Consider the following 144,179-nt stretch of genomic DNA (forward strand, 5'->3'; position numbering starts at 1 on the left):
AATTCTTCATTTTACAGCAGGTCCTCAAGTTGAAACCCCCAGCAACACCCACAGTGCCATCACAACATGACTAGTTGACAAACAATTCTCATAAGGCGAACACTTGTGAGAACTTCAGTATGCGGAAAGCTTCTTAATGTTCCTATAGTCGCCTCATGTGCCACTCACAAGTTACAACTCAACAAGATTCATTGAAAACTGTCTTTGATAGCAAATGTTTTGTGTGTTGGTTCAAGCCACCTTGAAAAAAAAAATGTAAATATATATATGACTTTTAATAGTCTTTAAAGTAGTCTCTTATGCTCATCAAGGCTGCATTTATTTGATTAAAAATATATATATAAAAAAAACAGTAATATTGCAAAATGTTTTTACAATATAAAATAATGTTTTTTTATTTTAACATACTTTAAAATAGAATTTATTCCTGTGATGAAAAGCTGAATTTTTATCAGCTGTTACTCCAGTCTTAAGTGTCACATGATCCTTCAGAAATCATTCTAATATGCGGATTTATTATTAGAATGATCAGTGTTGGATAATATCAACAGTTGTGCTGCCAAATATTATTTGGAACCTGTAATTTTTTTTTTTTTTTTTCAGGATTCTTTCATGAATAACAAGTTTAAAAAGTACAGTGTTTATTCAAAATATAAATATTTTATAACAATGTAAATTATTTATTATTAACTTTTAATAAACTTTTAATTATTAACTTAATACATCCTTGGTGAATAAAAGTATTAATTTCTTAAAAAAAGAAAAAAGAAACAATAAAAATGTACTGACCCCAAACTTTTGAACGGTAGTGTATATATATATATATATATATATATATATATATATATATATATATTATTTTAAAACTTGAAAATGTATACAACTGATTAATGTTTCCTGACCTGGAAGTATATATATATTTTTAGATATTTGTATTATGTTTTAGATTTTTGCTGTTTCATGAATTGTTTGTTTATTATTTTCATAATTTCGCTTTTACTACTTTTTTAACAGTATCAAAATTATGAAAAAAAAAACAAGTGACATTTTATGAGAAATGTATCAGTTACACCTCGTAAACTAAAATTTTAAATGTTCTTTTACAGTCATGTTAATTCAACCTAAAAAGACCATGTCCATGTTCTTTGTCAACTACTCCACCAGTTCCAGCGTCAAACCTTCAGGTGTGTAGTTATATCTATCCATAAGGCGGAGTTATCCACAGGGTGTGTGTGTGTGTGTGTGTGTGTGGACAGGTAAAGTTGGAGGTGTATGGGAGTTTAGTTCTAACCGATTTAGCTGGCTTTGTATAAGGACGATTTAAATACATACGTTTTGATCGCGGTGCATGTGCTTTGCTGAGAGCCAGAGAGAAATTCCACGCAACGATCGATCATATTTCAGATGTTGCAATCCCAGATACGGACCTAATAGACTAAAGTCGACATTCTCAGGATAAAAAGGACCCTATGAACATGAAGAAAACATATACTGGTGAGTACAGGACCAACGAAAGTTTCGTGTCAGCAACTGACGTGACATTTGCTCTTATAAAATAGCAGTAAACTCAGATCTTATCATTTTGTAAAAGTGAAAGCAAGTTCTTTTGCGCTGTGATTTTCTTCTTTTTCTTTTTTTATACAGCCAGTTTGCACACTTACACGATGTGTATGCAAATAATTAATAGCTTTAGAAGCAATAAATACAGCCCTAGTAATACGTAGGCCTAATTAACCGATTAACTAATCACTTCCCATAATTTCAATTAACTAAGATGAGAATCTGCTATAGTCTGGCTCGTGTGCTCTGCATTTTCCATCAGGGTGAGTCAGATACCTTTATTTGACTTGGTTTATTGGCATCATCTTGTATAGCTATCTTTTTTTTAATATAGATAAACATCTCTAATTTTCTGACAAACATTTAGGGTCTTGCACAGTTATTTCACAGATGGATTCTTTCCTTAAGCATTAAGCATTTTGTGAATTATAACATAATTTTCAGAGTGGTCGACTATTCTAAAAGAACGTCAGCTTTTTAAACTCCGTATGTAACATATGTAAGGAGCATTTTTGGTATTTTCTAACAACTTTTTGTTTGTTTGTTTGTTTGTTTTTTGGTCATGTGTAGATCTATAATAAAATGTTTTGTCATGGTTTATTGACACGAACCGCCAAAACTGACCGCAACGGAAACGGAAAGCATCATCCTGTTGTTATGGTTACTCCCTCTGACACTATTGTTCGTTAGCGTCTTTTTGTTTGTTTGTTTGTTTGTTTGTTTTTTGGTTGGTAAAAATACGCACACTAACTAAACATGTAGCTTACCCTAATGTTAGCATTTAGGCCTACAGAAACATTTGAAAAATCTGCTAAATGAAAACCCCCCACCACCATATTGGGGAGTTGTCTGACGCCTCCAAATCCACCTTATTAAATGTGTTTATATATTAAGCATTGTAATAATTCATTTTCTTGAAACTGAAGGCATGTAATCTGAATGGGAGTGATTTTTAGTAGCCTATTCTACTTTTGGGAAATCACTTTTGGCTAGACCCTAGAAGAAAGCAAAGCCTTACAACCCTAAAAGAAAACCTCAAGGCTGGTCTATACATTTACAGTAATCGCAGCAACTCATTTATGCAGTCATTTTCTTTGGACATCCTATATTTTTAGACATTATGTAGTACAGAGAACATTCATTGCTTGTTCCCACACATTTGCCCACTATTTCCCCTACGTTGTGCAACGGAGCCTGCGGCGCAACATAGAGCCCTTCCATTGAGAACCGCCGCATGTTTCTTCCCTATAATCTCAACGCATAAGCCGAACTCCCTGTGTACACAATGATTTGGCAGGAATGTAGCGTTTTCCTCAGGCCTGCCAAAGTCATTGTCACAGCACACCCAGCTCCTAGCACACACATGTTGGATCATGTAATCAGTCCTTTTTCTCTTTCCTTCTCTGGCAGCACAAAGCATATGTGATCTCATTCAGAGAATATCCCTCAAGTACAACCTTGGCCTTCACTGCAAGAACAATGGTGCTTAAAAGCATAGTTCACCCAAAAATGTAAATTCTGTCATCATTTACTCACCCTTGTGTCATTCCAAAACTGTATGACTTACTTAGATATTTTGAAGAATGATTCAACCTTTGTCCAGAGAAGAAAAGTTGATGTTAAAAAAAAAAAAAAACAAACAGTGAAATTCTTCAAAATATCTTCTTTTGTGTTCTGAAGAAGAAAGAAAGACGTACAGATCTGGACATGAAGGGGAGTAAATTATGACAGAATTTATTGTTAAGTAAACTAACCCTTAAACTAAAATCAAAAACACTTCAAGTTTGTTCCATTGATTTATATATTTTATAGAACACACAACGCTGCATTGCATGTCCACGTGTGCTTTTTCTTGTGACACGCCCTGAGCACTTGAGGTAAATCAGTAACTCACAATGTGAAGTAATCAAACATCAGCACAATAAGACTCTGCTAGACATGTTCACGCATAGACGGCGTAAATCACACGGATCATTTATTAATCATGACACATTGTCAGCTCTTTTTTTTTTATTCAACAGATTTTCAGAATTTCTGATTCCTGAACAGTTATGAGTCATTGTGCCTCCATTTTGTTTATTTGACACCGTTAAAGAAATTTACAGATAATGCATTTACCCCATTGTCATCCAAGATGTTTATTTCTTCCTTTCTTCAGTCGTAAAGAAATTATGTTTTTTGAGGAAAACATTTCAGGAAATATCTCCATATAGTGGACTTCAATGGTGCCTGTGAGTTTGAACTTCCAAAATGCAGTTTAAATGCAGCTTCAATGGGCTCTAAATGATCCCAGCTGAGGAAGAAGGGTCTTATCTAGTCATTTTCAACCTCAAATACTCGTCTTGTCTAGCTCCGCGTGAACTCTGTGCATTCCGGTTCAATACAGTTAGGATATGTCAAAAAACTCCCATCTCATTTCCTCCTCCAACTTCAAAACCATCCTGCATCGCTGCCGAAGTACCGACCCAGTGTTTACAAAGTGAACGTGCAAAGAAAGTCAAAAGCCCCTTAACAGATGAGGTTTCAGATTGAGGTTAAAAAGTAGCATTTAGGTTAAAATATATATATATATATATATATATATATATATATGTATATATATAGAGAGAGAGAGAGAATGACAGATCGTTTCGCTAGATAAGACCCTTATATTCCTCAACTGGGATTGTTTAGAGCCCTTTGAAGCTGCATTGAATCTGCATTTTGGAAGTTCAAATTCGCAGGCACCACTGAAGTTCACTATATGGAGATAATACCTGAAATGTTTTCCTCAAAAAACATAATTTCTTTATGACTGAATAAAGAAAGACATGAACATCATGGATGACAACGGGGTGAGAAAACAGTTATCAAATAAACGTGTGTCCTATTCTGTGTCCTAAACTCCTGAAACATTGGTGTTTCATGTTTTAGAGTAGTCAACGCATTTTTGAAATCAGTTAAATCTGTGTGTATGAAAATATTTGGATACAACCTCCTTTGTAATCATTAACAATTTCATACCTGTAATTTCATTACACATTTTTTCTCAGGAACTGTAACAGAGTTTCTAATTAATTTACATATACTAGTTACTTCCCAACACTGGTTAAAGGAGACATTTGATAGCCATTTTTCACAGGTTGGTGTGATTCTTTAGGGTCTGCAGGATAAAATTCCTCATGTGAAAGTTTACCATTCACATGAAACAACACCCTTTTTTCCTTGTTAAAAACAGCTCTGTACAGGGACCCATTTCGGTGCATGTCTCTTTGAATGATAATGAGCTACTGCTTACCCCGCCTCTCTCTTGTTTTTTTTGTTTTTTTGTGTATTTGGTGGCGTGTTACCGTCAAAAGCAAAACTCATCCACTGCATCCCCAGTGGCTCTGATGTTGGAAAAAATGTCGCTACAGCTGCTTGAGCATGGATAAAATGGCAGACAGCATACAACCGGCTGAGGCAGGAAATATACTAATACAGGACAGTCAGTCAGCAGTCGTGGGCAGGGCCTGAGCATTATGATGCCATGCTGCTCAGAAAATCAAAACAGCTTGATAATTGAGACTGTTCATTTTTTGGGAATCAAAAAAGGAAAAAATGGATTTTTAGCATTGTATGGTGGTTGTTTCCACACACTGCTAAGACACATTTATATGCAAACACCATGTAATAGTGAATTTTGCATCCGATGCCCCCTTTAAGTTTATCTGTGAAAATTGGATTGCATGCTGTTGGATTGCATGCTGTACTGTCCATGTGGAATTCTGTAAGAATCAATGCTCCCATGTCTCATCTGGAAATGGATCATTTTGAGCGGATGAATGAATCTTTTTGTTAATCCTTTATTTTGGATCATTGCCCAACAGAGCTTACTGAGGCAATAGAGACTCTGCACTATAGCACATTTTTTTATCAGTATCTGGCTCCTTTTCCTTCATTGCCTCCCTCCCCTTTCCTGACCTGCCCTGTCATCACAGTGGAGCTGACAGGTGAGTCAGCGGCAGCACAAATCTCCTGTGAAATTAACCCAGGCCGAGAGTGCTTTGAAATTCCTCTTTACTCTAGAGGCATGTCGACTTGGAGGGCTGATCACAGTCATTTTCAGTACCGTGTCACACATTTCACGTGTGCTAAAACGTCTCCTTTGACAGCGCTTGACTTGACACTGAAATTGACAGATGGTTTGGTCTTTTCCTGCCTCCTCCATGTCTCCTTGCTTTTGTCTTTGTCACTCAAGACTGTTAGTTTAGTGATTACTGAATGCGAACACAGGAATGTCATGGATTGATAATGGGCACTTCGTCTCCCAGGGTGTGTACTGTCAAGAATCTGGAGAGGAGTTAAACATTATCTACAGTCACGTCATCTCGTCTTGCAAAGCTATGCATTTCTGCTAGCATCGCCACTGTTAAAGTAATGACTGTATTTAAGCAAACTTTCTAAACACTCCCCTGGCTGTCATTGGTCAGTCAAACACATAGCCCCGCCCCAGTCTCACACCATTGGTTGAGTGGATGTTGCTTTGTCAGACTGGTTGGAATGTTTTGATAGCGCCACAGATTTAGATTGTTTACATTTTTCAGAGGAATCAACCTACATTTTTTTTTTTTACTTATACAGCAGTTGTTGTTTGAATAAACATTTTAACACAGATAAACTGATGCATTCTTCCTGTTTTTTCTTGACGTGTAAGTTTCGATTAGAGTGCGCGTCTATAAAGGAAACAAAAGGCATGACTTTATTTTAGCTTTATTCTACTAATGTGCAATGTTTGAAATGTTTTGTAATCATAATAATAGTGATTTTAAACTTATTTTACTTCAAACAGAATAAAAAAATATTCAAATAGATGGTAAGCATTAGATAGTACACAAACTAGAATCTTAGTATCTACAAAAAAGGTATTTATTTGTCTTATACCTGTATATATGAGTAATGCTGACAAACTTTAAAGTTGGCTTGAGAAAGCCTAGAATGAAAGTTAGTAGTTGTAAAAGCTTGAAGTTTCAAAGTTTAGATAGATAGATTAGACTAACATGTTTTAACATGTTGCTAGCATTTTGATGATTAACATGTATTTAGCATTATTACCAGGTTGCTAGCATGTCTCTAGCATGTTGTTAGCAAGTTGGTACCATGTTTTTAACATGATTAACATGTTGTTAGCATGTTTTTGACATGATTAGCTAGTTGCTAGCATGTTTTTACCATGTTAACATGATTAACATGTTGTTAGCCTGTTTCTAACATGATTAGGAGTATGTTTTTGACACGGTTAACATGTTGCAAGCCTGTTGTTAGCATGTTTCTAGCATGATTATCATGTATGTTTTTGACATTAGCATGTTGCTAGCATGTATTTCACATGATTAACGTGTAAACATGTTTCCACCATGATTAGCATGTTGCTATCATGCTTTTAACATGATTAACATGTTGTTAGCATGTTTCTAGCATGATTATCATGTATGTTTTTGACATTAGCATGTTGCAAGCACGTTTTTCCATGATTAGCATGTTTCTAGCATGATTAGGAGTATGTTTTTGACATGATTAGCATGTTGCAAGCATGTTTTAGCATGATTAACATGTTGTTAGCATGTTTTTGACATGATTAGCATTGTTGCTAGCGTGTATTTCACATACTTAACATGGTTCTACGATTATTAGCATGTTGATAGTATGATTAGTATCCCTGATAGTACACGTACATCATGAGGATGTCTATTTGACATCTGCATTTCCGTCTGCAAGACACATTTTCTAGAGTGTTTGCTCATTTGCAATACGTCTATAGGATGTTTCCTATCAGATGTCAAATAGACGTCTATTTGGGACTTTTCATATATGTAATCGTTGTTTACCGAAAATTGTAAATCTGATCATTTAGAAAAGATAGCAACCCGAGTCAGACCAGTCTCAATGTCTGACCCAGTTTTGCCAAGTCCACGGTTTTCCCATGGAATTACGCTAGTTTTACACTGTTGCCACGGGTTGTTTTTCATGTCCGCGGGTTGAAGCGACCCCAATAATGCCTAATAATAATGATTTTTACCGGGGGACCCCCTCTGACATGTGATTGGGCTCGTTTTGAGTAGCAATTGGGTGGGTTTTGTTGTGAAAACCTGGCAACCCTGCTCTGAGTTTGGTAGTTGTAGCTTGAAAACTAGAAATCCAAGAAATACAGTCCAAATATAGTCCCAGAAGAAGCTTAAATAGTAGCTCAGTAAGATGGCTTTAAGCCAACTTAATAAAAACAGTTGTTTTTATAAAATAAAGAAAAAGTGCGAGACCATAGCACACGTCATGCAAACTCCACTTGAGTGTATGTATTTACCAATGCTGGCCTGTTCAGTCACGTCCCAATGTGCAGGGACCCCTCATATTTACACAGAAAACAACTCGAATGATCTCACCTTCTCCTATCTCTGTAGTGTGTCAATAAAACAGGAGGACATTTTCAGCTAGTTCATAACACAGAAATCCATTTTGTCAGCTTGTCAGTCACAGTCATGTATGAACTCACCCTGAGGACAGTTTTTAATTGAATATATACAATGTTACATGATATACATTGTATACCAGGTACCTTATTTCTGTCACTCAGCCTTTTGCCAATATTTCCTGTAATTTAGCCTGTGGCGTGTTGCATGTTAACACCATTATGCTTTTATCTTTAGACTTGCTGAATTGGGTCTCACTGGGCTTGACAGGAAAAAGTTCAAATGTTATTTTGGTTCCTAAATGTGAGAAGAAAAAAAACAGCACACAACTAAATCATCACAGTATCATACTAATAGCATGAGTTAATAATACAAAATTAACTGGTGAAACAGGTGAAACATTGGAAAAGGGTAGGTTGTCTAGCCTGTGGTAAACCAAAGCACCAAATGTCGCTTTGGGCTTGCCTGATTTAGTCTGAACTGGCAACGCTGTGCTAGAAACAAAACAAGGGCAACGTTCCTCTAAGGCAGCCTATTTTTTTTTATCAGATTCACAGTACTATCTCTACGTTTGCATGACTGGTTTGGTTGCGTCAGCGGCGCATGCCACTAACAAGTGTTATCACTGTGGGTGCATTAGATATAAGTGTTTAACAGAGATGCATGTTCATGTTTTATTGGTGCTAAAATATTTAACCACAGAACTATCAGACAGATTCCTCTGCAGGAAGAGCAAACTGACTCAGCAGCTCACCACAGAGTTTCAGGAAAGGGTATCTGGCAGGGATTTGCCAGAAATGATGAATAAACCTGCATGATCTGAATGGAAACAAATTAATGCTTTGTCACCTGTGAATCGCAGTAGTTGTTATGCTTGTAGGGACTAGCGCAGAGCGGATTCATTGTTTCCTATGTGAGCGGCACACAGGAAATTCGCACATTTAACAGGCCTTTGTTTTTGCTATTTTTTCAGTATCAGCAAAATCTATGACCTGTAAGAACGTGCATTCGCACTACCATAGATAGCGGTATTTCTCTGTGATAAATTCTGAGAAAAACGGCAGACTGTTGCATCAAAGCATTTACGTTGTGGAAATCCATTATTAACAAATATGTTTTTTTTCTTAACTTCAGTATGTGTTTTTTACTTGTTGATTCTTAAATTCTTAAAGTGTGTTGAAGTGTATGACGCTGCTGCCTGTTTTGGGAGCGTATGTAGATGTTTTCTATCCCCTGCTTGAAAAAGACCAGAACACATCTGAACATTTTTATTTGCTTATTTATTTGCCGTGGCCTAATGGTTAGGGAGTCGGGTTTGTAAATGAAAGGTTGCGGGTTCGAGTGCCTAGTCCGGCAGGGATTGAAGGGAGGGAATAACCAGTGCTCTCTCCACCCTCAATACCACGACTGAGGTGAGTCCCTTGAGCAAGGCACCGATCCCCCAACTGCTCCTCGGGTGCCGCAGCGATAGTAATATGGCTGCCCACTGCTCCGGGTGTGTGTTCTCAGTGTGTGTGTGCGTGTTTGTTCACTACTCACTACTGTGTGTGTGCACTTGGATGGGTTAAATGCGGAGCACAAATTCCGAGTATGGGTCACCGTACTTGGCCACACGTCACATCCTTTCCTTTCGTATGTCTGTTTTGAGAACAATGTTTCACCGCAGTACCATGTTTTGTTTTTGTTTCAGTATCAGAATGAGAGAGCTTGAAATTTCATCTCTAAAAAAATGAACAGAAAAGAAAAAGCAGGAATAACTGTTTCCTGTATTAAATAAAATAAATGACCTGCATATATTTTAGGAGGATTAATATTTTTATACATTATGATATTATTTTAATGACAGTTAACCCAAAACCATTTCAACTTGGGATGCTTTTTGTTTTGTTTTTTTAATTGCAGTCAGAATAAATTTAAGGCATTAAACTAAGTGATACAATAATTACAGTTCTGAGAATATGACTTTTATGCTTTACAGTTTTGAGAATTAGGAGTTACAGTTTACTTAATTATCATGAAAGTAAAGTGAAAAAAAATGTTTTGGTCCTAAATTTGGCCCCTTTTTTATATTAGGTGGCCTTAACTACTATGTACCTACATTTAAATTAATCATTTGATACAATGCACTTATTGTGTACATACTTGTATGTATACCCAGGGTTTGAAAACCACTGCCTTACAACACCCTTGAACCTACCCATACCACAAAAACCTGTCTCTAATCTTACCCGCATCCCACCGCAAAAGCAGCCGAAGTGTTTTGTAAGACAATATGAACAGTAAGTAAATTTTACCTATTGGATTAATTTATCTTAACCCAAATGCTGGGTTCAGCCTGTTGGGTCATTTTACTGGGTTATTTTTAATATTTTTACCCAGGTGCTGGGCAGTTTTTCTGCTCTCTAAAAATGCTAGGTTATTATTATTATTATTATTACCAAAATGCTGGGTTCAGCTTGTTGGGTTATTTTTAATATTTTTACCCAGGTGCTGGGCAGTTTTTTTGCACTCTAACAAAGCTGTTTTTTTTTTTTTTAACCCAAATGCTGGGTTTGGCTTGTTGGCTCATTTTATTGGGTTATTTATTCTATTTTTAATCAGGTGCTGAGTAGTTTTTCTGCAGTCTTTTTTTTTCAATATATAGCTTGTTGGATTATTTTTTTTATATTTTTTTCCCAGATGCTGGGTAGTTTTTCTGCATTCTGAAAAATGCTAGATTATTATTCCTTTTAAAGGAACACTCCCCTAGTGTTAAACAGTTGAGTTTTACCGTTTTTTTCGAATCCATTCAGCCGATCTCCGGGTCTGGCAGTAGCACTTTTATTTTATTTTTCCTATTTAAAACTTGACTCTTCTGTAGTTATATCCGTCGGTCTTAGTACACGATGTAACTACAGAAGAGTCAAGTTTTAAATAGGAAAAATATTGAAACTCTTTGGTCATTTTTGAGCGAGATGCTAATGGTCTAATCAGATTCAATGATCTATGCTAAGCTACGCTAAAATTGCTACCGAAAATCAGCTGAATGGATTGGATAATGAGCCTATTTTCAAAAAGCGGAGTGTTCCTTTAACCCAAGTCTTGGGTTCAGCTTGTTGGATTATTTTTACTATCTTTTACCCAGGTGCTGGGTAATTTTTCTGCACTCTAAAAATGCAGATTTTTTTTTTTTTTTAACCCAAATCCTGGGTTCAGCATGTTGGGTTATTTTTAATACTTTTACCCAAGTGCTGGGAAATTTTTATGCTGGGTTGTACATTTTTTGTGGTTTAGACAGCATAAATTAGTAGAAAAAAGTCTTCAGTGGTACATTTACCGTGCAATCAACATTGCTGCTTACATACGAGTACCGCCGCAATGGCCACGCATCCAGGTAACTGACCAAAACGGGACGTCGGTGCAAACTCTCTATTCTGTGGTGTGGTTTAGAACTAATAGTAAATCGCTGGTTACAGCTGGTGTTTGTCCTATTCATGTCGGCGACGTCTAGCTACCGGCCCCTTTTCCTTGTTGGATGGAGCATCAAATCTATATAATTATTTTCCTGCCCTCCTCCTACCTTTCCCATAATGGTGTTTTGAGTAAGTTATGCACTTTTGAGGATTAAATATTTTATTTTTGTTTTAACGATGGTTCAGCATTAAGATTTCTTTTTTCATATTTATAGGGATTGGACTACCCGCTGCAATCCAACCCCTGTTTCTTTTGTTAATGTTTTCTTTTTTTCTAATTTGATAATTGGATTTGTGTTTTGGGTTTATAACAAGTGACTGATTTGCATATATATTTTTTAATTTTTCGGGAACTTTGTTTTGGATATTGTATATTTAAATTGTACTACATCATTATCATCTTTGTTATTGTTTGTTGTTTTTGAGCTGTAAAAGTACACTGCTCAAAAAAATAAAGGGTACACTTAAACAACACAATGTAACTCCAAGTCAATCACACTTCTGTGAAATCAAATTGCCCACTTAGGAAGCAACACTGATTGACAATCAATTTCACATGCTGTTGTGCAAATGGAATAGACAACGGGTGGAAATTATAGGCAATTAGCAAGACACCCCCAATAAAGGAGTGGTTCTGCAGGTGGTGACCACAGACCACTTCTCATTTCCTATGCTTTCTGGCTGATGTTTTGGTCACTTTTGAATGCTGGCGGTGCTTTCACTCTAGTGGTAGCATGAGATGGAGTCTACAATCCACACAAGTGGTTCAGGTAGTCCAGCTCATCCAGGATGGCACATCAATGCGAGCTGTGGCAAGAACGTTTGCTGTGTCTGTCAGCGTAGTGTCCAGAGCATGGAGGCGCTACCAGGAGACAGGCCAGTACATGAGGAGACGTGGAGGAGGTCGTAGGAGGGCAACAACCCAGCAGCAGGACCACTACCTCCGCCTTTGTGCAAGGAGGAACAGGAGGAGCACTGCCAGAGCCCTGCAAAATGACCTCCAGCAGGCCATAAATGTGCATGTGTCTGCTCAAACGGTCAGAAACAGACTCCATGAGGGTGGTATGAGGGCCCGACGTCCACAGGTGGGGGTTGTGCTTACAGCCCAACACCGTGCAGGACATTTGCCATTTGCCAGAGAACACCAAGATTGGCAAATTCGCCACTGGCGCCCTGTGCTCTTCACAGATGAAAGCAGGTTCACACTGAGCACGTGACAGACGTGACAGAGTCTGGAGACGCCGTGGAGAACGTTCTGCTGCCTGCAACATCCTCCAGCATGACCGGTTTGGCAGTGGGTCAGTAATGGTATGGGGTGGCATTTCTTTGGAGGGCCGCACAGCCCTCCATGTGCTCGCCAGAGGTAGCCTTACTGCTATTAGGTACCGAGATGAGATCCTCAGACCCCTTGTGAGACCATATGCCGGTGCGGTTGGCCCTGGGTTCCTCCTAATGCAAGACAATGCTAGACCTCATGTGGCTGGAGTGTGTCAGCAGTTCCTGCAAGACGAAGAGGACCTGAATCCAATTGAGCACATCTGGGACATCACGTCTCGATTCATCCACCAACGCCACGTTGCACCACAGACTGTCCAGGAGTTGGCGGATGCTTTAGTCCAGGTCTGGGAGGAGATCCCTCAGGAGACCATCCGCCACCTCATCAGGAGCATGCCCCGGCGTTGTAGGGAGGTCATACAGGCACGTGGAGGCCACACACACTACTGAGCCTCATTTTGACTTGTTTTAAGGACATTACATCAAAGTTGGATCAGCCTGTAGTGTGTTTTTCCACTTCAATTTTGAGTGTGACTCCAAATCCAGACCTCCATGGGTTAATAAATTTGATTTTCATTGATAATTTTTGTGTGATTTTGTTGTCAGCACATTCAACTATGTAAAGAACAAAGTATTTAATAAGAATATTTCATTTATTCAGATCTAAAATGTGTTATTTTAGTGTTCCCTTTATTTTTTTGAGCAGTGTACTATTTGAGTATAGGTGGTTTAAATCGAGAACTTACAGGACCACTTCACCATTTCGTTTTCCCATTACGTAGGGAACTGAAACAACAGGTTCGACTGAATGCTGACATTTCTTTCCTTGATGTACTCACCAAGGTTATTCTGTGGTCAGATGAGGGGGAAACGGTTAGTGCAAGGCCTTTGTTCTTGTGTTGCAGATGTTCAGGTAGTGCAGTGCAATCCAAGCACAAGTTTTCTCCCAAATTTCCTAATGAATCCAACATGAGATTCCTGTTTTAGACAGTGCCCCTGTTCGTCAGTGTTATTGTCGGTTGCCCCCATCCCAGTATGAGCAAGTGAAAGCACACATTAAAGTAAGTGGACGGAGGATGCAGAAAGGAGGCCCTGTGGAGGCACCTGTGTTGGGCTATGCAGACTTCTGTAAACCTTTTGTACTAGAAATTGATGCTAGTCACATTGGGCTGGGGGCAGTTTTATCCCAAGAACAGGATGGTCAGTAGAGACCCATTGCTTATGCCAGCCGAGGTTTGCATTCCCCAGAGAGGAATATGTCAAACTACAGTTCAGTGAAGCTGGAACTCTTTGCCCTGAAGTGGGCAGTTTCTGAGAAATTTTGTGAATATTTGCTGGGGACCAAATTTATGGTATTTACAGATAACACTTTAAGCTACAGCAAAGATGACTGCACCAGAGCAACGCTGGATATCCCAACTAGCCCTGTTCGTCCAGGTACTGCTAACCGCAATGCTGATGCACTTTCTCGTTTGACAAGATTCCCAGCTACAGATAGTGTTTGAGCCGTGACCCCTGGCATAACTTTGCCTTCAACAATTGCTTTGTCCTCTGGTCCGAAGTTTAATCCTGCCACTGTTTCTGAGATGACAGTAGTGCCAGTTCGGTAAGATATCCAAGCTCTGCAAGCAGTGGATCTTCATTTGGCCGCCTTTCTGCAATACTGGAGAAGGGGACGAGTTCATACAAGAGAGGAGTGGACAAGGGAACTGAAAGAAGTGTTGGAGCTTATCCGACAGTGGAGACAGTATCCCGAATCAATGCCCAGTCTTTCCACAGGAACATTGATCCAATGCAAAAATCATTTCTTAGGCCGGCATAAAATTCAAGATACTTGGAGTTCCAAGGTGTATCAAGTAGTTGGGTGTTTGGATCAAGTGGACACAGATTAAGGTGAGGCCATTGGATACTGCGGGGCCCGAAAAGAATGTACACCGCACAGTGTTGCGAGTACTTCCCGAGGGGTATAAATCCAGGTTGCCAGTTGAGGTTACCAGTCTTCTTTTGACTACAGAGCCCTCAGAGAATTATTGCCAGGAACAGTTTGAGGAGGATGAAGTTTCCGAAGAGGATATAATCATTTTGAGAGTAGTTCAAGAGAGAGAGTTGTCATGAGTTGGAAAAACTGCCTACATCCTCAGTTTTTTTTTTTTTTATTAGTTTTGATCACATATAAATTAGCATTTGATTCCGCTTTGACAAGCATTCCACAAGTGGAAAAAAAACTACCTGCATTCTCAAAAGTGCTTTTCAATTTGCCCACTGTTTAATTAATCTGTTACTTACATATCACTAACTAGTACTGTGGTCACCTATTCATGTCAGTGACGTCTAGCTACCGGTACTTTTTTCTTGTTGGACGGAGCACCAAATCCATGTAATTATTTTCCTGCCCTGCTCCTACCTTTCCCGTAATGGTGTTATGAGTAAGGTATGCACTTTTGAGGATTAAATATTTTATTTTAAAAGACATAAAAATATTTTATGTTTTAAAGATTTCTTTTTTTAAATATATTCTAGAGATTGGACTAGCTGATGTATCAAGCAACCACAGTTTCTTTTGTTGATGTTTTTTTTTCTTTTTCTAATTTTCTAATTGTATTTGTGTTTTGGGTTTATACACTGTAAAAAGTAATTAGCTGACTTAACTTAAAATCATTAAGTAAATAATAATTTTTAAAAAAGTTATGTGAACTGTCAAGTTAACTTAACTTATTTTTTTATTGTTATTTACTTAATAATTTTGAGGCAAGTGGTTTTCTTGATTTTTTTAAGTTAAGTCAATTTTTTAGAGTGTAACAAGTGACTGATTTGTATCGTTTTCTTTTTTTCTGGAACTTTGTTTTGGAAATTGTACATTTAAATTGCACCATCATTATCATCTTAATTGTTAATTGTTGTTTTTGAACTGTAAAAGTACTATTTGAGTATAGGTGGTTTAAATGAAGAACTTACTGACCACTTCACCATTTCGTTTCCCTTTTTTTTTTTTTTTTGACATTATTTTGTTGTGACATATTTGCTGTATTTTGAGTGTGAGTGTATTTGTCACAGTGGTTTCATTTGTGTGATTTTCTTTAACATGGAATGCATTATGAGTGTTTGGTCCTAATGTTCATCTTAGATTTACCATCAACCTTGGTCTAGTTGAATTAATGATATAAGTGGTGTCTGGTATTTAAATATATTTTTTTAATCAATAACTTTAGTAAACTTCGTACTTCGGCTTCCAGTTTATTTATTTAAACTACTGTGTGGGGATAAATTCACAGTTCTTCTACTTATATGCTAGTAGGAGTAGCGAAGTCATACATTTAAACATCTCATAGCAATTGGTTACATATGAAACAACTCATACAGGAACATTTTTTGCCCCATTATATATGCCCCATTATATATGCCCCAAGAGTTGTTGCCCTGCATCGTATTTGTCAACAGTCAACTGTATGAAATATAAAATGATGTATAGGTCTGAGGGCAGGGTCAGTGCGTTAACTTCATTAAAATATTTTAGTCACGTTATTTTTTCATAACAAATGAATTCAGTTAACACATTAATGATTTTATTTTTATTTTTATTATTATTTTATTAAATGTAATTTTAAATTATTTTTATAATGATATTATACTCCAAATAAGAAACTAAATCTGCCAGCAGGTGGCGATAAATGCCTTTATTCATTCATTTAAACGGCTGATTCATTCAGGAAAGAAGGAAATGACTCTTCATGAATTGGTCATTGAATCATTGATTCACACGATTTGTTCAAAACGTGGATTCATTCAGAAGCCAAACACTGCTGTGTTGATCGGAGATGAGCAACAATTCTGCTATGGCTTCAAAGGTAATATGTTCTCTGCAAAATTGAGCAAAAACACATAAAATTGTGTTCAAAATATTAACACAATATCAACTTCTTATTTACAGAACTGTTGAATAAATCACATTTAAACTGATAGGTTGGGACAAAATCAGCACTTGAGTAATTTTGCTCTTGCTGCTGGTGTGATATTCCTTATCATATGATGTAAACATGAGACAAAAACACAAACACATTTGCACCAATATCTTGAATTTTAGAGCATAACTGCATTTATAGAGTTGTTTTTTGGGTGCGGGGCCAGCACGTTAACTGTGTTAAAATATTAATATATATATATATATATATGTAAAACCCAACAAACTGGGTCAAAATAACCCATCGTGTGTTCTGTTCAATATTTACCCAGCGTGGGGTTTGTAAATAACCCAGAAATGGTTGTTTTTAATTTAACCTTTTTTTTTAAATATAATGTGGCAGTTAAGGGCAGCTAATATAAAGTGGGACCGTAAATTTACATTTTTTTAATAATTATATAATACTCTTTTGTGAGTTGATGCATCTTGTTAGATCTTTGTTTTTAAAATGATCACATTTACCAGTACTATCAACCAGGACATACAGCATGACCTACATTGCTGTCCAAAGCAGTGCAAACAGGGGACTTCAGTTTGGCCTTTATAGTTTGACCTTTAGAGTCATCTCTGTATCTCACAGCCGTGAGATTTAAACTCTGTGTCACTTTGCAAAACCCCAAACTGAATCACTCCTGGTGATTTTAAGAGTACAGATTTCAAAAGACAGCAGCGTTTGATCTGTCGCTGTGTTTGTGACCCATCTGACTTGATTTTACAAACACATGCGACACATAATTGAGTGGGCCGAGTTTCATTGCTCTGATGTCTGTTCCCAACACATCTGCTGGAATTCCTTTGCTCCATTTCCTCTGGACACAGTGTCCTATACGTCTTGCTTTACATCCTTCCTTCTATAATCAGTTCTGAGAAGTGTTTCTATTATGTCTTCTGTGTTGACAGGCATTGCGAGGTCCACCAGTGGCAGGCTGAGGAGGCCAGAGCGCGGAGAGGCGACGAGTCCTACCGGTACTGGTTCTAGTAAGTGGAAACATTCACATGCAGATTTGCTGTTGTGCCTTATTGTGATACACTACAGATCAGTGGTTCTTCAAAAACGTCTAGCAGTAATAAGGTCTTGGACAGGAAGGAAAAACGCAAAATGGAAAAATGCAATGCAAACAATGAAATGCATCCAAGCATGCATGCATAGTGCAACAAAATGAATACTTTTAAAAGGAGGAGAAATCTCTGTTAGTGTTGATGATGTCAAAAGCTGTGCGTCCAATCAAACTGGACAGTATTTTTGTAGAAGCAGACAAAGTTATGTGACATGAAACCATGGACAAACCTATCTAAGAAAAAAATATGATCCAGACTACATTAGATACAGGTCATAAATGAATCATTTGTTAAAATATATACAAATAAATGCTTAAACAATTACTTTTTAGATTAGTGGTAGATTGAGAAGCACAGAATATTGGGCTGCAACATTGCAGACACACACAAACAGACAGACAAAACAGATCTATAGATCTTAATGAATCTATAAAAAATTGCTTATGACAGTTCAAGGCTAAATCAACAAAAAAACATTAACAACATTTTTGTTGTTTTCAAACAACTGTACGATAAACAATGTTGGTATTGTGTTGGTGATGTCCAGTGAAATATGGACATATGGAACCAGTAAAGAACATGTCATGCTAGTTAATGATAAATAGACCCAAATGTGTGTTTCTGTAAAGAGTAATTGGGTTTTTAAATGTGTGTGCGTGTGTCCTGGGGGACAGAGGTTACAGCAGCTGTCTGTTCGGCTTGTTTTCTGTGTAAGAAGGTTAAATATATCTAGTGAGAGAGAAAAACCACAAAGAGCAACACGGTTGTTTTGCATCTGTTGGCGCATTTTTGGAAGCGCTGTCTCGCAGTGGACAAAGCAATTGATTTCTGATGTTTACATTTGTGGAAATCGTCTTCGCATATATGTGGTTGCATGAGCCTTCACACCTTGTGCGTGTATGTGTGAGTGTGTGTTGTGATAATCTCACCACTGAAGCATCCTCTCGCAGCGGGAAGCGCAGTCTGCTTTTGCACTGTCAGCGCGTCTGCATATGGGGGCTGGTTGGAGATCCAGAGATCTGCTTGACAAACTCACAAACAAAGCATACACATAAACATATGTTCACAGATGACGCACTGAGGAGAAAGAATGCTAATTAAAGCAAATGTTTGTTTGTGTGCTGTCCAGGCGGTCTTACATTTCAAACCTTAGTTTTACTCTTACATAAAACACAAAACCGATTTCCTCAGACTGTGCGTGTGTGTGAGTTTTTGTGGTTATAGGTATGTGCATGTGCGTGTGTGTTTTTGGTGTGCTCATGTGTCAGCCATCAGACAACATAAAAAAAAAACGTAGAAAAGAGGCATAAACATAACTGTAATACTAATTTTAGAAAAATATCAAATTACATTTTTTTGTCAAGTTTGCATTTAAAACTTCCTAATTACGAAAATGTGACACAGTAACATTTTTCTTCACTGCATAGATATGTTCTACTGCATAAAATATTAAAATTTGAAATTCACAATATGTACCGTATACTTTATAAATAAATAAATAAATAAGTAAATATCTATTTGTTATTTCGCATAGCAAATTTGGCCATGGTGAGATTATGAGTTTTTCTGACAAACTGTTAACTTTTAAATGGCCTCAGGCATGTGGATCCATTTATGGTTTTAAGAATATGTATCGTTTGTGTTGACTTTTGGTCACTGACTTGCTGTAGAAAATGTCAACATGTTCCGCCTTATGTTATGCACTAAACAAACATGACATGTTGTTGGTTAGGAAATACGTCCTGTCGTCTGTCAGACGAAACAGAGTCTGAACGACTGCTGAAAACAAGAAATATTCAGCTAATGTGTGTGTGTGAGATGCCAGGAGTCCTTGAAACTGTATTTAAAGCACACTGTGTTAAATATCTTTGATTGCTTCAGTGTTATGCTAAGAACTACATTCTGTGACCATATATATTCTGGCATATGATTAGAAAAAAAAACCCTAAAAAGTATCTTATGATAATGACTATTATTTTACAACCCCAAGTTGGGACGTTTTGTAAAATGCCGTAAAATCAAGAATATGTTATATGTTCATTCTCTTTAACCTTTATTTCATTGACTAAAGTACAAAGATAAAATCTCCAATGTTTTTACTGGCCAACTTTATTTTGTAAATATAACCAAATTTTGATTTTCATGGCTGCAACACACTACAAAAAAGTTGGTAGAGAGACAAAGTAAAAGTGAAAAAGTTACAGAATATCCAAATTAAACTGTTTTGAAACAGTTCACAGTAAGCAGGTGAAATAGAAATAGGTGAGAATATCATGTTTTGTTATAAAAGGAGCATTTCAGCCTTTGCAAGCAAAGTTGGATCATGTCTCATTATTTTGTGCCAAAATCCATGATCAAGTGTCAAAAAAAAAAAAAAAAAAAAAAAAAAAAAATCAAAAATCACATTTGTTAATAGAAAATCACAAAGAATTTGTTTTTCACCAACTACCTCATATAATATTGTGAAAAGATTCAGGGAATCCAGAGAAATGTGAGTCTGTGTAGGGCAAGGCGTCCTACCTTAGGTGAATGTGGATGACCTTTAAGCCCTGAGAAGGCATTGCATAAGAAACTGTCATGCTGCGGTGTTAAAAACAGCCAGTCAAGACAGTGCCAGGTCTTATTCTACATGTGCTACAACAGTGTGGTTTCATAGGCACAAACTGAATGTGCTAGACTTGCCTGCCTGCAGTCCAGATCTGTCTCCTTTTGAAAATGAATGACCAGTCATGAAAAGAAGAATCAGACAACGAGCATCACAGACTGCTGAGCATGTGAAGGTTTTTTTTTTTTATCAAGCCAGATTGGACAAGAGCAGCTTTTTCAGTGTACTGAAGCCTCTCCTCCAAGGACATCTATATTTACAGAACTGTGCGGAAGCCTTGCACCATAATTATTTTCACCAACAAATCTGTTGCTGTAGTGTGTCAGTAGGAAATATCAGTTTATATTTTTAAACATTCATTTTGCCATTATTTGTAATAAACCAGTGAGTTTTTTTGTATGCACAAAGAGCCTGACAACAGCCAGATCTGATCTCATCTCATCATCATTCAGTCTGTCTGGAATGACATGAAGAAACAGAACAAACTGAGACAGACTAAATCCAGAAGAACCTTGGGAACGTCTCCAAGATGTTTAAAAAAAACCTTCCTGGAAAGCTACCTGAATAACTATGCATAAGTGTACCTGATTTGATTAAGTTAACTGATAAATAAAATCTTTTTATGCCATTATTTTTAAAAGCGCCCTCACTTTACAACATTTTTACGCAAGTGCTCAAAACTTTTCACAGTACTGTGGCTTTGTAGGAAGGTTTCTTCAAGCATTTTTTTAGACATTGCCACAGTTCTTTTTGTGTTTAGTCTGTCTCAGATTTTTTTCTGAATCTTCATGTAATCGCAGATGGACTGGATGATAGTGAGATCAGATCTACTGGCAGTTGTCAGACTCCTTGTGCAACCAAAAATCTCACTGGATTATTACAATAAATGGCAAAAGAAATGTATACTGACACAGTATTTCCTACTGACACACTACAGCACAAGATAGAAATAACTGGCTTAAAACCATTCTTTGTTGCTGAAAATACTAATGGCAGCTGTTGCGATTTAATAAATCGCACCACCTGCCGAGTAACAGTGTTTCATAAACTAGTCAGCGCTGATTTTTACTCACATTTGGGCTTGGCAAGTGTCCATTTTGGAATTGTTCAAGGCCATTTCACAATTTATGTGGGTCATACTGCTCAGGTCAAAAAATATGTAAATTTGTATGAATACAGAAACTCAAACACTCTTAAGAAAAGTCCATAAAAATACGGCCCAATGTCTACCTGATCTCACTAAAGGGGATATTGGAATGCCCATTTTCCACAAGTTAATATGATTCTTTAAGGTCTTAATGAAAAGTCTATAATATACTTTGGTTAAAAATTCTCAATGGTAGTGTAAAACAACACTCTTTTTACCTTGCCAAAATCAGCTCTGCAAAAATCATCCCATTCTGGTCGAGGCTGCTTTAAATGCAAATGAGCTCTGCTTGCCCCGCCCCTCTCTACTCTCTGTGGAGTGACGAGCCTGTTTACTTTAGTTGCATTTAGCCGCTAAACTTGAAACACATTATTAGAAAAGAAGATCGCAAAGATTCAGAAAAAAACCCTTATACTCACTGCTGTAAGTGAAGCTGGATCATGAATGATTCACACAAACATAGACTATATAGGATATATGTAGATCCGGAGGCGCATTCCCTTCACAAACAAACGTAATCCACTGCATCTTCAGCGGCTCAGATGTCGGGAGTAAATGACGACCACTATGTTCATTATTACATCCAGCAACACAACACCTCAATCACTCAATTCTTGTCTAACTTACATTCCTGGTCCGGCATCAAAACAAGGAGGTTGGACTGTTACAACTGATCTGAGGTAAAACATTCATGTCAATCAACTATTGTGGGAGCGCCATCTGAGAATGGCTTGATCTGAAAAAGGGAATATTATTTTTACAGATTAATTAAAAACCACTGCATGGATTTTTATCATTATAGGGTAGATTTGTAAATACACTGCCAACACACATTAATGTTCAAACAACATGTAAAAGTGAACTTAGCATCCGATGACCCCTCTAAGAAAACATACCTGTGGAAACATTTTTCACAAGGCACAAAATACGTGCCAATAAGTACATATCCCCCCTCGTATAAACAAACATAGTTGCTAACTGTCTTACAATGACAGCTGGCAGTGTGAAAAGTGTTTTTAAAAAAATTGAATATATATAAGACTTTAAAATAAATATAAATAAAATACAGATCATAATGCAAACAGGAGAAGCCTCATGTTATGGTCGTCAAGATCGCAATTACAACATCCCAGATCAACACTGTTCATGTAGTGCAGTGTAAGATTAAACTAATTTACATTTAACCAGTTTAATATGGAGAGGCAATGAAATGTAGACATTTGTTTATGTGTTTTTGACCTGAACTTTACATGGTGTGAAAACAGTTTGCGTTTTAGGTTTCTACGTTAGCATAGACTTAGTAACTTTAACGTTAGCTAGTTTTAGTCAGAGATACCTTGCTGAAGCACAAGATGACATTAACGTTCTGCTTGAATGGATAAAAATTGTAACTTAACGAGAGTATGACAAGACTTTTTTTCTTCATTGGGATTGGGGTTGAATGCTTAGGGACATTTTGCTCTGTTTTGGCTGGGTTTAGGAAATATCCTATATTTGCCTATCCTCTCAAGATACCTGCACCCTTAAAAATAAAGGTGCTTTAAAAGGTTCACAGCGATGCCATAGAAGAACCATTTTTGGTTCCACAAAGAACCATTCAGTTAAAGGTTCAGTCAAACCATCTCTTTCTTGCCTTTTTATAATCTGAAGAACCTTTCTACAAAGAACCTTTTAAGAAACAGAAAGGTTCTTCACATGTTAAAGGTTCTTTATGGAACCATTTAGACAAAAAATGTTCTTCTATGACATTGTGAAGCACCTTTATTTGTAATGAGTGTGGAATCAGTGTTACAATTATCCTAAGACCCATTTTTATAGTAAAAACATCATCAAACGAATGAAAGCTTCAGATCTTCCAGTGTTTCTCCATGGCGCTGAAACCTAAAGATGTCTGAGTTCCGTTCCCCGTGCAACTGATACTCAACTGCCATTGGCTCATCTGGTCAGAATTGGACTTAGGATGTGGAATCCTTGGGTACGAATCCTCCAAAAAACATGACTGAAAAAGCTGAAAGATGAGAGATCAAAAAACAAGCCAAAACAGCATGCTTGCATTTGCGTTTTTACGTCACATTCACTTTTGTTCATGCTATTGGGTAGCTTTAGGTGTAGTGCAGTTGGTACATTTTAAAAAAAAAAAACGTCACAGAGCATTAGAGTTACAGCACCACTCAATGGACATTTCAAGTCAGAACTGCGGTGACACGTACAAAACCAACGTCACATAAAACGTACCATATGCACGTTGGACATTTCGCATTGAATATATCACATAACATACTTGGTGGTACGTATTTCGCATCTTGCGAAAAAGTTCCCACAGGTACGTTTTAGTCATGAGATCAGGTTGCCCAATGTACTGAGTTAATACTAAGTAATTCTCAGTATTGATTTAGTACAGGTGTTTTACCCGTATTTTGAGTTACGCATTTAACATCCAGCGAAATGTAGTGTTTTAGGTTTGAAGGTCTGTACATTTTATGTAAAAAGTACTGATAATCTTCTGCCAGAATATTAACCTTTTTTTCATACAAATTCTTCACATCCCTAATTATTTTTTAGCTATTACTTTCAATTATTTACTAATCAAGCCTATCACTGAAGACCACATTTTTGAGTATTTTAAACAGCGTTGTTGATCTGTTAACCTATATGAGTGAAACAGAGTGTGTCGTATGCTGCTAGCAAAGCCTTTTGCTACAGTTAAAACTGTGACACAACCTCCTTTTGAGGTCTATGAAATGTCATGTGTTTGGGAATTTAAGGCTGTGAGTCTGGCAGTGGGTGTAGATCTATGAACTCTCTCATAGAGGCAGTATTGTTCCTGTGTTAAGAGGCCTGAGGAGAGAATGCTTTACAAATCACAAGATATCTGTCAGCTCAATACATTGGCATTTGCTGATCAACTGTATTGCATTTGCTTTGTTTTCTGTATTATATACACATCAGTATGAATAGGTCATTCAATTAGAGTACAATACTCTTTTGCATCCTGGGTGCCTGATCTGGGCCGGTGTACTTCTTCACACATATGTAGGCTCGTCTCCCAGCTGTCTGCTCGCCAGACGACCCTACGACCCCCCCCAGAAGAAAAAGCCAAAGGTCATTCCCACTTCCTGAGCAAAGATCATCCTGAATCCAAATGCTTTCAGACAAGAGGTCTGCATTTGCTCTCCTTGAGCAACACAAAGGAAAACTAAGGAATCTGCGTTGTGTGTCTTGGCCGTACTTGAAATTAGGAGCGGCAGGCAGCGTATGAAAATGTTTGTCTACGGTCTGAGTCAGTGTTCAGATGTTTGTTTTCGATCACAGGGGTGTGGTGTCGGTCACGTCTATCTCCTCGGCCCTTTCTCTCGTGACTCACCAGAGCCCTGAAGAAAATCAGAGGGCAGTCCAGGATTCCTCAAGCTGCTGAGAGGAGAGATATTTTGGGAAGAAACGCTCATATCACATGGCCTTGGGTTTCCATCTCACACACAATGCTGCCTCAGTGTCAGAGGAAGGAGAGAGAGAGACGGAAACAAAAGAAAGGACAATAAAAGCAAAAAGCAAGAGCGCTCCATATGATCAGCACATGGGCATGCCGTAATTCTGCATCCGCTCATTATTACAGCACACGGAAGACATTAAATCAAGAAGATTGGGGTAGAGTTAAAGAGAGAGGAGGAGAGAGAGAGAGAGCGGGAGGGAGGGAAAAGCCAAAGGAGAGCAAGGGAAAGCAAACAAGGAGGAGAAAGAGTTGGTGCGCTGGGAGAGAAAGAGGAAGTCCAACAAAAAAAGGCTGGAGGAGAGACAGGCTACATGTGGCAGAGGAGGGTGTGCGCTTAGCCATGGAGGGGGACAAAATCGCAGGTAAGAGACCGGCACGCCACCATCGGGACACTTCTCAAAGTCTATCTTCCGCTTTTTGTTGCTCTGTGAGATTTCGGTGGCAGTGTTTTTGGCTGTAGCGTGGATCTGTGACTTATGGAGACTTGAGTCGGATGCAAAAAACTTGCCTCTTTACACATTTTGCGGTTTAAATCGAGCTCGTTTAGCTTCTTTTATGACTTTTCCAGTGGACAAAGCATTTACACTGTACTACTTTTGTCCCTGGTGGCGTTGGTGCTGCAGAGCAGTGTGCGTTTGTAAGATTTTCCGTTGACAGGGCTGGATTTTCCATAGGCTTTGACTGGAAGAGGGAACCCGCTCATCAGGCTGTGACAACAGCCAATAAATAGAGCTGTGTGTGTGGATGAAATGCTCTGTGTCATTGCTGTGGTGTGCTCTGCACTGTCAGCACACAGGCTTTTTGTAAATGTGTCAGGGACTTTGAGAGTTTCTAGAGGCCAGAAAATAACAGTGCCTGTGCTTCAGCTGTACAGCAAAAAGAAGAAAAAAAAAAGTTAATACAGTGTATAATACGAGTCTTTACCCTTTATCTGAGTTGACACACCTGGTGCCCTGAGAGCCAGTGCCAGAATAAATACATGAGGAATGACCCTTATGATCTCTATGATCTCACAGCAGAAGGTCCCAGATCACTTCTGAAATAGTTAGCCATCAGTCCAGCTGGGTCTATAATGGATTTAGCAGGAACCGGGGAAGAGAAAAGCAACTAATCGGCATGATCTTAGTAGTAATCATAGGTATTTGTATAATATAATATAATAATGAATGAAATGCATCAAAATTAAACTTCCAATTTATGCTTTTTAGCACACATTTGTATCAAAATACAGGAACTACACCAACACAGAGCCAATGATATTCTTAGTGCATAATGCCAGGTACATTAGAAAGCTAGCCAAGGAAAAACGCTAGACAAGAGGTGAAATGCAAATATGAGAATTGTGTGTGTGTGTGTATAAGTGCCTTTGTTTAAGGTTGTGGAGTGGTTGAGTGCTTACAGAAGAGGTGTGTCTTTAGATGCTTTCTGAAAATTGTTCGGCAAATCATTTGACCATAGAGGAGCAGAGATGGTGAAGCTTTTGGAAACTGAGTGACTTGCTGTGAAACAGTACAACTTTAGAAATGTGCAAATGTTACTAATGCTTTTAGGTTTTTAAGATTAATAGATTTAATGGGTTGATTTATATTGTATTTGATCAGTGAAATGAAATATGTTGAATAAATGAAAGGTGTCACTTTTGTTTAACAAATGTGCCTAATTTCGAAGGATTAAATTCACTTTAAAGGATTTGATGACTTTACTCAAGCCTAAACTATAAATTATTTAAATAAATGACTGAATCAGTATTCAGAAGCCATACTAAGTAAATTGTATAATATTGTGGCTAAAGAGACTGCACTTATCTGCATTTTATATTTATGTATCAATGGTTTGTGGTGGTATACTGAAACAAGGAGATAAAGCCCTCAAAGTGTTTTTTTCTTTCTTTTTCTTTTTTTCTTTCTTTTTTTTAAAAAAATCAAATGTAAATTCATGTCCCAGTCATACTGTCTTATTTTAATAAACGTTACTTATACTACCAGAAAAAGAAAAAAAAAACAGTTCTATTTTATAATTTTACATCAACAGTATAATCAATATCAATATCATCACTAACAACACCGTAACGTTTTAAACAATATTTTTTATTTTTTGACCTTATGTTTAACTATTCTTTTTAATCGTTAACTTTTAACTATTTTTAAAGTTTCTGATCATATCAGTCATCAAAGCTTGGTAAATATTGGTCACAGACACAGAGATTTACTTTAAATTTCACCAAGCTGATTACTCATGAAAAACTCCCACAGATCATGTTTTCATGACATTTTAAGTCTCATTTTGACGTAACAAAGTGGTTACATCTTACAACATTAAACTGTTCATTCAGACAAGAGGTGGGATTTAATCGCATGAACCAATCACAGCCAATCATAACCAGTCATATCAAATCATATTGCAATGGAGGCATTGCCTCCCTCATGTGACTTTCCCCCATTCATTCTCAATTACCCCATCATCAAACCCAACGCACGCTTTAGGGTGTCTGTTACAATTCAATGGACTCGTGTCGGCACCCATAGTCTTGTGGTTAGTGCATCGACATATAGCGCAGCTGTGCTTATGGTGACCCAAGCTCAAATCCTGTCTCGAGGTCCTTTGCCAATCCTGCTCCCCTCTCTTCTCCCAGTACTTTCCTGCCTCCACTGTCCTCTCAGAATAAAGGTGTACAAAGCCCATAAATATAACTTAAAAACAATAATAATAATAATTCAATGGACTCAGGGGAGGCGAGAGAGATGCGGACTCCCGCTGTAACTTTACTGCTGTCGCTGTCGGACAATGTTTCTTTAGAAAAATTAGTGATTAATACACTTTCTAATGCAATATCTTGTAATATTGGCATTGTTTTATTTGTGTACTGTGTTTTGTTTTCTCATCCAATTTTGTGAGAATATATATATATATATATATATATATATATATATATACATATGATAATCAGGATATGGTTAGGTTTAGGGGTAGGGCTCAAAAGTATCTATAAAATAGTAAACATACATTTATACATCAAATAAATGTTTGTACTCATATGACGTCAGTACGTCTATTTTGTGCAGTGAAGTGTATAACACACAAAAAATATGTGTATACATTATGCATGAATATCTACAAATGAGATCAGGCTGGACAAAGAATAGTCTTTACCCAAAGTGGACGCACCATTGTACATTGATGGTAATACCATTGTACTTTTTTGTTAGTGGAAAGCTAGAGTAGTGTAAGAGCAGAGCTGAATGAACAAGTTCATTTATATCATTGAATCAGGCCTGTGTAGATGGATGAACAGACCAAAAGAGAGAGAGAGAGAAAGAGAGAGAATGAGAGAGACAGAGAGAGAGACACTAAGAGGGATGGAAAACAGGAAGTGGTGAATAAGAGAAATAATGTGAGAATGAGTCTGCGTATGCTCTTTAATTTAACAAAGATGTGAGGGATAAAAGTGCGGTATGTTTAATAGGTCACTCTGTCTTCGGGTCTAAGGTCACAAAGCATTTTCACAACCCATGTTTTTGTCCACTGAAACTTTTGTGGATAGCGTGGGTGAAAGTCAACCAGAGTACAAAACATTTCTAAGGAAATATGTCAGATTGTAGAATCATTCTCATTTGTGTCAAACAAAAAAAAAACATCTCCACTGACAAATATGTGCGATGACAGAAATATTCAAGACTATGCACAGGCGTCTGAGTAACCGTAATGCATTGGTCACAGCATTTAACTGCAAACTATTCCTTGAATACATGCAAACACTTGAGCCACTTCCTCAAAAAGCAACATATTTTTATCATGCATCACTTAACAGAAAACAACGAACTTGACAGACTTTGTGGCTTCCGTTCTGTCTTTTATATTTTGGTCAAAAAAGAGAAAACAACAGCAGTGAACACCATAAAGAATGACAGGGTTCACAGCCATTCATAAGTCAAACAATGAAATATAACGACATGATTGATCTCTGAGGGATGGTGTCAGGTCTAGTCTTGTCTAGAAACAGCAACTCCTGCTGTATTTTGACTCACTGAACGTGTTCTGTGTTGGTCAACACTGTGCTTTTTCTTTCTAATTTCTCTCCCTCTTCCTGTTTTTCATAATTTTTCAAGCACTGCTAAAAACACTTCTCAGTGATGACTCAAAAGTCAATTTTTAAATCGATTAATCAGAATTACCCAAACAGAAAACGCCTGTGCCTGGCAAATACGAAATTAAGACTGAATCTGTCATTTTAATTACTTTAAATAAGATCTTTGTTCTCAATTTGCACTATGAGACATAATTAAAGAGAGTTTTCTAAGAGACATAATTTTCAAATGTTTTTACATTGGCAGCAAAACTCTCCTTTTTTAATGTTTCAATTCTAGTTTAGACACGTAAACACATGCAAAAACATCTCTTTTTTGCAAATTAACTCTGACTTTCAAAATTAGACAACCAATAGATCATCTAAATGTCACAGTGCATTGAAAACCTCAATAAAAAAAAAAAATGAGTTAAAGCATGATGACCTCATATCCTGTGGATCACATTCATTGGTTTAGTGTGCAGCGTTACCGCAATTTTAGGCTAAACACCTCTCAGTATAGTCAATATCTTAAATATCATATACTCTGAGGATTTAGTACTACATCAGTATATATATAATCCTTTAATCTTATTATTTATTCTCTGATTAAATTATACATATGCCAAGGGTGTTAAAACCTTTTGGACTAACAATCTTTCTTCTCTGTCAGCAGCCAAAAGGCAGCAGGCGTTGTCCGCAGAACCACACATGTAACATCATGTACTATATAAAAATCCTTCACACAAGGCCGAAACAGGAAGAGAGACGCAAAACCTGTAAATTAAAGTAACAAGAACCTTCAGCAGGACCCCTTCTGTGTGTGCATGTTTAAAAAGGAAAAAAATATAGACGGCCTTCCTGTTTACACGCAAACACTGCTAAAGGTAGCACACATGCATTTAGAAAGCTTTGATCGTGGTGTGAAGTGAACTGGCAACTATGGCCACTTTGTAGCACACATGTGCGTGTGTGAAAGCTAATGTATAAATAAAAGGGGAAAGTTGCATTCAAAATGCACTTTACATGCCTAAAAAACTTCTGGCTGGATTTATGTGCCTTTTGAGAACAGTTACAGGTCCTTGAACATTCTCCTGCTCTTCTATTCTCACCTTGCATGCAAAGAAACACACTGAAAGAGTAAATCTGAGTGGACTCCCTTGGTGTGAGGGACCTTGTCCAGATGTTGCTGGAGAGTGTAATGGGGTCCTGGGAGACACTAGTGCAGATAGCCTGACTGGTGATCTGAGGCAGTGTGTAAACATGCAGAGGCGCGGGGAGGAGGAGAAGGACACTGCAACTGTGCTTAGCTCCTAAATTCAGAGCTCTACAGAAAATTTATACAGAGCTGGAGAATTAGCAACACAAATGTAATGTAGATCATATGCCACTTACAGGTCCCACCTAAATAGAAGCTAAAACTCAAGTGATTGTTTACATTTTCCAGTGTCAGGGATCTTTCTCTTTCTCTCTCTGTGGTATGTCAGGGTGAAATGAGTTATGGCTTCTGACAGCATTTGTTTACAGAAGCCTCTCTCTCAGCCTGGTACAGCTTGCTATGCGCTCAGTAACATGTGAGATAGCATCGTCTGAAGAAGGAATTGTGCCGGTGTTAATTATTTTATATTATTTTTTTACATGCAAGAGTTGATGCTAGAATTGAGACTGGCATTATTAAACAAGTGTTAAATTCCACAACTGTTTGTGCATATTGTGTGTGTTACAGCGACATCTAGTGGCTATAAGGCTCTTTTTAATTTTATGAATGACCAATTTTTGGGTTTTTTTTTTTTTTTTGTGTATGGTGGTGTGTGAACCTGTCCAGAATTATGTACGTCACAGACCACAGTTAAATTACGCAGCCAGCATTTTGAAAAAGTAGTTAGCTACAAGCTAATAAACAGTAGCGTCAGAAATACAGTAAAAACACTGTAATAATATTGTGAAATGTTATTTCGATTTAAAATAACTGTTTTCTATTTTAATACAGTTTTAATACACAAAGCTGAATTTTCAGTACCCTGCCGAAAAAAAAAAAACTGCAAAAACCAGCCTAAGCTGGTTGGCTGGTTTTAGCTGGTCATCCAGGCTGGTCTTAGCTGGTCAGCAGGCTGGTTTTAGATGGGTTTTGGCCACTTCCTTGGCTCGCCAGGCTGGTCTTAGCTGGTCAGGCTGGGAGACAACCATCTAAAACCAGCTTGACCAGCTAAGACCAGCCAACCAGCCTAGGCTGGTTTAAACTGTTTTTTTCAGCAGGGTAGTCATTAATTCAGTCTTCAGTGTCACATGATCCTTCAGAAATCATTCTAATATGCTGATTTGCTGCTTAAGCAGCATTTTTTAAATTATTATCAATGTTGAAAACAGTTGTGCTTCTTAATATGTTTGTGAAAAAATATTTTGGTTAAAAATATTTAGAACATTTATAACATTCTAAGTGTCTTTACTGAAGCTTTTGATCAATTTAATGCATCCTTTTTTTTTTTTTTTTTTTTTTAACTTTCTGTTATCAGAAACACTTTTAAATTTTGCTACAAAAAAGACCTATACAGTAGTATATTGTTGTCGAATCGGGAATATAACTTAAAGGGATAGTTCACCCAAAAAAAAAAAAAAAATCTGTCATCAATTACTCATCCCCATATTGTTCCGACCCAAAAAGGTAGTAAAGACATCATTAAAATAGTCCATGTGACATCAGTGGTTCAACCGTAATGTCATAAAGCTAAGGGAATACTTTTTGTGCACAAACAAAACAAAAATAACGACTTTATTCAGCAATTTCTTCTCTTCCGTGTCAGTCTTCGACGCATGTTTATGAGAGTACAACGTCACATGCGTGTGGACGTGAACGCACATCAAAGACATTGCTGTCTATGTACGGTAGCTCTCGGATTTAATCAAAAATATCTTAATTTGTGTTCTGAAGATGAACGAAGGTCAGGTTTGGATGAGGTAATTAACAACATTAATAAAGAGTAATTAATGACAGAATTTTCATTTTTTAGGTGAACTGTCCCTTTAAGAAAATGAGGAAGAAATGCTCCTTTCTAAGTAATCCTTCTGACTAATAAGCAAATTAGTTAGGACTTCTGAGTGTACATTACTTCATCAAATTAATATTCATGAGTCCATCTGACAAGGTTAATCGTATGTCCCTTCTGAAACTTTTCTGATCATTCCTATACCTCTAACAGCCTCTCTTCCATCTCCTCCCTTACCGGATTTGTGGTGTGTGTATATGTGTGTTTGCAAGTCTGTATACAGAAGGCCTGGTGTTTGCATTAGACATGCCTGAAGAGCTGTGAAATCTGCTGTATGATTAGTCACATACAGCTTGACTTTCCTGTTTTTGTAGGCTCTGGCCCACGACACTTTAGACCTCGTAACACATAACCCTGCATCTCATAGCGTTTCCCAACAGTCAGAGAGATTTCCGTCAAAAAACCCAACAAACCAGTCACACAGCACCATATCTGCAGTTAGCAGATCGAATCTGTAAACAAAACCAGCTCTTCAACTGTAGCCAGGGTTGATAATGTCTGAATGAAATGCAAACGTGTTAAGCAGAGGTGCGGGCAAACGTGCAGCCCTGATGGAGTCCGAGCTGTAGATGAGGTCACTGATTTATGACACCCCACGGCCTCAGCTCGTCCTCCCCTCTGCTACGAGGAGCGCTGGTGGCCTCAGGCTCAAATTCAGGAAACTACTGGGGAAGCCGCAAGCGCAGACGTGCTCTCCTCAGGGATTGTGATGAAATATGTACCGCCGCTGCCCTCCACTTCTCGCACGGACCGAACTCTTCTGAACTTCTCCACCCACGTCACACAATCTGAATGAGGTTAATCTAGAAATACTCACGCTATCTCTTTTAGGATTGCAAAAGAGCCTAGTTTCAGCACGTTCTGGTTGGAAAGTAAAACTGAGCACTGACTCACGTTAGAAGCCAAACGACTCGGTCAGAGTGAGAGAGGGAGGAGAGAGGGAAGGAGTGAGAGAGTGAAAGAGAGAGCGAGTGGGGGTGGGGGGTTGTCATCGGTTTCTCATTCTGAGGTCTGCTGCGTTTAGAGAGCTGGAGGAAGTGGGAAAAACTCAGTTGGTCCTTTAAGAAAGTCGTGGGCTTGGATCTGGGGACCGCTCCGATCGCCTTCTCTTTTTTCCTCCCCCTGTTACCTCCTAATTTGGGATTTGTTTGGGAGCTGGAGAGCACAAAGTCTGTGAGACTTTCGCCTTGCTGGGAAAGGTTGCTTTGATCCCGCAGAGTCAGCTTCAAAATGTCTGATTCCAATGTCAATGCGCATTTGGAGGGAATTATCTCAGACTTTGAAGGTTTGTTTTTATTTCTCTTTATATGACTCTCTTGCGTTTTATAAAGAAAAAGTTTAGTTTTAAAGTGCAAAACATTAATCAGAATCAGTTGAAATGGCTCTATAAGTTTTAAATGTTTATTTAAAATGCAAACAGTCAACACAAAGCAGAGTTATTTATTATGTCTTTATATTAGTGTGTGTGTGTGTTTGTCTCTCTTCCCTGGAGTCTTTATAGCTGAGTGTGCTGTGGTTGTGTCAAGCAGGTCATGTGGCGGTCTAGTGATCTGTGTGTGTATTTGTCGTACACAGTACGTGCTATTCACTCTTATTTCTGTGGGCTGAACACACAAAAAGTCATGCATGACAGGAAACGTCCTCTCTAAAGCAACTTTAACCATCAGCACACTGACCGCAGCTATGAGCTATGAGGGTCATACCTGGCTCCTGCTCTCCTCCTCGAGCGTCACGTCTCTGTTTCTGTCTTTCATTTTTTTCAGTCGGTGTGCTCCTGGCATTGATTTGCTCTGTCATCCCTCCCTTCCCCCCTTTCCTCTCTGTTTTCCTCTCTCAACACCTCTCATCCAGCTGCGAGAGTCCCTGACAAACGCACACGCCTCTCATACACGAGACGCATTCCCACTTGTCTGACTTTTTCAGTGTCATCACTTCTCGGTATGCGTTTTGTGCCAAATATCGGGAGGTTAGAGGACAAGGAACGACATGCGGGTCAGGGCAAGGTGGTCTTCAAGCTGGCTCGCTCAGATGAGAGGTTTAGCTGTGCACCTGGATGCTGCTTCATGGATATGCACTTTTGTCTCTGAAAGAGTTATTCGAATGGATGAGAGAGGGACAGACTGGAAAAGAGGCAGACAGTTTGCTCTGGCTTTGAGCTAAAACTTACAGACGAACGAAGGAGGAAATTCCACAGAAAGCACAGAATTCTGCGGGTGCCGAAAATGGCAGGTTTGCCAGACGTGGAGTTTCATCTCAATTTAGAAGTGTCTTTACGGACCTAAATGGAGCTGGGTGTTTTTGAAATAGTTAAACATTTGACTAAACGGCAAAAGGTCTGATCCATATTGCAACATATCGTAGCTGAGAGCTGTTTACTTAGGCAGGGAAAATTCTGGGTAATACTGATAAGAGAATAATTACTTTCATGTTATAGGAGATAGCTGATATCAATATTCAATACTATTTCATCTATATAAACTAATTAACAATTATCATTGCACACCTGCAGGTAATAGATAGGCACGTGGGAAAAAGTCCAAAAAAAAAAAAAAAAAAAAAAAAACCCACTAAGAAACGAAACTAAATCCCGCACACTACCATACTTGCAAAAATATCAAAAAGAATAATTTATTAACAATGTTTCGGTCTCATGACCTTTTTAATGTGATTGAGCTCACAATTTTGAATATACTGATGCCCTGGAGCTTCAATTTCAGAAAATATTGAAGCAAATCTTTAAATAGACATTATGTTTATTAACAAACCACATATCTGAAGTCTAAACAAGTGCATTCTCACCTAAAAAAAACTCTCAAAACAACATTCTGAGCCAAAAACAGTATTATTTATGAAAGTGTAGTGGATTTGGGTGTCCGGCATAGGGGGTTGCCAGGTTTTCACAACAAAACCCGCCCCATTGCTACTCAAAACTAGCCTAAAACTAGCCCAATCATGTTCCAGGGGATAAAATACAAGTTTGTTGGTGGGGTTCCTGTGGTAAATCTGTATTTCAGAGGCTAAATATGATGTTTTTGGGGGTTGCTTCAACCCGCAGACATCGTAACAACCCATGGCAACAGTGTTAAAGTAGCCCAAAATCGCAGGAAAACCACAGACTTGGCAACACTGCCACCATGACACTCACTGTGAGGAATACCGCAAACAAAGTGAGAATTGGAGTTCCGATATCACTAGAATATCACACTCCTCTCAGCCAATCAGTTTTGAGGTCCAGAAAAACTGTTGTACAAGTAAGGGAAAATGCATGGCTAGCTGTGCATTAAACAATTTTAATGCACAGCGTGGAAGCCAAGAACCAGCCGACGCAAAGAGAAGTGCATTAAAATCGTTTAATGCAAAGCTAGCCGTGCATTATCCCGCTTATACCATGGTCATCTGCCAGCATTAACAAGTAAAAACTGTGAAAAAATGAAGCTGTGTTACCTCAAAAACAGCAAATTTACCACCTTGTTGTTGAGGAATATAATATAGCGATCTAGTATTTGGGCTATTTTATTAAGTCGTGGGGCAGCGTTGACAACAAGTTTCTGTGTATGCACAGTGCAGTCTGTGATCTGAGACCTCTCTCTCTTTCTCTCTGTGTGTGTTTGTGCATTGTGCGTATGTGTGTGTGCAATTAAAGCAGCGCATTAATTTAAAACGGTTATAGAACGGTGGATATTTAACGGTGAACTACCTGTGCATTAAACGTTTTAATGCATACCTGCCAGCCAATCAGAATATATATAAACATCCTGCTTGTGAAGATTTAGGGCACTAAGCCAGCAAATCTGGTTAAAGATTTCCAAATCAAGAAAGATTTTTTTTTCCAGTTTTTGAGTCGTATGCGGCAACCTGTCAGTGAGCCGACTGTGGGCGGTCTCAGTCCGAGACTAAACCAACACAACCACATTCAGTGACTTTCATCAGTAAACACTGGAGTGAGAGTGCTTAGATGATCAAGACAGATAGAAACACTTTTGTTTATGTGTTTATTTGCAGACTACAACCATTCTAGACCAGCCAAGTATTTATGTGTCTCTAAATGGATCCCGCTGGATAGCAGAGTGCTCTGGATGACCTAAATTGGCACCTTTTGGTCATTTCAGGGACACATGACAACTATTTCAGACTGGAACTCATTACATTGCTAACAAATCAGACATCGGGACAGGAAAAGCACTCTCATTATCCTGCGACCAAACCACTTTCATGTTGTTGCATGTAAAGCTAAATGTTGTCTCTAAAGTCATCATCAAGCGTGGCTATTTGCAGAACTTATAGGCAGGACTGACCACACTATAAAGAGAAGTATGCACTTTATAGTGTGGCTCTGTGCAACATTACCTCAGGGTTGGAAAAGCATCTCACTGCTGCATATTCACAAAGTCCATCAGCTTTGGTTAATAAGTAGTAAATAAACAAGCAAATTCTAGGGTAACTCACATGAAGATATGGTAATCCTTTAATTACTGCTGTTTAGACCAGTATGAATTTACCTGCAAATCTAACTGAAGAACTTGTATAAGTTCAAAACTTAGCTGGTGATGCTGGTCAACCAGCACGCTCTTTTTGATAAAGCTATCCTAGGTAAAGGTCCACTGAAGTGCTTTGGAACATGCTGCATTATTCTATTTGTTGACGTAATTTCAACTGAACAAAAAGCTTTTTTAAAATAGCTTATAGTGTTTTGTTTGTATTAGCTTGGGCCAGAGCCATTGAGCTCAGTAAAGCCGCATTCAACAGCTTATGACAGCCCCAATTACATCCATAGCGCTAGCGTTATAATATATAGGATTCTGTGTAGAATTCAAATGGATCCCATGCATTTTATGGTCTGTGCTGGTTTGTGCATATGAATCGCTCCGTGCTATCGTATGTCTGGACCGGAGCAAACTGTGTACAAAACAAGACTTCTTTTTCGCCCCAATGGAAAGCATATTTACACTGTTTGAATGGTTCCTTATCCCCTATATAATGCACTACGTGGCACTTCGGATTCTAGAAAGCATTTGATTGGACAGAAAATTTGATGAGAAGCTGAAGTCCAGGGTGATGTCATCAAAATCGTTGATCGATATTGGCGGAAGTTAGTGACTGTGACTTTTGAGTGCTTATATCTTGTAAATGTGAATTTTGTCATTGTTTTGGAGCACAGTAGCTATACATAACCTTAAGGCTAACATATTCATACTAAAAGCCAACTTTTGATTTCATGGGGACTTTATGAATCCTAGTGGGAAACCAATGCACAACATATGCTATGCTATGCTGTGCTATGCTAGCAATGCTAGTTTTCTCATCAGCTTAGCAGCTCCTAAAGAAAACTAGTGAGATGCTAGCACTGTCCTGCCAATGACACCACATCACTTACAGCCTGATGCTGTTTTTACACTTTCAGAGAAGGTTTGCGGTTGGGAACGGAGCAATAAATGACTTCCGCACAAGGAAATGGGCTTAATATATGAAGCTCATAACTTGTGAAATTCATAACTGTACTTTTGAAGTGTGAACATACTGATATGCTCCCTGGAAACAGGTGCTTTGTGCATGTGTTATGGTGAGCAGGCACATGACTGTGAAGTTTATGGCCATCTGTAATGGAAAGGATATTAAAAGTTCTCATTTATGAAACTTATTAATGTCCTCAAGCTTATCATAATATGCCTGACCATTTAAACCTCGCTAAGCTATAGTGCATGTGAATGGGTGACTGTTATGAACCCTGGTTAAAAGGGATAGTTCAGCCAAAAGTGAAATTATTTATTATTCCGAAATTATTTGTGTTCCGAAGACCAACGAAGGTCTTACAGATTTGGAACGACATGAGGGTAAGTAATTAATGACAGAATTTTCATTTTTGGGTGAACTATCCCTTTAACTTTAAAATCACAATGTTTGGTTAAAATTGGTTATGATGCACTCACTGTCTCAAAAATATTGCACAATCATTTGAAGTAGATATGTGGGTGTGTATGGGAGGGGAGACAGTCTGGTAGGTCAGTTAAAATAGAGACAGGAAAAGTTCATGAAAATAGAGATAAAAGAGAGGTTACCGTTAACAGTTGCGTCACATGTATTTTCATGCCATTTTCCCCAGTCTTGTGATTATTTTTGCATTTCTTAGAAATGGCCTTAAGGAGATCTATAATCACACTTACCAGCACCTACTATATTGGTGGTTGAATTAACTAGTTAGCTTAATAACCCAATTAGAAAATCCAGTTTTAGTTAATACCTGGCTTAACTTGTTTAAACTAGTGATTTGCTGGTTCACCAGCAACCATTTTATTAAAAAGCTTGGCTGTCTTACATAAATCACCCAAAAATGAAAATTCTGTCATAATTTACTCACCCTAATGTAATTCCAAACTCTTCTGACTGCGTTTTTTTCTGTAGAACCTACAAGAAGATATTTGAGAAATGTTGCTAACCAAACAGTTCGGAAATCCATTTGCTTCCATTGCAGGAAAAAAACCCCCACACATTTAACAATATGTTTCACAGAATAAAGTAAGTCAGACTGGTTTGGAACAACTTAAGGGTGAATAAATTATGTCAGGACAGTATTGCCAACTTAGCGACTTTGCCGTTAGATTTAGCGATGTTTTGGATTTTTTCCCCCCAATTGTTATAAATGAAAACAGTTTTATGAATTTGACTGCATTAAAATATACTATGTGAGCACAGAGAATAGCAGAGAAGCAAACAAATGTAAAAGGCTTACATTAGGGTCATGACTTCATTTAGCAACTTTTAGAGCAGGCTTTAGCTACTTTCCATTGAAAGAAGCTGGCAACAGTATGTCAAAATTTTCATATTTGGGTTAAGATGGGGTGACACAGTCTGACCAGCTACAGCTGACCAGCTAATGTCCAGTTTAGATCAACAACCATATTCCAATATACAACTACTAGACTGGGGTGCATTTCCCAGCTATGGGAACTAACTATGATCACAAGTTCCGTCGTTACCAATGGAATTCAATGGAACTTGCGACCATAGTTAGTTAATGATGCTTTTGGGAAACGTATCCCTAAACGACAATTTTCAACTCTGTAATCAACTACAGTAGTCAACATTTGAAGTGGATCAAAAGAGTTCATCAAAGCTGTCCTTAGACAAGAACAGGTATTGTTTTGGTTTTAGGACAACTTTGATGAAAGGTTTTAATCCACTTCAAATGTTGACTACTGTAGTTCCACCTCCATCAAATACTGTATGTCCTACTTCAGCTGCGTATGTGCATAGTTTAGTGCTATTACTATTACTTATAACCTGAAATTACACACAAGTCAAAATATTAGCAAAGTGCCCTGAAGCAAACAGCTTACCCAGAGGCTGACAGAAACCGTAAGTGATTGGGACATGACTGTTTTGCGTCATCATGAATCTGGACGAATCTGACAGTAGAGACACACACATTTGTTTCTCACCTGTGTTGCCTCTGTTAACACAGCTTGGGCTTGCCTCCACTGTGTATTGAGGTAAACCTCTACCTGTAGATCAGTTCTGGACAACTAATTGACACGTAGTCGTTCATACTGTACAACACACGCTCTTACTTTCATAGATGTGCATTTGTTGTGTGTGCATGAGCACAGGGTTGTGAGAGTAAATGCATCTGTGCGAGTTTGTATGTACGTGTTTACTCAAAGCTGCAGCTGTGTGTACTGTGAGAGAGAGAGAGGGCTCTTATGTGTTTTTGTGCGGCCCATTTCCCACCACAGCCTGAGGCTGCGTCACACATCACCCAAACTCTCGGAGATCAGCAAGGCCAAACATATCATTACAGCAGAATCACACAATATGTTTGTATCCTGTTGTTTTTGCCGGCACATACCTCTAACACCTCTTATTCTTCTGGCTGGGCAGATGTGACTGTGATAATTATGACAGATTGCTCTCGTCTGATATTATAGTTGAACTGTTATAATCATTTCCTATAATTATCACCTAACAGTTATCAAACTATCCACTTTTATTTTAGTTTGTGAAGCTTGTTCAGGGAAGAATTACTATTGCAATTGCTCATACTTTGTTGTGTGACTCAAGACGACACAGACACAATATTAAAAGGATAGTTCACCCAAAAATTAAAATTTTCATTAATTACTCACTCTCATGTTGTTCCCAACCCGTAAGACCTTTATTCATCCTCAGAACACAAATTAAGATATTTTTGATGAAATCCGAGGGCTTTCTGACCCTGCATAGACAGCAAAACAACTGACATGTTCAAACAGCCCAGAAAGGTAGTAAGCTCTCGGATTTCGTGAAAAATATCTTTATTTGTGTTCTAAAGATGAACAAAGGTCTTACGGGTTTGGAACGACATAAGAGTGAGTAATTAATAACAGAATTTTCATTTTTGGGTGAATTATCCCTTTAAAATTGACAAAATATCCCACAGATTTACACTGAGAGGACTAGAATTACAACAACTTGTACTGAGACTTGCAGTAAACAACCATGTTGCAACTATCCAGATCAGAGCCAATACATCCAAAAATCGAATACTTCCCTACTACATAGTATGCAAAAAACAGTATTTGATAGTTTAAATTTTATAGTTAGTAGATAGTAGATAGATCATAGATAGTTCAGATGTCTTAGTATTTGACAGGCCAAAAGTACCCAGATGACCTACTACTTCTGGTGAGATTCTGGTTTATGCATTTGATGAACACATTTCTATCCTATGAGGCCACAGGGGAGGATTTATAAATGGCAGTGAAGCAACACAAGTGACACTGTAAGTAACATGACCATATCAACAGGACAGATGTAGTATGTCTGAATTTCATTCATACTACCCATATTCATACTATCCACCATTTTCCTGAGTAACCTATGAGCGGCGCCATGAAGGATTCGAACTCCCATTTGGATACTTTTGTGTTCTGGTCTCTATAGAAATTCATTTTAAAATGGAGTCAAAAAGATCAACTAAATATAACAATGTGTGCAGGTTTAACTTTATATTATCGGCTCTGTAAATATGTTAATTTGACTAGAATCACCATTCGCTCCAGTCGGGCGAGACAACAGATTCAGAAAAAATGTGGATACAGAATGTATTTTTTTAATGGTCCTGAAGCAATTTTACATTCACATTCACACTGCATACCGGTGAGCTAAACATCACTTAGAACACATAATTTATGTCCGTACTATACATAAAATATGTACTCTACCATCAAGTGTATGATTTTAAAGCAGACAATCACGTTAATCTTGAGTACCTATAGAGTGGTAATGCATCCTTCATATCTCCGAAGAGTCTTTAGTTTAATCAGATTTATAAAAGACAGATACAGCTCTACCGTTTCTCTCTGAAAACAGTTGAACTCCTGGAGGCGTGTTGTAAATTTTATTTAATTTGTTTATGAAACATTCATAACCAAAATGCCAGGAACAAACAAACACACTCACACAACTCCATTGCAGCCCTGGAGAAACAAACTGCATCCACTGTTTCCTTAATGCTGGGTTCCTTGGGAAACTGTACAAGGTTATCTTTCCCTCACAACCAAAAACACACTCCTTTAGTGACATGGTTGATTTCGTGGTCTAAAAAACAAAATGACAAATCCTTCTCGAGCAAACCCTGTGCAGCACTGCTGATGACTTCTATAACCCGAATGAAGCATGTTGATGGGCCAGATATTAATAAAAAATGTATAAAAATAAATGCATCATCAGGGTGAACACACACTATTGATACTACAAAATGCCAAAGAATAGTGCACAAATTGTGATACACAAATGCTATATTTATATATACACTAAATGCTACTGTAAAAACCATAGCAACTATATAGCAATAAATAGTACTCAGAACTAAATAGTACATTCTAAATAGTAGTACTTAGAACAAATTAGCAATATGATAAGTACTACTTAGAACACCTTTACTGCAACCACCCACAACAACTTTGCACCATCATGGCGACAAGTTTTGCACAGACAAGCAGAGAAAGTGTCTTCAGAAAATATCAAAAATGTAGTTCAACTTTATAAGAATTGTCCCTTTTTGAAGTCAGACACCACTGGAGCTCTCATCAAATGTGTCTAGCCTGCTTACCCTGTCAGAAATACACATGCACCATATTGCGATGAAGATTCTTACGTAAGAGAGCATGTGCTTGTTTTGGCTGTAGTGCACTGTATGGTTTTTATATTGTACTTTGTACAGTCTAAAAGTGCAGAGCGATGGACTACACAATAAAATCTGTCTGTAATCATTCACTTCCCGCCTGTGAATGAAAAGGTTGTTTGAGGACAAAATCTGAGAGAGATTAATCCTGTTGTATATCAAACTATTATGATTCATCTGTGTATGCTTCTATATAGTATACAGTGCCAAGTAAAGTATATTATTGTCTGGACTAACGGAACAAAAAAGACAATGCCTCTTCCTGTTTAACACACATTCACAATCATTTTCCGTTGAGCCAAGGGACCTGCCCAAGGGACTTTGTGTTTGTGTGTGTGTGTGTGTGTAGACTGCTACTAAAGTGTTGTTAATTATGTCAGGTATAATCACAGAATGCATAATGCACAGTGCATGCAGGATGGCATTTTAATCCAACCACACATTGAAATGACAGGAAATGACATCATCAGGGAGCAGCTTAAAAGAAAGCCCCCTCTGAAGATGAGTCATGAGAAAAATGGTCATTCTCTCTTCTGGCTCATGAGAAAAGGCAAAGCAGTTCAAAACAACTGTATGTTCTGAGCCTGAATTGAGAGTATCACATATCCAATCATAACACCAGTGGTGTAAGGAGGAAAAAAAAACATCACTCAAGCGTTCAAAAATGAAACAAATGCTTGGCAGGCCTCTTGTCCTTATCCAAATGCAAGGGAGGTACTGTAAAACAGGACCGTCGGCTTCCATCCTTTCCTGCTGAACGAGGTCAGTCTTCTTGTGTGTTGGGAGAAAGTGGATCCATGTATGCCGTGTTTTGATAAGCATGTCACTAAATTGCATGACGTAAAACGATGAGGTACATAATGGACACCTATATGAGATAGTGGACATCCTGAGAAACTATTCTGAAAGATCTGAATTCACACCTACACTTACAGGAATAGTTCACCTATCTCCCATATTAAAGGGAACGATTGCTTTAACGATTTATATACTGTTATAGTATTTATTAATATTTGTGAGGTAGTTTTTCATTTTAATTATAGCATTTTTGTCTGTTGTTTGCCTGTTGCAACAATCTGGATGCATGTTTAAGTTTTTAAAATGGTTTAAGAATAGAAACGGGCACACTTATCCTAGAATATACAGGGATAGACTCTTAATTTTCCTATTTTGTCCCACAGCTGGCTGCATATCTGATCGGAGCTATCGTTTATTTCTCATGAATAAGGCTGCCAATAGAACTTCAAACAGTGATCCTCTCCCACACTGAACTAGAATCCAGCTGTGAATTGGATGCCTTGACGTTTGTATGACAAAAAGGCAAGACTTGCAAAAGCCCTTTGCATCCATCCAGCATTTATTGGCTCCACAAAAAGAAAATGTACTAAAATATGATTTCAGAGTAGTTTCAGAGAGACGCCAACAAGAGGTTCCAGTAAGTAGATTATACTGTTTATTTGCTAATGTGCCATGGGCACCTCTGCCAAATCTTACTAGGCCAAACTGGTGTTTCAGTCATGAAATAGTCCCTAAGCTCCAAAACCATGTGCTAAAATAGGCCACTTGGAAAATACTTAACTTATACACATCCAATATTTTGCCAGCACCAGCTTAAAAAATGATGCGATGTTGTTAACAAACAGCAGTGCCAAAGGGCCATGACATCCTACAAAAGAGAGAGATGCACGTGTGGTTTAATGTTTGTACAGACCAACTGGACGAAATGGCAACCACCTGCTCAGAACTTAAAGGCATAGCGCTGCAGTTGGCCATTAATATGACTGCTGTGTCTGTGCATGACTCAAGTGTCTAGAAATTTCCCGGGGATTAGTACAGACAAATGTCCTGAGCGACCAAGCATGCCATTGTGTGTCTCTTTCTGTCAAGCGCCACGTTGCAGATAATTGAAAAATCTAATCTTAAGGCTGCCCAGCTCTAGTTTCAGACCGCTATGGATGAGAACTTTGTGTTTGTCTTGATGCAATGCCAGCAATCTATATCTCTCTGATAGATACATAGATAGATAGATGCTAGTTTTTTTGTAGTGCATAATTTTCCATTTAGTGCTATTTTCAGGCTTGTCACACCCATAACAGAAAATGGACACATCAAAATTAAAATAAAGTAACAGTTGTATGTTCTGTGAAGAGCCATCACTTCTCTGTTTGTTGGGTATTATTGCGTGTGGATTGTGCATTTTAGTTTGCAGAAATCCTACAAACCATGTAGTCTCTCAAAAGCGTCCTTTTTTGTCACATCCATAACACATGATTATTTCCCCTTTTCTTAACAGAAAACTCATGCATAGACTGATATTTTTCAGATGCTTAGACTCTATCAACAAGGGTTTATTAAAATATAAACAGATGGTTCGGTATATTGGTGACACATACAATCTTTAAGCATTTATATGTCACATGCATAATGCAAAATATCACATCCACAATGCTGGATTTGCCCAGCAATAGCCAACAATACATTGTATGGATCAAAATTATCGATTTTCTTTTATGGCAAAAATCATTAGGATATTAAGATCATGTTCCATGAAGATATTTTGTAAATTTCCTATCATAAATATATCAAAACTTAATTTTGGATTCTTAGCATTGCTAAGAACTTCATTCGGACAACTTTAAAGTTGATTTTCTCAATATTTAGATTTTTTGCACCTTCAGATTCCAGAATTTCAATCCTAACAAACCATACATCAATGGAAAGCTTATTTATTTAGCTTTCAGATGATGTGTACATTTAAATTTCAAGAAATTTACCCTTATGACTGGTTTTGTGATCCTGGGTCACATATTACCTTAATGTTTACAGTTCCTAAAACATTTCTGTTATTCGTTTAAAGTAACTTACTTCAATCAGTCAAATCGGTTCGGTTCAGTCCAAATCTCAGTCAGCTCGTTCTTTGTTCAATGTTTGAAACAGGCGGTTCTCAGTTTAATGAGCCAGTAAATTCATTAAAGCGCCATCACTGCGAGTCAGCTTTGTTCAAAAGAGACAGTTCCAGTTTAATGAAGTTTTTGCTCCCGCACGGACCGATTCGATAATGAAACAATCAGTTGTGAACCAATTGAGTCGATTCATCAAAAGATTCGATTTAAATGAAGCGCTCGTGTCAGCTGATGGCGGCGTTCATTCACATGCGAGAAACCTCAGGCTGCAGCAATGTTTACGAAACATTTGAAGCGCGTAAAATCAGGTATTTCAAATAATATAAAACCAAAAATTATTCTTATTTAAAGTTATTCAAGTTACAGTTATTCTTTAGGTGTATTTCCCCAAAACTGCAAAAGAAACGTTAGTTTTAGCGTCTTTACACGGTAAGAAGGAATCGCGCGAACGTTATTTACATTTTTAAACCGGAAGAAAAGGTTAAACATCTTTAACCTTTCTGTATTAGTGCTCTCAGGGAAAGAAATTACGTTAATCTTTTGTTGATTCTATCAGCCTACCTTATTTTATGTGTATAAATGCCTGTATATTTGTTTAATTGATGATATTCAACTCTTTTAGATTTAGTTAGCACAAATTCTAACTAAACTAATTCTTTTTAGTTCTATTTAGGTATAAATCCATTTTTAGAAGTTTGTCTGTTTAAAGCTACCTGATTTTTACGTATGTTTTTTATTTATATTTGTTTACAGCACTTAAGAGGTCATTTGAAGTGGAAGAGGACACATCCACAAACCCATCCCCTCTTTCTCGTAGAACAACCAATCCTCTGCGCTCCTCCACCTCTTCTACAAGCAGCCGTTTCCACGACATGAGATCGCTCAACTCCGAGTCCACCTCCAGGCACGCTTCAGATTCCTCCTCCAACCAGCGCTCTCCAAAATCCAGCCTGAGGCGCATAGAGTTATCGGGGGAGCCGTGTCCCAGAGACTGTGTCGCGCAGGACAGAGATCTCCATCGACATCTCCTCCAAGCAGGTGGACAGCTCACCCAGTCCCGGCATCGCCCGCTTTGGCTTAAAGAGACCTGAAGTCTCGCTCCAGAGTAAAGCCACAGATGGGCCTGCTCACAGAAGGGCTGAGGGTAACCACAGCAGCAGACCCCAGGAACCTCCAACACCCCCTAGGAGAGCCGACCCACCGGTATCTGCGTCCCGGATCCCTGAGCTGTCCCAGAGGCGAGCGGAGCCTCCCAGCCCTCTTGAGGTCTCCGCTCCATCTAGACGGGTTGAGATGCACGTTAACAGACAGCTGGACACACCGTCTCCAAGGGAGTCAGAGAACAGCTTCACCTCAGCAGCCAGCATCACTCCTACCTTCAATGAATACAAAACCCCTCCATCAGCACATGAACCCCCCCGTAAGGCCTCTGGAGAGTAAGTCACTTGTGCTTTTTCATTGCTAAATTGCTGTTTGGCGTGATGCCTTCATGATCTGGATCTGATATTTACACTGTGACGTGTGCTTGGAGTGTCTGCTGAGAGTGTTTTATATACAGTAGGGTTTATAAAATGGAGTAAAAGAATGACCATTTTGTAATTTTCTAGTGCAGTTTTTCATTAGAAAATGTTATCAGCGTGGCAATTAGAGTAAAAAAGCTAAAGTTCAGCAGTAATTTCTATAAAGCATCTACCTGTACATTTCTATCATGACAACTCTCTGAAGATTTTAGCATGGTAATGGATATGACAATGTTAATGTGTTTGGTCTTGGTGGAATAGATCTGCTGCGCTGCTGAATTGTTGCTGCTGTTGGTGTATATTATTGCTGTTGCTGCAAAGCAAGTACAGGAACTTGATACTGCCAATACTTATGAATATTGAGTATTTAAGACATACTAACCCATAATAATAACCCATAACAGATCTATACAGGTGGAGCTGGGGAGGTGGAGGGTTTCAGAAGCGCTCTGAAAGCATGCTGTGAAATGCTCTAGTGAATGCTAGCCGTCGATTTAAATGTAAAGCGGCAAGCAAACCAATCAGCTTGTGCCAAGTAGCTTAACGCTGTGAATATCATCAGTTTGCGTTATTGATCCATCTGGAGTTTCATGACAGAAGTTGGTATTTAAAAAATAGGAGTTCACACGATTTTGCCTTTTGAATTAGTTGCAGTAGTTTAGTTAGATTAGCAGATTAGTTACAGTAGTTGCAGTTTATTATTAATTTTGTGTCAGAGTATGCATTTTGACAATGTTCAAAGTCATACAACATTCTCTTTATTTCCAAGTAGAGGTGTGCGTTTTATTTTTATTTTTTGGGGATTTTCGTAAATAACGATAATTAGACATGATTTCAGTGTTCCGTGTTTTTACTGGTACCTTGACTGGTTTAAGTCTGGACAGCTTTTTATATTTTGTGCAGTGGTCAGTTCAGAGGTGACATTTGCCCCCTTGATTTGATCATCTTTTCACAGACTGTTTAATACAGCTCAGTTTTTAATGCTATTTTCAAAGTTAAAAAAAATAAATTTATACTGATATATGAAATTATTTAAAAAAAAAAAAAAAAATTTAAAATGCACTAGTAGGTGGAGGCAAATCCCTGTTGTACTGAGTCAGTCACTGAATCATTAATTCAGACTTTTTGTTTGATTTATTCAGAAGCAAGCAAGTGACTGTCTTTATGAGTGGGTCATTGAATTATTCCCTCAAACAATTTGTTAAAAAAATGAAAATTCACGTTTTGCTTGTAGATAAACAACAGTTCTGCACTGCACTTGTTTGGAACTATTTTCAATCGCTTTCTGATATGCTACGTCACAGCGAAAGTGGAAACGGGTGTGTTTTTGTTTGCTTTTTGAAAAGTGAGTGACAACAATTTCAGTATTGTTGTAGATGATACCCCTATTTCCAGGTTCAAGTCAAGGTAGATTCTGAGATTTTCCAAATGTGTTGTATATCTCTCTGGAATTGATTCTGAGCTTAGTTTTTAACAGCAGATGTTGCTGTAATCTAGTTTTTAGATTACAAAGAAGAGTGCTGAAGAGCGCTTGTGTGATCGACTGAGTCATGTAATTGCACCTTGACTCAGAATGCTTTTGTAATACAAGGTTAATGTAAACACAGCCCACTGTGAACATCTTTGTAATTCGCTTTAACCTTTTCGAACTTTATGAATGATTGTTTTAGGTTCAAGTATGTGTAAGGAATTGGAAGCAAACAGAGTACGGCTGTTCCTAAAACATGCAGTGCCATCTGCAATTAAAAACTAAGCTCACAGTTGATTAGAGAGATAATTGCGATGCATTCAGAAAATTGCAGAATCAATGCAGAATCATTTCTCGATTAGCAATGCATTGATTTATTTTCTCAGCCCCGATTTGCCTTCAACAACAAAGACCTTTGAACCCTGTATCCAGTTATTTCTTTTAAAAAATCGAGGTTCACTGAAGTTTTGTGGTTTGAGAAGCAGCGGCCCATGAGGACCTCTTCTTCCTAAGCACACTTCAGGTTGAGTAGTGATCAGATCCCACAGAATCCAGTATATGGTAATGAGAAAAACAGAACCTCCTCATAGGAAAGAATGTTGGAGCTGTATCACTGAGTGAGGTCAACAGATCTGATGCATTGTTTTAGCGCTGGATCAAGACTGAGATTATCAAGATTTTAGGCAGTCAAAAAAAAAAAAAAAAACTTTCCATATAACACTATCTACTCTCTCTCCACTCAGATAGACAGGGTGTCAGGCTGTTTATGTGATAAAAATTTGATGTTGCTGTTTTAAGGTTGAACGTAACCCAAGCAATGGCTATTCTTGCCCTTGTATTGAAAAGGTCTGTTTTTTTGGGACAGTACTAGTTCTGTGTGTAACACTGGCTCAGAAACCATATTCCAAAGTCATGACGAAAAATTGTGCATCGAGCCAATCTGAGAAGAACAGCGAAGCTTTAAAAAGCACCAAATAAAGAAGCATTTATGTAAATCTTGGACAGAGAGACAATAGTTTTTTCCTTGAGCTTCTGCTCTCTTGCTTTCCCTCATTAACTTTCTATATTACTCTCAAGATTACTCCCCATTTACAGACCTTCATGTCATTCCAAACTTCTGAAAAGACATGATCACTTTACATAATGGATAGATTTAATTTAGGCTTATGAGTACTGAGTACACAAAATATGGTCAAAGCTCATCCACAAAACTAATTGGTTCGTGCATTAAGCAAGCACGACTGACCTTTTGTTTTTAATCCATCAGTGTTTTGGTTGGATGGCCTTTCATTGAAGGAACAAAAATCTCTCAGGTTCAATTAATAAAAGTCAGAGGTTTGGGGCGACATGTGGGTGACTAAATGATGACATTTCATTTTTGGATGAACTGTACCTTCATCCAATTCAAAGGTTTGCTATTTCTGGTGCTTATGTGTTTTCTATTTGTTATGAAGTGCTTCTTCCATCGCTAAGCATCTGTTTCTTATTGGTGTTATTGGTCCAAGGTGTCCCCCCCATCAGATTCCACATTTGCATATGAAAGATAAATAAGTCTCTGATGACTACTTCTCTCCCCTCTGGCACAATTGTTATGAGTGAGATTGTGAGGCCATACAGCCTAGCCAAGGGGGTTTGTGGGTTTGCGACACATGCTTGCAGCTGGTGGGTGTGTCTGTCCAGATCTGGAGTTCATAAAATGTGCTGCATAAAAATAGACACCGTTTTAATTTCAGCTTTTACACTATATACAGAAGGCAGTGTGGTAAACAGTGCAGAGAACATGAATGGTTTGTGTCATCTGACACATTTGCCAAAAAATGCTTAATTCATTGCATTGGAAAGAAAGTGATTGCTTTGGACACACATTTTTGTTTCTGTTTACTATTTTTGTGTGTTGTTGTCCTTCTTTGGTCCTTAAGGATTTTACTTTTCTGGAGTATGAAATAAGACAGAAACTCTAAAAGACATGGAAAACCATTGCAGGATGTGGTCCAGGAAGCCTGCGGCACATTTGGGTTTAATTAGTGTTCCTGCACAACCCCATTGTGGATGCAGTAAAGCAGAGCCCTGCTAACACAGCCCAGATAAGGAGAAGCAGAGAGAGATAAAGCACTAAGTGCCAGGCAGAACAAAGTCTCTGCAAAGTGTCTAGATGAGGGGGAAAAAGAGTGGAAATGAACTGACTTCAGAGTGTTTTTTTTTTCTTTACATGTCTAGTATAAAAAATACTCCAGTACTAATAATTTAAAGCAGCATGATAACAATATGCAATGTGTTGCAGTAACACGTTTATAGAATTTGACATTTATAACTTGTGTAATTTACCTGCTAATCAAATATAGATGAGATGTTTAGCAGATTTTTCCCCTGAAAGAAATTAATACTTGAATTCAGCAAAGATGCACTAAATTATTTAAAAGGGATAGTAAAGATGCTGATAACTGAAATATTTTTATTTTAAATAAATACTTTGATTTCATTTTATCAGTCGTCTATGGCCGTTTTTTGCCTTTTATTTAATATCTACATTGCCTTTCAAAAGTTTGGGATCAGTACGATTTTTAATGTTTTTTGTTTTATGTTTTTTTTTTTTTTTAAAGAACTTCTCAAAGCTGCATTTACTTGATCAAAAATACATAAAAAAAAACAGTAATATTATGAAATATTGTTACAGTTTAAAGTAATGGTTATCTCTTTTAATATATTTAAAAATAATTTATTCCTGTGATGTAAAGCTGAATTTTGTCAGGCATTACTCTAGTCTTTAGGGTCACATGATCCTACCAAAATCATTCTAATATGCTGATTTATTCATTTTATTATCAATGTTGGAAACAGTTGTGCCGCTTAATATTTTCGGAACCTGTGATTCTTTTTTTTTTTTTTTTCAGGATTAAAATAAAAAAAGAACAGTGTTTATTCAAAATAGTATAAGTATTTCTAACAGTATAAGACTTTGCTATCACTTTTTAGTAATTTAACACGTCGTTGGTGAATAAAATTATTAATTTCTTTCAAAAAAAAAAAAAAGGTTAATAATTTACTGACCAACTTTTGAATGGTAGTTTGTATTGTATTTTAAATAAATGCAGTTCTCGTTAACTTTTTATTTATTAAAGAATCCTGAAAAACATTGACATTGATAATAAATCAGCAAATTATATGATTTCTAAAGGACCATGTGACCCTGAAGACTAGAGTAATGGCTGATAGGAAATTCAGCTTTGCGTCACAGGAATACATTATATTTTAAAATATATATAAAAAAAGAAAACCATTACTTTAAACTATAATGATATTTCACAGTATTACTGTTTTTTTCTGTATTTTTGATTTCTAAAGGATGATGTGACATTGACGACCAGAGTAATGATGCTGAAAATTTGGCTTTGCATCACAGGAATAAATTACATTGTAAAATATATTCCCATAGAAAACAGTTATTTTACATTGAAATACTATTTCACAATATTACTGAAGATCTCTTGTTTAACAACTGCTAATCCAAGTCACACTCTTCATGAGTTTGGAAAAGAAAGCTTTGTTTCTTCTATTACGTGACCTTTAACAGATGATGAAGAGTGCTTACTCACTAGTGTGTGGTTTAGGTCTGTGTTGCTCATGAAGAGTTTGGCCATTTATTGCTTTAATGGTGATTGCTGGATGACTTGGTTGTGACCTGTAGGGATGAGAGGGAGTTGAGCTTTTACAATGAGTTGAACAGAATGACACATTTACCAGGTGACCGTTCATCTGTTTCTGCCATCTTGCTGTGTGAATTCCCCCTATGAATGTTTGTGGGAAAATTCCTTCAGATCAGCCTGAAAGAAGTTGTGAGGAAAAAGTTCAGAGATCACAAGCATTGAAAGTTTCATCATTAACCATTTCGATTGTAGTACAGTATGTACGATGATTCATTTTTCCAAAAATATTTTCTCATCTTAAAGTGAGTCATCATTCTTAAGAATGGGTGTAATAGAAACAGTTTGATTTGTGGTGAATATTCTGCCGTGGGAATTGCGCACTGAGGTCAGTTTATTCTATAACTTAAAGTGAGGTTATTGGGCGTATGTTTTTTGCTCTATTTTTGTAGTTTTTAAAGAGTTTTCATGAATTAGTCAGGGATAGCATACTGAGAATTTGGTGGGAAGACCTTCAGTGACCTGAAGTCATTGTGTGTGTATATTCCCTTCTCCCTCTACCCTGAGGCTAATGGAAAGTTATATCCCTGTAGGGACCGACTCTTGTCATGCCAGTTTTCTCTTAAATGAGGTGTGACCTCTGATTAGACTCAAGCCAGCCGGACAGACCTCTTGAATTTGTTCTGCTGATACAGGACCATCAGCAAGCATTTGGAAATTGGATTTGCGTATTGCGAGAGATGTTGCAGCATTAAGAATTATTGTTTATGGTGTAGATTTAGGCTGTCTGGAACTTGCACTTTTATTACCAGGAGAATCACTGAGCATTTTAATGTGTATTCATTTCATAGTGTTTTTCTAATTTTCTGCATCTTTAGCACTGTGGATTTTGCATGTAACTTTTTTTTTTTTTTTTTTTTTTTGGTATTTCTAAAATGTCATTAACTTTTCCACCAGAGTATGCAATGAAATTACGTATTTTTTTAGTATTTAAAAATGGAGGGGAAAAAGTATGCACTTTTTGTATAATGTGACAAAATAACAGCTATATTCAAAATGATGCAGATACAAACATAGTTAAAAATACTAATATTAACATTGATTTTTGTCTGGAAAAAAATCTCATATGTTTAAGATTATACACTACCAGTTTTTTTTTTTTTTTTTTTTTTACTATTTACTATTTTTATTATTTAAAATAACTGTTTTATATTTGTATATATTTTAAAATATAATTTATTCCTGTGATTTCAAAGCTGAATTTTTAGCATAATTACTCCAGTCACACGATCCTTCAGAAATTATTTTAATATTCAGATTTGCTGCTCAAAAACATTTATTATTATTATTATTATTATTATTATTATTATTATGATTATTATAATAATAATAATAATAATTATTATTATTATTATTATTGTTATTGTTGTTATTATTATTATTATTTTTTATTTTTATTATTTATTTATTTTTATTATTATGTTGAAAACTATTTTTTTTATATATTTTTTTTTTTTCGGGTTTCTTTAATGAATGGAATGTTTGTAATAACAGCATTCATCTGAAATATAATTTTTTTGTAACATTATAAATTCTTTGTCATCACTTTTGATCAATTTAAAGCATCCTTACTAAATAAAATATTTTTATTTCAGATAAATGCTGATCTTTTTAAAATATTTAAATAGAAAATTTGAAATTGTAAAAATATTTCAATATGTTACTGTTTTTGCTGTACTTTGGATCAAATAAATGCAGGCTTGGTGAGTGGAAGAGACTTCTTTAAAAAGCATTAAAAAACTTTGAATGGAAGTGTATTATCTATCATATCTTGTCTCATACATGGTCTTTTTTTTGACAGTGTTGTGTACATGGTAAACAACTAATTTGTTAGTTTTAACCAAAAAAAAAAAAGCATTTTAGACATAAATGTGCCTGAAACACCCATATTTCCTGGAGGAAACATTACAGAAAAGTTCTTTTGCTTTGTTGGGTAGATCAGGAAGTGATCTAAAGTGGAGTTCATATTCTTATACAAACACGCACTCATGCGCACATTCACACGAGCTTCCTTCCTTGAGCTATCAGCTGTGACCGGTTGACCTTGCTCTATTTCCTTTGGACTCAGCATGGTAAACGGGGCAGAACTGCTCCTGGCATTTGCTGGAGCCTTTTAAGTTTGCTCACCGGGATGTTGAAACTATGACGATCGTTTCCAAGGATCTCGGGACAGGAAGAGAGAAGGTGTCACATTTAGGTCATCACTGTCATTCTGCTCTTTGGTGCAGAGGCTGAGATGAATTGAGAAAGCAGTTAAAGTGACGCAAAAGACCTTCCTGCTTCCTAAGGGTTTCTTTAATGATTCAGACATTGTTCAGACACATTTACCTCCTTTTTTACTTAAGAGTGACCTCCACCCTGACTTCAGGAAATAGTCTGGACATATCCATGAGTTTTATAAGAGCAAAGCCCTTCAAAAAGTTAATAGTGGGAAGGCTTTGTGTGATCTTTTAAAGGTCGTCATTTACTCCTCCGCATGTCATTCCAAATCTATATGACTTTCTTTCTTCTGTGGAACTGACCTCTATCCATAAATTTGCTGACACATCTAACTAGTAGAGACTTGCTTACTGGCAGAAATCACTGGTTGTGAACCTTTAAGGTCTTTTTTAAAGGGATTTGATTCCAAAGACAAGACTACAATAACTTGAAGGTGACTAAATTCCTAATTGTGTTTTGTGGTCATTTTCTTTGGCACCTGACTTAAAATGACAGTTTATCCTAAAAGACTTTTTTTTTTTTTTTTTTTTGTCTTGGACAGAAACTTTTACTTATGGGAAGTGCATACTTCACAAATAATAATGCAATAGGTACTTCTAAGCCAATACACAACTGTTGGGAAATATGTGACGAAGAATTGATGACGGGCCATTGAATTATTAGAACATAATGCGCACCTAAGGTGGTGATGTGTGATGAGTGATTATTTTGTAATAATTCAATGGACCTGAGTCAATTAATCATCTTATACTACAGTTACCACACCTCAAAATATTGTTCAGATGACGTATTTTAAGACATTTGTCAAGTTTTTGTTCTTAAAATGATCGTGTGTAAGATTAATTTCTTACGCATCTCATCCCACACCTCTATTGCTAATTCCAAATCGTCATTTTAGGCCTAGTAACGGAGGCTTCAGTCATCAATAGTAGACTAATGTAGTTATAAGATAGAGAGCATGCGTGTGTGAATCACCTGAGTCTGTGTGTCTCAACAGTAATTGGCAGTAGCATCTCTGCTAATAGCGAAACTTTCTAAGTTATTCTGCTTGAAAAATGCCGTTATTACCTCACTAGTGTGAAATGGCATGTAGCTTTTTAGTTGCTGAACTATTTACTGATAAAACTGTTAGAGTAGTGCTGATAACATGTTTCGGTGTGTGTGTGTGTTTCTGTACTGTATAAATGTGTGTTTGTATGGGAGAGAGAGCAGGAGAAAGAGAGTATGTGCTTTCTGTACATAACTAAAGGTAGTTGGCAAAAACATGGAAGCAAGTTGTTGTTTTTTTATCATATTATTTAGTTAATTTATTTGCTTGGTCTTTGTGGGGGTTTTTTTATTTTTTTTTTATAGGCTGTAAGGACCTTTGAAATAGCTGAAATTGTTTGGCAAAGTAGTATGGACGTGTAATGTGGTCGACCTGGCTGAAACTACTTTTGCCTTGCGTTTCCTCAAATAATTGCACACCTTAGAACATTCCTCAGCCAATCAGATTCAAGCATTCAACAGCTGCATCAAAAATCTGTCACAAGCTTCCATAGCATATGAACCCTGAAGACTTTGACATGCTATTTTCTATGTGCTTTGATTTAGAACACACAAATAGTAAATCCTGACAGATAATGTACACTCTTAAAGGGGTCATCAGATGCAAAATTCACTTTTACGTGTTGTTTGAACATAAATGTGTGTTGGCAGTGTGTATACACAACCAGCCTGTAATGCTAAAAATCCACCCAGTGTTTTTTTTTTTTTTTTTTTTTTTTTTAAATCTCTTTAAATAATATCCCATTTCTTAAATCAAGCCATTCCCAGATTCTTTGCTATGTGAGGTCACACCAACCAAGGCCGCTCCCACGATAGTTGACTGACATGGCCGTCTTACTTTAGACCGGCCCTGAGTGAGCTGTGAACAGTCCGCCATTGTTTCAACACCTGAGCAGGGGAAGACAGGAGTGTCTCCTAAGCGATTGAGATGTTCTGTGTTTGGATGTTATGATGATCATAACAGTCGTCATTTACTCCCAACATCTGAGCAGCTGAAGACACAGAGGATTACTTTCGTTTTTAAAGGGCTGATCTACATAAATGTGTCTATGTTCGCACAAATCATATGTGATCCAGATTCACCTACAGAAGTGAGTATAAGGTTCCTTTATGAGTTTTTGCAAATTGCCTTTTCTAATAATGTGCTAGTTCCACAGCTAAAGTAACCCCACAAAAGATAGCGGCGAGGTGAGCAGAGCTCATTAGCATTTAAAGGGAAATTTTCAGTAAATTTCTGGAAACTTTCCAAAAATCTCTGGAATGTTCCAAAAAATCCTGGAAAGTTTCCAAAATTTTGGAATATTTCCAAAATTTACAGGAAATTTTCCACTTTTTTGCAACCTTAGTTCGATCAGGGTAGGAGCAAAACTCTGCAGGAATATGTACTGTACCTCAAGGGCCAGAGTTGAGAACCCCTGTTCTATGGTATTACTGCAAAAACACTGCTTTGGAGCCTGTATTTTTAAGAGTGTATAACTAAGATTCAGAACTGACATAATCAAGCCTGTTTTTTTTTTTTTTTTTTATAACAACAGAAAAGCAAAATCAACAGCCTAGGATTATTGGAAATGTTTTTCATGAGTAGATTATCCGTTAATAAAGGCTTATTTTGCATGGTTGCATTGTCGCACAATACTATGTTGTAACCTCAAAACACTTAGACTATTGTGCATGATTTGTAACTAATTTGCATTGCATAATCAGCTCCATATGTATGCCATTTTTAGAAAAGTAAACTTGTTTGGTATCCCACCTGATACAGCATTGTACGAGTCACTTTAAGGCCTCGTATACACAGAGATGTTTTTAGCTGTATACGTAAAGATTTTGTATCGTATCAGCATTTCATCCAGATGGGTGCAACGTTTTTGGAGCCCGAAACCTCTATGCCCTTTTTTTTGTAAACTGGGTTCTAGAGTGGATAAACCTGAAAACGTTTATTTAGTGAAATGATGTTGTCATCACCCCACGTCAGACACCGCTACGTCACGTAACCGCAACAACGGCAGACTACATGCCTGTGTTCATGCTGAAGAAGTTACTTAGCTTATTAGCTTTACTAACTTCACTAAATTTTCTTGCTGTGTTGGGTTTGTATAAAGCATGTAAGGTTTATGCACATGCTCTAAGTGTTCTTCTCCATTTTTAGTGTATCTTTGTGCCAGAATTATAGTGCTACATATTGGTCCGGCATGTATACTACATTGTTTTTAGTTGGTTTCAGTGGTTTTCATACTGTGCGCGGAAAACGTCGTGTTTGCGTAAAAAATTTTTTTCAGAATGAGGGAAAACAAAAGATTGGATGGGGAAAGCTTTGGCTTTCTAAAAAAGCTCAAAGTATTGTAGAAGCATACTGAAGTCAGCGCCGATAGCTTTGTGGTTAGTGCACCAACATATAACATAACTGTGCTCGCGGCGACCCAAGTTCAATTCCCGTCTCGAGGTCCTTTGCCAATCTACTCCCCTCTCTCTGCCCAATCCTTTCCTGTCATCTATATACTTCCCCTGTCCAGGGGAAGGCACAAAAAGCCCAAAAATATAACAAAAAAAAAAAAAGCAGCAAACTGAAGCTCCATGGTTGCTTCAACAAATGTCTTTGCTCATGTTTGCATTTGTTATTGCAAGGTTTAGTGTTGGCGGTACATTATTGTCAAACATGAAAAGAACATTTAATTTTCTTACTGCTTTGATTCACACAACAACCAATGTAATAAAACTTTGCCAGATACACAGCCGTCTGTTACAGATGAACTGAACGGGATTTAAGCACTACTTTTAAAGTCACAAAGCACTCAAGAAGTAATGTAATATAATTTTTTCAAAAATGCCACCACAGATGTATTTTTTCATTGATCCTGACATTTTTGCAGTTTTAAGCAGGTATTATGAACTTCCTTGCGTCTGCCATTGGTTGCCCAACAGGTTGTCCTTCCCCAAACTCTCACCAGTAAGGTTTGGATTCTCAGTGGATTCTCAATGTTATGAAAGCACCACAATGTTTATACTTTTTGGTAGAATCAACCTATGAATAGTTTACTTAAAGCAGTCTCTGCATAATGAACTGGAATAGAAGGTATTTTAACTTAGGAAAATGACTTGAAAATGAAAATTTGTTTATTGCACACAGTCATTCGATACTTCATTAAGTGCACTAGATGAGCATGCATCTTTTCTAGAGGGGTTGAAGGAGTGCGTTCAGGAGTGGAATGCTAGGAGCGCTCTTAATTTTACTGTGTTTGGCACATACGTTCTCCTCAGAGAGCCCTGCGAATGTCAGCGATGGGATGATCTAGAAGTTTCCAGTCTTTTTTGTTGTTTCTTTTTTTCTGGTGTGAGAAGTTACCGAGGAGACTGAGAAACAAAAGAGAGCAATCAAGGGTGATCTGGAGGCTAGCTGCTCATTGATGTAGCAGTTAATGTCAAGGTTAGCCAAGCGATCACAGTTTCTGACCACATCTGTGCTTTCAGGCCTCTGTGTCTCACATTTTCATCTGCTTCTCTGCTGCTATTTGGCCAGAGACAAGTAGATTGAAAATGAGAAGTTACTTATTATATGTTCAGATTCTTGAAACGCTTCGTGTTGATCTCATTTCGAGGCTTCACCACATCAGGAAACTTTTCCGCTAGTGACACACACACACACACACACAGTGTTGGATGTCTGAGTTGGCTTTGCTCAGTAGTTATTACTCAGTCCAGAACTATTCCTGTGAATGGTCTCTTTTGTGATAACTTTTTTTGCATGTCTCTGAAAAGGTGCTGGCAAGCTACATCCACGTCAAGTTCATTTAGACCAACTTTAGGCTTCCACTGGATCAAGATATTAAAGAATAAGAGTGGAGATCAAGAGTTACTTGACTTTGAGAGGAAGTCGTAAACGCAGGATGTGGTTTTGATGGCTATTCTGTGCTGTTATATTTCCGCTCATAAGTCATTTCAGGTTGAATTCCTATTAGACATGTGAACTATGCTATCAAAGCTCCTCTCGCTTGCTTGCTTTCTCTTTTTTTCCTTCTCTCTCTCTCTGCAGCTGCTTTGAGAGCCAGTAGGAGTCACTGTTCTACAGAAGTCTTACCTTTTTCCATCAGGTGAAGATATTAGGCTGTATTACAGTCATGAGAGTTTGACAAACCTGTTTTTGAGATCAGAGTTCTGTAATATACGATTCATTGTGGTCTCTGTGCACACTGAAATACTCAAATGCAAGCAGCTTTTTTATTTCATTTCTGTATTATAGTATTAATATATGTTATGGTTCTAAGCAGTCATTCAGCAACATTCTTCTTTATTCAGAGACATCTGCTTGTGTTGTAGCATTTGGTATTGACACTGCCGGACATCTTACTGTCAACCCAGGCAATAAAGTAACATTTTATCTAATGTGGATTCAGGAGTAGATGCCTGCAGACGTCTTGTACACTCTGATTTTTCACTCTTTGCTAACAAATAAGTTGTGGTCTGGTGTCTCCAAAGCAGTGATTTTCAAAAGTGTTTGACCCAGAAGCCTCCAATATTCAAAGGCCCAGTGACACTTTATAAGGATTAAAGATAAGTATTTTTTTTCTACCTGATAAATTATTTTAGACCTTGGCATGGCGAATGCATATTCATTATAAAATTCTCATGAATGTGTAAAATATTGATGTGATCTAAAAAAAACCCATTGGATGATGCACAGGAAGGTTTTAAGGAAAAGAAAAAGTTTTTTTTTTTTTTTTGTCAAAATTGGGTTTTCGTTAAATTATTATTCTATAACATCTTATCTATCATCTTTGATAATACGTGCTGTGAAGTTACTTTCCTTTAACACTACAAAGACAAACTCACTCTCTGCCAAGTCTGCGGTTTTTCCCTCAGATTTGGGCTACTTTAACACTGTTGCCACGGGTTGTTTTTGATGTCCGTGGATTGAAGCGACCCCAATAATGTCAGATTTAGCCCCTGAAATATGAATGTACCAGGGGAACCCTGACAAAACATGTGCATTTTATCCCCCCGAATGTGATTTTTACAGGGGGCGCCCCCCCTCGAAATGCGATTGGGGGCTAGTTTTGAGTAGAAATCGGGCAGGTTTAGTAGTGAAATCAGTGATATTACGTTTCTTTTGTTACTGCTGTAAACAAAGCAGCGCCGTGCTTATGAACGCTAGTTTAAATGCATTATACAGAGGCCAATAAAAAAAAAAAAAAAACGCCATGTAAACCTTTCTTAAAACAGTCAGTTCCCCTCGGAGATACATTCATATAAACCCCCGTTTCATTATTTAGGATAATATTTCCAATCTTGCTCTGCCTGCTACAGTATTTTTTTTTTTTTTCTTTCGTCTCCAGCGTCTCTGGCCTCTGTTAATGGATGTTTAAAGAGTTTGTAATATTTCCACACACGACATTTTTAAAAAAGCATGCAGTTGGTGTGCAAGCTCGGAACAGAGATCGGTTGAAATATGTCCGTTCGGGCTGCGCCGATAGCTTCGTGGGCAGTGCGTCGAGATGCAGCGCCATTGTGCTTTGGGCGTCCCGTGTTCGAGTCCCAGCTCGTTGACCTTTCCTGATCCCGTCCCCCCTCTCTCTCCCACTTCAGTTCCTGTATCACTACTGTCCTATCAATAAAAGGCAAAAATCAAAAATCAAACACCAAAAATAAAATAAAAAAAAGAAAGAAATACACTATATTGCCAAAAGTATTCGCTCACCTGCCTTGAGTCCCATATGAACTTAAGTGACATCCCATTCCTAATCCATAGGGTTCAATATGACGTCAGTCCACCCTTTGCAGCTATAACAGCTTCAACTCTTCTGGGAAGGCTGTCCACAAGGTTTAGGAGTGTGTTTATGGGAATTTTTGACCGTTCTTCCAGAAGTGCATTTGTGAGGTCACACACTGACGTTGGACGAGAAGGCCTGGCTCTCAGTCTCTGCTCTAATTCATCCCAAAGGTGTTTTATTGGGTTGATGTCAGGACTCTGTGCAGGCCAGTCAGGTTCATCCACACCAGACTCAGTCATCCATGTCTTTATGGACCTTGCTTTGTGCACTGGTGCACAGTCATTTTGGAAGAGGAAGTGGCCAGCTCCAATCTGTTCCCACAAAGTTGGGAGCATGGAATTGTCCAAAATGTCTTGGTATGCTGAAGCATTCAGAGTTCCTTTCACTGGAACTAAAGGGCCAAGCCCAGCTCCTGCCGCACTGTTCTTGAGCTAATCTGAAGGCCACATGAAGTTTGGAGGTCTGTAGTGATTGACCCTGCAGAAAGTTGGCGACCTCTTCGCACTATGCGCCTCAGCATCCGCTGACCCCGCTCCGTCAGTTTACCACATTTACTCCTCCAGTTTTACAAACACAACACCAGGAGGCACAGCCGATAAGAGGTCATTTCTGGTTAATAATGTCACGGAATTTACCAGCATTTTGAAACGGATGTGTGAATGGTGCTTTACCAATAAAAAGACAAAATGACACATCCTGTGTGAACAGCACATTTTTGTATTTTGTATTAGTAAAGTCTTTCTGGTAATTTGAAGACAATTTACCGGTATTGTGCAGGCTATTGTACCTTAAATTTAATATATGTTTTGTATTATTTTAAATCATTTAAAGTCGTCTTGAGGCCCTCTTGGAAGTTTGCGTAGCCCCGTAGTCGGTCTGCTGGTTGAGAACCACTGAAGACAGGCTTGTGACATCACAATACAGCAAACAATAAAAATATCTTTGTTGACCACTGAAAATGTTTCCAGGACTTTTTCATGTTGGTTTATGTTTCATGTTGGTTTAAGGAAAATAAGAATAGGTGCATTTTGGTACAGAGGGAGTAGCTGATCTGTGACGTCTGTGGTGTTTGTAAGTTACAAAAATCATGGAGTAACCACTACGGTAGACTTGTTGTGGTAGAAATTTTAATTTTGACTTGTTCCTTTAACTTCACCCACGTGTGTATCCCTGGGGGAACAGGACACAAACACTGCCCCATGAGGCGCCTGCGCGCTTCATTTGAAATGAACTTTACTGTGGCGGCTTTGAAATGGTAATAGCTAGAGTTTATTTCTCTTTGGTTGCCTCCCCCTCGTTTCACACAAACAGTAGCTGTTTACATAGTTTTGATACATGCTGAATCTCTGTGTATTTGTGTCTGTGGATGTTTTCTCTTCGGTCAGAAGTTCTATATTAACTGGTTTTTTTTTTTTTTTTTTTTTTTTTTTTTTTTTTCTCCCCCACAGAAAGGGTTGATCCTGTGGTCACTTAGAGGTCTTAAATTGGTTTTGCCTCCGGTCTTAGGTTTTAGGAAACACAAATATTTCATTTCATTTCATTTCATTTCATTTCATTTCATTTCATTTCTGTACAAAGCCAACCTGCCATTTCTGGTCACAACATACCAGTGCCACTGGCCCACAGGCCAGTTCACACTGCACAAACACCAACAAACACAATTGTTTGGTATTGTCTAATCAGTGTTTTACCCCGTCGGCATCTGTTGGCATTGGTCAGGTTTGTTTTCACCTGATTGAACATGTTCAATCAGCGTTTGTCATTGTCTTTTGGGGCAGTGTGAACACGACAGTTATTTTTCATAAAATTCTAAATTCAGTGGCCAACTTGTTTGTTGTTGTTTGTCTGTACACTGTGAATTGGCCTTAAAATAGATCTCTGGTCCAATCCGGAGATGCTTTAAAATGGAAAGCGGTCTAGAAGGAGCAGTTTTCCTACTAAATCGTCTTTCATTCCTTGTTCACACATGTTGTCCTCAGTCTCTGAGTGCTGTGGAGAACAAAAGAGCTGCTGTGTGGTGCGGAAGCGAGTGGTGGTTTCTCATCTGCATGAAGCATGCTGCAGTGCTGAACGCATGGTGACAAACAGGCCTTTGACTGCGTCTGACTGTGTTTTCTCTAACGGCCTCCTCACCATGACTCTACATTCCCAACAGCTTTGGAAAACAGGGCGGCAGCCGCCCACTGAGGTTTGCTGCTTAATCAGTGTTTCCCCATGTAAAAGGTTAAAAAAAATGATTCCCTGAATTTGTTTTGGATTTTTTTCATCCTCTTTTAGTGCAGTTTAGCATTTGGTATGTAAATTTCAAGTTGTTTATGTAACAGTTGGCAGAATGTCATGGAACTTATCATTATATATCAGATTTTGTCTCTTCAACTTTGTTTTGGCTGGCTTGTCCTCTCTAAATATAGATATTTTTCTTACACAAACGCATCAGTTCACTTCAGAAGGCTTTTATTAAACCTACAAAATCTCAACAGCCATTCACTGGCATTATAAAGCTGGGAAGAGCCAGGACATTTTTTTAATATAACTCAAATTGTATTCGTTGAAAGAAGAAAGTCATATAGGATGGCTGGAGGGTAAGTAAAGCATGGGGTAGTTTTTATTTTTAAGTGAATTATCCCTTTAATATGTTAGCAATTTGCACTAATACATTTAATAACAAATTTTACAAGTGTAATTTAACTCTGAGCACTTTAAATTTAGTCAATTTTATTATGGTAAATGATGGCATAGTGTGTTTCTTTCATTTATGCCATTTTAGTTTTTTGTGACTATCCATTTATCTGAATTCTTTTTCCATTTAAATCTTTTTTTTTTTTTAATGGTTAAATTACATTTTATTAATCAAAAGGCAAATCTAATTAATTAAAAAAAGAAAATTATACAATTTAACATCAATTTATTAAAGGAGTACTCCACTTCCAGAACAACTATTTACAAATAATTTACTCACCCACTTGTCATCCAAGATGTTCATGCCTTTCTTTCTTCAGTCGTAAAGGAATTGTTTTTTGAGGAAAACATTTCAGCATTTTTCTTCATAGAATGGACTGGTATGGTGCTGGTATTACTGTGTGAAAGGGGATAAAGTATTTTTATACTTGTGTTTTTTTTTTTTTTTTTTTTTTTTTTTTTTTTTTTTTTTTGTTATCTCTAACAATTTTAGGTCATTTTGAGGCCTCCTTGGAAGTTTGCGTAGGGCCCGCAGTGGGCCCCGGGTCCCCTGGTTGAGAAGCATTAAAGACAGGCTTGTGATATCAAGATACAACAGACAATAAATCTATTTTTGTTCACCACTGAAAATATATTAAAAAAAAATGTATTGATTAATATTTACAGATACTAGTCCATATTGCGATTTAAATGTAATGACCTACTTTTGATGAATTCATCCAAGCTTTGACAAATTCCATGACATTCCGTGTTATAATTCGATTTTTATGACTGGAATCATTGGGCCCTACTATCACAAATTATTCTTATCATTTTGACAACCTCATCTATGTATTTCATGAGCAGTGGCAGAATGGTAGTGTTTGAAAACGAGGGATCAAATAATCTCACATGCTCAGTATGAGTCTATAGAGTCTCTGTCGTCTCACTGTCAGCATCTCTGGCTGTTGGCCCTGACTCTGTGGCCCCGTGGTGTAAAGAAGGCCCTCCACAACTGTGAGTGTGTGATTTTTGTGCAGCTCTTATCCTTTTACAAACCCCAGGTTTCCTCTTTCTCAACTCGGGGCTTGTGGTTTTGACTGGGGATGAGCATGTGCAGCTGGCTCCCCTGTTTTTGTGTCCGAGTCAGAGATCCTCTGTGCCAGCTGTACCCCACACCCCAGTCCTCCCCACACCCAGGGCCAGACGGACTCGCTGGCACAGCTTGTGACAGCCGCTTGTGGCCATATCGTGTCTCTTGGCATCCAGCAGGAATAATGATATCTGTTCTTATCTGCCTGTCTGCATGTTCTTCAGGGGATAAACTCAATCCCAGCAGTGCGAGCCAAGCTGTTGATCAGACAAATTAGCACTGGATCCAAGGATGGGGGTCAGTGTGCAGTCGGAGGGGTGAGGAGACAGGCGTAAAGTGATACTGCTGTTGTGTTGTTGTGAAGCATGTTGAGTGATCAGTTATCTGATACAACGCTTTCTGCATGTGTCATGATAATGGGCATTCTCTCTGTGGCCTGCTGTGACGTGTCAGACTGCAGATGAATCTTTTTCTTCTGTTGGAGAAATTAAGTTGTGGCTGCTGACTAAGGATGCACCTATATTACAGTTCAAGTCAGTGTGTTCATAATTACAGTAAAATAATATGGTAAGACACCAATTTGCAATATCATGCAGCAAAATGAGCTGTTTTGTACAGCTGAAAATAGCTGGACGCAGATGAGACCAAAAGCTACACCCATAAAATTTACAAATGGCCACACCCACTCTTATGGGATGAAAAAAGTGGATACTGTTTGTAAAAATAAATAGAAAAAGAACATTTGCAAAAACTAAATATTTTAAACATTTAATTTTCTTTTCCATTTTCTTTTTTTTTCTATTTTAATTGTTCTGGACTGTTTTAATGGTTAAATGATAAAATATTAATAAAAAAAGCATGTCTAATTAATTCAAATAATGAAACCTACACAATGTAACAGCAATTTATTAAAAGTTTAACAAAAAAAAAATCTTTTAAGGCCCTATAAAATACTTTCCATACTTTTATTTTTGTCCATTTTAATCAAAAGCATCTCTATATGATTTTTTTTTTTAAATAACTAAATAAACATATCTTATCTTATTAGACTATGCATGTCTAATTGGACTGAGAATTAAAAATGTTGACTTGGCAGCTAACTGAAATTAGTTTGTTGAAGTACTAGAATGAGTAATTCTAAAACACAAATTAAAAAAAATCAATGAAGCTAATAAAAATATTAAAAATAATGAAAAAAGTGATTAACAAAATAATATAAATATAATGTAAATTACAAAATCTAATTCAAATGATTAATAAATACTACACAACATTATAATGTACACTATAAAAAATGTATATTAATTTTAAATTAATAACATTTTTAAGTGAACAACATGTGAGGTTTTTGTGTGTTGTTTAACTGCAGATGAATATGAAATCTGACAATAATAATACTGTTAAATAAAATATATAATGTAATAATAAAACCTTTGTGCAAAAGTGTTACTTTGTAAAACGCTATACACCAAAGAAATTGTTAGATGTGTGTACACCAAATTCCTGTCTTTTCAAGACTAATACATGCTGGCAGTTCTTTTGATACCTAGCTCTCTTGCTACTAAGGAACAAGCACTAATATATCTTTTAAAGATTTCAGTAACCTGGCAAAGTTTTTGGCAAAAATCCAGTGAATTTATGCTTATTCTAACAACCTTATTTTTCCTGTAAGTGTGGGAGTGGCCATTTGTAAATTTTATGAGTCTGGGTCTCATCCTCATCCAGCTATTTTTAGCTGTACAAAACAGCTAATTTTGCTCCTTGATATTGCAAATTGGTGTGTCTAACCATATTATTTTAATGTATTTTCTTTTTACGGGTCATATTATGCAGTTTCTTGTTTTCCTTTGTCTTTGGAGTGTTGCAGGCTGTTTGTGCATATGTAAGATCTGTAAAGTTGCAAAGATTTAAGTCTCAAACCCAAAGAGATATTTATTATGAAAGTTAAGACTTAGCCACATCTTCCTAAAACGGCTTGTTTAAACACACCCCCACAAATCTACATCACTCTGTGGGAATATTTGCATAACACCGCACAAATGTATACGCGAAGCAAGAAGGCGTAACTTTTTATACCGGCTGTAGTATTGTTGCAGCCACCGCTATGTTGTGGAGACGCTGTGTTTTGTTGCAAAAGCGAAAGTTCTTTGTTTAGCCTTCCAAATGAGTACACAACTAGAAATCAGTGGTTAAGTTATATTTACAACACTGTTCCAGAACAGTACAACAGCAATATTCACGTGTGCAGCGCATTTTATGGAGGACTGTTTCCTGAAGCTGGGAGAGTAGCCTACAATGCCAGCTGTAAACAAAGGGTTAAGGCTATGAAGTGGGACAATTCTGACTTTAAGGAAAGTCTGGCACTTCTGATTCACTGCCTGTAAGTATGTTTTTGTATTTAAATTTGCTACTGCCTATTCAAACGCTTGTTGTTTGTCGTTTCTGCGATCATAAATGCAGACATTGTGTTGTTTATGTGGTACAGCGCAACGCAACATGTAAAAAGAGAGTATGAGTCATTATAATCAGTAATTATGTTCTCACTGAATGCAACAAATGGCATGTTTTTAATAGGTTTTATTGTTTTCGTCTTGTTGTGCTGGGACAGAGCATCACAACAAGGTCATGGCGTAACATCCGTCACACGCTTGAGGTATTTGGCCAACCACAACGCACTGGATAGTTGGCTAATCAGAGAATACCACGCTTTTTAGAACGATGAGCTTTGCAAAAATCAAAGCATTTCAGAAAGGCGGGGCAGAGAGGAGCAACAATACTGTACGGTATGTGGAAAATATTTTTTTTTTGAGCCTTAAACCACACAAACACATTGCATTACATTGCATTACATAATCATAATTTTTATGATTATTCTACTTCCTTTTATGTAAAGCACTTTGAGTTACCTCTGTGTATGAAATGTGCTATATAAATAAACTTGCCTTGCCTTACACAAAATATTCTTATTTCCCTATAGTGGCTAATGAACTGGAAGTCTTGCCCATAGGCTTACTTCCATTTTGAAGAATAAGGTGGATAGCACCGATTTACGTTGCCTACAGTAATGCATATGAACTGCTTTCTCAGCACAGCTCCCAGTAGACCCAGTTATCTAATGCAGAGTGGTTTATGGCTATCTGAGACTGTTTGCCTTTATATAAAGTAATAGCACTCACTCTGTTTACTCTCGTGGTTTAAGTAGGAAGAAATCTAAATGAACCAGTGGAACCCTGATGTGAGTGAGTAATCCGTGCCAAATCACGATCTAATAATGATCTGTTTCCAAGCTCTTGTTTGTTTCATGTGCACTGGGGGTTTTTCCCACTGCAACAAAGATGCAAATAAATAACAATTATTTGAGCTGATTGACGCAGTTTATTTAAGGTGGTATAGTTCAGGATGTTGAACTATATGTTAAATCTAAAAAGCGTGAGATGATTTAAGATCAAGAGTGAGCTAGAATTTGGGTGACTTTATAATGAAAGTTGCTTTTCTATCTGCTCTATGAGGTGTTTCGGTCAACGTGATCTCAGATAGGCTAGTATTACATACTCTCACAACAATGTAAGCGGTGCACTTGTGACCACTGTAAAAGTGAAGCCTTAAAACAAATGGTTTGCATTAGTCTAGGAGAAGAATAAATCAGCCTTCTTTCTCAGCACTGGGGAAAAAAGATGGCGCAGCTCCATTGTTTATCTGCTGTAAGACCTCCTATAAAGGGAACAAATGTCTCGCTCTTCCCTCCAGCTTCGTTCTCTCCTTCTGACATCTGCATGTAGGGCTTTCCAAAATTTGAACGTAGTTGGAGAAACACTGGAGATGGGTGCATGTTGAGTTGATCATTGTATGATGGCTGTATGTTCACAAGATCTCCTGCTTACTTATGTTGGGAGGAACAAATAGCATCTGGTAAAACTTTGGCATCTTCAGCTTGAAAACAGTGGGTTTCTTTTTTCATTTTGGGGGAAAATGCTCAAACAATTAAGCAAATGCCTGTGCTGTTCTAACCACAGGTTTGAGCGGTTTATCTAGTATGCGGTCTCCTTTTAAACACAGAGTTTGCTGCTTTCACAAGCACTTCAGAAGAAAAGCAGAAAGGGGGCCTCCCAGAAAAACTGCAAAGAACGAAGGATTTGCCCTCAGAGAACGGGAACGCTGGCTCTTGGAGTTGTTGTAAACCCAGCCAAACATCGGAAGGGTTTATTTTCGCTCCGTGTTAATAAAAACTGATGTTGAAACTCGAGCCCCCCCTCTGGTGGGTGAAAGAAGGGAAGTGGCTTATTGTCAAGAGCCACGGCCTACAATATATGACGCCCCACATCAGGAGTTGCCATGAATGCTGCCTGTTCAGTTTCATGGTACACGTTTGGAGTGGCCACAATATTCTGGCGCATCTAATTCGATGAAGTAAACAAGGTTATTATTAGTCTTACTCATTTTCCCTCGAACATACGACTTACAGCACAGACTAGGCGTGAAACAGAAATGCACAGTAATTTTTCCATACATGGGTCATTGAGAAACGGACAGATGGGCTCATTGATTAAGAGTGTAATCTAAGACTCCCTGTACTGACAGTGGATTCTGTAAAAGCTAATGTGTGGCTTTGCATCTAAACTCTTAGTGAGGAATGATGTGAGATCTGCTTTTGATTTGGGGACACTGATCAAAAAAGCATGTGTGTTTTCCCCCCCTTTTTGGGAGGGTTTGGATCAAGATAATAAAATATATTAAAAAAAATAAAAGATACAGTGTGGTCCATTAGTGAAAACGTTATTTATTTAACAAATGTTTTTTTTTAAATAAATATATAATTTATTTTTTTGCTAATTGTATTATCAGTGTTGGAATGTTGTGCGGGAAATTGGAAGCAAAAAATTAGATTAGTGGAGAAAAATTTGAGTAGTGCAGAATATTTAAATCAGTTCAATTACAAATTGCTGTAAATTACGGCTATCACTAACAATTATTTTGGTAATTAAGTAATCTGTCGATTATTCTGATGATTAATCAAGTATTTGGATAATTATAATTCATTTTTTGAAGTAATAAAAATAGATCTAATCTAATAATAGTGCAGAATATTTAATTCGGTTTAATTACAAATAGCTTGAAACTGGGGTATGGTAATTGAGTAATCTGTCTTTTTTTTTTTTTTTTTTTTTTTTTCTACAATAAATCAAGTAATTGGGTAATTATAATTATTTTTTTTTTTTAAGTAATAAAAGACCTAAGCAACCTTAGTGCAAAATGTTTATAAATTACTATTAGCCGGAAATTAGGACTGTCACTAATGATTATTTTAGTAATTCTGACAATTAATCGGTTAATCAGATATTTATAATTATTATTATTATTATTATTTTTTTTAAAGTAATAAAAGTAGACCTAAGCAAGCAATATTGCAGAATATTAAAATCAATTTAATTACAAATAGCTGGAAATTAAGACTGTCACTAACAATTATTTTGGTAATTGAGTGATCTGTTGATTATTCTGATGATTAATTGAGTAATTGGATAATTATAATTATTTTTATTTTTATTTTTTTGAGGTAATAAAAATAGACCTAAGCAAACAATAACTTTTAAAATTTCTTAAAATACATGAAAATGAGGAAATAATAATTGGTTTAAATAAAGTATCAAAACAAGTAATTGAACTTTTATTGAACAAAACTGTACAAATACATAATGTTTTATAAAGAGTAGAGCTAATGTATATTATTCATGATATCAGATGACTGCAAAGGGTGCCAACGGCCTGACCATTGTTTTTGCACTTTACAGCGTGATCTAATCAATGTTTAAAATGGACCAAAATTTCTTTACGACAGAAATGCTACAGCCACTGTCATTTCTTGAATGTGTGGACATCAAAATGTGTGAGTGAGGGTTTAAACTTGTATTTTGAAACAGTATTGATAAAGATAATTATGTATTGATAAAGACTGTGATGTATTCTCCTGTTTTGGTGTAGGTTTATAAATGTTTTACCTTATAAATCTGATAGAATGGTGCACATTGTTCCCAGATGAACATTATAAGCAACTCAGACTCTCAGTTTAAGACGGTCCACTCATGTAAATAATAACTGTTTGTGTGGAGCAGCATTTACTGTGAACGGAGCTGCTCTGAGATGCATGTAAATAAAGAGTATATTAAACCTGCAGTGCATATATTTAGTTAATTGAATCATTGCATTTGTGAATTCAATGAAATTATGTGTTATGATTTTTAAGCAGGTTTAATATATCATGCAGCCTTTAATATATTATGCAGAAAATGGCCTAATGATGTGCTTCATGTATTCTTGTCCGTGCAATGCATCGCTTCCAATATTTTGCTTGTTACCCGACATAGACAAAATGCAATCACCTTTATTTATTTATTTATTTATTTAACTCATGAAATTAAGTATTAGAATTATTTTATTATTTAAAATAATGTAAATATGTATGTTCTATAGACACACTCACGCACACACACTTGTGTAGAAATATTCTCACTGAATAATTGACATCCCCGCAAATTCTTCCAGTTGGAAGAACAAAAGCTCGGCTCAGGTAATTCAGACCTCATAAATCATTGGTACTGGACAGACCAAACTCGTTCTGTTTTCTCTCATTTCAGGACTGGGGAGGGATCGACAGCCAGCTTAGCTTTTGTGTGTGTGTGTGTGTGGTCTTGGTTTTATATCTTGGTGGGGACCTAAACCTGAATACACACAGACTTATGGGGACTCATGTCACAGTGGGGACCTAAATTTAGGTCCCCATGGGGAAACAAGCTTATAAGTCATACAGAATGAGTTTTTTGAGAAAGTAAAAATGCAGAAAGTTTTCTGTAAGGGTTAGGTTTAGAGATAGGGTTAGGGTAAGAGGATAGAAAATACAATGTGGACAGTATAAAAACCATTGCGCCTATGGAGAGTCCCCACAAGGATAATAAACCGGACGTGTGTGTGTATTTGTTTTTGCCACATTGTGGGGACCAAATATCCCCACAAGGATAGTAAAACCTGAAATTTTTGACATTGTGGGGACCGGTCTGTTTGGGGGTGGGGTTAGGGGATAGACAATGTCATTTGGTCAGTATAAAAACTATAGAAGTCTATGGAAAGTTCCCACAATTCACAAAAACAAATGTGTGTGTGTCTGTGTGTGTGTGCTTTGTCAGGCAGATAGGCCTCCTGCTTTCTCTTTCTCTCTCTCTTCTTCCTCTGGCCATCTCTTTTCACTGAGTTCTCTGGAGTTGGAGAGGGGTGTGGTAAGTTAGTGTCACATGACACTGTGTAGGTGGAGTCACTGAGAAGCCCAGAGACTCCAGCTGAGGCTCACACTGGAGGTTTGAGGCTGAGCAGGGACGAGCAGAGGGTAGGTCAACACACTTTCACTCTCTCTTCCTCTCGTTTTCCCTTTCTTTCACTCGATATCTCTCATTCTGTTTATGTTTTGCTGCCTCTTGCTTTTTTACAAACATTGACTAACGTTGTAGAAAAGATTACTTGGAAGCAAGTTGGACTACTTTGTGTGCGTATATGTTGGTGTATCTGTAAATACACGCCTGCATAAGTATGATCTCTCATGTTCACGCCTGAGACTCTGCCTGTTTTCCATGTTAGAGCTTCACGGATGTTTAAGCAGGAAAGTTCTGAGCAGGAGAGATTTATTGGGTCTCTTTAAGCATCTGTGAGTTTGCAGAGGGGGCGTGTTTGCCTGTTCCGCTCTCCTTTTTCATCCTTCGCTCCCTGTCTGCACCTTCTGTCTTGGCCTTGTAATTAAAAGTGTGCAGGTTACAGGGCTGTGTGAGACCCAGTCGCTCTAGCCCTGTGTAATTTCACCTCCTTAAAGCCTCATTTTTCCAATAGTTTTTTCTGTAGCTAGGAATTTTGGAGGGTTTTATTTCACCACAGAATAAAAATATATTTTGCTTTAAGGAAGAGAAGCCTTTTTTAGCACTGTTATGATTTTTAGCATTGTGTATATGATTGATTGCATTTTGGTGTCATAGTAATGTACTAATGCTGATTTAAATGTAAAAAAATACATATGTAATAAAAATATTATATAAATATAATTTGCTAAATACTTTATAACATTTGGAAATTTCCTAAATTGACACAAAAAAAATATGTTCCATCACAATCCAAAAAACTTAATCCTAAAAATAGGATTCATTTTCTTAACAATATTATGCTATTTTTGTTATGCTGAGTTTGCTGCAGTGACTTTCTCAACATGTCACGTGTCATTTATATGTCTGCCCACATCCTGCAGGGGACCAGGAAGAAATCCACAAACTCTCTTCCTCTCTATCCTGGTTATGTCCATGTCATTATCCATTTGTTTGTGTGTGTTTTTTCTCACCCATTTCCTTCAGCCCATTTTCGTTTGCTACCAGTTAGGGCTGCACAATTAATCAAATTTATAAACGTGATTACAATTACAGATGCCACAATTATGTAATCGTTCAAAGGCACAATTGCAAAAAAACAAACAAACAAAAAAACATTACATTATTCTGCTTTCTGAAGATGTGTGTGTGAGAGAGAGAGTGTGTGTGTGTATTTTTCCTACAGGTTATCTTGAGAGTATTTTTTCTCATTGTTTTAATTTTAAAATTTTTTGCTTTTTTTATATTTAAAGAAGAAACTATATATAAAAATGTGGCATGCGGTTGCTCCAAACAATGGTATGAAGCTATTCAATACATTATTTCATGTAAATTGTGATAATCGTAATTAATAATCGCAATTACAATTTCAAGGGAATAATCAACGATTATGATTTTTGTCATAATCGTGCAGCTCTACTACCAGTGACACTTTCATAGACTTGCCACCATTTTTTAAGGTGTTGAAAACATGGGAACAGCTGTCTTGAGTAACAGCAAAAGTCAGTGTTTGATTCTGTTGTCAACAGGTTTGACATACAGCCATAGCCTGAAGTGAAATAAAGTCACTAAAGCTAAAAATTAATAGTATAGGCCAAGACCGATTTGCACGCTCTGTGTGTCTCATTTTAGGTGTCCATTTGGAGCATGTCAGAGACAATTAGTTGTATTGAAAGCCAGGATGTTCACTGCTAACAAAGGGAAATCATTTCTACTGTCTTTCCTACAGGAAAAGCGTTCCTCATTTGGGAGAATCTCCTCCTTTTGATGAGTCATTTTAAACTCATCGCCGCCTTTTCTCTATTTATACAGTCGACATATTCATACTCTCCCAAACCCAGAGCAGCAGACCTCTGAGGGTTTCAACCCACTTCCACTGAAAACTCCACAGGACTTTTAGCAGGATTCTTGTGGGATGGCAATGCTTTCCATAATTGGCTTTGTTGGGAATATTCATGCTTTCCTGCCCTAGTGGAAAATGAATATACTAAACTATATTTAAAATACATTTATATCATGCTAAGTATACTACAAATATATTTACATATTATGTACTTAATAAAAATACCCTGCAGTTAACCTTTAGTATACTAAACTGGTATATGCTAAATTGGAACAACTAGTTTTGTATACTTGAAGTACAATTTAAAATATTTTGCATTTAAAGACCGATATTATTTAAAGATCATACAGTCCTCATCAATAGTGACATTAAAACACTTTTTAGGCTTAATATTAAGAAAAGTGCATTGTGCACAAGTAGTACTCCAAATGAAGTTTAATTACAATTTTTATATCAGTAAGTCTCGAGCGATATGTCAATAAATATATTAATAGACTTGAACTATACTTGGTATAAAATAAATGCATTTTAAATCTGTTCCTTTTTTTACTAGGGTGTGTATGTCTGCTAGCACTAAACCCTTTGGTCTTTGCCAGTAATTGAGCATGGTTGCCCCATACCTCTTGGCCTGAGACCCGTGGCGGTTAAGTGTCATAAACACCTAGTCAGCACATGGGGTCAACATATATACAAGGCACTGCTAGTGTTTATCATCACACCTGTAAAACCGGTACTGATTTGCAATGCAAAGTATTGTGGTATGTCTAGATTTAATGGATGGAAAGAAATGAAATTCATGCCTCATACTGTAATTTAATTCTTTCAATAGTTGTTCTTGTTCCTCTGAACAAATGAATTCTCTTTACCATCATTATGAGTGTGAATTATTCAAGTGGCTTACAAGATAAACATTAAATGTCACCTAAGGCTATTTCAGCTAGTAAAGTAAACATTAATTTTATCATGAACAGTAGCTTGCTTTTCTGGTCTGTTCACGTCGGAGTATAGTCTGGCAGTTTTGCTGTATGTTTTGCTCATTGGTCATGAGACCCATTTCAAGGATCAACAACTCATGTCAAGATGGGTCCTGAGCATATTTGGACAATCATATGACTCTTTTAAGCACTGAGCTATGTGAATGTGTTCATTTATCTCAGTGCAGGAATCTCTGTTTCTGAAGAACTGAATGGCGCCCAAAATCGCTTGCGTACATCTGATCTCTCATGTGATCTTCACTAATCTTTCATGTTGTAGAACTGATGTCACCGTGCTGTATCAGCTTTGCCTTCATTCCCAGATGTTGTGTTTCTTCTGGTTGTCGTCAGTTGGAGGTCAGATCCATGATTTATCATTCAAAGGTCATTCCGGTCATTCCATGGATAAACTTTAACCTCTCAAGACTACTGTTGGATCTTGTGTTAAGAATGCCAGGGACAGATTTCCAGAGGCCCTATCACTTCAACTATGCCGTACAGGTGGCTCATATCTAGTTAGCTGGAGGAACAGATTGCGGATGACTTCATTTCGACTAAAAGCTTGTTGGCAGAACATTTCCTCTTTGCGCATTAAATGTTTTGGCAAGTCAGGAACGTTAATACGCAATGCGTACTATAACAACATTAGAAGTTGAAGAGCTTGTTAGCCAAGTCACACATTTATTTTCATTTCAGTTTCTTTTAAGCGTAAAAAAGTTGATGAGCATACCGTTTCGGAATGTTTCCTGTTCCATATTGTTTTTCACACGTCCTTATCGCTCGCTCACACTTCTGCTGTCCTTTGCCAGTTTGGGAGTATGATATCCCTCACTTCCAGACAGTTTTCCATTGTGTGCATGACACCATCTGCTTTCACAACCCTGAGCATCGGAGGTCAGCACAGAATGAGAATGTGCGGTCATCACATCTACAAAAACGTAGGTCTGACACTCTGTTTGTGTAGAGTTAACATCAATTTCCTTTTTGCATTGAACTGCTCTCTGGGAGGCCGCATTTTGCTTATTCCCTTTTCTTTTGTCTCTCTATAGTTGTTAAATTTCTCAGTCTGATCTTGCTTGAATCATTCTGCAACTTTCTAACTGGCTGGATCTTGCCTCTGTGTGTGTGTGTGTTTTTTTTTTTTTTTTTTTTTTTTTTTGTAGTTTCCGGAAGCTTAATCATAATATTTTATCTAATTGTATGCATCTTGTTGTATATTGCATATCCTCAGGCATATACCAGGCAGTACTTAGTGTTTATTTTTTTTCTGGAATCATTTACTTCAGAGAAGTAAAGGGTTTAGCAAAGTAATGGCTCCCCTGAGTAAAGTCATTTTCCCCCCCGCAATCTTTGAAATGGTAATGGTGCCGTTTGACGTCTTTTCTAGACGACAAGATATATGAATCATCTTCCCATTTTGTTCTTGGAATCATGTTGGGGAATGTGTAAGGAGAAGAACAGACATATTGAAAAAGTTCAGACCACTTTTCCAGAGCTCGCAGGAAATGTCTTATCAGCTGAATTTAAGTTATATGTTTTACATGTATGTGTTCGTTATACAGCTTATGTCTGTTTGGTCATCTCGGGTTTCTCTCCGGGAATAGAGCTATAATGTTCAAGTGGCTGCTTGATTCTGACAAATCATATAGGTGCTTTAATTAAAGGGATAGTTCACCCAAAAATTAATATTGTCATTAATTACTCACTCTCCTGTTGATCCAAACCTGTAAGACCTTTGTTCATCTTCAGAACAAAAATTAAGATACTTTTGATGAAATCTGAGAACTTTCTGACCCTGCATAGACAGCAATGCAACTGACACATTTAAGGCCTAGAAATGTAGTAAGGACATTGTTAAAATAGTGGTTCAACCGTAATTTTACGAAGCTATGCGGGGGAGAAGAATTATTGAATGAAGTTGTTATTTTTGTTTTCTTTGTGCACAAAAAGTGTTCTCTTAGCTTCTTAAAGTTAAAGTTGATCCACTGTTGTCACGTGGACTATATTAATAAGGCCTCTACTACCTTTCTGGATCTTGAACATGTACGTTTTTTTCATCAAAAATATCTTTATTTATGTTCTGAAGATGGACTAAGTTCTTACTGGTTTGGAACAACATGAGGGTGAGTAATTAATGACAGAGTTTTCATTTTTGGGTCAACTATCCCTTTAAGGCTACAAAGTCTAGAGATGCAACACTTATTGGTACTATATTGGTTATCAACATATATTAGATATTTTTAATAGGCTCAACACTGGATATATATTACCATTAAAAACCGTTTGGGGACATTAAGTTGAAAAGAATTCTTTTATGCTCTCAAAGGCTGCATTTATTTTATTAAAATATAAAAACAGTAATATCGTGTACTCTTAAATTGTTACGAATTTGAAATATCTCATTTAAAAAATGAAAAAAAGTCCTGTAAATAACATTAAAAATGTTTTACTGTAACTTTTGAAACATTTAATGCACTCTTGAGAAAAAATATTTAGTAGTATAGAACAGTGTAAAATTTTGTATTGGCTTTTAATATTAAAGTAATTATCATCAGTATTAAACAGGATTTCAATAATGGTTTATCCCTACTAACAATCTGCCTTAAACCTCTATGACTAATTATAATCTGTTAGTCTTGCTAGTTAGGAGGCCACTCATGCTTGTAAAGATGCCTTTCTTTACAGATGGCCCAAACAGGAAGTTGCTGCTAATTCATGAAATATGGTCTCACAGCTTGATCTGAGCACTGTGGACTCCGCTTAGTCTGCGATGAGACTGTTTCTTTCTCCGTATGCTCTTGGAAATCCTGTGGGGCCACTTTACAAGTGTCCTACCACGGACACAGTCCGTGATTTGCAACCTTCACCTCAGGCTGGGAGAAATAAATCAGTCGTTCAGTCTGACTTCCTCTCTTCTTACTCTTTTTGCTGGCATCTATTTACAAAGCTATTGAATGCTTGGAGACTTGACAGCGTTAGAAGAAAGATGTTTTTTTGCCTGTAATTGAAAACAGAGAGCGACTAATGCCGTCCAACTCTTGAGTTTCTGATGGAAAGTTTTGTTTTCGTCCACCGAGGCCGTGTAATATCTTGGGGTCTTGTTGGATTGTTTTTAACAAATCACCGTGTTATACAAAAGGCTAATTTAAAAAATAACATATAATGTAAACCGTTGTTGGATTTTCACCGTTGATGATAATAGCCACTTGTGTTGTTTGTAATGGCAGGAACTGTGATTTGGTTCTCATTATATGAAAAATGTAAAATGTTGCTCTGATGGCTTGGAAACAGATTTGTGATTTGTATGGATCCCATGTTGGTTAAAAACAAGTCTCGGGGTTTCAACGTTCTCCGATCCAGGAAACCGCTAATCATCAGCCGTAGGACTGTGCGTTCACCTCTCCTCTCGCACTTACGCTGTTTTTCTCCGCGGGAGTTTCAGTGATCACTTGGCCCGTCTAACTGTTATCTCCTCAGGCATGGAGTCTGTTAGCAGAGGAGGCCCCTCAAACCTGTCAGTCGACACCGTGTCTGTCATAGCAGCTCACTTAGTGATGACTCACAGGAATGAGAGAGGATTGCATGCATTTTCACTACGCCCTTTGATCTTGCGTTGTTAAAGTGCCTTTTTCAATTTTTAATGTCTTCATCTGAAAATTAGAAATGTCAGCATTTATTCACTGTCAGGTTGTTTTTCTTGTTTGTGCCAAGTTTTTTAACATAGATTTTTATATAAATAAATATCAGCCAGTTCCTCACTTTTTTTGCTCTATGGTGCTTTTGCGTGTTTTATTTTGTCATATGCAGGACAAATCAGTTCAAATTTACGTGATGATGAGTGAATGATGACAAAATGTATATTTACTCACCCCCATGTCATCCAAGATGTTCATTTCATTTTTTTTTCAGTCAGTTCGAAATTAAGGTTTTTGAGGGAAAACATTCCAGGATTTGTCTCCATGTATGGACTTCAATGGGGATCAATGGGTTGAAGGTCAGAATTGCAATTTCAGTGCAGCTTCAAAGGACTCTACACGATCCCAGGCGAGGACTTAGGGTCTTATCTAGCAAAACGATTGGTCATTTTCTATAAAAATAAAATAAAATGTATATACTTTTTAACCACAAATGCTCGTCTTGCACTAATTTTGCAATGCGTCTACACCTTTACGCATTACGTAATCACATAGGAAAGGTTGCGCATGACATAAGAAGTACTGACCCAGTGTTTAAAAAGAGAACGTGCAAAGAAAGTCAAACGTCCAGTACAAAAAAAGGTAAAACAACAATGTTAGACGATTTTGAAGTTGGAGGAGAAAATGAGATGGAGTTTTTCGCCCCACCCTACGTTTTTTAACTAAAGTACACAAACGAAGAACTAACTGCGCATCTTTTCCAGCATGAGTACATAATGCATGAAGCCACACATGTGCGTCACAGAGCTAGTGCAAGACGAGTACGGCTGCAACGATTCCACGATACTATTATTTGATTAAAAAAAAAAATTCAATTGCGTTCTGCCCATGTTGAGTAACTGGCAAAATACCGGAAGTGGCACATTCCACATATTAAACCCATTTAAAAATCATAATAAAGCGATACGATTTATTTAAATAAATCTATGCAGTGCAGGTTTAATATATGCACGTTAATTATTTACATGTGTGTAAGTTACGTACATGCATCTCAGAATGGTTCACAGTAACTGATATTATTTACGTGTGTGTGGAGCATCTCAAACTCCATCTGTGCTTGTTGTTGTGAGTTTGGGCTTATTATAACGTTCATCAGTGAACGCACCATGCGCTGTTTCATCAGATTCGTAAGGTAAACAATTTATGAACCTACGAAAACACAGGAGAATACATCAATATCGCTCTCAATACGCTAACTGTTCATCGTGATTTCAGAATAAAAGTTCAAACCTCACTACTGAGTTTACGATGTTTTGATGTCCACATATTCAAGAGGTTCATGAGGCTGTAGCATTTCTATCATAAAGAAATGGCCAAATATTACAGATTAAGTGGACATTTGAATGGAAAAATTGTTTGGTCAATATTAAACGAGGATCAGATCTCACAGTAAAGTTTAAAAACGATCATTAGGCCATTGGCGCCCTCTACATATTCCCTCTGTTGTTTATAATTATGTATTTTAACAGTTTTGTTTAATAAATCCATATGATTACTTGCTTTTGATACTTTATTTGAGCTATTATATTTGTATTTTAAGTCATTTTAAAGGCTATTGTTCACTTGGTCTATTATTATTACTACAAAAAAAATATATTTATATTATCCAATTACTCGATTAATTGTCAGAATAATCAACAGATTACTCGATTACCAACATGATGGTTAGGGACAGCCCTAAAGACGAGCATTTAATTTTTATTTAATTTTATTTTTTATTAGAAAAGAGACTTTTAGATAAGACCCTTATTCCTCGTCTGGGATCGTGTAGAGTCCTTTGAAGCTGCATTGAATTTGCAATCTGGACCTTCAACCCGTTGATCCCCATTGAAGTCCACTATATGGAGAAAAATCCTAGGATTTGTTTTCCTCAAAAACCTTAATTTTTTTTCAACTGAAGACAGAAAAACATGACATCTTGGATGTCATGGGGGAAGGTAAATTATCAGGATTTTTTTTTTCTGGAAGTGAACAAATCATTTAAATTACTGCAGTTGTTTGCACAGAGTAGACAAGTTAAGAAAACCCTTAGTGATAATACCCTTAATATTATAATTAAGAATTTAGGGGACAATTAGGACATTAGGGGTTTGTTGCAACCAGGCACTTAGTTTGTCTAATAAATTTCTGTTGGGACATAATCTACATAAGCAGGCTCTAATATTCCATCTTAGCCTTAATGTAGTGAGTTTTTTGCTCTCTGATAATGGGATTTTAATGTCTTCCAGCTGTTTTGCTAATTTGGCCAGGTTTTAATGCTCAGGCTAATGGCACTGGAGATTTATGGGGTCACTCTGATTGTGCGCAAGCACCTGTGTTCACAGCTCCTTTTACAGGCATGGATTTCCATTCTGTACGACAGGCTGTGGAGTCGGTTTACTCTGAGTTGCGCAATATCACTCAGGAAAGACATCGCGCATGGTCCAGGATAAAGGGAAATCATAGATTCATAGGTCATCTTTTTTTTCCTCTGTTGTGACTCTGCCTGTTGTCAGGGAGATTCACTATGTTTCACAGAGTTGGCTGACGGGTTTATTCCATTAGATGCTGAAGCTGATCCAAGAACAGATGGGTACAAAAATGTGTCACAGGCAAACATTTTTACAAAACACAGTTCTGAAGAACTTACAGTGTGTTGCCAAGAAATCCTTGTTAAACTGGCACAATAAGTTGTTCTCTGTAGGGGAAAAAAGGTTTTAATTTGCTTGACTTAAGTGTGTTCAGTGAGGTAAACCCAGTGTTTGTGTTTGATCAGGCTTTGTGCTGTTTGTAGATTCCTTTGTCAATACAGGTGGGCTTTTTAGAGACCTCCAGCTATTGTTAAGCACTCTTCTTGATTGAGGGTATTAAGATGCCGGACATTACTGTGAGCCAAGGAGGATCTCCTCCAAATCACCCTTAGGGTGTAGAGTGAATGCTCTTTTTATTTATTTATTTATTTATTTTTTAGAGCTGCATAGGACTTATTCATGAAGATCCCATCTGTAGATACTTACTGCACACTGAACAAAATAAAATACCTTACAGTTTAAACATGAAACACATAATTTGATTCAGCAGTTTTATGCAGTTGCAAGCTGTTTTTTTGGTTTGGTTTTGATCAGCAAGTATGCATTAAATAGATCAAAAGAGACAGTAAAGCCATCAATTAAATGTTCTTTTAAACTATCTATTCTATAAAAAATCCTGAAATACAAATATCTCCAATTTCACAAAAATAGTGAGCAGCTATTTTCAAAATTAATAAATGTTTCTTGAGAATCTGAAGAAATTAATGTTTATTCAGCAAGGATGTGTTAAATTGATTAAAAAAAAAAAAAAAAAAAAGTGAAGACTTATGTTGTTAGAAAAGATTTATATTTGAAATTAAAGCTGTTCTTTTTAACTTTTCATCAAAGAATCCTTTCCAATATTTACATGTTCCAAAAAAAATATTGAGCAGCACAACTGTTTCCAACATTAATAATAAATCAGCGTGTTAGAATGATTTCTGAAGGATTGTGACATTGAAGACTGGAATAATGGCTGATGGAAATTCAGTTTTGCATCACATAAATAAAATATATTTTAAAGTATATTAAAATAGAAAACTGTTATTTTAAATTGCAATAATATGACTTATTTTTCTGAATTTTTGATCAAATAGAATTTTGATGAGCATAAGAGACTTAAAAAAAATAAATAAAAAATTAACTGATCTCAGACATCTGAGTGGCAGTGTATATTATAAATGATTTATTTCTCAGTTGCTGTATTTATTCCTCAGTAATTTTACAATAATACTGTCTATATTTTAGTCCAATAAATGCAGACTTTAAGTTTTAACCTCTCCCAAGCTTTTAGACAGTGGTGCAAACCAAATTCATAGAAGTCAGTACTAAGATGTGAAATTTGTAAATGCATTAATTTTACATACCAAATATGAAATATGCCAGATGTAAGGACAGGATGTGTGTGTGTATCTGTTTTTTTTGATGTGTGTGGTTCCTGGTTTGAGGTTTTAGGAGTCGATGTGGAGCCGATTCCTCTGGCCCAGAACTTTTCTGTGGTGGAAATGTGTGAGAAAGCTTCAGATTGGGCTCAGGCACCCTGCCTGCATCTGCCAGAAACAGTTTTCTTTTCTCCTTAAAGGCTAGTTGTCGTGTATATTAGATCAATTCCTTTGAGTCAGTAATAGGCCTAAATACTATTCTGGTACTTTTTGTCTGTTGAGGGAGTTTTTTTATTGGACATTTATGCTTACTGACAATACAGTGGGCTTGGCCAATGTCAGCATGGGCCGTTTTGATGCTGCATTACCTCAGTTTAACCTCTGCTGACAATGGTAAAACGAGGCTGTAGATGACCTTTTCATTGTAAAGTCCACCAGCAAAGTGCTCTTTCACTCTCTGCATTCATCACTTTGTATTTACCCGGGAGGAGGATGTTGGGACGGATGCCAAGAAGTGGAATGTAAAGGCGAAGGTGATTTCTGCCTTGACCTGGATGAATGTAGAATAGAAGGAGGGGATGCGAATAGTTTCAGATGAACTGAGGAAGTGGTCTGTTGGTCATTAGAGGTGGGAGCTAGGTGTGTCTCCTCACCGGCTGCAGTATAACTGCAGTATAAACAGTGTGGTAGGGAAATATGACCCTCTATTCATACAGCTTTCTTCATAGGAAAAGTGTTGTTGCCACATGCCTGCCATCTGTTCTCAGAACACCTAATCAGAGCAGAAAGAGCTAGATCAGTTGTCTGAACGTAGGAGGAGTCACTCTTCATTCAGGTGAGAGTAAGGGCTCCTAACAACACTTCAAGAGTAAGAATGTTGTTAGGAGCATTGTTCCACACTGAAAGGGTGTTTGAGTTGTTTCTCCTGGCTTTATGGGTTTGTGTTTCCAGGATATGCTAACAAAAGGAAGCTCAGAATGCAATCCTGTTAGCATATTTGGACAATTTATTGATACCATATCAGTTATCTCCCCATATTAGAGTTTTTTTCTGAATTATTATTATTATTATTATTATTTATTTTTTTTTTTTCAGTGGCTCTTCATATTGGTTATTTAATTGTACATGCTTATCTTTAAAAATGCTAGCAATTTAATTACACTTTCATTTGTACATTTTTATAATGTTTTGAACGCTCTAATTCAATTGTAGCACTTAAAACCATTGATTTTTATTTTTTAGTATTTTATTTTAATACTTTTATTTATTTATTTATTTATTTATATGTATAGACAAAATAGTACACGAATTTGAAAGCCGATTTTGGACAAAATTTACATATCTGTGTATCATAATTATTTTGTTTATTTGTTTTGGTTACACATTTATTTAAACTATTTATTTATATAATCATAAAGTGATATAATTTTAATCTCTGTCATTTATAGGTTATTGGACAATTTTTATCTGTGCATCAGTATTTTAGTTTTTAGTATTTCATTTATAAATAAAATATGTATTTATCTATATCAACATTTTAGTTTTAGTATTTTGTTTATAAAAATATTTATTTATATCAGAATTTTAATAATATTATTGTTTTATATAATTAATATCAATATAATTAATATCAATATAATATTTAATCATATTTATGTTTAATTTAGACATTTATTTTGATGTTAGGATATTATGTATATAAACAAATAGTATATAATTTTAATATCAGACATTTATTGGTTATTGAACAGAATTTTAATATGTGTGAATCAATATTTTAGTTTTTAGTATTTCATTTATAAATAAAATATGTATTTATATCTATATCAACATTTTAGTTTTTAGTATTTTGTTTATAAAATTTTTTTTTACCTATTTATATTTATTTGTTTTATTCAGATATTTATTTAATATCTTTACAACATTTAAGTTTTTAGTGTTTTATAAATAGTTTTATATCTATTTATATTCTTTAGTTTTATTTAGACATTTATTTAAAGATTTGTAGAGAAAAAATGTATGAAAAATTTATATCTGACATTTACTGGTTATTGAACAATTTTAATATCTGTACATCAGAATTTTAGCTTTTTAGTATTTTATTTACAAAGAAAATATATTCCTATTTATATTCATACATTTTTGTTTGTTTTTAGTGGTGTATATCTATTTATTTTTATTTGTTTTATTTAGACATTATTCATAGAGGAAAAACAGCATAATTTTTACGTCTGAACATAATTTTGATATCTGTGCATTAATATTTTCGTTTTTAGCATTGTATTTAGGAAGTAAATATATTTATATTCGTGTCAGTATTTTAGTTTTTAGTGTTTGGTATCTGTTTATATTTGCTTTATTTAAACATTACTTTTAAACATTAATTGTAGCGGAAAAAAAACAGTATAAAAATTATTTGACATTTGGTGTTTATTGAACAATTTTAATATCTGTACATTAGGTATTTTTGTTTTTAGTATTTTATTTACAAATAAAATGTATATTTATATAAATATTTTAGTGTTTTATATCTATTTATATTTATTTGTTTTTTAAGACATTATTTGTAGAGAAAATAACATGACATTTTTATATCTGACATTTACTGGTCATTGAACATAATTTTTAACATGTGCATCAATGTTATCAATCATACTTTTCCAAATAACTTGAATAGTTGGTTGTCTGTTCTCTGTGTCATAAGAGATGGATGTTCTCCTCATCACCCATCTCTCATATGACAGTCAAGGTGAGACACAAACATCTCTTTCTACTCAGTTGTTCAGTCTTGTCGTCCTGTCAACTGTGAACACGTATTCTAAACATATCAATTACTATTCAAAACGAGTTTCTGTGTTGACGGTTGCCCGGCCGTACCTGTACTGTAATGTAACATTGGAGAGTCTCTGGGGAAAAGCGGGTCTTTTGTGAAGCTAGGAATCCAGTGGCTGTGGGTTTGTTGGCTTGACGCCCTGTCAGGGTGGAGAGAAGCCGACAGGCTTTCTGAATAACTGTACCGAGCCCCGAGAGCTGCCAGTGGATCAGGTTACTGACTTGAAGAATTTTTAACTGCTTTGTCTGCTGGAAGGACCCGCTGATCTGTGAGGTTCACTATGAGGCCGCAGGCCATGAGATGGGGCCCGCTGCACTCTAGGACTCCACTGACTTCTGTTGAAGTTTGCATCTTCTGTCTAAAAAAAGAAAGTTGGACAAACATCTTGTGTTGTTTCCCTGCTACCATGTTGTTTTGATCACAACATAAGTGTCATGTCACTGAGTGTGGGTGTTTCTCACACAAAGGAAGCGGTTCCTGTCTTTTTATCTTGAAGAAGGCCGGTGAAAATTTCAGCTTTAGATGTCAGGTATTTCTTATCTATTTCTTGCAAAGTCACATAGTATGAAAGAAAAAAAAAAAACCTTTTGAATTGTAAGTAAAAAAAAAGTCAAATGCTTTTGGCTTAAAAGGAACCCCCGGTATTAAGACTTGTATGGCTTAAAGGGTTAGTTCACCCAAAAATGAGAATTAGCCTATTATTTACTCACCCTCCAGGCATTCTAAGTATTTATGACTTCCTTCTTTCAGACGAATCCAACCAAGTTATATTAAAAATTGTTCTGGCTCTCCCAAGCTCTATCATGGCAGTGGGCGGGTGTTTCTATTCAAGGTTCCAAAACAAGTCCAATGAAGTGCATCCATCCATTAAAAAAAAAAGTGCCTCACACGGCGCCGGGGGGTGAATAAAGGCCTCCTGTAACGAATCAGTGCATTCTTGTAAAAAAAAAAAAAATCCATATTTTAAATGTAATAATCTAAGAGTTATACGCAGAAGCAGCTCTGGGCGGATGATGTATGACGTTGGCATTGCACATGCGCCGTTTGGAACTGACGAATGGTCATGAATTACAGGTACAAAATGAGGATTTGTGAGGAAAAATGTCAGAGAATTTCGCTATAAGCCAAGATTATACTGGTTTTCCTTTGCTAAAGTAAAGAAACCTGTAAACAAACGTGAGTTTTCACAAGACTCACTGGCACATGCGTAACGCCAACGTCCTATGTCATCTGCTCGGAGCTGCTTCTGTGTACGACTGTTAGCGCAATCTAGATTAAAGTGATTCTTACTTTTTAAATATGGATATTTTTCTTACAAAAACGCATCGATTTTCTACAGGAGGTCTTTGTTCACCCCCTGGAGCAGCGTGAGACACTTTTTATTATAGATGGATGTGCTTTATTGGACTTGTTTTGGACTGATGAAGAGAAATGCCTGCCCACTGCCATGATAAACTTTCGGAGAACAATTTTTAATATAACGATTCGTCTGAATGAAGGAAGTCATATACATATACAGGATGACTGGAAGGTGAATAAAAAATGGGCTAATTTTTATTTTCAGGTGAATTAACCCTTTAATATAACATGATGTCTCTTACTGAAATATGTAGTAGGCAACCCATGAATGATTTCTGTAATTTAAAAAATATTTTATACATATTTTGGACTATGAAGGGCACCATTATGACTTAAAATGGTTACACTCGCTGTACTGGTGCTACCTGTTGCTATTTTTACCGGAACTCAGAAAATAAAATAATGATACAATGACCACAGCTACTGAAAGAGCTTACAGGTGGCGATGGATATAAGTGTGGGTTTAAATGCCCCCAGATATCGAGTGAAATCCGAGCTGAGAAAATATTTCAGTGGCTGCGGCGTCATGATAAGCGTCGACATCCTGCCAGGATGGCATCTAGCGTTTCTTGTCTCTGCTGTTTGTAAGCTCTTTCAGTAGCTGTGGTCGACTAAAAGCCTCAAAGTTATCACAGCTAAAGTGGGAGAGAACAAAGACGTGGGTCTTTAGGAAGTTTTATTCGTTCATAGGCATCTTCCCATTCTTTGCTCTTCTTCTTATCTCTATGAAAGCAGTGAAGACTTGCATCACTTCTCTTGTTGCCCTTCAACAAAAAATTACAACCAAAAACTGTATTAGTATTTGTGTTAAAAATAGCAAAAGGTAGTGGCAGTAGCTCACGGAATGCAACCATTTCACATCACTGAAATAATGGCGCCCCTCATAGTTTTTAAATTGGCTTTCTACTACATATTTCAGTAAGAGACATAATTTACATTATATTGAGCCATACACAATGTTCCCAATAAAATGAATGAAACCTAGGTTAGCAAGTGTTGATTTCTAATTCTGGCAGTATGTAGATATTTTGTGTCCAGAGTGCCTGCAGCATGATTGGCTGGAAATCTTTTGTGCGGGTTGTGTTAACTGAAGCATTTGTAATTTACGGAACTTTAGAAACATTGAAAGAATGCATTGAACATACTTTGTCATGTCTTGCATTTCCTTTCATTTTAACTCCTTAGAAAAGATGATAAATGAGATTCCAAGTCATTTCTCACATTTCTCTGTCTGTCAGTGACGTGATTTATTATCAGTGCAACCTTGTTGCATATAGTATTACTTGCGTAGCTGAATGGCAGTGGATATGCATTTACACTAATTTAAACATGGTCAAAATCTGTTCCATGTGGTTTCAGCAATCCGATCATATTCCACACATAATGTGCCTTGGCTTTTGATGTAATGTAGCATAGTGTGATCCCAACCTGATTACCGAGGGGTCATAAGATTGTTGTACTCTGATGGATGCTTTTGAAGCGAGATGAGAACATTTTTGGCCCAATAATACACCTCAAATAACTGCATATTTATTTAAATCGATAAGTAAAACTGTGCTAGCTGGCTCCAGGCTGGAAAAGAGTCCCCTGTTTATTATGTCTGTTTTCCAGCTGTGCAGAAGCACATTCTATCCAAGAGTGTCTGTATCAGCTAATAAAATACATTGTAGTGTAAATGCCTGCTGACTGCTGGTGAATGCATATGAGTGTTAAAACAAAATAACCTATTAAATATGGCTCCTCATTGTGTCTTCTCTTCATGTCTGCAGGGTCAGAGGTCATTTCCAGCTACAGCAGCAGTAGCAGCAGCAGTAGCATCATGGCAGAGTCTGTTATATCAGAGATGCCCCCAGCCATGAGCATGGAGAAGCCCAGCGTCGACTTCAGCTATGTGGGCATCGATGCCATCCTGGAGCAGATGAGGAGGAAGGCCATGAAACAGGGCTTTGAGCTCAACATCATGGTAGTGGGTGAGTCAACATTTCAGCCGTCGATCTGTTAGAAATTAGTCAGCAACATTTATATTAAATGCTTGGACTGTTCTCATAACTCAAGTAGATTTATTTCAGACATTTTAAAGTCTAAAATTGTATTTTAATCAGATTTTGTGTCACTTTTTCCTCCACATTGGTAATTTCAGTAATAGCCTTGCTATAAAAATACTCTGTAATTTAGGCATTTGGTGAAGAAAAACATTAAGTGAAAGCGGCATAAGTTATAAGTGTAGCGAACCATTTAATTACTTCAACCTTTAATAAAACAATCTTATGGTAATCAAAGCTTCAATTTTCCATAACACTTCCAACCACACACCTACGCTAGGCAATTACACACAGGCTTTCATAAGCAGTGCTCAATTAAATGCCACCAGTCAGGCTGTGCTACTCCATGTGCATTTTCATGTTTGTTCTTACATGTTAGTGTATTCTTTTTTTTCTCCTGTATGCGCTTGTACATGTTTTTTCGCTATTGCAGCGTATCAGCATTTGTATTTTTAGTCTGTTAGATGCAATGTGTTAAGAAGTTTAATTAGGTTCACATCTTTAGAAAAGAAAAAATAAAACCTGCTGTAATTAAACTGACATATTCAGTGATCACATAATGGTTCTAGTGCACTGAATGTGGTGTTAGCTTACGGTACATTCTGAGAAACTGTATTATTCTGCAATACTTGACAGACCACATACTTTAGGAGACTGAAATATTTTTAGTTTGATGTGGTGCACTTATTAATGGTGGTATGACTCTTGTGATGTTTCTTTTAAGTACATATCATGCCCGCAGCCAATTTCATTGGTTTAACCTGTCAAGAAAAGTTCATGAATTCATGAATTCAGCTAAGAGGTCAGAGCGGCAAACAGTTCTGCTGCCAATCAGGATGTGCTACCAACGCTATACTACAACCTGGTCTTTGGTACTGAGAACTCAACGTCCATTTTTCCCAGAAACAAGCTGAAATGTGGACTCGTCTGACCACAGCATACATTTCCATCGTCTTTGACTATCTGAGATTAGCTCTGGCCCAGAAAACCCCACGGCATCACTGCATAGAACTGATGTATAGCTTTTTGACAGAAAACAGAAACAGAAATTCAAGTTGCGTTTATTGATGCAGCTGCAGAATGTGTTAAGTGACAGCAGTTTTCTGCAGTACTCCTGAGCCCATGTGGCTATATGTAACACCGCAGCATGACGGTTTCTTATGCAATTCCATCTGAGGGGTCAAAGGTCATCTACATTTACCTAAGGTGTCCTGCCTTGCCCTACATAGACTGACATTCCTCTGGATTCCCTGATTCTTTTCACAGTATTATATGAGGTAGTTGGTCAAAGACGTAAATTCTTTGTGATTCTCTATTAAGAAATGTGATTTTTGATTAGTGTGACACATGAAATTTGGCACAAAGTGATGAGACGTGATCTAACTTCGCTTGCAAAGACTGAAATGCTCCTTTTATACCCAAACATGATATCTTCACCTGTTTCCATTTCACCTGCTTAATGTGAGTTGATTTAAAACAGTTTAATTTGGATATTCTATAGTCTTCACTAGTTCACTTTCATTTTGCCTGTCCCAACTTTTTTGGAGTGTGTTGCAGCCAACAAAATAAAGTTTTGTTTACAAAATAAAATTAAAAGTTGGCCTGTAATAGCATTGGAATTTTTTTCTTTGTACTTCAGTCAATTAAATAACGGTTAAAGAGAATAAACAATTAACATATTATTGATTTTATGGCATTTCACGAAACATCCCAGCTTTTCTGGAATTGGGGTTGTAAGTTAAGTTTATAGTTTAGGTTATGGTTTAGTATTTGTTTCAGCATTGTGTAAGCAGTCAGCACTGTGATTTTACATGACCAATGAAATATTTAGACTTAGCTGCTGGGTGGGGTTTCCATTCCATTTAGCTGGTTTGGGGGGAAAAAATCATGCATATGATTATGTCACTAGCATATTTAAGTAGATTTTCACATTTTCTCAAGAAAATATGAGCACCACTGTGTTAATTATTGCCAGAGCATTGCTATGCTATTTAGCACATTGTTTTTAGCACAAGTGTTTTAGCACATTGCTACAATGTTGCTAAGTTGCTCTTGGTGATTTGCTATAGTGTTTATATTTGAGTTAAAGGGATAGTTCACCCAGGAATGAAAATTACCCCATGATTTACTCACCCTTTAGTCATCTTAGGTGTAAATGACTTTCTTCTTTCAGACGAATACAATCTGAGTTATATAAAAAAAATGTCCTGGCTCTTACAAGCTTTATAATGGCAGTGAATGGGTGTTACTGTTCAATAGTCCAATAGAAGTCTATTAAAGTGCTCCACACGACTCCAGGGGGGTTAATAAAGACCTCCTGAAGCAAATGGATGCATTTTGGTGAGAAAAAAATTCATATTTTACTTCAACTTTATAAACCATAATCTCTAGAGAGCAAAACAAAACACACTTCACGAATTAGAAGTACAAAACGAGGATTTGTAAAGAAAAATGTCAGAGGATTTTGATATTAGCCAAGAGGAGACTAAACAAAGGAAACTTTGCTTCCTTTGCTTCTGTAAACAAAACTTGGTTCTCGAGAGACTAGCATATTCTCACCGGAACTTATGCTGCGCCTACGTCCTACATCATCCGCTGGAACGTGACTCTCTTGTGAGCACGTGTACGACAGTTAGTGGAAGATAGAGATTACGGTTTACAAAGTTTTATATATGGATATTTTTCTTACAAAATAGCGTCGATTTGCTTCAAAAGGCCTTAATTAACCCCCTGGAGTTGTGTGGAGTACTTTTTATGATGGATGGATGGATGCACTTTATTATCTTTATTGTATTTTTTATTACACTATATTATTTTATAGTGTAACTTTATTTTTATTTTTTTAAACTTTATTCTTTTAAACTACTGAATAGTATCACACATTCACAGCCATTATAACGCTTGTAAGAGCCAGGATGTTTTTTTTATATAACTCTGTGTTAAATCCATATGAGTAAGTGTAGAACCGTGACCTGCTCACACTCAAATCCGATATTGGCCACATTAAAAAAATAAATAATAAAAAAAATAAATAAATAAATAAATAAATAAATAAATAAATAAATAAATATATAAATATATATATATATATATATATATATATATATATATATATATATATATATATATATATATATATATATATACATACATATATATATATATATATATACATATATACATATATACATACATACATACATACATACATACACACACATACACATACACATACATACATACATACATACACATACATACATACATACATACACATACACATACATATACACATACATATACATATACACATACATATACACATACATATACATATACACATACACATATATATATATATATATATATATATATATATATATATATATATATAGAACAGGCAAACATCTAGTTCGATTTTAGAGAATTCAGTTGTTTAGCTTTTGATCACAAAGCAAAAATGAAGTTGCTGAGTCTTACAGTTTGCTTATGAAAATAAATAATAACTTGAGACAAGTGGAGTCTGGAATGAGGAAATAAGAATGTAAATTAGGGAACAATGTGTGTTTTGAGCATTGTGTTAGGGCAAAGTGCTTAGGGTATCACCTGGTGGTATTTGTCTGTTTCAGCATTAGCATTCCAACGGACACTGTTCCTGTATTAAACCTTGAATGATTTATGTGGTGTTTACAAGGGGAAATAATTATGAGCTCTGTTGAAGACAGCGAAATGAACCTGTACTTGCGCAAGGCTGCAGCTGGTTTCTTACATGCGGCTCTCTGGGTCAGTGTGGCCAAACCTGCTGTTGACTTAACCCAGTCAGAGCTGAGAGAGCCAAGCCTCGGCATTAGCATTCTCATTCCCAGCTGCAGCTCATTTATTCTGACTCCTGTCTCTCATTCCATCACATTTCCCTGATGAAAGTGTCAGAAAGTTGCTGCCTTTTGTAGGCAGTATACAGGGGAGGGAAAGCAGCAAGGCACATCTGGATCCAATGTCAATGGTGGGATTGGATGACAGGGTGTTTAGAGAGAGCGAATTAGCAACACTGCTCCGTGCAGAAAGGAACAGGCCCTCATTACTACAGTGTGACGAGCCCAAGGCTGACGGATGTAAGATAGCGTGGCTAAAGAAAACCACAGCTAAACACAAGCTCCTATTAGCAAGAGCCAAAGAAATGCTAGTTTCATTCAAACCACGGGACAGATCGAGTGGAAGAATCACTTGTGATCTGTGAATGAATAAGGGCATACAAACAGTATTCAGCATCCTTGTTTTCATGTTTTATTCTTTTACATTAATTTATTTAGTCTTTTTGATAGTGATCAGAAGAATAATGCACAGCAAATGCAAGTATTTAAACGGTATTGTTTACTTATGAATATTATTGGCTCATTTGTAAGTCTCTTTGGATGAAAGCATCTACTCAACAAATAAATGTGAATGTTAAAACATTGGTTGAAAAAAAAAAAAAAAAAAAAAAAAAAAATCTACAAATTTGTCTAATTTGCATAAGTATTCACACCCTTCTAGTCAATGTAGACGTCCAACTATAAATTCTCAGTTGGATTGAGATCTAGACTCTGTCTTGGCTCATTGATGTTGTTTATGAGACATTATTATTTGTGTTGATGTGCAAGCATCTTCTTTCATCCCCACAGAATGATGTCGCCACCACTGCACTTCACAGTGGGGACGGTGTGTTTGGGATGATGCACAGCGTTTGGCTTTCTCTAAGCGGGGTGTTTAGTCTGACAGCCAAAAAATGGCTCAATTTTGGTCTCATGAAACCATAGAAGCTTCTTCCAGCTGGCTGCAGAGTCTCCCACATGCCTTCTGGCACTATGTAGCCGAGATGCCATGTGACATTTTTGAACAGTGGCTTTCTCTTTGCCACTCTCCCATAAAGCTGTAAAACTGTCTTAGCCACTAAAGCTGAACTCTTTTCAGAGACTCATTAGTCTATCAGTTTTTGGGGAAGATTTACAGCTCTGCCATGCACTATCTGTTTTTTAATGATTGATTTATCTACAGTGGAGATCAAAATTAGAGGACAATCTATAAATAATTTTTTTTTTTTTTTTTTTTTTTTTTTTTTTTTTTAATCTCAAAATTTAAAGGATTATTAGCTGTAGGTATACCACTGTTCTACTAACATGTTTGACAAAATATCCAAGGCATTTCAACAAAAAATTTTATTTTGTGGAAAACGGTGATCTAAATTAGAGAACAGTAACCACTGTAGCACAAAAGAAGATTACAACTTAAACCTTGGAGGGTTACACCTGTCAGAAATTAGTAGAAAAGGCCCTTGATTTGACCGACTTCAGCACATTTGCAGCCTCAGGACATCACTAAGTTTCTCAGACTATGCTGGTGTGATCTTGGTCCACCTATCTTCTACTTACTGCCATAGTTTGGTAACTGTAGTGGGTTTTTTAGCCATAACTTTGTCAAGGGGTTTAAATCAGGACTCTGGCCTGGCCATTTCATTATTTCGGTGTTAGCTACAAGAAACTGCATTACCTGTCTTGCAGTATGACGGGAGCATTGTCTTGCGTGACAGTTGCAGGCTGATTGGTAGATGTTTGCAGAGAAGGAACTGCATGTTGCTGAAGGAGGTTTTGTTAAATTTTTGCATTCACCTTCCATCTAGCTGTATAAGAGACCCAACTTCTGCTGCAGAAAACATCCCACAAACCACGACACGTCCTCCTCCACCTTTAACTGACTTCTTTACGCATTTGGACGTCAGTCTTTCCTCAGTTTGACGCCAAACAAAATGTTTCCCATCAGACCCAAATAAATTAAACTTGCTTTCCTCACGAAAGTGAACTTTGGAGCAGTTCTCCTCTCTCCACACAACATGCTCCTCACCAAAGGTGAGCTTAGCCTTTTAATTCGTTCTGCTTTTGAGAGGCTTTGTCGCTGCAGAGTGCACTTTCAGTCCGACTTCTCTTGAACATGCTGAGACAGATCCTTAGACTGTTCAGCACTGAACTGACAAGCAATTCCAGCTGCAGTGTTAAACCGATTCCCGATTAGGAGTCTCTGCATTATCCTGTCTTCATGTGCATTCGTCTTACGTGGACGACCAGCCTTTTTGGGGGACTTGAATGAATTGGTGTCATTGTAAACCTGCAATATTAAAGAAATCAAAGATTTGGAATGACCAGTTTCTATTGGAATGGCTGAAAGGGTCACCCCTTTGGCCTTCGTCTGGACAGTGTCCCGTCGCAAGATTTCAGTCACCTTAGAGCGGCCTGCCAAATTGCAATCTTAGTAAAAATTGGAGGAATGCTGCCAGTTAAGCAGGAGTTCTTTTTTAAATCTCATTTGTTTTTTTTTTATACTATGCTTCAGAAAACAATTCATTTATAAAATATGCTTAAAAACTGCACTTCCACTCCTGTCAGGATAACTTCAAGTAGGACTAAGCAGTGACTTTGAAATGTAAGAAATTATAGTTTGTCCTCTAATTTTGATCTCCACTGGATACACTCAAAGGGATATTCAATTGGGTTTGCCAAATGTAATTATTTTAGATAATTTTGTATACATTTGTTTTCACTTTGACATTAAAGATCAGTAATTTGTCAAATGCTGGTGCCACTTTGAAATCTGCTAAAGTGAATATTCTTTTATCTTTGTTTCTCGCAGTCCTGTGCTCTTGCATCTGTCCTATGGCTGGAATGACCTACATGACTTTTCAAATGTAAACAAAGAATTTTTTTAAAAACTAGCCATCATATACTTGCTGACTTGCTTATGCCCACATAATACACAAAACGGCCAAGAATCACAGACTACCAGACTTTCAAGTTGTTCTCAACACAATAAACTTGTGCAGAAAAATGTGTCTTGTTGCTGTGAGACAAATAAGCAAACAAAAACAATGTGTTATAAAATTGGCTCACAATGTCTACTATGTTTGTTTTTCTCCAGCTAGATTAAATCAATGTCTGAAGTTCAAAAATCAGATTCTGTGCCCATCATATACTGTGATTTCTGTGAAATCTGTCAACTCCAACTGACCAAAATCTGCAGATTGGCTCAGACTTGTAGCAGCTAGCATTGACTCTAGATTGCAAGTCATGGCAAAAATCTGGGCACAATTACTGTAGCGTATTCCAGCCTTATGTTAAAATGAATGTTGTACATGTGTGCAGGTCAGAGTGGTTTGGGGAAGTCCACACTGATGAACACGCTCTTCAAGTCTAAGGTGAGCCGCAAGTCTGTCCTGGGCACGGCTGAGGAAAAGATTCCCAAAACCATCGAGATCAAGTCCATCAGTCATGGTAAAGCTACACATCTGTCATTATTAATCCATGTGTCATTCATACATTCATGCATGGCCATGAGTTCAAAGATTATCTGCCACTAGAATTCAATAAATCTCATCAAGCTTAAGTGGACATGCTTTGAGTGCGTTAGTTGTTTTATGTAAAATTGTCCGCCGTCTTTTACACAGATATCGAAGAGAAAGGAGTTCGAATGAAGCTGACAGTCATAGACACACCAGGGTTTGGTGACCAAATCAACAACGAGAATTGGTAAAGTAGCCTCCAGTTTTGATATGGTCTAAAATGTGCTTAGTTCAGTCAGCACCTCTCTTGTGAGATATAAATGACAGTCTAAAGCAGTTCTGTTAGTGTTGGCCGCTTGTTCTGGGCACGCTCTGCGCCCGTCTGTGAAGCCGTGCTTGGAGAACAGCAATCAAACTCTCCAAATTAAAACCTCATGCCAACATCCCAAACCAACAAAGTGATGCTGATCAACACTTCATCGCCTAGAAAATCCTGAGAAATCTATGTAGTGTTAAACACTCTTCGTCTAGAGACACTTTGAGGTAAAATTGTCGTTATATTTATCTCTCATTCATCTTCTTTCAACAGTTGGCAGCCCATAATGAAGTTCATCAATGACCAGTATGAGCAGTACTTGCAGGAAGAAATCAATATTGACAGGAAGAAGAGGATCCCAGATTCACGAGTGCACTGCTGCATATACTTCATACCACCCACAGGACACTGGTTAGTAAACATACATCTGTGTATTTTAGAAGTTACTTGAAACAGATCCTCATTTACCTAAACATCCATGTAAACATACACTGGATATATGTTTGCATGTGATGTAGTGTGTTCTGACTATTCAAACAGTATGTAAGAATAACCCTAAAGGGCTTGTGGTCCATATACCTCATGTCTAGTAACTATTATCAGCTCTGTTAGCTTGAATAAGTGGTGGGGAACAATGGTTAGAAATGTCAGGGCCTCCAGAGGGCAGTACTGTTCCTCCTATAGAATGAAGTGATGTTCAGTGTATAGTAAATCAAGACGAGCTATCTTTATATCTGATTTTTTGCCTTTAATATACACTTGATCATATTAACTATGGCCAAATATAACCCTTCCCCCCTTCTGTTTTTTAGAAACAGGAACTGGCTGGGCATCTTTCAGGTTAATAATTCTAGTTTTAAAACCTGGCCTGCTTGTAAAATTGGTGTTGAGTAGAGTCACTGCACTTATTTTAACAAGACCTTGTATAACACATTACTGCTTGACCTTTGGCTGGAAGGGCAGGCTTTTAACAATCTAACTCTTACAGAAACATTAAGCAAGCCAAGGAACATTTTTTCCAATTTAATCTCAGTTTGTGGGTCAGTGGGATTTTTAAACATTTTATAGATTGTAATACGATTTGCCCTCCGAGCCGCTACTGTTGACATCAGGGATTTGTATTCACTGTTTACCATTAGCACATTTCCTTGTTACATCTAATAATATCTTTGTGCCCGATTAAGTGGGTGGTCTGTTCTGTTGTTTCTCTCTGATAGAGAATCATTGTGTATGCTGGTGTTTTTATAGCTGCTGTTGGCCAGAATGAGTCTCCAGGCATTCTGCGTTCTTCCTTGTGTACTACAGGATGGTTTTTAGTGGCTTTTAAAATAAAATGTACACATGCTCAGTTATCCTGACAGAGGCAAGGCAAGACCTGCATTAGCAGGGATGCTTTCTGTCTAACATCTGATAGTGCAGAGTAAATATTAAGGGGTCATTGGATGCAAAATTCACTTTTTACATGTTGTTTGAACATAATTGTGTGTACACAACCACCCTATAATACTAAAAATCCACCCAGTGTTGTTTTTTTTTTTTTTTTTTTTTTTTTTTAAATCCCTATAAATAGTAACCCCTTTCTCAGATCAAGCCATTCCCAGATTCCTGGCAGAATGATGTAGTTTTGCACAGGCTCCACCCACGATTGTTGATTGACACTGGAATTTTACCTTAGACCCGCTCTGAGTGAGCAGAGCTCATTAGCATTTAAAGGGATATGCACTGAAACGGCTCGTTGTGAACAGAGCTGTTTTTGACAAGATGAAAAGGGTGTTGTTTTACACTACCATTGAGAAATTTTAACCAAAGTATGTTATAGACTTCATTAAGACCCTAAAGAATCATATCAGCTTGTGGGAAATGGGCATCCGATGTCCTTTTTAAGGGACTTGATTATTATATATTTACACTGCAGTTCAAAGGAGTTTTTAAAACGTCTCTATTTTTCACTAGGGCTGCATTTATTTGAGGAAAAATATACAATAAAACCGTAATATTGTAAAATATAATTACTATTCATAGTAACTGTTCTCCATTTTAATACATTTTAAAATATCATTTATTCCTGTGATGTAGAGCTGAACTTTTAGGTCATTACTCCAGTCTTCTGTGTCACATGATCCTTCAGAAATCATCGTAATATTCTGATTTGCTGCTCAAGAAACATTTCTGATTATTATGGATCTTAAAAACAGTTGTTCTGTATAATATTTGTGTAGAAACTGATACTTTTTTTAGAATTTATTTGCTGAACAGGAATTTCAACACAAATTATTTGAAATTGAGCTATGTTGTAACATTAATGGCTTTACTGTCACTTATAATCAATTTGAGACTTCAATGCATGAGACATTAGACCATCCATCCAGCTATCCAGTCTATTTTGAGAGAGATCTAAGGATCCTGAACACACATGCCAACCACACACCCATGAATTCGGTGTCCTGATGCCCCTTGAGCGTGTGGTGCAGGCCTTTCTGTGGGCCGCTGTGAATGTCTGACTGTTTCATGTCCATCCAGCACTGCAGATGTCACTGCTCAGCAGCTGCATTCTGGCTTTGAACAGCTCGGCTAATTAGAGTCAAACAGTCAGCCACAGAGACTATACAGACTGGGTCTGCTGCATTCACACTGGCAGGAGATTTGTTCAGTTCTAATAATCTCTGCCTTTTCCTTTTCACATTTTTCCCCCCACATTCAACGGTCTCCTTACACGTCTGTAAAAACATTGCGTGAATAATCTTTCCATGCCCAAGCATTTTTAGAATGCGTGTCACATCTCAGAGCATGTATATTTTGGGTGGTTTTCGCCCTCTGGTGGTTAATGTGTAGTCCTGTGCAATCCATCACATCTATTTCTCCTTTGTCCTCAGTCTTAGGCCTTTGGATGTAGAGTTCATGAGACGTCTCAGTAAAGTGGTGAATATTGTTCCTGTTATCGCCAAGGCTGACACCTTGACTCTGGAGGAGAGGGACTTCTTCAAAAAGAAGGTGAGCTTTACATTTACATGAGCTTTTCATTTTCGTTGCAGAGTTAAAATTCATGTGCTGCTATACTAGTTTTTTTTTTATTATACATAATATTGTACATCCAGTAGAATAAGTATTAAGTAGTTCATTAAACAACTCCATTCAAACAACGTGACTGGTTTATGTGACGGTTATTTTTTATCATTAGTCAAATATGTCAGGATGGTACAACATAATTAAAAAGAAGAAAAAATCAATTAAATGAAATCCTTAAAAAGAAATATTTAACTAGTTTGACATATGTGACCCTGGACCATAAAACCAGTCAAAAGTCGCATGGTAATAGCCAACAATACAATGTGTCAAAAAGTAAAGATCATGTTTCATGAAGATATTTTATAAATTTCCTACCATAAATATATCAAAACGTAATTTTTGATTAGTAATATGTAGGGATGGGTATTGTTTACATTTTATCGATACCGATGCCGATACTGCTCATCGATACTGGTACTTATCGGTACTCATCGAAACAATTTGGTGCAAAAAGATATATGATGTAAAAAGTTTTTGAAAATTTCAAGTTATTTTATTACTGCTGAACTTTAGCAACTGTATTAAAGTTCTTCCATCAAGAGGAGGGAGTTATTTTTCTCCTTGTGTTTTATGTTAACATTAAAGGAATAGTTCACCCAAAAATGAAAATTTTGTCATAATTTACTCACTCTCAAGTTGTTTTAAACCTGAATGAGTTTCTTTCTTCTGTTTAACAAACAGTTTAACCAAACAGTAGCTGGTCCCTAGTGACTTCCATCCATCTATCTATCTATCTATCTATCTATCTATATATATATATATATATATATATATATATATAATAATATTATTATTATTATTATTATTATTATTATTATTATTATTATTATTATTATTATTATTATTATTATTATTTTTTTTTTTTTTTTTTTTACTATCAAAGTCAGTGGGGACCAGTAACTGTTTGGTTACCCACATTTTTTAAATAACTTCTTTTTTGTTCAGCACAAGAAAGAAATTAATACAGGTTTGGTACAACATGACAGTGAATAAATAATGACAGGATTTTGTTTTTTTGGTAAACTATCCCTTTAGTGACATTGGCAGCATGTTTAGTACCGTCGCTTTAAGAGCTGCACTCATCTGTTTTTCTTTCAACTGTTTACTTTCACTTTAGACATAACGTTAACTAGCTGTGTTTATATGTAAACTCTGTGTTTTTGACAGTATTCGCGCAATCAAATGATAACTAAGAAGTAATCATGTGATGTTTGACCGGCCTTTTAGTATTTGCACGCTTCAGGTGTACGTGCTCTGAAAAAGAGCACGTTAGAACGGCATGCGAATGAAATGTTCAACCCGCAAGGCTAACGCAAATGATGTACTTTTGTATGCAAATTAATTGCAGTGTCTTGTGAGTGTAACTCGACCACTGAATTGACATTTGATGTGAATGTATGTCGCGAGTAGAAGTTGGAGCTGGAGCCGGGAGACATAGTAAGTGCATTGCATGAGATAGGTGTGTTTTGTTAGTAATTTTTTCTTTATATTACTAGTGTTGCCTCCTTTGTTCACTATTACACAGCTGCATATATTGCATCTGACACTGGTGTCACTTAGTTTTGTAACGTGAGCCCACACTTTCGAACGTTTTGCTTTTGCCGGCGTGACTGATTGTCTTCACGCTAATACACACCACATATGTGCATGGATATCAAACGCACGTCGAGCAAATGTCAGCCACATCACTCAGTGAAGGAAAATGACAAGCTGCGGCTTATAATTCGACATTAACATTGAAGTATACAAAGATAAAACAACGTAAGTATCGATAACAGTATTGTTTGTCCTGAAGCTTATCGGTAGTCTGGTATTGACCCAATTACATACCGGTCCAAAACAATACCGGTTCTCGGTACCCATCCCTAATAACAGCATTGCTAAGAACTTCATTTGGACAATTTTAAAGGTGTTTTTCTCAATATTTAGATTTTTTTTTTTTTTGCATCCTCAGATTCCAGAATTTTAAATAATTGTATCTCGGCCAAAAATTGTCCTATCCTAACAAACCATACATCAAAAGGTTATTTATTGATCTTTCAGATGATGTATAAATCTCAATTTCAAGAACCTGACCCATATGACTGGTTTTGTGGTCCAGGGTCACATATTCTTTAATAATATTTTAACATAATATTGTTTCTCAGAAAATAAACATTTTAACAGAACTGCTTCACTGTGTATTAATATTTGAAAACGCATTCAGATAAAACTGAAGTGGTGCAGTGGGTCTTTAAACAACAGATCTTTTGACATTTTTATAAGACAAGGTTAGTTCAGGTTGTAAAATGTCATGTGGTATGGAAGAAAATGTTATGTTAAGAAATCAAAATGTTTATTGAATATAGGCAAATAAAATAATTCATATATATTTTATTAATACGTTGTTGAAAATAATGTGATTAGGATGTGTATACTCGCATATATTCAAGGTGTACGGAAAATATGTTTCTGGTACACAAGTGTTTTTTAAAGCGCTATTTCTGTGTGCATTTCTAAGAACGTGGCATATATATTTTTAAAAGATTATTCCTTTATAATGGACACTTGTATTTTATTTTTTGTGCCCAGCATGTTGTATGAGATAGACTCAGACGAAATACAATGTGGATCTTTGTGCGGCAGGCCCCGGTGGAATAATGTGAAAACCACAAACCGGTGCATTGATGTGTGGAAGAACTAGTACACGCTGTCACATTGTTATTCTAGCTGTAGTTGGCAAACGGAGTCTTTTTCTTCCCTAAGAGATTTCCAAGACTGCAGATGGTGGTGTCTCTACAGCTTCCACAGAAACACTACTGTCCTGTCAAAGTACTAATGCAGTTTTATTTATGATGTGATGGTGGATTACTTAAGACAATATGCATGGCAGAAAACAAGGACTGTATTGGAAGTTTTTAACTTTTTCTTTACGTTTGATTATTCTGAAACAAAGCTGCAGTGCACTAGTTTGTTCATGCAGTTTTAGAGCACTGGTATGAGTCTGAGATGACACATGGTATGATGAAGTGTAGGTAAGCAACATCTGTTCTGGGGTTGTTAGTTGCATTTCACAGCAGTTAGAAAGCACTCGCCAACCTCAACGGTTCTTCTGCTTGTGCTGGCGTGCCTCTTACAGGAGGAACACATGCTGTTTGGAGCACAGACATAGATCTTTCTCTGTTTTGGAAAAAGCTCCTGACAGATTCCAAAAGCATTTCAGTTCTAACCAGCAAGGAAAAAAAGCCAAACTTATTTTTCAGAAAAAAAATTAGCGTTTCAAAGTAACACATGTTTATAGTGTGATGCCACTTCCAGTCTTGTACAGAATTGGCATATTTGTTTCTACTGCAGTGTGATATGTTATCAAATAATGGTTCGAATGAAGTATTTCTAAAGATGACGTTATTTTTAATTGTTTATCCATTTTACATATACAGTGCTTTGCTCCTGTTATTTTGTATAGATCAGGGAAGAGCTTCGAGCCAATGGGATTGACGTCTATCCGCAGAAGGAGTTTGATGAGGATGCAGAGGACAGAATGATCAATGAGAAAATACGAGTAAGTCTGCAGTACATTTAGAAAACATGCATAATTCATTTAAGAACATGGTGATATTATGTGTTTCCTCTGTCTGTCCATTAGGAGATGATTCCTTTTGCAGTAGTAGGAAGTGACCAGGAGTACCAGGTCAATGGGAGAAGACTATTGGGAAGGAAGACAAAATGGGGAACTATTGAAGGTATTGTGACTCTTTGGTCTGTAAACCTCTTTAGAGAAGGGAGAGAGAAAGAGATTAGCGGACTATGCAGACAGCAACATTCCAAAAGCACATCAAGGGAGCTCATTAAGCGCAGACTCATGGTTGTGAGTCAGACATCAGAAAGCCTTATCCTCTGTAAATGAGGACCCACTCAGAAGACCATTATGAGTGCGTCATTTTGTCTGTGAGTCAGCGTACCGCTGGACAGTTAAATGTCTTTATCACCGAGCCCCATTGACGGGGACTTCACCATTTCCCCTTCTCCCCAAGTGAGTTAATTATGTATAATAATATTAGTACTTATTACTTCAGGATTCTTTGATGATTAGATAGAATAAAACATTTATTTCAAATTGAAATCTTTTGTAAGATTATAAATGATCATAAATATGTTGAACTTTAGGTTATATGAATACCTATGAATCATTATAAAATATAACGTGATGAGATTTTGCCCTCAGCAAAAAAAGGTTTTTCCTCTAGAACAAATAATAGATTAATGAGACCAAAGACTCCCCGTGAGATTTACCCAAAACGAATTATATCTCATGTTTAACCACTATAGAGACATCAGAGCCAGTGGCAAATTACTAGGGGTGTAACAGTACACAGATGTCACAGTTCGGTACGTACCTCGGTTCGAGGGTCATGGTTCGATACAATTTCGGTACAACAGGAAAAAAAAAAAAAAATCTACTATGCTAAGTTTCTTTTCATTTATTTTGAACAGACTGTAGTACAAATTACAGTTTTTTCCACCTACATGTGAAAATACTAAATATTAAATCAAATTATAATGTTATATGTATAATCTGCAGTACATATATACATACAAGGAATAAATACTTGAAATATGTTTGATTTAGTTAACAGATAAACAAGGGGAAAAACAGTGCGACACATAATGTAGCCTATATTTGCTAAGTTCATTTTTGTGATGGAAAGGAAACTCAAATGGTAGAAAGCGACATCCTATTTGTTTTCTTTATTTTACAAAAGACCTTTTACAGTGATGCATTATTAATAAGACTGTAAATGACAGTGTTTTAAGTTGATTTTACTGGTATAAGGAAATGCACACACACAGAACATAAGTTCCAGGCTTCCAGCCTTGCTATCTTGACAGCGCAGTTGGTAATGTTATAATAGTAATAACATAATAGTTTAGCATTTAGATACATCGTAAATATGGAAATATTATGGAATATATTTGGATTTGTGCTGAATGAGAAAGGTAGGATACAAGAGCACAAAACTCCATTTCGCAGACAGTTGAGTGTGCAAGCCTTTAAAGTAACGTTATACTCCTTTGTCAGTGAGAGACGTGTTCAGAATCAGCACATGATCAGTGTCTAGTGGTCTTTGTTTTCAAGTGTGCAACTCCTGGCATTCACTGTTCTTCTGCTGGAGGTTATAAAACAGCGTTGCATTACTGCAGGCACCCCCTTCTGGATTGAGGGTAAATTGTCTGTATTCGTTGTAAGGCCTCATGCACCGAACCGAGATGTCCGTACCATGACGGTTCGGTACGAATACATGTATCGTTACATCCCTACAAATTACAGAAGAGGTGGCCGAGGTGAGGCTGCTTTTGGCGGGTTCGTGAGCGCTGAATGGCCGCTGATGCTCTGGAGCTCAATTCCTCTGAAAACATTGCAGCAAATTTTCAAATAGACTTTATCTTTATTAACAAACCAGGTATTTGAAGTCTAAACAAGTATATTCTCGCCTAAAAACTCTTAAAACTACATTTGTGACACAAAAACAGTATTATTTATAAATTATAGTTGATCTGGGCATCTGCCTGAAGCGGAGTGATACAAACGATGAAACAGTTTAAGTTCCGATATCACTAGAATGATGCATTCTTCTTAGCCAATCAGATTCGAGGACTAAAAAAAAGCTGTTGTATAAAGTATTATCTTCTAATTGTAAAATGATGTATTATATATTACCCTGGACCACAAAACTAGTCATAAGTGTCAATTTGAGATTTATACATCATCTGAAAGCTGAATAATTAAGCTTTCCATTGATGTATGGTATGGTTTTCTCAAAATATTGAGAAAATCGCCTTTTAAAGATGTCCAAAAGCATTGCATATTACTAATCAAAAATTACATTTTGATATATTTTTGGTAGGAAATTTACAAAATGTCTTCATGGAACATGATCTTTAATTTATATCCTAATTATTTTTTTCTTAAAAGCAAAAACAATAATTTTGACCCATACAATGTATTTTTGGCTATTGCTACAAATATACTCATGCTACATAAGACATGGTTTTGTGGTCCATGGTCACATATCAATCATACAGACTAAAGTCTTAGTAATTGTCTGTTATAATCAACATTGTCACTGAAGCTGTCACAAGCTTGTTACTTGTTGACGTGCTATTGTAAAGTAATATACAACCTTGTTTGAATAGCAACTATCTGGGCGGTTGATGTACTTAGCAGCTTGCATAGTAAAAACTCTTTAATTTTTGGTGAGATGTTTTGAGAGTCAAATGACTCTGTAATTATCCTGTAATGTTTCTGAAGAGCTTGACTCCTCTTATTAAAGTCTCTTTTTGAAAACCTTTCATTTCCTGCACTGGATGTCTACTCCGTGGTGGCTTTCTTGTTTCTCTTTCATGGAGTTTGACGTAATCTATAATTCATAAACATTTTTTCACATCCAGGCAGCTGTGGATTTGTCACACCGAATTTGTCAGGCTCTCAGGGTTATCTTTCTGGAAGGCTTCGGTTTAAATTGAATTACTAGAGATTGAGGTGATTATGTCTCATCTCCGTCCACCTCCCCCCGAGTATATACCTGCAACAGCTCCACCTAGTGAACAAGTGCTTATTGCTTTGTGTTGCTCCAAATAGCTACATTGGGAAAACTGAATTGATATGATCAGTGCTCTTTGCCTTTTGTTTGTAACTTGTGTTTCTGCTGTGTTTTGGTTTCTGTAGTTGAGAATATTGCCCACTGTGAGTTTGCCTACCTGCGGGACCTCCTCATAAGGTCAGTAGATTAAGTCTATGTCTGTGGTTAACAAACAGTACTACAAGTGTAACCTTTTGCAAAAGAAGTGTGCTTAATTGTGTCAAATGTGCACTTTGTAACATACTTTACATCTGTAAAAAAAAAAAAAAAAAACTGTACTTATGTTTTAAAGGGATAGTTCACCCAAAAATGAAAATTGTGTTATTAATTACACCCATAAGACCTCCGTTCATCTTCAGAACACAAATTCTCTGTTCTCTGATGGAGAACCTGGATGCGCTGCGCCCCTATTTTCAAGCACAAGATGCACACTACATAAAGCAGTCTTCGAAAACATGTCTGAAGATTTCAACAGAGAGGATGACTTGCAATTTTTTGCCCAGCCTTTCTTATTTGAACCAGAATATACAGATGATGAATTAAGAGAGATGGACGTTATATGTCAGAACAGCGGCTCCTGTGTCAGCAGTACCACACGCATGCATCATGATACTCTCTTGAATGCACATTTGTTTCGTACGAACAAACAAACTATAGATAACTGTTGCTTTCAAATATGAAAATTCTGAACTAAAGACAGAAATACAATGAATGAACGAACAAACTAACGACAGATGGATAGATGGATGGATAGATGGACAGATGGATGGTAGATGGATGGAACGAAAGAACAAACAAACGACAGATAATTGTTGCCTTCGAATATGAAGTTTCAGAACTAAAGACAGAGATACAGAGAGCAATAGAGATGGATTGAACAAATTAACAAACGCAAGAATATACAAACAAACAAATGATAGATAATTGTTGAAAATATGAAGTTTCAGAACTAAAGACAGAGATACCATGAACAATAGAGATGGATTGAACAAATTAACAAACGCAAGAATATACAAACGAACAAATGATAGATAATTGTTGAAAATATGAAGTTTCAGAACTAAAGACAGAGATACCATGAACGTTAGAAATAGATTAAACAAATTACCAAACAAAAGAATATTCAGCCGAACAAACGATTGATAATTGCCTTAAAATATTACATTTCAGAACTGAAGAGAGATAGAATGAACAAACGAACAATAGACAGACCAAATAACCAGTCGACAGGACAAACGAACAATAGATAATTGTTGCCTTCAAATATGAGATTTCAGAACTAAAGACAGTGATAGAACGAACAAACAAACAATAGACAGACTGATTGAAAGAACAAACAAACGATAGATAGATAATCATTTCCTTCAAATATGAGATTTCAGAGCTAGAGACATGGATGGATAGATAGACAGATAGATAGATAGACCAACAACGAATTAACGAACGAAGAGCAAACAACAAACAACATATTTGCCTTCAAATATGAGATTTCAGAACTAAAGACCAGATAGAATGAATGAAAGAGAACAAATGAATGATAGCTAGAACGAGAGTGATTGAACGATAGATAAAGACAGAGGTACAACAAAAGAACGGTAGATAGATTGATCAAACAAATTAACAAACGAAAGAACATAAACGATAGATCTAGATAGAATTAATGAATGAAAGAACATACAAATGAACGATAGATAATTGTTGCCTTCAAATATGACATTTCAGAACTGAAGAGATAGAACGAACAAACAATAGATAGATAGACGGACCGAATGAACGATCAAAAGAATGAACGAACGATAGATAGATAATTGTTGCCTTCAAATATGAGATGTCAGAACTAAAGACAGATTGACAGAATGATAGATAGACAGACAGAACAAATCAACGATAGCTAGATAGAATGAAAGAATGATAGAACGATAGATGGACAGAATGTACGATAGATAATTTTGCCTTCAGATATGAAATGTCAGAGACAGAGAGAATGAATGAATCATGGATAGATAGATAGGTTATTTACCCCTAAATAAAAAAGGAATAACACAAATCAATCATGCCTCCTGTTCTCTACATAAATTCTATAAAACTGCATGTTCCTACCATAGAAGTAAATCAAATTTAAAGCACCGCCTTCATACAAACGTGCAAAGGTCGTCAAACAGGTGCCGAAGATGAACCAAGGTCTTACAGGTTTGAAATGACGTGAGGGTGAATAATGACAAAACTGTCATTTGTGTAAACTATCCCTTCTATTCTAAGTGAAAGTGACTGACATCTGCAGTTATTCATTATCCACTACCACTACTGCTGGGTTTGTTTTTCTCATCCTAACATGTTATTGACTGCAGAACCCACATGCAGAACATTAAAGACATCACCAGCAGCATCCACTATGAGATGTACCGCGTCCGTCGGCTCAACGAGAATAACACCCAAGCCAACGGCCTCGGCGAACACCATCCGGCCTGCCACGAAATCTAGCTCCCCCATCCAAATGACCCCCTCCACTCCCATTCCTCACTCCCCTCCAATCCCCAAACCTCTGTTCACCCTGCGCTCTGCCCACCCCCTTCCATCAGCCATGGACTGAGGTGAAGAGGTCCATCTAGAGAAGCACATAATGACTTTACCTCCCAGAAACTCCAGCACAGTGCCCTGAAACCCCTTACGCCCACTGCACGGGCACTAAAGGGTGAAGAGGTCAAAAATACAACTGTTAAAGAGCTTCTCTATATACTGCATGCGTTTGACTCACTCTGCTGATGCTTCAGGTCTGTGTCTGTGTGCAGAGGTTGATTATGAGGCAGGTTCTGATTGGTCAAGCTGTGTGAAAAGCTCTTCACGTGCATCGCTCTTCCTTTTGATATTGGAATGATTATTTTACAGAAGGTTGCTCTGAATGCTCCTTTTTATGTGATTTGTTGAATGCTCTCTTAATATTTATGCTTCATTTTGAGCGAGACAGATAAGAAACAAGGCTAAGTCATCATCTGAAACCAGAGCTGATGTGGCAGCACCTTAAAATTTCCATTCCGCATTATTAAACTACAGGTTATCTGATGTCTACAAACTGAACACTAGTTGCTTATGGCATTTCAGAGAACCTGGAGTTTGGTTCTGCTATTTGTTTTATAACATCTGTCCAAATAATTACAGGAAAACTGACTCATTGGGCCCTCGGTACCATATAAAAACAGTCATTTGTGTTGGAAAGATTATATGAGCTAAACAGTATTTATGTTGATTAAATGGGATTGTTACATGCTTTATATAAACGATCTTATTTATTGCAAAATGTGACCTTAACTGGTTAGAGAGTGACAGTGTCTTTTCAATAGGCTTTTAATGAATCGATTTAATTGTGTATACACCGTTTTTATCAGGCAGTGTTCAGTGCCGGTTATCTTAAATCTTCCAGACCGCCTCGTTCTCTTCCAGTAATGCAAAATATGTTGAAATCTGCACCATCTTTTGTCAGTTTAGGTGTCTTGTTTTGTCTTGGTCTGGAGGAAAGGGCCTACAGGAGGGGAAACGTAAAGTGCCAAGATGTCTTTGTGCCTTAAAGCTGCCTGCCACATCTGATGAGGAGCCAGTTTTAAGAACGGTGAAATTCCTCAGGCTTTGTTCTTGTCTGCAAACCCCCTTTATAAACGCTCGTCATTGGGAAAATATCTTTGTTTTGTCCTGTGCTGTATATTCATAGTGATTAAATTTTTGTATTGGTATTCAGAGTAACACAAATAACTTTGATATCCTGTTATTTTAAAGAAATAAAGATTTAAATGGTAAATAATTATTTTGACTCTTTTTCTAAATGATTAATTGACTCTTAAATGTGTCTAGACTTTGTAATTGCACACATCTAGTGGAACTGGGAAACATTTAATGAAGAGTTGATTGTTTTTGTGCAACATTTTCCATCTAGGTGTTAAATTAAATTGTCAGACAGGTTCAATTAACTGCTTTTATTAAAGTCATATAATTTTGACAGTCGTTTGACATTTGCTCTTCTAGGAGTATGTGAAAATGTCTTATTTCTAATTTGCTTTCAGCAAATTTTATTTGTATCATGATGATGATATTTAAACAGCCATTACATACATTTCTTAAATTTATATTAGTGTAACATCCTGAAGTTTCCTGAAGGTGAGCTTAAACCTGACACTCTTTTGGAGCCTTTAACAAAATATAAGTACATTTTCAGCATCTTTTCATTTCTGGATGAACATCCTCCTCATTATAAACAAGGAACAAGGAACATTATAAACAAGGAACTTGTTTGGATCTGAGGTGCAACCCGGGCACAGAAATTTGAATAAACACCGCCTCCAGAGCAAGGCAACAATGAATAGTCATCTTCTCACCATAGGCACCGCCCACTGGCGTTCAGTAGCTTAAGGGCTGATTGTTTGATTGCGCTGAATGCGAATGTCGAGTCGCATCAAAAGCAAATAGAAATTACTGAAAACCACTGCCGCTATCTTGGCTTGTGTTAATTTTGTAGTCAAATAATTTTCCCCAACAACATTTTTTTCGTGATAACGAAACAAAAACTAGTTTTGAATGATAAAAATCTACTGACATTTTTGTTAACGAATAAAAACGAGACAAAAATGTTACAGAGGGATGACTTTTTCATTCATTTTTCAATTCAGAACAAATCTGCTGCATGTTTAGGAGATTAGATGCGCACATTTGAACTGTATTACAGCCTATTGATCTATCATACATTTGCTGCACGTCTCATAAAACATTCAAAATGTCAGTATCTGGGAGTAAGAGAAGAGCCAACATATTGATAAATTTGACGCCGCAAAAGAGAACTCAATTTGGTCTGGTTTTCTGAGCGCAGACCCCGAAGCAGTGCCTCTCACACAGCACACGAGTACTCTTTCGCGTCACATGAATGGAGAAATACACGCAAAATGATGTTGAATTGTCAGTTTTGACGAGTATTCTCGTAAACACACTCTGTTACGTCTTGAGTGAATGTAAACAGTTGGGAGAATATCAGACTTGTATCTGTTCATTGCATCCGTGCATTCGGTTTTAAAGGGACAGCAGCTTAATTTAGTTGCTGTTGTATGTGGCATTGATGTTAATCAAGCAACAAAAGAAAAACAAACTCACTCACTGCTCTTGACTGAATCTGAATTAGTAAATAATTATAAATCTAGACGAAAACTAAAAACAATTCAAATGACTAAAATATGACTACAACTAAATGGCATTTTAGTCATCAAAATTTGCTGTCAAAATAAACACTGTTACACTGGATACAGTATACTGATGCGTGTTCGCTTTCTGACAAAGTCCATGTGCTTGAGTCTGTTGTCAATAGGACAAATTAAGTGAAAAAACACTTTGATGCGATTGGTTTAAACAGCTCATTCGTGTCTTTGTACAGATATTAGAAGGATCCCAGCGTAAGGAACAAGTGGATAGTTTATTTTTAATGGCATCCTGGAGGATTGATCGGAGTATTTTGTTTTGTAAACGAGGCACAATGTCGTGGAGAGAAGCGGTACGAGATTTGACTACAGCTGCATCACAAACTGTAGGTAAATTATTTCATAATGCGTTGTCTGGGAATGGCCTTTTTTTATGTTGTCAAATCACTCACAAGCAATGGCGTTAATACTGTTTCCTATGCAATGACATTGTCATAACAGTGGCCAATTACTAAGACGCCTTAAAGGACATGCCCCTTAAAAACAGGTCATTGAGGAATGAGGGTTGAAAATAGTAATACAAAAAATCCATGTCATGATCCAATAGCTCACCTGAATGAGGTTTCTTACAGTAGAGAACAATCCCTCCTGAATCACCTGTTACTATCACATTTACAAAGTTCTTTATTGTCCTGAAATGTAATTTTTTATGCATGTTTGCCTGTTTTTTTAGGATCATTTATCATGAAGTTGATCCTAAACATAGGCAGCCAGGCTTTTCTAGCAAACATCTTATACACTGAAGGAATGTCCTTACTAACAACAACTTTGTAATTGTGATGTTCCGTGTCTGTATTTACTGTATGCTCCTCGCCACCCACCTCAAAATGGAGATGCGTTCTTATCACTCTTAAAATGGCGCCCCGTTTTCTCACCTTTAAAGAAACAGATGGTGCCCTGTTTTGCTTGCACCTCGTGTCTACACCTCTGCCTCTCAGCTCACAAAACTCTCTTTCCCAGATTCCTTATCTCCTGTATCCTAGAGAATGAGCCAGGCATCTGTTATCCACTGTGGTCTGTTTGCTCTCCCTCCCTCCTGCTCCTCCCTTTACGTGTGGCAGCACCACTTTTGCATGTTTCTGTAATTAAATTAATTTGCCATTTCAGTAAGCATAGTTTGTCTCTGGATGCCCTCTTCATGAAGATGAGAGAGCCCTTGGAGTGCACTTCTTAGTGGGCAAAGCCCCCATTGTTTACAAGGCACTAAGCACTAAAGGTGGCACATTATTTCACCCCGATAACTAGTTTCTGTCTCTCTCTGCATGATGTGCTTGTTTGTATTTGCTGTCAGTGTAATTATATGCTGTCTTGTCTCATCTACATTTTGAGAGAAAAAAAAAAGTCTGCTTAGCAACTGCTGTCATCTGACCAGCTCTAGCAGTCGAAGATGGTTTGTTTTTGCTTCCTGTTGATGTCAAGCACTAAAACATTTGAATTTTCAAATAAATTCATGTCATTTGGTAGAAGCTGATGATATTAAAATGCTATCCATATATATACACGTATATGTATGTATATGTATATGTATGTATACATAGGTATATATATATATATATATATATATATATATATAATATGTATATGTGTGTATATATGTGTATATATGTGTATATATATGTATATATATGTATATGTGTATATATATATATATATACACACATATATATGTTTGTATAAACTTTAATAGACATTCATTTAAATTTAATAGTAATTATGCCTTGGCAACTAATTTAAATAATACTTAAATTACTAAAAAAAATTAAACCCGAAAAGAATTATTTAAAAAAAATTACAAAATTACGAAAACTGAAATTATAATGATAACAAAATACAAAAAAATAAAAGTTAATTCAATACTAGTATACCGTATAAATGATACTAAAATAGCACTGCCCATATCTTTTGTTGTTGTCAAATGTAATATCTAACCAAGCTTTTACCATTTTACCAATCAAACTTTTTATAGGCTCTTTGTTCCATGTGTTAGCTAAATCATGATAATAATGTTAATAACATGCTAATAGTTTAGCATATTGTTGGGCTTATTCAGGTCACTGTAATATTGAAGATAAGCTGATATAAAAATTCTGAACAGTCCAAATAAGCAGAATTATTTAAATTTGTTGGCTGATGACTAATAAAATGTTATGCTATGTCTAAAATAAAATAATAAAAAAAATAGAACATTTAAAATAGTTTTGAATATTATGAGAGAATTTAGGCATCTTAACATTATAATCTACGGTATGAAAAATATTCAGAGGTTTGTTAAAGGTCACATTTAACAGTGTTATTAAATTAGTGTTTTTCACATTACGTGATGGAAAATGTGATCTAACAAAAGAAACATTAACAATTAAATATACAATTTAATAGATATAGTACTGCTATAACTATGCATCCCTAATATTATAACTTACAGCGTTGATTTTAAGTGCATTTAATTACAGTGTGTGTGTGCTGTATTGTTTCTTACCACTGAGGGTCATCATGAGCAGAGTCATAACCACCATAGACACTAAGGGGGGAATAGCCAAATTCTTGCACTGCTTTTCTTTACTCTATTATTATTATTGTTATGAGGTGAAAATAACGTCAATTTGTAATTTTCGGCGTTACTTTATTTTCGCTGGTCTGTCTCTCTCTACGGCTCTGGTCTGCCTCAGCGGTCTACGGCACTCGTCCATGTCAAAATAAGTGAGCGGGCCAATCAAATCAAAGTAGGCGTGGTTTAAAGTTTAAACGTGGCAGAGCGCGAATCCAACCGTTACGATGTACGAGCCAGGTAAGGTCTAAGCAGCAAAATATTTAATGTTTGACAACTGTTATACGACAGAAATGTTAAATAACCGACAGTAATATCCAGTGGTGCATAATAAGTAATTTGTCCCATCATATTTGGCAATTTTGAAAGGAAGATATGGTATCTTTGATGTGATTAGTGTAATTCCTAACTGAATGTGACCAGATAAGAAAAGGTTTGCGCTTTCCACATATTACGCACAATAATAAGATTGAATGTGTAAATATTTTTAAAAAAATATTAGCTAATAACTCAAAATTATTACTTCCCAACTAGAATTAGACCTATCCACCTTTTTCTCTAAAGGAGTAGTTCACTTCCAGAACAAATATTTGCAGATAATAAGTGGACTTCAATGGTGCCTGTGAGTTTCAACTTTTAAATGCAGTTTAAATGCAGCTTCAAAGGGTCTAAACAATCCCAGCCAAGGCAGAAGGGTATTATCTAGTGAAATGATCGGTTATTTTCTGAGAATTTTTTTTTTAAAAAATTACAATTTATATACTTTTTGTTTTTTTTTTTTTGTTTTTTTACCTCAAATGCTTATCTTGTCTAGCTCTGCGATGTGCATGTGTAATCTGAGTGAATACAGTTAGTGTAGGTCTAAACACTCCCATCTTATTTTCTCCTCCAACTTCAAAATCATCCTATATCGCTGCAGAAGGTCCGACAGTGTTTACAAAGTGAAGGTGCAAAGATAGTCAAACGGCATTTACAAAAAAAAAGGTAAAACAGTGATGTAGGGCAATTTTGAAGTTATTGACCCGGATTACACAGAGTATGCATGGACACCAGTGTTGCCAGGTCATCGGTTTACCCACATGATTGGGCTATTTTAATGCTGTTCCTGCTGGGTTTTTTGTAATGTCCACGGGTTGAAGTGACCCCAATAATGTAATTTTGCCCCTGGGATTCTAATTGTACCAGGGAAACCCTGCCAAAAAAAAAGTTTTACCCTGATTTTTACTGGGGGACCCCCCTCGAAATGCTGTTGGGCTACTTTTGGGCTAGAGTAACAATGGGGTGGATTTTGTTGTGAAAACCTGGTAACCCTGGTATGCACATCGCAGGGATAGACAACAAGACAAGCATTTGAGGTTAAAAAGTGAATAAATTATAGTTGTTTTTTTTTTTTTAATAACCAATCGTTTCGCTAGGTAAGACCCTTCTTCCTTGGCTGGGGTCATTTAGAGCCCTTTGAAGCTGCATTTAAACTACATTTTGGAAGTTCAAACTCACAGGCACCACTGAAGTCCACTATATGGAGAAAATTCCTGAAATCTTTTCCTCAGGAAACATAATTTCTTTATGGCTGAAGAAAGAAAGACACAAACATCTTGGATGACAAGGGGGTAAGTACATTATCTTTACATTTTTGTTAACATTTCCTTTAACGCGTAAGCTATGGGTGAGACTTTCGGTTCATTATCCGCTATAACGAGAAGAATAACAAAGTGCAGTAAACGGTAAAACTATTTGCACTACAAACCACTGTGTTCATAATTAAGATAATACGGTAAAACACCAATTTGCAATACCAAGCATCAAACAAGCTGTTTTGTACAGCTAAAAATAGCTGGATGTGGATGAGACTGGAAGCCACACCTATGAAATTTCCTTTATCTTTCTACTTTTTTCTAAACTTTCTTTATTCTGTATATGTCTGTTTTGTTTGATTAATATGGGCACTGTGGGAAAGAGCATCAGTCATGCTGTAGGCAGTCTTTCCTCAAACTGAGGAGGGCACTGGGAGCCAACATTTGTTTGGACTACATTAATGAATGTCAACACTCAAACTGCATCATGCAAATAGTTTGATATATTTTCATAGTGTAATTATTAATGTAGCATAAATGCCAAATGTACAGTATATATAGAAGGGGAGCAGTTGATATAGTCATTATGTAGAGTAGCTATACTTATATGCCGGCATAGCCTTTGTTCAACTCTCCTACTTTATTTTTTCCCCCACAATAATCAGCATATGCTCAAGTCGTCCTTGAGGTCTCCTTCGTAATAATTAGCAGAAAGTCGACGGCTCCGATTCGGACTCCTCCTCTCTAATCTGCATATGTTAGCTGCTATAAGACCGTGTTAATTAAACTGCTTATTTCAAAAGAGCTTTTTGTAGGGCTCCACTTTAATTAGACGCATTACCTGCCATTTTGCTTTATATCAGTGCTCAGAGCTGGCATGGTCGTGGCCACCTGCCGTCACGCTCCACCTTGGCCCTTGATTACCTCTGCAGGCATCTGTGTGATTTGTTTCGAATTTGTTTTTCTCGTTCTTTCTGCATCGCTTAATTTTCCTGTTTTCGTTTTGCGTCTACCTTGCCACCCCTCTCTGTATGGCTCTCCTTGTGCTTCATATGTCAGATGTTCTTGGTTCCTTTTCGTCTGCTGGCTCAATGCCAGGCTCTCAGACATGCAAGGGAGGGTGCATGCAACCGTATGCAAATCATACTAGCCTTGATTAGGAGGCGGCAGCAAATTCAATTAAATCTGGTATGGTGGGTGGGAGAGGTGGTCTGTCAAGTCAAGAGCTATGTTTTTGACACTTACGACTGTAAAGATTTTATTTATTATTATTATTTTAAAATTTTTTACATTTTTATTTTAATTATTTCTAGTAACATTTTATCATTGTGAGATTTTTTTCTATGCATTTTCTATGCATTTCCATTGCATATTATGTTTTTTTTTTTTGTTTCTGTATTATTTTAACATAGCTTTTAAAATATTATCTATTACTATTTATTCTTCATTATATTTCTATTTTAAATTAACACGATTATGTAATATTGTGTTGCATTTTATATGACATTATTTTATAAATGTATTATTATTTATTTCTTAAAAAATTACAATTTATTTTTAGAGTAAATCAAAATTCCATTGCCAATTTTTTGTTACTATTATTGTTTTTTGTTATTACTCATTTATTTAAAATTATATATATATATATATTTGTTTTGTTTCATTTTTATTATAAATAAGCTACATTTTGTAATATTCGGTGTCAGGATTTGAAATCAATTATGTGTGGTGCATTTCCATTGCACGTGCAACGGTTTATTATAAAACAGCAGAGCGGGAGATTGAGAAACAGAGAGCAAGAGAGGATCTTCCCTCAATTCCTTTGAATGTGATGATTTTTCCTGAAGCTAATGGATGTGAGTAATTATGCCAATCAGTTTCCACTGTTCTTGCTGTCGTAGCATTGAGTGAGACAATGTTGTGGCATTGTACATGTATACTAATTGTGCTCATGAGTTTGTGTGCATGTGTTGTTGGGAAAATGGGCACAAAGGGGTGGTATTTACGAAGATGTTTTATGCACTTATGAGAAGGATCAAATATGTTTGCAGTGTACCAACCTGACAGCGTCTTTTGTACATCTATCTTAGCCGTTGTTTGGACTTCTTGACTGCTCAGGGGTCTGGTGTGCTGCATCATGACATTGTCTTTTGGCAAAAATTGAAGAGCCAGAAAATATGTGTGGCTGAATGCATGTGAAACATTGAAAGTTTTGTTAGGTTGTCTGTGTCTGATTCACTCTCTTTCTGGCAGTGTCTGGGTTATCCAACCTCTTTTTACACTCTTGGCCAAATTAACAGATGTCTGATGATGATTGGTGGTGTGGGCAGAACCTAATGATGGGCATTGCTCTTTAGTAAAGCACACATGGGCTTTGTTCCAAAATCTAGAGAGCTGCCTTGTTGCCAGCGGCTATTAAATTATGCTGCCTTAAAATATCTAGCTTTTACAAAATTCTAGGAGGACGTCACTGTTGTCCTTCACAAAGAGGGCAATTCCAGAATGCACTGCGGTGAGCTCAGTTAAGATCTGTATGGCCTGTATGTACTGTAAATATAGACCTACTTATATTTCATTCAGTACTATTCAATACTACAAACGAGTATTGAGCAAATACTACCACAGTTCAGTGCAGTGTTGTCATTATTAAAGTGATAGTTTGCCCAAAAATGAAAATTCTGTCATTAGTTATTCACCCTCATGTCAAAACTGTCAGACCCTTGTTCGTCTCAGAACACAAATGAAGATATTTTTGATGAAATCCGAGAGCTTTCTGACTTACCATAGACAGCAAGGGTCTTACCACGTTCAAGGTCCAGAAAGGTATTGTGGTAGTACAGTATAAATGAATTGTGGTAGTCTACAAAATTAGCCAAAGAAAAATTGTATTCTCGTAGCTTCATACAATTATGGTTGAACCACTGATGTCACACTGACTATTTTAACTGACGTCCTTAATACCTTTCTGGACCTTGAACATAGTAGGACCCTTGCTGTCTATGGAGGATCATAGAGCTCTCGGATTTCATCAAAAATATCTTCATTTGTGTTCTGAAGACGAACGAAGGTCTTACAGGTTTGGAACGACATGACGGTGAGTAATTAATGACAGAATTTTCATTTTTGAATGAACTATACCTTTAACTGACTAACTGAAATAACTTGAAGTACTAAAAGTACTAAAACTGAAATAAATATAAATGAAAGCTAAATAGAAATTTAAAACAAAACTATTAAAAAATGACAAAAGCACATAAAATTACTAAAACTAAAATTTAAATGTAAACTATAAATATAAAAACAGCTAATTTGAAGAAGTAATTCTATCATATGTCATATGTTAGCGTAAACGACATTAAACAAAACAAGATATTTACTGTAATTTAGACCTACATATATTTTGTTTAAAGGGGTCGTCAGATGCAAAGTTGACTTTTTCATGTTGTTTGAACATTAATGTGTGTTGTCAGTGTATGTACAAATCTACCCTATAATGATAAAAATCCATGCAGTGGTTTTTAATAAATCTGTAAAAATAATATCCCCTTTTTCAGCAATTCTCAGATGCCTGTTGGTGTGGTGTCACATCGACAGAGGCCACTCCCACAATAGTTGATTGACAATAGTTGTCTTACCTCAGACCCGCCCTAAATCAGCTGTAACAGTCCGACCTCCATTGTTTTCGATGTCGGAGCAGGAATGTAAGTTAGACAAGAAAATCTCTGATTGAGTGATTGAGGTGTTGTGTTGCTGGATGTAATAATGAATGTAGTGGTCGTCATTTACTCCCGACATCTGAGCTGCTAGAGATGCAGTGGATTACGTTTGTTTGTGAAGGGAATGCGCCTCCGATCTACATAAATGCATCTATGTTTGCGCAAGTCATTCGTGATCCAGCTTCACCCACAACACAAGTGAGTATAAGTGTTTTTTTTTTTTTTTTTTTTTTTTTTATTAATCTCTGCAATCACCTTCCCTAATAACATGCTAGTTAACAATGATCACGGCTAAACGCAATAAATGTGGCTAAGTTAAACAATCTCTCCGAGCACAGCTCGTCACTCCACAGAGAGAAGAGAGGGGCGGGGCAAGCAGAACTCATTTGGATTTAAAGGAACAATCCCTCAGAATAGGCTGATTTTTGCAGAGCTCATTTTGACAAGGTAAAAAGGGTGTTGTTTTACACAATCATTGAGAATTTTAAACCAAAGTATATTATAGACTTTTCATTAAGACCCTAAAGAATCATATCAACTTGTGGAAAATGGGTATCCGATGACCAATTTAATACTTGATTTAAAAAAAAATTGTTCAGTGTAATTACAAATAAATAGTTTAGACAATAGCTAATTTAACCCTATCTAAACTTATGAATTCAAATTTAATCAAAGTTCACAGTGCATTTTTTCCTCCCCAAACCACCCAGTTCTACATTTAAAAAAATGCTGGGTTAAAAACAACCCAGCGCTTGATGAAATATCACTAAAATCAGCGATTAATGCACCCTTCTGGGTAGTTTTATTTATCTAAACTATTGCTTAAAAATTACTATATTTCTTGTTTAAAATGAATCCAAAATAGGTTGGAAATGAACATTTATTAATAGGTTCAATCAATGAACATTTATTAATACGTTGAATAAATAATAATTAAATAATAAACATTTTTTTAATTGCTTATTAATAAATGTTCACTTTTTGATTATTGCTGATGTGTCTGATTATTAATTTACAACTGATTTTGGATTCATATAGTAATTTTTAAACAATAGTTGAGTTAAATAAAACTGCAGAGAAGGTTGGGTTAAACAGAGAAAATTAAATTAGTGCTTTGCATTGGCCTAAAAATGAAGGTCATGATACATTGTGAGATTTGTCTGTACGTGATAGTGACACCCAGTGTCCATAATATGAATTTCATGTGATTTCACAGTAGCAGTACCTCAAATTCTTTTCTATTTTTAAGTCATGTCATAGCTAGAAACTACATCAGGATAGGTGGTGATCTGCAAATGTACAACTTTGTTTGGACATCCCTGCATTATCAGGGACTTTTGCAACTGACTGCATTCCACAATTTCTGTTTTAGCTTTGTCCTCTAGATGGCTCTCCAATCTCCATCTATGAAAAAGACCCTGTGAGCCTCAGTGTGAGCAGTTCTTTCTATACACAGACTGACTGTTTGCACTCAGTTGTAAATAGCACTCGCTACACAGCAGATTTATTTGCACTTTAGTAGTTGGGTAGATTCAGGAAAAAAATGCACTACTAAAATGCACATTTGATTTTAGATAGTCATACATGTGCTTTGATATTTTGCACAGTGGTGCTTATGTGTCAGAATGGGCTTGAATTTATTTAATTACAAATTGTTAATTGTGTTGTTCTAAAATTAAAAATTATTTCCCTATATATATGCAAATTCTCGATGATATGTTGAGCTATTAACAGAGTTCTCTCAGACCCCAAACAAACTTCAGGATGATGCAATTCAATTTTGTGAGTGTCTTGTCTGAAAATCAATTAGGTATCACGGGAGAATATTTCCATCTTGCATCAGTCGAGTCAGTGGCCTGTTTCCTTCTCGGGCAGGATGTTATTGTGCTGTGCTGTGTGTGTGCCTGCTGTTGCTCCGCTGGAGTTAATTATCTGCATTAATGAGAGCAGCTCACTCATTTATCATCGTCTCATTCACTCTGCAAGTGTCTGACTATAGCTGCTCTGCCCCCTATCAGCAGTCTGAGATGTGTGTGAGTGAGTGATGCCGTGCCATTTGCGATCCTCTGAACGATTTTTTTGTGCATTGCACTCATGCAGTTTCGATTTCCATATGATACCACATTCAGCATTCGTATTCAGAATAAATTTAAATGTAAAATATACATGCGTCCGTGCACACTTTTATGTATTCAGCCTCCATGCACCACAGGTTTTATTTATTTTGAACGTGTTATTTTCATCCATCCAGGGCAGGATGAAGGCCTCTTTGACTCTTGGTTGAATCACATTTCTCATATATCATCTGCTGTCCAGTCTGCCGGTGGCTATATAACTTTACATTTAAGAGGCAGCTTGCCAATCCTAACCTCACAAGAGCTACTCAACATCAGGTTCCATAATACCAGTGATTCGTCTTCTCGCTGGAGAACGAGTGTAGTTTTCCATCTGGGCAGCAAGTGGACGTTTGGAGCTTTAACACAATCAGGGCACCTCTTTAACCTCCACATCATCTCTGTGGCTCTTTATATCCCTTTTTTTTCATTCTCCTCCTTCCTCAAAATACGTTGGGTTTGGAGAGATTGTTTGATGTATTCAATCAGATGGATTCGATGTGGGACAGATGATGCGTGACCGCAGGAATGAGTTTTGGATGAAAAAAAGAGTGGAGGGCGTTACTGAGAGGGTGATGAGTGGTCTTACGGTTGTAAAGAAGAGGTTGAAGGGCCTTCCACCCAGGTAAATTGCCCTTTACTAGCATATTGCAGAAGCCAGGCTTTATTTCATGCGGTCGGAGAGTTACGTCTGCAGCCATTACAGTCTCCGTGTCGTCCCGTATGATGGAAGTGCTGATATGGGACATTGGATGGACACGTCAGAGCTAAGGCTAATAGTATAATCAGGTACTAAGGAATTCATTTTCTCCTCGGCTGCACTCCACGTGCGGTGGGGATGCAAAGGGGCGTCGAGAGAGACCTGCAGGTTAACCTGTGTCCCGTTAGCCCACAGTAACTCCCCCACTCAGCATTAAACTGTCACCTCTAGAACTCCCACAGCCCTCGCCAAAAGGTCAAAGGTCAACAGTGAAGCATTCATTTAATGCTTATGCCATTCATAGTGATGAGGAAGCTTTCTTTACTGTATGTAGCACTTCAAGATGCATTAAGGGTATGTTTTTTGATGTAACAAAAGATCCTTTAATGTCATCCTGTTTATAATCTCACCACAACGTTTATCCTTAATGTGAGTGACGCACGCAGATGCTGAGTGTGTCGTGCATAATGTGATATTTTAAGTCTGTTTTTTTTTTTTTCTTTTTTTTTTTTTTCAGCAGAGCATCACAGGAACATTGGCACACATTTGCATAAAAAAATATGGGAAATTATTTTAAACAAAGCCTATTTTTGGCTTAGTTCATGATATATATGTGACTCGATGTGAAATGATTGGTCATTTAAAAAAAAAAAAAAAAAAAGTATACTTTTTAACCCCAAATACTCATCTTGTCTAGCTCTGCGATGTGCATGCACACTCTGTGTAATCCGGGTCAATACAGTTAGGGTATGTCGAAAAACTATCATCTCATTTTCTCCTCCAACTTCAAAATAATCCCACATCACTGTACCCTTTTTTGTAAAGGGCATCTGACCTTCTTTGCATGTTCACTTTGTAAACACTGGGTCGGTACTTCTGCAGCAATGTGAACGATTTTCGACATACCCTAACTGTATTGATCCAGTTTGCATGCACATCACAGACCTACACAAGATGAGCATTTGAGATTAAAAAGTATATACATTTTTTTTTTTTTTTTGTTTTTTTTTTTTTTTTTTTAGAAAATAACAGATCGTTTTGCTACACAAGACCCTTCTTCCTCAGCTGGGATCATTTAGAGCCCTTTGAAGCTGCGTTTAAACTGCATTTTGGATGTTCAAACTCATGGGCACCATTTAAGTCCACTATATGGAGAAATGTTGGATATGAAATGTTTTCCTCAAAAAACATAATTTTTGTTTCGACTCAAGTAAGAAAGGCATGAATATCTTGGATGACAATTTACATTATCTGTAAATTTTAGCTCTGGATGTGAACTACTCCTTTAAAGGAGAAGTCCACTTTCAGAACAACAATTTACAATAAATGTACTCACCCCCTTTTCATCCAAGATGTTCATGTTTTTCTGTCTTCAGTCGTGAAGAAATTATGGTTTTTGAGGAAAGCGTTTCAGGATTTTTCTCCATATAATGTATTTCATTGGTGCCCTGATTTTGAACTTCCAAAATGTAGTTTAAATGCAGCTTCAAAGGGCTCTAAATGATCCCAGCTGAGGAAGAAGGGTGTTATCTAGCGAAACAATCAGCCATTTTTTTTTATAAAATAAAATAAAATTGTTTTCTTTTTAAGCACAAAAGCTTGTATAGCACAGGCTCTGGGATGCGGGTCCATGACGCTACGTACTATTGAATCATGTTGAAAGGTCACACAGAACTGCAGACCCAGTGTTTACAAAGCGAACATGCAAAGACTATGGTAATGCCAGTAAGTCAAACGCTGTTTACAAACGAAAAGGTACAACGATGTTGGATGATTCTGAAGTTGCAGGAGAAAATGAGATGGAATTTTTCACCATACTCTACCTTTTTGAGCCAGAGTACACAGATGATGAACTTAGACGTGATTCGTAGCGTCGTGGACGCGCATCCAAGAACCTGTCCTACACAAGCTTTAATAACTCAAGGCAGTAACAGTTTAAACAATATATTTTATTTGTGAACTATTTTGTTCATCTATTCTTTTTAATAGTTAACTTTTAACTATTTTTGAGTTTTTTGGATCATCAGTCATTAAAGATCAGTAAATATTGGTCACAGACACTGAGATTACCTTAAATTTCACCAAGCTGATTACTCACTAAAAACACCCACAGATCATGTTTTCATGCCAGATTTTAATTCTTATTTTGACGAAACGAAGTAATTGCCGCAAATGCAGAACATGCACCAACAAAGGAGGCAGGATTTATTGCATGAACCAATCACAACCAAACATTACCAGTCATATCATGATAGAGGATTGCCTTCTCTCACATGACTTTCCCACATTCATTCTCAGTTACCCCCCACCAAACTCACCACACACTTTAGGGGGTTTGTTATAACTCAATGGCCTTGGGGGAGGCAAGAGATTTTTCTTTAGAAAAATGAGTGATTCATACACTTTTTGATGTTATATTGTGTCATATTTGCGTGGTTTTATTTTAGTACTACAAATTTTTTTCTCATCTAATATTTTAAGGAGACCCTGCCTCCCTCGCCCTTTATTTTGGATGCGATTAATCGTTTAGGACTGATTAATCGCATTCAAAATAAAAGTTTGTGTTTACATGTGTTTTCTGTGTATATTTATTATGTATATAGAAATACACACACATACATGCTGTTATTACTGCTGTAAAAATGTGTGTGTGTGTGTGTGTGTATATATATAATTTTTTGGGGATTATTTTTGGAATAATGGCAGGTTTTGTAATATGTTCTCATTGCTTAATGAATGGCATATTGCTTTTGGGTGTTTTGCCAGGGTGCGACCCTACAGACTGATCCTAATCCAGGCTCATTCTGCCAGCACAGGCCCCTCCACCTCCCCGAGCCACTCGTGTCTGTGCCGCCAACCTTCTCCCTCCCCCTCCAGCCTTATCTTCCTCTCCTGTTTACCACTGGCTCTCTAATGGAAAAAATTTGCAGCAATATGCAAAAAAGCTGCTAAGGCAAATGCAGGTTGCCCAGGCAACAAGGAGGTTATATTCCTGGGCGCTGATGGAAATCAGTGTAGCGCGCCTAGCTCTCGCATCCTGCCGAAAATTAGATAGGAGAGGAGAGAATACAAAGAAAGAGACGTGGAAGGAGTGAGAGTAGGAAGGGTCCCACGGGCCAATTCTACTTCAAGCCATATTTAGTTTTCATCAGCGGCCCTGGCAGACGTGCCGGCTCTCAGTACTCTATATGTGCTTCTGTGGAAATAGAAGAAACACAGGAACAAATATAAGTTCACCGTGAGACATAAAGCGATGGTGTTATTGCGTATTTTAAATGAAGTGTCTATATGTAGCTACTTAAATTTTGGCAGTATTAATATATGTACTATATGTACTAACAGTATGAGGTGAATTTTATTGCAGTCATTTGTGGGTTCAACCTGTTCGGCTTTGAGTGTAGTGTAATAAAAAAATCTAGTCTCCATTTGTAATCTTGTTTTGTTAACTAGCAGGATATGGAATGTGCCATCAGGCATCTGCGGAGACGCGGTGGACTATGAGTATGTCATTGAAAAATCTAGCTGAGGCAAAGTCGTGCAAGGTAGTGAATGAGGAAGAGAGATAAATTAAAATGAGAAATGTCAAGAAGTCCATTTCTTCAACATTAAGAGATAAAGATTTTGCCTCCAGATATTCTTGAAATTTCCTTTCATGTGTATTTTTAACTAGGTTCTCCTGGCACAGCTCCAGAAAGGCTCACATTGAACAAGCTCGATGACTTAAAAATATAAAAACCATGTTATTCAGTCTAGTTCAGTGAAAATAAATACAAGCCTTAAGCTATTAAATCTCAGGTCTCTCTAATAATATCATTGTATCTTATTAGTTGCACTTATTTAGAGAAATGTGCTGAAAAGCTGTTCAAGGCGAAAACATCTGTAGTGATTTTTTTTTTTTTTTTGAGCAATTCAATATTTCATTACTTTTACTGCATGTGTGAGCCTTTAGCTTTCATGACTTCTTATTTAGTTATATTTACATTTTCATACAATCTGAAGTATTTAATTTTCTGTATTCATTGTACGTATTCATGTGCTCTCGTAATATTAAGATAATATCTTTGCGAACAGCCACTTTAACCAATTTAACCCAAGATTTTTTTCTTTTTGAATTAACTCTTAATATTTGATTTTCCGTTTTCTTACAGCTTAATCGAATCCTTAAATAAAATTTCCGATTGGCTCTGAACAGCTCAGCTCTTTTTCTCAGCTGGAGTTTTCCTGCGGGAAAGCGGAGATTGCTAAACTTCAATCTGCTTGCCTCTTGATATTAAACAATAAAGGGGAACACCATTGCCTGTAGAAGTGCAGTGTTTATTAAAGGGGAATGAAGGCATATGGGTCTCTGAACTGTGAAAATGTTGCTTTATTTCTGTCTTTACAGCCTCCGTTTATTTGTTCTTTTACCTTTTTTCCCTTTATAGCGCACTGTTTAATGTTGGATTTCTGTTAACATGTAAAGGTAGTGACATTTTCTCTTGCTGAAACGACATGCTTTAATTAGCGGCTGATGTGTGCTGAGCTGCATGACTGAAATCTAGTCATTAACTGAATATTTATATCTCTGTTGACCACAGGAAAGATACAAGCTGACAGATATTGTAAACAGGTGATCTTAGAAACTGTGGGAGGTTCATAACTATCACTCTTCCACAGCAATGACATTTCTAATCATGCATTTCGTATTCCTGCATGGTTGTATTCCTGCTTATTTCAACCCCTCTCCCACTCTTGACTTCTTTTTGCCTTCCGGATTGTCATTTCCACAGTGCTATTTTAGATATACTGAATGAATCTGAATTGTCACCAATGGCAGTCTATAAAAATATTGGCAGACTTCATAATTTTCCACAATATAATTTTTTTGATTATCTAACCATTTAATCGCTCGTATCTTCATTGTGCTCTTCCTGATCTTGTTCCCTTTCTTCATCTCTTTCCTGTTTGTCTCATGATGACAGTATTGTGATCATGATAGCAGTGATGATGCTTGATCAAGCACATGAATCTAACACAGGGCTGTAATTGTGTTTATTTTCCTTGAATGGCCTAATCTTTCCTTTCTGACATGTATTTAGAGCTCTTTGTAACCTTTTTCCAAATATAAACATACTGTTCATGCTCATCTAGTGCATAAGATCCCTATCAAATTGGGATCTTATTTCTGAAAGTATCTCTGCTCAGCAAAGCTGCGTGTAATTTATTTGATCATTAAAACATTTAAAACTATTGTGGCAATTTAAAACAACTTTTTCTATTTTAATATATTGTAAAATGTAATTTAATCCTGTGGTGCAAAGCTGAATTTTCAGCATCATTACTCCAGTCTTCAGTGTGACATGATCCTTCAGATATGCTTCTGATATGCTTATTTAAACATTTCTTATTATTATAGATGTTGAACACTTAATATTTTGTGCAAACTAAATAGTTTTTAATGTGCACGTCTTTATACAGTCTTGTAATCATTCTTTTATTAGTTTAATCCATCTTTGCTGAATAATAGAATACATTTTCTAAAGAAATACTGACCCAAAGCTAACTGAAAATTAGTGTGTTTGTGCGGACGTGTGTGTGTGTGTGTGTGTGTGTGTGTGTTTGTGTCTGTGTGTGTATGTGCTACTGATAAAACCAGTCCTTTTGTGTGCATTACTTTAAATATTTATCAAAAGTATTATTCATTATGTGAAAAATGTTTAATTGAGAGGGAAAATGCGGTACCTTTAAACTCCTTAAATGGTTTTCCGGGTATTAAGACTTGTATGGCTTAACGTCACATAAATGATGTCTATATTTAAAAAATCCACATTGTTTTATACATGTTTTGGCGGCGTTATTTTAATGACGTGAATTTGTTGCACTCCATTAGCTACTGGCGCTACCTGTTTAAATTTTTACCACAACACAATTCGGAAAATAAAACACTGGTACAATGCCACATTGTGCGGCTTTTGGTTGTAATTTTCAGTCGAAGGGCAACAAGAGAAGTGATGTAAGTTTTCACTGCCAGGGTTTCCGCAGGTCTTAAAAAAGTCTTTAAAAGTCTTAAATCACTTTTCCGTGATTTAAGGCCTTGAAAATGTCTTAAATCACAGCAGCAAGTCTTAAGTCTGATCATGGCATTCATTTTTGTGAGGAATTGTTTCACGAAAGTGTAATTTCGGTGCTACATGGCTTAGGTTGCTCAAAATTCATTAAATGTGGTAGATGGCGGAATGTGCTGCTTCATCTGTCAGTCACTCAAAGAAAAACTTGTTTTGATTTTTTTTATAGTAAAAAAAATCTTTTATTTCAGTCACAGAACAGACAATACAATTAAAACCGAACGAGGCTGCTCAATGCAGTGTGCCGAACGACAGTCGCATCACAGATCAGATTTCATTTCTCTCATGAAGAGAGTGAGTCGAGCTGACTGACAAGAAAAGAGAGGTGAGAAAGACAAGACTATGGCGGAAGGGTTTCAAAATCAAATACAAAAGCGCCTGTTTTAAAAATATTTTAGACTTCAGCCATTTATCTAAGGTGATAGTGAAAGTTTCATATTTATTTTGTTCCACAGTGTTTGTTGATTTTTATGTATTTAAACCGTGTAATTTTGTTTTTTTATTTTATATTAGATCAAGCTGTATGTCGTGCTTCCAAGCTTTCTTATTCGTTTTGCTAATAAACATTCTACGTTTCTTATTTATTTGGTTACATAGTGTTTACTGATTTTCAGTTTTGTATACCTATTTAAACTTTGTGGAAGTTATTGTTTTATATTAGGCATATAACATGGTGTATTATTATTCATTGTGTTAATAAAAGTTAGTTACGTTACGTTAATGCTGCTAATTTAATAGTGAAAGTAAAATGTTCATGGCGCTTTTACCAAAGGAAAAGCGAGGAAAAGAGGGAAGATGTAAACAAACTGAAAATAAACAATTGCTAGATGCTGAATTGCTGCTCATTTGAAAGTGAAAGTAAAACTTGAACTATATTTAGAAAACACTATATTGTTTTCCCTTTGATTTTTTTTTCCCCTTGAATTTAAAAAAGTCTTAAATGTACCCTCATAAAGCCTGCAGAAACCCTGCACTGCTTTCCCAGTGATAATAAGTGGAGAAAAGAATGGGAAGATGACTGTGGATGAATAAAACTTCCTAAAGAGACACATCTTTGTTTTCTCCTCTTTAGCCCTGATGCCATCAAGGCTTTTAGTAAACCACAGTTACTGAAAGAGCTTACAAATGGCAGAGACAAGAAACGCTAGATGCCATCCTGGAACATGCCCATCCTTGTCATGACGCCACAGCCACTGAAGTTAAGTGCAGATTTCACTCGATATCCAGGGGTGTTTAGACTCCTTGTGTGGGAAATCAATAGTATGGCACTTGGTTTAAGCCTACGCTTATATTACTCACTACCTGTAAGCTCTTTCAGTAGCTGTTGTCATCGTATCAGTATTTGTTGAGTTGTGTTGCAGTAAAAATAGCATCAGGTAGCGGCACTCCTGTAGCTCACCGAGTACAACCACTTTAAATCAGTCGACATAATAGCAATGTGGATTTTTTAAATCCTTCATGGGTTTTCCACTGCATATTTCAGTAAGAGCCATCATTTAAGTTATTTTAAGCCATACAAGTCTTAACACCAGGGGTTCCCTTTAAATGAGGATATGGGTCTTTTAACTGCAGTTGATGTCTTAGTTAAGCTCAGTTCAACCTTCCTGACACCGTGTCCCTTGATAAAGTCTGAAAAAATCTTAAAATCACCCTAATGAAGGTGATAAAATCATTCAGGAAATAAAATAATCACATTCTTCTTAAAATTAAAACTTTAACTCCCTAAGTGATGTCCTAAATGAGCTGTGAAGTGGACTCTGCAGATAGGGGCAGACATTTTAATCAGATTTTGACTTGGCTATACTGAGACCGGTACACACAGTGAATCATAGTGTCAGATAAGATTATTATCTTGAGGTATGATATGATCTCTGTCTTTATCTGATAGGCCTCATCAGTGTCAGGAGCGGAAATGTAAATGAAGGAGGGATGATAAATGGATAAATATAAAATCTTTGCTCTGTCCTTTGACTGCTCTGACAGCCAGTGTTCCTCTGTCTTGTGCCACAGCCACTCCATTAGAGGAAATGAAAGCCCTTAGCTGGACTGAGCCACAATTACAGGCACAATTACTTCCTCTACAAATCGCCCCAGATCCCTATGCCTGATTATCAAATTAGAGCTATTAATAAGCTTCCCGCTGTGTGCATGTGCGATAGAGCGTGCTTTCTATGCCACGAATACACGTTAGCACACATCTATCTATCTATCTATCTATCTATCTATCTATCTATCTATCTATCTATCTATCTATCATCTGTCTGTCTGTCTATTTCAAAAGTATATGATGAGCTGTTTGTGGAGAAAATGATTATAAGCCAGTCTTATACTCAAACTCAGAATTACTTAAACGCAGTATTTTGACTGTTTGTGTTCATACATTAATTTTAATCAAGTCTCATAATTCAGTATCACATAAATCAAACGATTGCTTAATGTTGTTTTGGTCCTAATTAAAGAAGTCCACTTCCAGAACAACAATTTACAAATAATTTACTTACCCCCTTGTCATCCAAGATGTTCATGTCTTTCTGTCTTCAGTCATGAAGAAATTATGTTTTTTTTCCATTGGTGCCCCGATTTTGAACTTCCAAAATGTAGTTTAAATGCAGCTTCAAAGGGCTCTAAACAATCCCAGCTGAGGAAAAAGGGTCTTATCTAACGAAACAATTTTTTTCGAAAAATAAAAATTTGTGTACTTTTTAAGCACAAAAGCTTGTGTAGTACAGGCTCTGGGATGCGCGTCCACGACGCTACAAATCATGTCTTTGTGATACTACAATGCTGTGTACTACGGCTCAAAAAGGAACGGTATGGCAAAAAACTCCCAGAGTCTGTGCTACACAAGCTTTTGTGCTTAAAAAGTAAACAAATCTTTTTCGAAAAAAAAATGGCCGATCGTTTCACTAGATGAGACCCTACTTCCTCAGCTGGGATCGCTTAGAGTCCTTTGAAGCTGCATTTAAACTCCATTATAGAAGTTTAAAATCGGGGCACCATTGAAGTCCATTATATGGAGAAAAATCCTGAAATGTTTTCCTCAAAAACTGTAATTTTTTCACGACTGAAGACAGAAAGACATTAACGGCGTTGAAAGATTAAGTACAATTTAATGAACTGTGTCATCTCTAGTGTAATCTCCCAATCAGTGTTTTGTTTGTGAAAAAACGTAAATAATACGGCTTGTGAATGCCTTGTCACGTGACGTTACGTTTTACCTCAGGAAAGTAATTCAGCATCTATAATGCTAAAATAGTAAATGTATTGTTAAAAATATGCACAGTATTATACATTCATTATATTTTACTTCACCTGTTTTATTTAATATAGACTCCTGTTTGAATAAATCATAATTATGTCCAGATTTCCACAAAATGACTGAATCAAAATGTCTAAATTTGATGGAGCAGGTAGCAGCCAGACAAGAATTGATCTCTTTCTTTCTTTCTCATTTTTATTGAATCACGGTGGCTGTAAACATACTAAACGTGTCTAAAACAGAAAGAGTAGGCTAAGCCTAAATGAATTTACCTCTGAGAAAATAGGAATAGACTTGGCAGAAGAGGGTGAGAGGCAAAACCGCTGAATTAAATCTGATATTAGGCAATGTGCTGGCTCGATTCAGGCCTCAAAGCAGGGAGAACTATCCATATCTCTAAATCAGAGGCTGTATATTGAAAGTGTCACCTAATTGAAAGTGATTTAGGGCCCTGCATTGGCTGGCAGTGCATATATAAATTCACCCCTGACAGCCACTCGAAAGTCTCCTGTATCAACATTATGAGGCATTTGCATGGCAGAGCCTTGGAGATTATGCACCATGCAAATGATGTAGCTCGCTGGATGAGGTGATTTCAGTTCTCCCCGCACCCGTCCTCGCCCTCACACCCCAGGGGATGGGAGCTCCGCCTTTGTTCGCATATTCATTTTTCCCCCCTTGTTTTGCATGTCCCTGGTTTTATATGCTCGCCTGCTCGGGCATCTAAAGGCATCAGCGCTCACAGGCTCCAGGGACGTAGAAAGCCATTTTTCATTTAAGACGCGTGGCAGCCCAGCACTCGGCCCAACCCCCCATTGTACCTTTTAATAATGCCCTCTTGGATATTTCGAGTATTTTCTTTTTTTTTTTTTTTTTCATATTGGAGTGGTTTTATAGAAAATGCTGTAACAATGGCTGAATAGACCGACCATGGAATACCTCTATAAAATAGCATCTTTACTTTGCACTGTCGCCCTACATTTATACAGTCTGAAAACTATGATGAAAAGTATGCATTTCTATTTTACATACAGTGGCACATGGTTTTATACACTAAAAATCAAACATAAAATTGTTAAATTTAATATTTAATTGCATGAGATGCTAAATATCAAACAATATGGCATATAACTTTTTATATGATGTTTACCTGGTCATTATATACCAAGCAAAGGTAATTTTTTACTGGATGTATATGTCAAGGTCAAACGTCCTAGCAAAGTGACCACGGCTTGAACATTTGACAAACCAGTCCTAATTTTAAACAATTATTTGTGCAAACTTTTTGTGAAAGATATTATATTTACATTCCATTTAAAATGTATTCATTTAAAATGACATACAATGTATTCAATATATATTTAATGTTTCATGAGTCCATGCTCTACTGTTTGAAACTACAGGAATGTCTTTTAAAAAATTTAGTTTGTGTGATATTTAAAATGCCACTTGGTTTGATATTTTTAAAATGCAGAGATAATTTAAAGTACTACTATTTGTGGCTGCTATGTATTATATATATTATATATTATGTATACACTATATTATATTTAGTGCTGTCAGCTGATTAAAAAATGAACAAATTAATCGCACATTTTTTCTTTAAATATACTTTTATATTGCAATAATTTCACATTCAGTCTTCAAATTAATGTAGAAACAACATACAGTATATTTGTAATATTTGTTAAATATTTTTTGTGACTGAGGGTGAGTATCACTGATACTTAGGGCTGCCCCCTAATAGTCGACGAGAAGAGGCTTGGTCGACCTAAATTTTATTAGTCGCAGAAAAAAAAATTCCACAGAAAGTGGCAAAGTCACGTAGTCCGTGATGGACAGATCATTAACGGCTGGTCTATGTGGTAATACAGTACATGGGGCAAGACATTTAAACGCTCACCTATCGTTCATCAACCTCAAATATGGCTTTTCATCTGAAAGATGTTTGTAGTAGCAGCTTTACATGCCGATGCGGTCACTTGCTTTTAAAATACTCCGTCATTTTTTGCTCATAGAGATAAGAGTAATACATCTTTCGAATCTGTGAAGACTCTACGCTTATTTGTGTCCACTCACAATAACAAAAACACATTGCTTTTGTAAAATAATAAAAGCGCTTTTTTGCCATCTCGGCCTCTGCGAACAAAAAATATACATAGAGAGTGAAATGTCTACTTTCAAATGAACCAATTCAAATGGAAAACAAACCCAAATCCTAAAGAAAAAAAATCCTATTTTTTTAGATTATATAATCCGTAAAAAAAAAAAAAACATACAGGCGCATCGCTACTTTTTTAATGACTTTTTTGATGGGGGCAGCCGTGGCTGCCTAATGCCGCTTCCTAATGGTTAGGAAGTCTGGCTTGTAACCGAAAGGTTGCGGGTTTGAGTCCCAGGTCCGGCAGGGATTGAAGGCGGGGGGAGTGAATAGCCAGCGCTCTCTCCACCCTCAATACCACAAATGAGGTGAGTCCCTTGAGCAAGGCACCGATCCCCCAACTGCTCCCGGGCGCCACAGCAGTAGCAATATGGCTGCCCACTGCTCCAGGTGTGTGTTCATGGTGTGTGTGTGTGTGTGTGTGTGTGTGTTTGTTCACTACTCACCACTGTGTGTGTGCACTTGAAAGGGTTTAAATGCAGAGCACAAATTTCCTTTCCTACTGTGGAGATGACAAGTCAGTGTTACTGATTTCATCTCTTAAGCCAAAAACAGAGAAAGCACTAGTTTATCAATATATTATTAAAACATTAATGCAGTCTCCTTATATATATATATATGCTGGTGCACTGTGGCAAGCTGTTTTTTATAGGCTATGTAAGCAATTAAAGGCTCATTATTATGATTTATATTATTTTTTATTAAACGTGCGACTAATAGTCGACTAGTGCTTAAAATGAACGACTACTAATCAACCAGAAAAATCTTTAGTTGAGAGCAGCCTTACTGATACTAATATTACTATCTCTAAGAAATTGTTATTCTTTCCTAATATTTTTGGCCATTGACTAAAGCCATTTAACATTGCAGTATTTTTGAGATCTATCAATTTGAACATTTATTAGACTTTAAACTTCTAATTTAAGTAAACTTAAAACAATCTCTACATAAACCCATTATTTACCTGTGCCCTTCAGCAAGTAGGAAATATACAGAAAATGAATAAACTAAATACTAAATTAAATATAGACGAATCCTTAAAGCTACAAAAGTTATTGACTTCCTCTTTTTTCTTTTGTTCTTTGATTAACAGACATCACAGCAGCTGGGTTATTAGGTTATTTGGCTGCTATTACTTTAAGAGCTGCCACTGCTGAACATGTACATAGTTTCATTTGCGCCTTAATGTGAAATGATACAGGCTACAGCGCGTAGGCTACGAACACCGTGTAACGGCTGACAGGACAGGTACATTTGTTTTTACTGACATGTGGCCTGACAACATCTCATCTGAACGCAGTTCACTGTTGTCCTACTGAAGTTCCCTCGTCACCTGTACCTTTCCCACACTTATTTGACTAGCGCCTGTTGCTGAAGTGACGTTGGAGTCCAAGTCTAAAAAGTCACCCATTTGATGTGGTCGTAAAGACGTTTTCTTGTCAAGAAAAAAAAAGAGACAGAAGCAGCAGTTGTGGTGTGACCTTTACACGGGTACATATTAGCACCTAAAGTGTACACATATGTACCTTTTGAAAAGGCACTGCCCCTGTACCTTCTTCTGAGTGTATGTAACAACTTCTATCACAGATGCTTTGGTTAATCTCTTAAAATATATTTTTTTATAGTGCTCTATCAGCTTTTACGGTCTTATGTGTTATGAACTTTGGCTGTGGGCTCAGAGAGTGACCGTTTACTGGCCTGCCTCAAGAGATGACACCTGTGTGTTTGACTACAAGTGGCAGCGCTTCATTCACGGTGCATTAGTCTGTCGCTAATCTATCTACTGCTGAAACAAGTGGATTAAGACTTATCATTCAGACAGGCAATAGCATCTGATGGATGACACCCTTCACTCGGCCCTGACAAGGGTTTTCCTCATCGCAACAGAAAATAGAATCAGAAACAGCTCTCTTACTGTAATGACATTTTACTCTCTGTGTAATAGGATTTTCAGCGCAGTCCACAGCTATACTATTGTACAACAGCAGAGGCAGGAAATGCTCTGTTGTTTGCGTGCATTACTGATGTCAGTAGTGGCTCTTACCTTTGCGATTTCAAAATTCATACCTGTCTAGATCTAAAGATACTGGTTTGTAAACATTGGCAGAAGCATCTAATGGAGAACAGATTTTGAATCAGCTCTTACAGAATCTTATTGCTGGTTTTGACTAAAGGACTAGCTATAGTCCAACAGATGCTTCTTTTTCCACTTTGTATAAGCAAAGCTAATGGAGCTCAAAGTGTTCTTTAAGAGCAGATTCGCCGGTTACGCTCCAGGGTCATTACAACCCAGGCCTGCTGTGTGTTTGATTAAACGGCTTGAGTTCACACAGAAACAACAGGATGCTAATCGCAGGAAAGAGATGGGAAACCGTCCTCCATTTCCCCTCAGCACCAGGACTTTGATGACAGGAGGAGGGAGCCGAACATGGAGAGGAACGAGAAAGTTGAAGGAAAAGAGATGAATAACGGAGAGCAAGAGAAGACGGCTTTGATTAATTAAGCCTCCTACACTCATCAGGCTCCTCACATGGGTGAGTGCTTGTCTTGATCAGACGTGAGTACCTCAGGGAGCTAAGACGGAGCAAGTTGGATGGAAAAGGATGAATATTAATGCTTGCCTAACACCCAGTTTACTCACAAATGGGCCACGTGTTTGTTCGGGCCAAACAGGATTGTTGACAAGACAGGAAATATGTACCCCACTAATGCTAATTAAAATTCTGCATGTCGAATGTGTTGTGGATTTGGTGCAGGGGGGCACGCGATAACGGTCTTGGAGGAGCAGAAGTTTTCACATGCTCCCGTAACACTCAGCTAATTATTTAGCATTTATTAATTTCGGCCCGATGAAAGATGGAAATGTGATGATTTACAGAGAGGCAGTGAAGATAATCCACCAAAAAATCTGTCATTAATTACTCACCCTCAAGTTGTTCCAAACCTGTAAGATCTTCGTTCATCTTTGAAACACAATTTAAGATATTTTTAATAAAATCCAAGAGCTTTCTGATCCTGCATAGACAGCAATGCATTGACACGTTCAAATTCCAGAAGGGTAGTAAGGACATCAATAAAATAGTCCATGTGACATCAGTGGTTCAACCTTAATTTTATGAAGCTACGAGAACACGATTTGTGCAAAAAGATGCGCATATGTGAAGTGCTGCTGACGCAAGAGTCGGCGTTTAAAATGTACACGAATAAATACATAATATTATAGTGGATGGATATGGATGTACAAACTACCACATGCACTTTACCTAGTGAGGATGAGATTTGTTTTATCTCAAATGTGGCCTAAAATAAATACATGTAATATTTGATTTTTTTTTTTTTTTTTTTCAGACTTTGCAGTGTATTTCATCTGCCATCTACAGATACGCAGCCTCAGCTCTGCGCGTCAGAGATACACGTCACTAGGCTGAGTCTGAGATGAGTCTATGAAGGACTAATCAAATCTGTGAAAACAATAAATACTTCATGTTTGCCCAGGATCCTCTGTTAAAGGATAACCTCATCAAACTCCAAATTAGTGGCAGCCATAACTTTATTGAGGCTATAAATAATTCACTTGGGCCATCTGTAAAAGTGCCTGATTTAATTCCAGTGAATGCAGAGCCAGGCCAGTGAGTCTGTCTGGTGTGGAGAGGGAGTCCAAGAGCATGTGTAGACACTCATCTAGTGGTGAATATTCACTGCGAAAAGCCATCCGAGGCAGAAAGCACTGTATGTATCTCACTAGCATATAATTATAAGCTTATACTAGCATGTAATTATATTTTTGACTATTTATAATATACAAATACATTAAAATTAGCATCAGGTTTGAGCTTCATGAGTTTTTTTTATAGAGGGTTTGCACTTACGTCCAAATTTGGTCAGTTATCCGGATACGCGGCCATATTGGTGATACTCAGATGTAAACAACAGCATGGATTCATGGTTAATGAACTACTGAATATGTTGTTCTGCTATTTTATGCTGTCTAAAGCATGGAAAAAACAAAATCATATAGAAAAGGAATTTTTATTAAGAGGGCGCAATATTTTGACAAACTAAAGTTAATGGTGGTTAAGATATGTACGAGCAGTATTAATTAAGATATTAGCCTAATATTTTACCTACCTGACTGGAAGTGATAAGAACAAACACAATTGTTGTCAAGATTCTTGACCTGGAAATCCTGGTTTAGTTTGGCCAACCACAAACTCCTTTTGTTCCTCAGACAGTCCTTGATTTGTTAACTTTTGGCAGACTATAGTACTCTACATGTCTTTCGCCGTCCGACCAATTAGTACAGCCCAAAACATGACAATAATTGACCGTTTTCAGCAGCAATAATCAGCAAAATATGCGAGTTTCGTTGGGTTCAGTGGCATTGTTTACATTCAGTGCCGCCAGTATAGCCCTTTTGATGACACAACATGAAAACACTCTATATAATATATTGATAACCTTCTTTTAGATCATTGATCAACAAATTACCACAGAGGTTAACATTTATTTTACCCAACCTAAGTTTGCACTCCCTCACATATCATTCTATATTTATTTAAACTTCATTTGAATTGGACATGACTGAAATTAGTGCATTTGCACCAGTCTGGCTCATTCATGTGGATTTGCATTGACACGCTAATTAGCCAATCACAGTGATCATATCGAGTACTTGCTTGCTCGCCATTCTAGACCACTCCTATAATCGTTACTTGTTTCATTCAGTCATAAGCTTTAGATGCTAGTCAGTCTAGTTGGCTTTTTCCCAAATACCTTGCAATTCAGCAGCATTGTGTCTGTAATCCTACTGCTTGATTTTGTGTCATAAACAATCGGGTTGTGTTAGTCTGTCTTTGAAAATACATGCAGTAACAGCAGGAGATGCTGAAGCGGGTCTGTTGTTAGGCAGAACGGGGCTCCATGGAGCGGCAGATCTGTTATTACACCTGAAGCCCTGCAGCTTCAATTATTTGCCCCCCTTCTCTGCCCTTACTCACACTTTTCCAGCTCAAACGGCACTGGAGTGACAGGCCAATATAACCTGGCTTGGAATGAGATCAGTCCTCTGTCAGCACACAGTGAACTCTCATTCTGGACACACAGATGAGCCGCACTGATAAATAGACTGGCTGAGAGAGAATGAGTCTGGATTGGATGTTATGGGAGATTATTATACTTCATCTTCTCTCTTGTGTTTAAATTGTACTCTATCAAGAAGACACAGATAAAGAGAGAAGAGAAGACATGCAAAGAAAACAAATGAAATCATTTGTTTTTGTCTGCAGTTGACAAATAGACAGGGACATTATTATTATTATTTTTATTACTATTATTATTATTTTTATATATATGGGAAAGTATGTTTTAAATGTTATAATTGGCAACTATTTTACAAACAGTTTATCACCACTATTAATCAACTGTTAGATTTCACTAGTTCATTACACAGTGTGACGCGATTGATTGATAATATATATGTGAACAGTCATTATAAAACAATTTGTAAAATGTTTTTTAGTATTTGTATATGGTGTTTAAACCTAATTTAACCTACATGTAATTTGCATCTGCACAAATAATTTTTTCCTCTATCAATCATATTTCACGTAGTCTTTTTAAGACCTTTTTAAGGTTTTTACAAAATATATTCATTTCATGATTAAATTGAAGAATGTTATTGAAAATAAAAATAAATATTTTTCATTATAATAACAGATACACTAGTATTTCAAAACACTTATGTTTCTGTCAGTAAAAACATGATATATATCAAAACCATGGCCGCAACCAAGTTTTGAAAATTAGCGAGAATTGTGCTATAATAACCCCTACAAATACAACTCATAATATACACAGTTTTTTATTATGTTTCTGATAGATAATATCATGATGTTTTTTGCGTTTCCTTTTCCGAATGTGGTATCCTGTCAGCAATAACTTGTCCGTGGCCTTTTTTGATTACTGTCAATTTAAATGCCAGCGATGCAATGTTGCCAGACATTGCTTATAAAAACAAATAAAAACTGAAAAATAAATAAAAAATAAACCGAAATAAGTTCAAACATTTGCAAATTAGATAAGTTAAAGATATTGCTAACCCTAAACTGCAACTTCCCACTTTATTAACTTTCTAAAGTGTCAAATTATGTGGAAAAGACAAGTCAAAAGGCGCTTATAATAACAACTGGATCTGCCCTCACAACTCTCTCAAGCCTCGTTCACAGTGTTGAGTCTGTGGCTTTTCCTTGGAATTGACCTACTTTAACACTGTTGCCACGGGTTGTTTTTATGTCTGCAGGTTAAAGCGACCCCAATAACATGATATTTAACCCTTGGAGTGTGAATTTTTACCAGGGGAACCTTGCCAAAAAAAAATTGTATTTTACCCCTACGAAATGTGAAAATGACCATGAGTTTAACAGTAAAAGACTGTAAAAATGCTACATTAAAAACCTGTTAAATGGTAAGCTCCCCCACTGTATACGGTGAAAAACTGCATCGGAAATTTTTACGATGCACCGTTTTCGGAAGTGAAAAAGAGCGTAAAAATTTACAGTGAATAACCGTAAATTTAAATTCACAAATTTGTATGTTATGTTTTTTGTTGTTGTTGAAATATCTGTTTCTTCTTAGTTTTTTTTAGTTTTCAGTTTTATACATTAGGGTTGTATGTTACATCTAATGTTGTTAAATTATTGTTTATTGTATTGTTTCAGTTTTGTGTGTTACCATGATGGTGATTAGTGTTTGTTTGAACAATACTGTGCACCTTGTACATATGATAATATTTAAAAGCTGCTTGTGATGAGCTTTGGTTCATCATGTGGTTTTCTCATCCCCACCACCACCTCCTTTTGGTGGTTATCAATGTATTACAAAGGTACAAAACAGAATTCAGTACTTCAGTAGGTTGGTATATTAGCATTATATGAGTTAATAAAATTTCAGTATTTGAATGTAAATATAAGTTAAAACTGTAAAACCTAAAACATTGCTACAGTATTTCTGACGGTAAATTTCTGGTAACTACAGCTGCTGTTTTTTACCGTATATTTTATGGATTTTTAATTTTTTTAACAGTGTTTTAAGTAACAATTGGGCGGGTTTTGCTGTGAAAATCTGGCAACCCTGCTCATTCACTCTGCCAATGTCTCGCAGTGATCATTTTCATACCACAGAGGCTAAACGTTCTTGCAAACTGTCTAAACTTAATTATACATGCAGATACTCATATGAGGAGTTTTAAACAGCTAATTAGTCATTCAGAGAACAGGGTTTTTTTTTAGTCTAGACCTTGGTGACCTCATGCTACGGCTATGATCAGAATTCCTTGTTTAATCAAATTAATGAGACGGAGCGAAACTGTTGGATATATTTTTTTAGGGCTGTCAAACGATTAATCACGATTAATCGTGTACAAAAAAAGTTTGAGTTTGCCTAATAAATGTGTGTGTAATTATTACGTATATATAAATGCACACAAATGAATGTATATATTTAAGAGAAATATGTTATTTATGTACAAAATATTTTATTTATATATAAATTATATAAAAATTATAATCAATACATATACTTGTAAATATTTCTTAAATATATACATGAATGTGTTTGTATGTATATATACATAATAATTACACACAGTACACACACATATATTATGCAAACTCAAACTTTTATTTTGTATGCGATTAATCGTGATTAATCGTTTTTGACAGCCCTATTTTTTTTTTACATTGATGCTTTAATTACTACATTTCTTATAGGTAATCTTCATTTGGAAAATTAGTTCAATGAAAAATACACATTTTAAGATTTAAATAGTATTAGATGTGATTTTCTTTCAAAAGCATGAATATGTGGAAGATTACGGTGTGGTAGCGCGCTTTACACACACACAAACACACCCACTCATCAGCGCAGAACTCAGTGACTTAATTAGCAAAACCTCATTGGCATAATTAGTGATTAAAAAGCACAGCCTCCCACACACTTTACTGTGTTTTGTTTAGAGCTGCGAGTTTTGCATGTGTTAACTTACTTAACCGTCCCTGAGCGAGCTGATTACAAGACGAGCAGAGGAAAATGAAAGAGGGGTCAAATTAGGCTGCTGGAAAAAAGTATTAAAATATCAATAGTGGTTCAATTTGCAGCAACTCTTAAAGAGTGGCCTTTTTTTCACCCAGCATGAATTAGTGTGATAAAGCTAACATCTTAACCTCCAGCTGAAGATTGTGTTTATTTTGTCTGAACAGCGCAGGGCTGGTCAATTAGAAAATAACTCTGCCCTGGAGCCTGTATGATGGAGACCTCTTCCCTGCAGAATTGGGCCATTAGGCCACAGAGGATAGAGTATAAGGTTAGGAGAGCATAATTCTCTCTTAAATGAATACTATTTGCACAGTTAAACCCACAGAAACCCCCTGCTGCTTCTGTAATGAAGCTGCTTCGTGCACTTGAATCCACACACACATCCTGTTAGCGTAGTACCATCACCAGTGTAGACGCCTTGCATCTGTCCATCCAAGAATCTTACTTTATAATCAAGATTAACAGCATAAATATATATATATATATATATGTATATATATATATATAATAGTACAGCCTATAAATAGTACTAAAATAACACTAATAAACCAATCAAATTATTAGTATTTACTTTTAGATGTTTAATGAATCCCTTTTTCAAACATGTTGAGGTTGTGCACTATGCTTCATCTCCAAGATATTTTTCAAGTATTTTTTTTAGTATTCCTCTGCAAATTAACCACACCGACTAGTCATAACACTAAATGTGCCTCTTAGCCAACAGTTGTTTTGTTCTAAAAATAATCTGCATCAGGCTTTTCTGAGCCCTTGCCAATGACCCACTTATTATAAAGCGAGAAAGAGAGTGAGAGGGAGAGATAGGGAGCTAATTAAGCTGAATAAACATGAATTGTGGCGCTGGGACTGAACACAAGTGAGATATACAGATGACACGTCTGTCTTAGCAGCTGCTTTGACATCACAGGGAAATGGACGATCTGGAGGATAAACATCTCATTTTGGTATTTTTTTTGTATTTCTCCAAGGAGGTCCATAAAAAAGCTAGCCATTAGCATTTCCATTCATCTCCTGGAACCCTCCTGGATATGCACTACTAGATCCATTTATTTCATCTGGTTCTGCAGCTGATTATTTTATTATTTTTTTACATCTTATTTAAAGAAATAAAATGTTTTCTTATTTTATTTTTCTAAATAAATCACTTCAATGTGTTTATTTTTTATTATTTAAAGTCAAAGTCATTTGAGTGTATATACTAAACTAAAATAAGTATAAGACATTATACAGAAATCCAATGGGGGTGGACAGAGCCATGTAAGAGATGTACTTATCCTCAGATCATCCAATATAAAGATGAATTTGTTTCTTTGGAACAGATTTGGAGAAATTTTGCGTTACTTAACTTGAGTGAATCTTCTGTAGTGAATGGGTGCCGTCAGAACGAGTTTAAACAGCTGATAAAAAACATCACAATAATCCACAAGGCTCCAGTCTATCAATGAAGTGAAAAGCTGTGTGTTTGCAATAAATCCGTGCTGAGAAACTCCTTCAGTGGGTGCGACGTCATGACAATCGTCGACATGTTTACTTCCTGCCAGGATGGCATCTAGTGTTTCTTGTCTCTGCTGTTTGTAAGCTCATTCAGTAGCTGTGGTCGACTAAAAGCCTCAAAGTCATCAGGGCTGAAGTGAAGAAAACAAAGATGTGGATCTTTAGGAAGTTTTATTCATCCACAGACATCTTCCCATTCTTTTCTCCTCTTCTTATCTCTAGGAAAGCAGTGAAGGCTTACATTGCTTCTCCTGTTGCCCTTCGACTAAAAATTACAACCAAAAGCCGTACAATGTGGCATCGTATCAGTATTTTTAATTACTGAGTTGTGTTGTGGTAAAAATAGCAACAGGTAGCTCCAATAGGTCACAGAGTGCAACCATTACACGCCATCGAAATAATGGCGCCCCCTGTAGTCCAAAATATACATAAAACAATGTGGATTTTTTAAGTAACGCAAATCTTTCATTGGTTTTCTACTACATATTTCAGTAAGATACATCTTTTATGTTATATTAAGCCATACAAGTCTTAATACCCAGGGTTCCCTTTAATGAATTTGTTTTACAATCGCACAGCTTGTTAACTGATGGACTAGATTTGTGTGGATTACTTGTGCATAATTGTGATGTTTATCCAGTCTCTAAAACATTACACTTGGAGAACATTATCTGATGTTTCAGATGCTAGACTGACCAGGTCAGTGTTGATGATCTGGCTGGGCAGCATCTGGTTACAAGACTATAAGCTCTATTTTTCATCTGGGCGCTCTGCCAAACCCCATGAGCTACAGGACTGTGACACTCACCTACATGCTGCACACACACATCCAATAGACCTGACTTCATTAAGTGACCCATCACTGTGCTGCGGTGGTCAGCTGCTCACCAGCGTCTGCAGTGACTTTATTGTCCCCTGTGGAGGAGTGGATCAGATGCGGTGTGTGTCTGATGAAGCGGTGCCCTGCAGTGAGCACGTGTGTCAGCTTGAGATCAGCACTGACGAGCAGCGTGCATGTGTGATAACAGCGGATCCTGCAGGAGCGGCTCCATGACTTGTGTTAGGATTTATGCTTGTCAATTACTGGAGAGAGGAACTGAGGAAGAAGAAAATAAAAATGAAGCCTGTTGTGCGTGTGTGCAAGTCTGGGAAGCGAGTCATCCAAAGCAGCTCCATTGGTG

At 36.7% G+C, this 144,179-nt stretch overlaps 1 protein-coding gene across 1 annotated transcript; it reads left to right on the forward strand.

Moving 5' to 3' along the window:
- Window positions 1-1,250: 1,250 nt before the first annotated feature.
- septin9a (septin 9a) lies at window positions 1,251-109,785 on the forward strand. Its single transcript, XM_051101245.1, is given in 14 exon segments — window positions 1,251-1,494; window positions 17,571-17,648; window positions 45,894-46,111; window positions 46,113-46,553; window positions 46,555-46,576; window positions 88,411-88,611; window positions 95,853-95,981; window positions 96,155-96,236; window positions 96,579-96,716; window positions 99,179-99,296; window positions 102,817-102,912; window positions 102,997-103,093; window positions 106,078-106,129; window positions 108,340-109,785. Coding segments are annotated over 14 exon segments (1,830 nt in total). The 5' UTR covers window positions 1,251-1,469; the 3' UTR covers window positions 108,473-109,785.
- The last annotated feature ends 34,394 nt before the right edge of the window (window positions 109,786-144,179 follow it).

Source organism: Labeo rohita, chromosome 3 (genome assembly GCF_022985175.1).
Source record: "Labeo rohita strain BAU-BD-2019 chromosome 3, IGBB_LRoh.1.0, whole genome shotgun sequence".
NCBI classification, from domain to species: Eukaryota; Metazoa; Chordata; class Actinopteri; order Cypriniformes; family Cyprinidae; genus Labeo; species Labeo rohita.